This window comes from Tachyglossus aculeatus, chromosome 3 (assembly GCF_015852505.1).
Source record: "Tachyglossus aculeatus isolate mTacAcu1 chromosome 3, mTacAcu1.pri, whole genome shotgun sequence".
NCBI lineage: Eukaryota > Metazoa > Chordata > Mammalia > Monotremata > Tachyglossidae > Tachyglossus > Tachyglossus aculeatus.
Window position 1 is genome coordinate 59298501 of NC_052068.1, and position 109362 is coordinate 59407862.

Here is a 109362-nt window from a genome sequence, read left to right on the forward strand (position 1 = left end):
GCTTACTATGTGCCAAGTACTGTTCTAAGCACGGGGGGGATACACGGTAATCAGGCTGTCCCACGTGGGGCTCACAGTCTTCATCCCCATTTTACAGATGAGGTAACTGAGGCCCAGAGAAGTGAAGTGACTTGCCCAAAGTCACACAGCTGACAAGTGGCGGAGCCGGGATTTGAACCCATGACCACTGACTCCAAAGTCCATGCTCTTTCCACTGAGCCACGCTGCTTCTTCCCTTGATTCATCCCCCCCACTCGACCCTATAGCATTAAAGTCCAGATCTGTAATTTATTCATTTCTATTAATGTCCATCTCCCCCTCTAAAATGTAGGCTTGTTGCAGGCAGGGAATGTGTTTACTGTTATATTGTACTCTCACGAGCGCTCAGTACAGTGCTTAACTTCTCTGTACCTCAGTTACCTCACCTCTAAAATGAAGATTAAGACAGTGAGCACCACGTGGGACAACCTGATTATCTGGTATCTACCCCAGCACTTAGAACAGTGCTTGGCACATAGTAAGTGCTTAACAAATACCACAATAATTAAACAGACCTGACTGAGAAGCCATAATAATAATAATAATAATAATAATAATAATAATGGTATTTGTTAAGTGCTTACTATGTGCCAAGCACTGTTCTAAGCAATGGGGGGGATATAAGGTAATCAGGTTGTCCCACGTGGGGCTCACAGACTTAATCCCCATTTTACAGATGAGGGAACTGAGGCACAGAGAAGTTAAGTGACTCGCCCGAAGTCACACAGCTGATAAGTGGTGGAGCTGCGATTAGAACCCACCACCCCTGGCTCCCAAGCCCGGGCTCTTTCCACTGAGCCATGCCAATGTAGCCTAGTGGATAGAGCACAGACTTGGGAGTCAGAAGGATCTGGGTTCTAATCCCAGCTTCACCACACTGCTGTGTGACCTTGAGCAAGTGGTTCAATTTCTCTGTGCCTCCGTTACGTCTTGGGTTCTAATCCCGGCTCCGCCACTTGTCAGCTGTGTGACCTTGGGCAAGTCACTTCACTGGCCTCAGTTACCTCATCTGTAAAACGGGGATGAAGACTGTGAGCCCAACGTGGGACAACCTAATTACCTTGTACCTCCCCCAGTGCTTAGAACAGTGCTTGGCACATAGTAAGCGCTTAATATTCACTCATCCATTCAAACGTATTTATTGAGCGCTTACTGTGTGCAGAGCACTGTACTAAGCGCTTGGGAAGTACAAGTTGGCAACATATAGAGACGGTCCCTACCCAACAGCGGGCTCATCACTATTATTATTAGTACTATTATTATTATTATTTGTAAAATGGGAATTAAGACCATGAGCCTTATGGACTGTGTCCAACCTGATTAGCTGCTCCAACGCTTAGCCATACCCAACAGCGGGCTCATCACTATTATTATTAGTACTATTATTATTATTATTTGTAAAATGGGGATTAAGACCATGAGCCTTATGGACTGTGTCCAACCTGATTAGCTGCTCCAACGCTTAGTACGGTGCCTGGCGAATAGTGAGTGCTTAACAAATACCCATAAAAAAAAAAATCCCTGCCCTCAAAGAGCCTGCATTCTAGTAGACTGTACTGGTGTCCTTGGGAACGGTACTCTACTGGGTGGCTGGGAACGTTCAATAGAAGCAAAAACCTGTTACCCGAATCATTTATAAAACCCAATGACCCGCTAAGAGGAAATGAGTTGTATAAATAGCTCACTAGACCGTTAAACACGACAAAGAACGGCACGGAAATCCACACCTTTATAACAGGAAGTCTTTAATAGATGAGGAAACGTGGACATCGCAGAAAAACAATTTACGAGGTTACAGTCGGGTGCACTTACTACTTACTCACCATCCAATCTTACAGTATTGTCTGTCCATAGTAAAGAAGCTAATTTCCCTCTCTGGGATATCACCTCTCTCCCGGAGAGTCCCTTCCTTTCCTAGCTAACAATGACGGTACAAGTACTTTCTGTGGGGGAACTGCTGGGGATTTTTCCACCTCGGAATTACAAGTGGAACAAATGCAGGGCTTTCCTCGGCCCGTTCACGTTGTCAGCAGCAAGGGCAGGGGCCCGGAGGATTTCCTCTTCTCAAATATATAACCAGCCACACAAAGCCACAAATCGGGACACCCATCACACGGAGCCCTCACTGACTCACAAACCCTGAGCGCCACGCTGACCAAAAACCAGTTCCAAAGGGCGACATCGTCCCTTCTTTCTCCCTTCATTCCTGCTATGGCCAGGGCTCAACTTCCCCGAGGCCTCCCCGGAGCTCAGAAACAGCACAACTCCATCTCTCTGCCTCGGTTTGCGACGCTGTTAACGGATGGTCGATTTTCCTGAGCGGGGGTGGCGTCTCCGTACCGAAGCTGATTTCAAAGGGAGCTCCGGTTAGGAGCTGACAATGCGGTATGGAGGATCTGAAGTAATGCAGGCTTTCAAAAGTCTGGGGGTGACACACTGAGTTGTTAGGAAGTGGGGGGGAATGGCTTGCACAGATGTGCCAAGGCTTAGATAAAGCTACTACCTTAACGGAAAACCACAGCGTTTATGAAGCATAATCACCCAGGGTTAACACTGCATTTGAAAAAAACAACAGTCGCGCTGTGGGATGTCGTCATTCGGGACACGTCCCTGTGGCCGGGCAGAGACGGAAGGAGATCGTGAATACGGATACGGGTCCGGAAAATGCTTTTTTGGTCTGTTTTAATTAGGATCAAATCAACGAGCACGAATAAAAGCAGACGGGGCTAAAAACCGACCCATTGCACACCCTCAGACGGAACGAGAGGATTTTGCAGAATTTGCAAATATTTCCGTCAGTCGGTCAGTAAGTTTGGCCTTTTGCTTCCCAAACACTCTAGGAGCTTATGCATCTTTTGGGGTTTCCTTTGTGGTTCGATCTTCCTCGTCTCCTATATCAGAGGGCGGGGAAAAAGAACCGCTTGCCATCCCCTTCCAAAAATCTGCCCGATACAACTGGCACTTCGAAAACATCGACCTCGCGGGGCCCTGGGAACGACCGTGTGCGTCCTACCTTGTTTTTAAAAGCCGGCGCCTGCAGGTCAGGCTTTATGAGAAGGAAAAAGCTGCGGCTACATTCACCTCAAAGGGTGAAATGAAACCCATTAGTCCCGCTGCGAGGTTTTTGCGCACACTTCAGAGCCGAGAGCGACGCCGGCGGGACTCAACGCGACACTGGATTCCCGGCTCTCCGTCTCCGTCGGCTCGATCCGCTGCAGAACGGACGGCGGCGCCCTGATTTCTCCAGTGGGACCGCCCCGCTCCTCGACCCCGAGTGGAAGCGAGGCAAGCCACCCCGGCCCCGGGGGCGGGCCGCGTCACCGGGCTTTGATGAAGACGGACCCGTCCGGGACGGCGGGCCCCCGGTCCCGTTCGGTGACGGTCTCCACGGCGCCGGAGGCGGACACGATGACGGTGGTCTTGGCGGCCGGGAGCGGCTTCTGCTTCTCCGCGATGGCGGCGCACACGGCCACGATCTCGTCGCTCTCGAAGTCGTAGTCCGGGATGGGTTCGGGGGTGGGGTCGGGCTCCGGGGCCAGCCCGGCCGCTCTCCCGGACCCTCGGGCCTCCCGCTGCCGGTCTTGGAGCGTTCTGGCCCACGACAGATCTTCCTTCCACAGTTCCGCGTTCATGGGGTAGATGTGCAGAGCCACCTGGAAACTGCGGATCGCCTACAAGGGGTGGAGGCGAATAAGAATACTAACGATGATGGGAACGGAACGTGTCTGTACTCTCCAGACCGCTCGGTACGGCGCTCCGCACACAGTAAACGCTCAATAAATAGTAGTGATAATACTTGGGGTATTCGTTAAGCGCTTACTAGAGAAGCAGCGTGGCTCAGTGGAAAGAGCCCGGGCTTTGGAGTCGGAGGTCAGGGGTTCAAATCCCGGCTCCACCAATTGCCAGCTGTGTGATTTGGGGCATTCGTTCACTCATTCATTCAATCACATTTATTGAGCGCTTCCTGTGTGCAGAGCACCGTACTAAGCGTTTGGGAAGTACTACTTCTCTATGCCTCAGTTCCCTTATCTGTAAAATGGGGATTAAGACTGTCAGCCCCACGAGGGACAACTCAATCACCTTGTAACCTCCCCAGCGCTTAGAACAGTGCTTTGCACCTAGTAAGCGCTTAATAAACGCCATCATCATTATTATCATTATTATTACTATGTGCCAGGCACCGCACTAAACGCTGGAGTGGATACAAGCCAACAGCGCTGGACGCAGTCCCGGTCCCACGGGGTGCTCACGGTCTCAATCCCCATTTTACAGATGAGGTCACTCAGGCCCAGAGAAGTGAAGTGACTCGGCCAGGGTCACACGGCAGACAAGAGGAGGAGCCGGGTTAGGAATCCATGACTTGCTGACTCTGAGGCCCGTGATCTAGCCGCTATGCCATGCCGACTGACTGACTGAAGGAGAGAATCGGCTGGGGGTGGGCGCCAGTAGGGAGACGGTAAAGGAGGTGGAAAAAAGACCGCCTTCTGTCTGACTCCAATCCCTCACCACGCGAGCCGACTGTGGGAGTCACGCTAAGAGGGTGGTGAAAGCGGGCAGAGTGGTACCCCCGCCGCCTCCAGCCCCCACCACTCCTCTCGCCTTTTTTGGGGTACGGTATTTGTTAAGCGCTTCCTCTGTGCCTGACCCTGGACTGAGCACTGAGGTAGGAACTAGCTAGTCTAGTTGAGAAGCAGCGTGGCTCAGTGGAAAGAGCCCGGGCTTTGGAGTCGGAGGTCAGGGGTTCAAATCCCGGCTCCGCCAATTGCCAGCTGTGTGACTTTGGGCAAGGCACTTCACTTCCCTGTGCCTCCGTTCCCTCATCTGTAAAATGGGGATTAAGACTGTGAGCCCCACGTGGGACAACCTGATCACCTCGTAACCTCCCCAGCGCTTAGAACAGTGCTTTGTACATAGTAAGCACTTAATAAATGCTATTATTATTATTATTATTATAGTCAAGCTGGACACAGTCCCTGTCCCACATGGGGCTCACGCTCTTAATCCCCATTTTCCAGATGAGGTCACTGAGGCCAAGAGAAGTGAAGTGACTTGCCCCGGGTCACGCAGCAGACAAGTGGTGGAGAAGGGATTAAGATCCAAGTCCTTTAGACTCCCATGTCCGTGCTCTAGGCACTAGGCTCCGCTGCTTCTTATCACAGGCTCCGTCCCACCTGGGCTGTACCACTGGGGATGGGCCCGCTGTTGGGTAGGGACCGGCTCTATATGTTGCCAACTTGTCCTTCCCAAGCACTTAGTACAGTGCTCTGCACACAGTAAGCGCTCAATAAATACGACAATGAATGAATGAATGGGAGCCACAGGACCTGGGATCTAATCCCGACTCTGCCACCTGCCTGCTGTGGGGACTCAGGCAAGTCACTTCACTTCTCTGGGCCTCGGTCTTCTCATCTATAATAATAATAATAATGGTATTTGTTAAGCACTTACTATGTGCAAAGCACTGTTCTAAGTGCTAATAACAATGGCATTTACTAAGCACTTACTATGTGCAAAGTACTGTTCTAAGCGCTAATAACAATGGCATTTATGAAGCACTTACTATGTGCAAAGCACAGTTCTAAGCGCTGGGGAGTTTACGAGGTGATCATGTTGTTCCTCGGGGGGCTCACAGCCTTAATCCCCATTTTCCAAATGAGGGAACTGAGGCCCAGAGAAGTGAAGTGACTTGCCCAAAGTCACACAGCTGACAAGTGGTGGAGCCGGGATTTGAACCCATGACCTCTGACTCCAAAGCCCGGGCTCTTTCCACTGAGCCACACACCTCTACAATCCGCCCCTTTCTCTCCATCCAAACTGCTACCATGCTGAGCCAAGCACTTACCTTATCCTGCCCGCATTACTGCATCAGCCTCTTTCCTGACCTCCCTGCTTCCTGCCTTCTAGACTAGGAGCCCGTTGTTGGGTAGGGACCGTCTCTATATGTTGCCGACTTGTACTTCCCAAGCGCTTAGTACAGTGCTCTGCACACAGTAAGCGCTCAATAAATAAGACTGAATGAATGAATGCCTCTCCCCAGTCCAGCTCACACACCACTCGGCTGCCCGTACCATTTTTCTAAAAAACTGCCCAGTCTACGTCTCCCGCTCGAGAACCTCCGACGGCTGCCCGGAGAAGCAGCGTGGCTCAGTGGAAAGAGCCCGGGCTTTGGAGTCACAGGTCGTGGGTTCAAATCCTGGCTCCGCCGACTGTCAGCTGTGTGACTTTGGGCAAGTCACTTCACTTCTCTGGGCCTCAGTTCCCTCATCTGGAAAATGGGGGTGAAGACTGTGAGCCCCCCGTGGCACAACCTGATCGCCTTGTATCCTCCCCAGTGCTTAGAACAGTGCTTTGCACATAGTAAGCGCAGAGAGGCAGCGTGGCTCAGTGGAAAGAGCCCGGGCTTTGGAGTCAGAGGCCGTGGGTTCAAATCCTGGCTCCGCCGACTGTCAGCTGTGTGACTTTGGGCACGTCACTTCACTTCTCTGGGCCTCAATTCCCTCATCTGGAAAATGGGGGTGAAGACTGTGAGCCCCCCGTGGCACAACCTGATCGCCTTGTAACCTCCCCAGCGCTTAGAGCAGCGCTTTGCACATAGTAAGCGCAGAGAGGCAGCGTGGGTCAGTGGAAAGAGCCCGGGCTTGGGAGTCAGAGGTCATGGGTTCAAATCCCAGCTCCGCCAACTGTCAGCTGTGTGACTTTGGGCAGGTCACTTCACTTCTCTGGGCCTCAGTTCTCTCATCTGGAAAATGGGGGTGAAGACTGGGAGCCCCACGTGGGACAACCCGATCACCTTGTAACCTCCCCAGTGCTTAGAACAGAGCTTTGCACACAGTAAGCGCTTAATTAATGCCATCATAAGCTCCTCGCCATCGGCTTTAAAGCCCTCAATCACCTTTTCCCCTTCCTACCTCAGGTCGCCGCTCCCCTACTACAAGCCAGCCCGCCCACTTGGCTCCTCCAACACGAACCTACGGCCCCGTACCTCCATCTCATCTGTCCGTGTCTCGCTGCCAAGTCCGGCCTTACCCTCCCCCTTCATATGTGGCAGACCGCCACTCGCCCCACCTTCAAAGCCCCTCTAAATTCACGGCTCCTCCGCCACCGAGCCTTCCCTGACTAACCTCTCTTTGCCCCCTCCTACCCGCCCTCCCTCCTGCATCACCTAGCAGTTTGGCTCTGTACCTTTAAGCACTTTGCTATTTACTCCCTCTCCAGTCCCACAGCCCTTAGGGATTTATGCTCTGGCCATTTCCCTTATCTGCAATTTAGTTTCCTGTCTGTCTCCCCGCCCTAGTCTATAAGCTCCTTGTGGGCAGGGATCGTGACAACAGAAATCTACTGTGTTGGACCCTCCCAAGCACTCTGCACACAGTAGGCACTCAACAGATATCATGACTGATTGATAGGGGATGAAATACCGGTTCTCCCTTCCTGCTAGACTGTCAGCCCCGCGTGGGACAGAGACTGATTATTTTGCCCAATGCTCAACACAGAGTAAGGGATGACGATGATGATGGTATTATTTCTAGACAGGGAGCCCACTGTCGGGTAGGGACCGTCTCTATATGTTGCCAACTTGTACTTCCCAAGTGCTTAGTACAGTGCTCTGCACACAGTAAGCGCTCAATAAATACGACTGAATGAATGAATGAATTATTTGTTAAGCGCTTACTATGTGCCAAGCACTGTTCTAAGCGCTGGGGTAGATACAAGGTAATCAGGTTGTCCCACGTGAGGCTCACAGTCTTCATCCCCATTTTACAGATGCGGTAACTGAGGCACAGAGACGTAAAGTGGCTTGCCCACAGTCACACAGCTGAGCCGGGATTAAGCGCTTACCGAATACTACAATTATTACGCTAATTGTACCCCCCCACACTTTCCACTCATACACTCTTCGTTTTTCCAAGACCCTGCCTATCTCTTTGGCAAAACCTTCCATGGACTGACTCTAGCCAGCTCCCTTTTTTGTGCAAGAAGAGAGGTGGGAATCATAATCACAATGATAATAATAAAAAGTTGTGGTACTTTGTTGAGTACTTACTGTGTGCCGGGCACCATACTAACTGCTGGGGTGGACACCATCAAATGGGGTTGGACACAGTCCCCGTCGCACCAGGGGCTCACGATCTCAATCCTCATTTTACAGATGAGGTAACTGAGGCCCAGAGATGCAACTTGCCCAAGGTCACACAGCAAATGGTGGCACTTACTTTGTACAAAGCACTACACTAAGCACGTGGGAGAGTATAATACAACAGGGTTGGCAAACAAGTTCCCTGCCCTCAACAAACTTACAGTCAAGAGGAGGAGACAGACATTAATACAAATAAATGACAATACATAATTTAAATATATGGACATAAATCCTGTTTAAGGGAATCATCATCATCACCACAAGTTTCGCCGAGACAAGGGAGCTTTAGTAAATTCATCAAAAATCAAAGAATATTAACCATTGACCTCTTGAGCAATACAGGAAAGAAAACTCTGAATTTGCCTCAGGCCAGTGTCACCTTTCAGGATTCACTACAGGGTCACTAAGGACAATTTGGTGTTTGCAGACACTGAGTAAATACCCTGTCACAAAGTTCAAATTGAATTTCCGGGAATCGTCAAAAATTAGATAGTTACTCAAGACAAAAATCCCACCCTACAAGAAGTGGCTGAAACGAATAGTCAAGAGCTCTAAAATCAAAATTGATTCTGGGATTTTGCACTTATTCTACCAGATAATGGGAGTGGGGGTTTTGTTTACACACACATCAGTAGTGCTGACCAATAACAAAGGGCAATTTCTTTCATTCATTCATTCAATCGTATTTATTGAGCGCTTACTGTGTGCAGAGCACTGTATTAAGCGCTTGGGAAGTACAAGTTGGCAACATATAGAGATGGTCCCTACCCGACAACGGGCTCATAGTCTAGAAGGGGGAGACAGACAACAAAACAAAACATGTGGACAGGTGTCAAGTCGTCGGAACAAATAAAATTAAAGCTAAATGCACATCATTAACAAAACAAATAGAACAGTAAATACGTAAAATATTTTACATATTTACATACAAAAAAATGTAAAGTAAAATATATAGAGTAATAAATCTGTACAGACATATATATAGGTGCTGTGGGAGGGGGAAGGAGGTGTTTTTCATATTTCATATTCATATTTCATATCTGTATGTATGTACAAAGCAGCATAGCATAGTGGATAAAGCATTCGCTTGGGAGTCGGATGGTCAAGGGTCCTAATCCTGGTTCTGCCACTTGTAACCCTTAGGCAAGTCATTTCACTTTTCTATGCCTCAGTTACCTCTTCTGTAAAAAGGGGATTGTGAGTCCGGAACGGGGCATGTCTGCTTGTATCCATCCCAGCGCTTAGTACAGTACCTGGCACACAGTGAGTGTTTTAACAAACACCAAAATTATTCTTACAAACATACAGACTTAGGGGTAAGAAGAGATTTGGGTTCTGATTCCTGCTCTGCCACTTGTCTGCTGTGTGACCTTGGGCCAGTCTCTTCGCTTCTCTATGCCTCAGTTCCCTCATCTGCAAAATGGGGATTCAACAGGTGTGCCCCCTCCTACTTAGGATGTGACCCCATGGGGATGGGACCTGACTGCCGTCTATCTACCCCAACGCTTCGTACAGTGCTCGGCACACAGAAGCGCTTAACAAATTCCACAATTATTATTGTTATTATACGCATGCATAATTGCATGTTCCTGCTGCAGAGAGGAACGGGTAGCAGGGTGATGATGGAAGAAATCATTAAATATGAACACTTTTTCACTGGCCGGAAGTAAACGTTCATAATAGATTACAAGTCTTCTGAGGACCGGGGATTATGTCCAATTCCCACCCGGTGAGTCCTTCCCAGCGACTACTACAGTGTTCTGCAAACAGTAATGCTATTACTACCCCTCCTAGAGTGTAGGAAGTCATGACATGTAGGAAGGCGGAGAGCAAATATTACTCTATTTATTTATTTATTTTACTTGTACATATCTATTCTATTTATTTTATTTTGTTAGTATGTTTGGTTTTGTTCTCTGTCTCCCCCTTTTAGACTGTGAGCCCACTGTTGGGTAGGGACTGTCTCTATATGTTGCCAATTTGTACTTCCCAAGCGCTTAGTACAGTGCTCTGCACACAGTAAGCGCTCAATAAATGCGATTGATTGATTGACAAGGCAAACGTCATCACCCCGTAGGTTTGACAAACGTCATTACCCCAGAGGCGTTACCTACAGCACCCAGACACTGACAATCATATTAGCTTCCTACGGTTCTGAATACAACCAGGATCAGAGGGCAGGATTTAAAGAGGGAAGCCGTGTGGCCTAGTGGAAAGAGCCCGGGCTTGGGAGTCAGAAGGCGTGGATTCTGATCCCTGCTCTGCCGCTAGTCTGCTGGGTGACCCTGGGCAAGTCACTTCACTTCTCTGAGCCTCCGTTACCTCATCTGCAAACTGGAGGTTCATTCAGTCGTTGAGCGCTTACTGTGTGCACAGCACTGTAGTAAGTGCTTGGAAACTACAATTCGGCAACAGATAGAGACAATCCCTACCCAACAAGGGGCTCATGAGCCCCATGTGGGACACGAACTGTGTCCTAAATGATTAGTTTGCATACCCCTGCGCGTAGTACAGTGCCTGGCTCATAGTGAGCGCTTAACGAATACCATTAAAAAATGGCACTGGTCTACACTCACTCCCTTGGTGACCTCATTCGCTCCCATGGCTTCAACTATCACTTCTACGCTGATGACACCCAGATCTACATCTCTGCCCCTGCTCTCTCCTCCTCCCTCCAGGCTCGCATCTCCTCCTGCCTCCAGGACATCTGGATGTCTGCCCACCACCTAAAACTCAACATGTCCAAGAGTGCACTCCTCATCTTCCCTCCCAAACCCTGCCCTCTCCCTGACTTTCCCATCACTGTTGACGGCACTACCATCCTTCCCGTCTCACAAGCCCGCAACCTTGGTGTCATCCTCGACTCCGCTCTCTCATTCACCCCTCACATCCAAGCCGTCACCAAAACCTGCCGTCCCCCTCTCCATCCCCCCCATCTTACCTCCTTCCCTTCCCCACAGCACCTGTATATATGTATATATGTTTGTACATATTTATTACTCTATTTATTTATTTATTTTACTTGTACATATCTATTCTATTTATTTTATTTTGTTAATATGTTTGGTTTTGTTCTCTGTCTCCCCCTTCTAGACTGTGAGCCCACTGTTGGGTAGGGACCGTCTCTATATGTTGCCAACTTGTACTTCCCAAGCGCTTAGTACAGTGCTCTGCACACAGTAAGCGCTCAATAAATACGATTGATTGATTATGCTGCTTAGAGGCAGTTGGTTAACTCAAAGAAGCATCCTATCCCTGAGAGATCTAACCCGAGAGGAGACTCTCATGCACAGTGTGAAATCCAGGGCCTTGAACATACAGTACCCATCTTCTTGGAATTTCAAAGACCTTTTTCTCCATCTTATTTCCTGTCTTCCCACTGTAGAAGCTCACGGTATCAGTTTTATTCATTCATTCAATTGTATTTATTGAGCGCTTACTCTGTGCAGAGCACTGTACTAAGCACTTGGGAAGTACAAGTTTTACCTGAAAGCTATAGAGGTGCTACAAAAAAAAAACCTGGTGTCTGAAAGACTAACACATTTCCTATTTCTTCAAACAACTGGGAAGATACAAAAAAGTGCATCTCCAGTCAAACAGTCAATCAATCAATCCTACCGTTCATTAATTTTTTTGAATATGCCGAGGACCTTACTCGGGGCCTATACTGAGAGGATTGTATCAATCACATTTACTGAATGCTTACTGTGTACAGAGCTCTCTACTAAGCACTTGGGAGAGTACGGTACCCTAGAATTGGTAGACACGTTCCCAGCCCGCCACGAACTTTCAGTCTAGATGGGGAGACGGATATTAATCTAAATGAATTCCAGGCACCTACATAAGTGCTGTGGGGCTTGAGGGAAAGGTGAATAAAGGGTGCAATTCCAAGTTCAAGGGCAACGCTGTAAGGGAGTGGGAGAAAAGGAAATTTGGGCCTAATTGGGAAGGCCTCTGTACTGTACTGAGAAGGACTGAACTGAGCCCTGTAATAATAATGACGGTATTTGTTACGCGCTATGTGCCAAGCACTGTTCTAAGCGCTGGGGTAGATACAAGGTAATCAGGTTGTCCCACATGGGCTCACAGTCTTAATCCCCATTTTATTCATTCATTCATCGTCTTTATTGAGTGCTTACTGTGTGCAGAGCGCTTGGGAAATACAAGTCAGCAACATATAGAGACGGTCTCTACCCAACAACAACGGGCTCAAAGTCTAGAAGGGGGAGACAGACGACAAAACAAAACATGTAGACAGGTGTCAAAACCGTCAGAATAAATAGAATGACAGCTATATGCATGTGGACAGGTGTCAAGTCATCAGAACAAATAGAAGTAAAGCTAGATGCACATCAATAACAAAATAAATAGAATAGTAAATATGTACATAAATAGTAAATAAATAGTAAATAAATAAATATGTTCCCCCTCTCCATCCCCCCATCTTACCTCCTTCCCTTCCCCACAGCACCTGTATATATGTATATGGTTGTACATATTTATTACTCTATTTATTTATTTATTTTACTTGTACATATCTATCCTATTTATTTTATTTTGTTGGTATGTTTGGTTTTGTTCTCTGTCTCCCCCTTTTAGACTGTGAGCCCACTGTTGGGTAGGGACTGTCTCTATGTGTTGCCAATTTGTACTTCCCAAGCGCTCAGTACAGTGCTCTGCACATAGTAAGCGCTCAATAAATACGATTGATGATGATGATGTACAAGTAAAATAGAGTAATAAATCTGTACAAATATATACAAGTCCTGTGGGGAGGGGAAGGGAGGAGGAGAGGAAAAAGGGGGCTCATTTTAAAGATGAGGTAACTGAGGCCCAGAGAAGTAAAATGACTTGCCCAAAGTCACACCGCTGACAAGTGGCGGAGCCGGGATTAGAACCCACAACCTCTGCCTCCCAAGCCCGGGCTCTTTCCACTGAGCCATGCTGCTTCTCTAAGTATACCCCTATAACCTAGCCTATACAGGGAGGCTAATTGCTCAGAGGCTTATGCTGAAATGACGAAGCTGAGAGGCCTTTGTTGAGAGGACAGTGCTGTGCTGAGCTCTCTCTCTGCCCAGCTGCCTCAGCCAGCCCGGACCATCAAACATCACCCAAACGGAGAGTTGCCCGCAGATACTGAGATCTCTCTCTGCCAAGCTACCTCAGCTGGTCCAGGACACTGAACGTCGCCCACGACCGAGAGCTGCCCAAAGCCCACTGATACCTCACCCTGCCGAGCCACCTGGGCCGGCCCACACCGTCGAACATCTCCTGAGACGCATCTGCCCATGGACGCTGAGTTTTCTCTCTCTGCTGGCCCGGGACATCAAAGCAGCGTAGCTCAAGAGAAGCAGCGTGGCTCAGTGGAGAGAGCACGGGCTTTGGAGTCAGAGGTCATGGGTTCAAATCCCAGCTCCGCCAATTGTCAGCTGTGTGACTTTGGGCAAGTCGCTTCACTTCTCTGAGCCTCAGTTCCCTCATCTGTAAAATGGGGATTGACTGTGAGCCCCACGTGGGACAACCTGATCACCTTGTATCCCCCCAGCGCTTAGAACAGTGCTTTGCACATAGTAAGCGCTTAACAAATACCATCATTATTATCGTTATTATCAAACGTCACCCAAGCTAGATAACTGCCCACAGATCCTGAGATCTCTCTGCTGAGCTGACCCGGGACTCACAGATTTGGCTTCCGAACCACCGAGGAGCTGCTTTTCCTTGGGCTTCCCCCTCCCCGTGTCCCGGCCTGATCAACGGCTGTTTACCCCTAAACACTGGCCTCTTCGCTCTCAAGGACCGGTTCAGCGATTAATCCATTCCACCTTCCCCATCCCTCTTTTTCCTTTCCTTTGCGGCCCAAATCGTCTGTCTCTACTGCCCACTCCAGACGCTACCGCCCCACCTCCCACTTTCTGAACCATTTTGATCCCTCTCTCACATTCCTTCTCTTTCTCCATCCCTACGTAGATCCTCGGGGACTTCAGTATCGACCGACCCATCGATCGATATTTATTGAGCGCTTATTGTGTGCAGAGCATTTACTAAGTGCTTGGGAGAGTACAACACAACAATATACCAGACACATTCCCTGCCAAGGACGAGCTTAGAGTCTAAAGGGAATATCCAGCATCCATGTGGATGTTCCCGATGACCCTTCCGATGCCCGCTTTCTCCACGGACTTCCTGCTCTGCCCCAGCTGACCTGCTCACCGACCCAGACACACATTTGATCTCATCGTCTCTAGTTACTGTATGACCTCTGCCCTTACCAATTCTGAAATCCCTCTATCCGATCTCATCCTCCTCAGCTGCCTTTTCTCCCACACGCACCCCCTCCCCGCAAATCTGTCCTGTTTCCCCACAGAGACCTCAGATCTAATCCGGGCTCCTCCACTTATCGGCTGTGTGACTTGGGGCAAGTCACTTCACTTCTCTGTGTCTCGGTTACCTCATCTGTGAAATGGGGAACCCCACGTGGGACAACCTGATTACCTCGTATCTACTTCAGTGCTTAGAAGAGTGCTTGGTACATAGTAAGCACTTAACAGATACCGTTGTGAGGTGACACAACGGGATCAATTGTTTCAACTCCAAAGCTCAGAACAGTGGTCGGCACATAATAAATGTTTAACAAATACCATTATTATTATTAGGAGCTTACAGTCTAGAGGGGGAGTCAGATGTTAATCTAAATAAATTAGAGACACATACATATGTAAGTGCTGTGGGGCTGAGGGAGAGGTGAATAAAGGGAGCAAATCCAAGTACAAGGGAAACGCAGTAAGGGGTCTCGAATTTTCTCAAGTTGTCATGCCCCATTAATAATAATAATAATGGCATTTATTAAGCGCTTTCTATGTACAAAGCACTGTTCTAAGTGCTAGGGAGGTTACAAGGTGATCAGGTTGTCCCATGGGGGGCTCACAGTCTTAATCCCCATTTTACAGATGAGGTAACTGAGCCCCAGAGAAATTTGACTTGCCCAAAGTCACACAGCTGACAATTGGCGGAGCCGGGATTTGAACCCATGACCTCTGACTCCAAAGCCCGGGCTCTTTCCACTGAGCCACGCTGCTTCTCGTTGAGACTCCACACCCAAATTTCCTTCTCTTCACGACCGAACCGACGTCCTCAACACCACCCTCTCTACTGAACTCAACTCACTAGCTCCCTTATTCCTTTGCTGATCTCCTACCACTCACCGTTAGCCCCGGATCACCTCCAAACTCTGCTTCCTTCGCTCCCGCGCACGAGCAGCAGAGCGCCGCGGGTGGAAATCTAGGTATCGCTCCGACCTCGTTTGTTTCAAAGTTCATCCTTGCCTGCTTTACCTCTGCCCTCCACATTATTTCTGCATCCTTATCGAGTCCCTCGCCCATTGCCCTCACCAGTTGTTTCAGACGTTTAACTCCCTCCTCAAACTCCCTGTCCTCCTGCTCCCCAATCTCTTGCCCTTAATGACCTGGCCACGTACTATATTGGAATAATTGAAAGCATCGGGCGTGAGCTCTCTAAATTCTCCCCTGCTCCTCTCCAGTCCCTCCCACCTCCTGCCCCGTCTTCAACTCTCCCACCTTTGCTGGTAGTATCTCAAGAGGAGATCTCCTGCCTCCTTTCAAAATCGACCCCCTCCACCTGCACCTCTGACCCCATCCGGCGGCAGTTTTTCAAACCCCTTGCCTGCTCCGTGACCGCCATCTTCAACTCCCCAATGTCTACTCCCCACCGCTTTCAAATATGCCCACGTTTCCTTTCCCAGGGGAAAAAAAACCCCTCCCTTGACCCCATGGCTCCCTCCACTTATCTCCCATCTCCCTCCTACCATTTCTCTCCAAATTCCTTGAGCTAATTGTCTCCACCCACCGTCTCCACTTCCTCTCCTCCAAATCTCTCCTTGACCCCCTCCAATCTGGCTTCTGTCCCCTTCTCTCCAAAGAAACCGCCCTCTCAGAGGTCACCAATCATCTCCTTCTTGCCAAATCAAAAGGCCTCTACTCCATCCTAATCCTCTCGACCTCTCGGCTGCTTTTGACACTGTGGATCAACCCCTTCTCCTGGAAACATTATCCGACCTCGGCTTCACTGACATTGTCCTCTCCTAGTCCTCCTCCTATCTCTCTGGCCACTCATTCTGGGTCTCCTTCACGGGCTTCTCCTCTGCCTCCCACCCACTGGGAGTCATCATCATCATCAATCATATTTATTGAGCACTTACTATGTGCAGAGCACTGTACTAAGCGCTTGGGAAGTACAAATTGGCAACGTATAGAGACAGTCCCTACCCAACAGTGGGCTCACAGTCTAAAAGAGTCCCTCAAGGCTCAGTTCTGGGTCCCCACCTATTCTCCATCTACACCCACTCCCTTGGAGAACTCATGTAGATTTGGGAATAATCCGCACAGGTGGTAGTTGAAGCCATGGGAGTGAATAATAACTGTGGTATTTGTTAAGTGCTCACTATGTGCCAAGCACTGTTCTAAGTGCTGGGTATATACAAGATAATCGGGTTGGACACAGTCCGTCCCACATGGGGCTCACAGTCTTAATCCCCATTTTACAGATGTGGGAACTGAGGCACAGAGAAGTTAGGTGACTTGCCCAAAGACACAAGGCAGATGTGGCGGAGCTGGGATTAGAACCCACGTCCCCTGACTCTGAGGCCTGAAGGAGCCGTGGCCCGGTGGATAGAGCAGAGGCCTGGTCTGAGCTGATAATTTTGTATCTCTCCCAGTTCTTCACCCAGGGCTTGGTACACAGTAAGCACTGAACAAATATCACTTAAAAACTAAACTGGGAAAAGAGCAAGTTTTCTGACAAGAACCATTTTTAATATTTAAAATAAAACGGTAGGAAACACAATTATCCCACAGCAACCACGGATCCATTTTCATCTTTTGTGGGAAATAGACTTCATAAAAATAGCTTGAACGTACTATTATGGGTTACTACCTGAGTTTTAAGAATTTGGACATTTTCCTCACAACGCCAAAACCTCTGGGCATCTTCACGAAGTTTCCATTGTATTTTTCTTTCCTTGTAGGACAACAAGAGACTTCGTAGCCCTCAGAGCCAAAAGCCTTTTCCATTTCGATGGCTACTGATGCCAGTGAAAACTGCAACATACAGAACCTGCTCTGGACTTCTAAGTCATTTTCCATCAATTCCTTCCCAAACGCGCAACTGCGGTGGCAGTGGTCGGAGCTGGATGTTCTGCAACTGGTCTTTCCCAAGAGGAAAAGCCAAACCGAGGCTGACAACGGGAAGTTTGGTTTTCCCAGGTACCCTCCGCTCTGAAGCTCGCTCCCAGGGCCAGCCAAGAGGCTGACAGAGGAAATAGCCAGTGAAGGCCCTGAGAATCCCGATGCATTTTTGCTCCTGCGAATTACGCTTTTTCTAAAGAGCCCGCCAGTGCTCTTTCACTCCAATCCTAACATTGCTTTAACTAAATTTTTTTATTACGCATCTAATTTTATGACCATTGCAAGGAAGCCTATTTATGACCAGGATTATGTTTTATCCAAATACCAAAGAGGTGAAGCATAAACTAAAAAGCTGATGTCCTGCCTCTGGCCTGGAACGCCCTCCCTCCTCAAATCCGACAATTTCTCTCCCCTTCTTCAAAGTCTTACTAAAGGCCCATCTCCTCCAAGAGGGCTCCTCAGACCAAACTCCTCCTTTCCTCTTCTCCCTCTCCCTGACCTGCTCCCCTTGGTTCTTCCCCACTCCCGGCCCCACAGTCCTTACGTACGGATCTATCATTTACTTATCTATACTGATGTCTGTCTCCCTGACTGCAGACTGTAAGCTCGCTGTGGGCAGGAAATGTGTCTGTTTCTTGTTGTATTGTGCTCTCCCACGTGCTTAATACAGTGCTCTGCACACAGCAGGTGCTCGATAAATAAGAATGAATGAACAAAAACCATCAAACAGCTGGGAGTCAAGTCTGTTGAGCTCTGAGTTGGGCCTGTTATGCATTTCCTTTATGAATCACTGCACTGCGCTACTGGAGACTCTAAAATGATTTTAAAAGTGGCCAAAATGTACAGTTGGCAGGACATGCAATAGTCTGGCAGGATGTATACTGAGAGTTAAAACTCTGTAATCAGAACGGCTCATATAACTTAATAGAGGGCCTCTTCAGAGGTTAACTCACGTAACCATTTTACGCCCGACGGAATGACTACCAACCCGACTACATCCGGGCAAGTTGAGAGATGCAAGGCAAGTCAGAGTCGATGGCCGGTTTCTGCAAAAACTTGAAAATTGTGTTTCGCCCCCAGACAGCCCATTAAGCATTTTATGGGCCTCTTTCTGGACAAGGTCACCCATGTGCTCCTTCTCATCTTTTATTTTCCTCTCCTTTTATTGCCTAGTTTAACGAGTTTGGGCCTCTGTCAATACATGGACCTCCCTGACCGTTGACTTCACAACCAAGAAGCTTAAAGGGCTGCATTTAAAAACAACCACCCCAAAAAACGGCTAGTTGAACGTAAGCGTACAACCTCCTCCCTAAAAAATACCTCGCCATTAATGGTGCTGTCAATCTAGACGTGTTCAGAAGTTTTTAAATACCTGAAATAGCCTGGGGTGCGACTAAACAAGGGTTCATCGGAGAAAAAAAAAGCTCACTAAGCCCCAGGTTTGACGAGGGGGGTTGTGATACTTTGCCTTGCAGGAAAATCAGATGCGGTAGTCATTTGGGAAGCTGTGTGGCCTAGTGGAAAGCTACCGGGCTGGGAGTCAGAGGATCTGTGTTCGAATCATTCATTCGACTGTATTTACTAAGAGCCTACTGTGTGCAGGGCACTGCCCTCAGTGAGGACCTAAGCATCGGAGAATTTGCCTCCTCGGGCAAATTGGGCAAATTAGGCCCTTGGGTAGTTTGCCATCTAAAATGGAAGGAGGATGACTCAGAGGGAGATTCTCCCAGTCCCTTATACTGGAGGGAAGCAGTGTGGCCTAATGGATAGAGCCCAGGCCTGGGTGTCAAAGGATGCAGGTTCTAACCGCAGCTCCGCCACGTGTCTGCTGTGTGACCCTGGACAAGTCACTTCTTCATGCCTCAGTTACCTCACCTGTCAAAAGGGGATGAAGACTGTGAGCCCCACGTGGGACAACCTGATTACCTTGTATCCACCCCTGTGCTTAGAACAGTGCTTGGCACATAGTAAGGGCTTACCGAATACCACAATTCTCATTATTATTACCCCAGTGTTTAGTAGAGTGCCTGACACGTAGTGAGTGCTTAACATATATCATAAAATAAAGGGGGGAATGAGTCCCTTGGCTGAGAGACAGTCCCATGGGCATTGCTAAGTCTCTGCTCTCCAAATGGAACCGATGAGGGGTAAGACACGGTACAGGCTCCACAATGTGGCTGGGGCCATTAAGCAGCTTGGGTGGAGGGAGAGAAGGGGGAGAGGGAAAGGGGAGGGGGAGATATGGGGGAAGAGAGAGCGGGGAGACAGAGGGGAGGGAGGGGGAGAGATAGAGAGAGAAGGGGGGTGAGAGGGAGAGAGAAGGGAGAGAGGGAGAGGGGGATATGGGGGGGAGGGTGGGAAACAGAGGGAAGGAGGAGACAGAGGGAGAGGTGGAGAAGGGAGAGAGGGAGAGGGGGAATGGGGGGATATGGTGGAAGGGAGAGGGGAGAGACGGAGGGAAGGGAGAGGGGAGAGACGGAGGGAAGGGAGAGGGGAGAGAGGGAGACAGCGAGAAGGGGGAGGGAGGGGGAGAGAAAGGGAAAAAAGAGGGAGAGGGGATACAGGGGGAGAGATTGGGAGGGGAGAAACAGAGGGGAGGGAGAGGGGAAGAGAGAGGGAGAGAGGGAGAGGGGAAGAGAGAGGGGTAGAGGAAAAGGGAGAGGCGAGAGAGAGAAAGAGAGAGAGAAAGAGAGAGAGACAGACAATCCCCTTCTTCATCCCTCCACCTGCACCTCTGGGAGAGGAGGCTGGTAGGAAGCAGCCCCAAATCTCCCTCAATACGGGAGCTTCAGACTCTGTGGGGCACGGCGGAGGACAGGGGGGCACAAAGATGATTCATCTTGGCGAACGGTGGTAAGAGAGAATTCCCAGACCTGAAAAAAATATGGCCCCGACCCCGTGCTGGACAGCACGTGAAAGCGGAGGCTGGTCAACTCCCTTACGGAGAGTCCCGGCTTCCGCTTCCTCGGTCCAGAAACACGGAATCCCAAGCCCCTGTGTGGTTTCTGCGGGGCTGTCCTTCTTACCAGTACTATCTCTCCTAGTCCCAGCTGGGCCCGTCCCAGGGTTTGCCAGCACTCCCACGAATGGGGATTTCTCTGGACGGCCATTTCTGCCGCCTGGACTGCGGGGAACATCTCCTGCAGAGACATCAGCACCTGCAAAACAAGAGAAACAGGAGTCCCTCGGTGATGGCCAGAGCCGGCTGGCGCTTCATTAGCAAACCCCGAGTCTAGCTTGCTTCATCTTTGGCCATAACGTAAAACTGGACAGGCTAACGCCTTCACGCATCTTTTAGTTTCAAGAGCCAAAACACCTTATCTGTACATGCCGCACAGAGCCCCTAATAATAATAATAATAATGTTGGCATTTGTTAAGCGCTTACTATGTGCAAAGCACTGTTCTAAGCGCTGGGGGGGCTACAAAGTGATCAGGTTGCCCCACGTGGGGCTCACAGTCTTAGTCCCCATTTTACAGATGAGGGAACTGAGGCTCAGAGAAGTTAAGTGGCTTGCCCAAGGTCACACAGCAGACACGTGGTGGAGCCGGGATTCGAACCCAGGATGACTAACTCCAAAGCCCGTGCTCTTTCCACTGAGGCACGCTGCTTCTCTGGCACGCTGCTTCTCTCATGGCCTTCTAACCCTAATGCTTACTGTATGCAGAGCACTGTAATAAGAGCCCGGGAGAGCACAGATCAATAGAGTTGATAGACATGATTTTGCCCTCAAGAGGCTTAGAATCCAGTGGCAGAGGCAGACATTGAAAAAATTGAAGATATGGGATATAAGCGCCGTAGGATTGGGGGTGCGATAGTAAGCTAAGCACGTTAAGGGGTACAGACTCAGTGCATAAAGGAGGGTGAATAGATTATTAGCTAGCATGTCCCTACTGCATTTTTATATTCTTTTAATTAATGGACAGATTGCTGACTGTGAAAGCCCCTTCCTTCCTCTCCCCCTCGTCCCCCTCTCCATCCCCCCATCTTACCTCCTTCCCCTCCCCACAGCACCTGTATATATGTATATATGTTTGTACATATTTATTACTCTATTTATTTATTTATTTTACTTGTACATATCTATCCTATTTATTTTATTTTGTTAGTATGTTTGGTTTCGTTCTCTGTCTCCCCCTTTTAGACTGTGAGCCCACTGTTGGGTAGGGACTGTCTCTATATGTTGCCAATTTGTACTTCCCAAGCGCTTAGTACAGTGCTCTGCACATAGTAAGCGCTCAATAAATACGATTGATGATGATGATGATGAAATTCAAAGAGCATGGCACTGATGGGGCAACCTGTGTGGCTTAGTGGAGACAGCCTGGGCCTGGGAACCAGAAGGACCTGGGTTCTAATCCCGGTTCCGCCCCTTGTCTGCTGTGTGGCCTTGGGAAAGTCATTCAGCTTGTCTGTGCTTCAGTTACCTCGCCTGGAAAATGGGGAAAAGAGCCTGAGCCCCATGTGGGACAGGGACTGTGTCCAACCTGATTAACTACCCTAGCACACGGAACAGTGCTTGGCACCTAGTGCTTACCAAGTACCATAATTATTATCATTATTCTCTGTGGGTGTGGCTGACTCAATCATTACCTTGTATCTACCCCAACGCTTAGTACAGTGGCTGGCCCATGGTACGCACTTAACAAAATACCATTATTACTATTATTATTATTATTGAGTTCTTACTATTGGCAAAACACTGTGCCAAGCGCTTGGGAGAGTAATAATAATAATAATAATAATGATAATAATAATAATGGCATTTGTTAAGCGCTTACTATGTGCAAAGAACTGTTCTAGGCACTGAGAAGGGATAGAAGGTGATCAGGTTGTCCCACGTGGGGCTCACAGTCTTCATCCCCATTTTCCACATATAGGTCACTGAGGCCCAGAGAAGTTAAGTGACTTGCCCAAGGTCACACAGCTGACAAGTGGCGGAGCTGGGATTAGAACCCATGACCTCTGGCTCCCAAGGCCCGTGCTCTTTCCACTGAGCCACGCTGCTTCTCTGAGTGCAGAACGACAGAGTCAGTAGACACGTTCCCTGCCCACAGCAAGCTTACAGTCCAGAGCCCAAAACACCACCCAGAGTGGCTTGCACTCTGGGAACACAAATCGGGTATTCATTCAATCGTATTTATTGAGCGCTTACTGTGTGCAGAGCACTGTACTAAGCGCTTGGAAAGTACAATTCGGTCCGGATTAGAACCCACAACCTCTGATTCACAAGCCTGTGCTCTTTTCACTAAGCCATACATGTCTGCTGTGTGACCTTGGGCAAGTCGCTTCACTTCTCTGTGCCTCAGTTCCCTCATCTGTAAAATGGGGATTGAGGCTGTGAATCCTACCTGGGACAGGGACTGTGTCCAACTCAATTTGCTTATATCCACCCCAGCTCTTAGTATAGTGCTTGGTACATAGTAAGTACTTAACAGATGACACAATTATTATTATTATTATTAAGTTTAGGACTGTATGCTCATTTGTTTGACAGCTGCCCGAATCCAGGTCTACAGCTCGCACAGAAAGAGCCCGGGCTTTCGAGTCAGAGGTCATGGGTTCAAATCCCGGCTCCACCACCTGTCAGCTGTGTGACTTGGGGCAAGTCACTTCACTTCTCTGGGCCTCAGTTCCCTCATCTGGAAAATGGGGACGAAGACTGTGAGCCTCCCGTGGGACAACCTGATTACCTTGTAACCTCCTCCGCGCTTACAACAGTGCTCTGCACATAGTAAGCGCTTAAAAAATGCCATTATTACTATTACTATTTGGTTCACGAGGCAGCCTCCCCGTCTACACTGAGAAGCAGCGTGGCTCAGTGGAAAGAGCGCGGGCTTGGGAGCCAGAGGTCGTGGGTTCTAATCCCGACTCCGCCACGTGTCAGCTGTGTGACTCTGGGCAAGTCACTTCACTTCTCTGGGCCTCCGTTACCTCATCTGGAAAACGGGGATTAAGACTGTGAGCCCCACGGGGGACAACCTGATCGCCTTGTATCTCCCCCAGGGCTTAGAACAGTGCTTGGCACACAGTAAGCGCTTAACAAATACCAAAATTATTATTATTATTACACTGCACCAACTCTACTGAAGTCTCTCAAGTGCCTAACACAGTGCTCTGCACACAGTAGGTGCTGCAAAAATACCCGTTTTGGGTAAGAGGTGGGCTCTGGGGTACCCAACCATCAGCTGCCCTGGCTTTTTCTCTCCGAGGGTTCGGGTGGCATGTCGTTATCCGTGTTTCTTGCCAAGTAATAATAATAATAATAATAATTTTGGTATTTGTTAAGCGCTTACTATGTGCAAAGCACTGTTCTAAGCGCTGGGGAGGATACAAGATGATCAGGCTGTCCCATGTGAGGCTCACAATCTTAGTCCCCATTTTACAGATGAGGTAACTGAGGCTCAGAGAAGTGACTTGCCCAAAGTCACACGGCTGACGGTTGGCGGAGCCGGGATTTGAACCCATGACCTCTGACTCCAAAGCCCGGGATCTTTCCACTGACCAACGCTGCTTCTCTGGCGAAGTGTCCCGTTGGCCAATGGTGAGAATTGAAGGAATGGGATATGGCGAGCTAACTCTTAGCTGTGGAGCGGCCTAAATCTTGGCAACTTTCTTGGCCGCGGACGGCCGCTGCTCTCTCCGGTGGTGGTGGTGACACCCTCCAGCCCCCATCCAACTATCGGCGGCTCTGTTCTGGGTGGGACAAGCCTGCTTTCTTTATTCCTCCCTCCCTCAGCCCCACGGTACGGAAGTACAGATCCATCATTTATTTATTTTTACATACTTCCGCCTCCCTCTCTAGACTGCAAGCTCGTTGTGGAGAGGGATCTTGCACTGTACTCTCCCAGGCGCCTAGTACTGTGTTCTTCATACGGTAAGTGCTCAAAAGCAGCGTGGCCTAATGGTCAGAGCACAGGGGGGTCAGAAGGATGTGAGTTCCAATCCCGGCTCCGCCACTTGTCTGTTGCGCGGTCTTGGACGAGCCACTGCACTTCTCTGGGCCTCAGTTCCCTCATCTGTAAAATGGGGATTAGGACTGTGAGCCCCTGGTGGGACAGGGACTGTGTCCAACCTGATTAGTGTATATCTATCCCAGTGCCTGGCCCAGAGTAACTGCTTCACAAATACCATAAAAAATAAATAAATATGATGGATTGATTGATTACAGAGAAGCAGCGTGGCTCAGTGGAAAGAGCCCGGGCTTGGGAGTCAGAGGTCATGGGTTCAAATCCTGGCTCCGCCGACTGTCAGCTGTGTGATTTTGGGCAAGTCGCTTCACTTCTCTCTGCCTCATCTGTAAAATGGGGATTAAGACTGTGAGCCCCACGTGGGACAGTCCGATCACCTCGTATCCTCCTCAGCGCTTAGAACAGTGCTTGGCACATAGTAATCGCTTAACAAATGCCATCATTATTATTATTTTGGTGTTAAGGTGGGACAGCCTCGAATGCCCCAGGACCGATCGTCTTCTGACTCACCCGGTTAAAAACCGGCACTTCTTGGCTAGGAAAGCAACACGCATCGTCGCTAGCAATGGGCTGCAAGCTCAAAAAGTTGTTGCAAGATGACCTGGATTCCGAGGTCACCGCTCCCCCCTTTCTCATCACACCCCTGTGACACCTAGCCCCCGCCCCACCTTTTCATGAACCAGACTTTTTACTGCTCAAAGGATCAGGGATTCTAACGCGGTCCTTCCGATACCTCCGATCCAGCCGATAATGAGCGCGCTGCTAAATTATTAAAAGGGGCGAGGCACTAAAGTGCTCTGTTCTCTCCTTTAATGTCTTCGATGCAGAACCGCATCCTGGCCTCGGCCTAAAACACCGGGCAAAGCGACTGTTGGCTTTCCTCTCTTTACCCGTAGGCCTCCGCTCGAAGCGATCCTGGGCAGTTGCCCACACAACAGTGGGAGAAGCTCTCGCCTGAGGAACTTGGGATGAAACTCCTCACGGGCAGGGAATGTGTCTGTTAATTATTATACCGTACTCTCCCAAGCGCTTAGTAGGGAACTGAGAAGCGGCGTGGCTCAGTGTGAAAAAGCGCAGGCTTGGGAGTCAGAGGTCATGTGTTTGAATCCCCCCTGAGCCACTTGTCGGCTGTGTGACCTTGGGCAGGCCACTCAACTTCTCTGTTCCTCAGTTCCCTCATCTGTCTCATCATCATCAATCGTATTTATTGAGGGCTTACTGTGTGCAGAGCACTGTACTAAGTGCTTGGGAAGTACAAGTTGGCAACATCTAGAGACAGTCCCTACCCAACAGTGGGCTCACAGTCTAAAAGGGGGAGACGGAGAACAAAACCAAACATACTAACAAAATAAAATAAACAGAATAGATATGTACAAGTAAAATAAATAGAGTAACAAATATGTACAAACATATATACATATATACAGGTGTTGTGGGGAAGGGAAGGAGGTAAGATGGGGGGATGGAGAGGGGGACGAGGGGGAGAGGAAGGAAGGGGCTCAGTCTGGGAAATGGGGATGAAGACGGTGAGCCCCACGTGGGACATGCTGATCACTTTGTATCCTCCCCAGCGCTTAGAACGGTGCTTTGCACACAGTAAGCGCTTAACAAATATCAACATTATTATTATTATTAGAGTGCTCTGCACACAGTAAGCGCTCAATAGATACGACTGAATGAATGAATGATATTCTTCACTTTTTAAGGGGACAGCGTTCCCAGAAGACGGTTGGCTATTTCTGCCTGCCTGTCCCTCCCCCATGGAAGCTCAAAGGGAAGGCACTGCATCACATAATAATAACAACTGTGGTATTTGTTAATACCACACGGGAAACGTGCCTAATTTCTCCATGTGTAGTTTCTCCAACCGTTGTGCTCTGCACACAGTAAGTGTACACAGAAGCAGCGTGGCTTAGGGGAAAGAGCCCGGGCTTGGGAGTCGGAGGTGGTGGGTTCTAATCCCGGCTCTGCCATTTGTCAACTGTGTGACTTTGGGCAAGTCACTTAACTTCATAGCACTTACTGTGTGCCAGGCGCTGTACTAAGTGCTGGGGTGGGATTCGAGCAAATCGCGTTGGACACCAGCCCTGCCCCATGTGGGGCTCACGGTCTTAATCCCCATTTTACAGATGAGGGAACTGAGGCTCGGAGAAGTGAAGTGACTTGCCCAAGGTCACACAGCAGACAAGTGGAGGAGCCAGGATGAGAACCCAAGTCCTTCTGCCCGAGCTCTACCCGGCCCCTGTGGAACAACCTAATCATCTTGTAACCTCCCCAGTGCTTAGAACAGGGCTTTGCACAGAGTAAGTGCTTAACAAATACCATTATTATTATTATTATTAGGGCCTGCTGCTTCCCATTTAGTCTACGGTAAATTCTTACGTGCCCGTGAGCTCCCCGAAGGACAGGAAATGTGCATAATTTCTCCATGTGTAGTTTCTCCAACCTTTGTGCTCTGCACACAGTAAGTGTACACAGAAGCAGCGTGGCTTAGTGGAAAGAGCCCGGGCTTGGGAGTCAGAGGTCTTGGATTCTAATCCCGGCTCCGCCACTTGTCAGCTGTGTGACTTTGGGCAAGTCACTTCACTTCTCTGGGCCTCAGTTACCTTGTCTGTAAAATGGGGATCAAGCCTGTGAGCCCCAAGAGGGACAATCTCATAACCTTGTATCTATCCCAGAGCTTAGAATAGTGCGTGGCACATAATAAGGGCTTAACAGATACTGTTATTATTATTATTATTATTAATAATAAATGCCACTACTGCTACTCGGCCCCCAGTACACTGCTCTGCACACAGCAGACCACCAGAAATACCCACAAAGATGAAGATGACGGTGAGGATGAAAATGTCATCTGCCCACAATCCTGCTTTCTGTATGCCTGCCAGATTCAAACCAGAGGTCTTCAACCCCAGAACCTCGCTCTAGAGACCTTTATTCACATTTTCCCTGGATACCGATCGGTGGTATTTATTACATGATTACTGTGGGTAGAATGCTGTGTTGAGTACCCGCAAGAGTTCAATACGACGAGCTCACTGGGCGCAAGGAACATGTCAACCACCTCTGCTATGTGTACCCTCCCAAGCGCTTAGTACAGTGCTCTGCACACAATTCAGTCAATCTGGAGGGCAGTGGCCGAGGAAAAGGGCAGTAAGTGGATGGAAACTGAATCCACCCCGGCAGGGAAGGTCTCCATCCACACTAGAACAGGTGAGTCGGGGGAGAGAAATAGCCAAAACTGCTCCTCTCTCCTAGTGACCGAAATTGCCAGTCAGTCTCAAAAGCACCTCAAGTCAGGCTACGGAGGTGACCTGATGATGAAAACGGGGAGGAGCACACAACTTTAAACTCAGACTGCAATCCCTCAGGATCACACTCATTCCCTTTTCCAATTGTGGGAACGTCAATAAAATCATATTGCGCTCTCTCTCTCTCTGGTATTTGTTAAGCGCTTACTATATGATAGGCACTGTACTACATGTTAGGATAGAGACAAGTTATACTTCAGTCTATACTTTACTCTGCTCCCGGATTATCTTTCTGCAGAAATGCTCTGGGCATGTCACCCCCTCCTCAAAACTCTCCAGTGGTTGCCTATCAACCTTTGCATGAAGCAAAAACTCCTCACTATTGGCTTCAAAGCTGTCCATCCCCTGGCCCCCTCCTTCCTCACCTCCCTTCTCTCCTTCTGCAGCCCAGCCCGCACCCTCCGCTCCTCTGCCGCTCACCTCCTCACCGTCCCTCGTTCTCGCCCGTCCCGCCGTCGACCCCCAGCCCTCGTCCTCCCCCTGGCCCGGAATGCCCTCCCTCCGCACATCCGCCAAACTAGCTCTCTTCCCCCCCCTTAAAAGCCCTACTGAGAGCTCACCTCCTCCAGGAGGCCTTCCCACACTGAGCCCCCCTTTCCATCTGCTCCTCCTCCCCTCCCCATCACCCCCACTCCCTCCCTTGGCTCTACCCCCCTCCCCACCCCACAGCACTTGTGTATATATGTACATATTTATTATTTTATTTATCTATCTTGATGCTATCGATGCCTATCTACTTGTTTTATTTTGTTGTCTGTCTTCCCGCTTCTAGACTGTGAGCCCGTTGTTGGGTAGGAACTGCCTCTATCTGTTGCCAACTTGTACTTCCCAAGCGCTTAGTACAGTGCTCTGCACACAGTAAGCGCTCAATAAACACGACTGAATGAATGAATGAATGAAAGTTAAGCAGCTTGGACACAGTCCATGTCCCACCTGGGACTCATAGTCTTAATTCCCATTTTACAGCCACGGTAATTGAGGCCTAAAGAAGTCAAGTGACTTGCTTAAGGTCACCCAGAAGTCCAGTGGTGGAGCCGGGGTTAGGATCCACGTCCTTGTGACTCTGAGGCCCGTGCTCTACCCGCTAGACCACGCGGCTTCTCCCGGGGGAGTGGGTCAGAGCAATGGCAATAGTGGGTCAGAGCAATCGAACAGTGCTCAGCGCTTACAACAGTGCTTTGCACATAGTAAGCGCTTAATAAATGCCATTTTAAAAAAAATGGCAAGTGTGGCTTCCGGCGGAAATACCTGCAGGCCTGAGGATGACCTGCAAACCTCTTCCAACCTGAAAAAGACTCCCCAGAATATTGTCTGGACGTTTAAAAATATAAAAAAGAGCCACAGCAACACATACGACCCCCTCTCCCCACCCTTCTACCCCCGTCTCTGCAGGTCATCGCTGAAGGATGCTTAGAAGGGAAGGTGTTTGGCAGTCTTCTGGACTGTGAGCCCATTGCTGGGTAGGGACCGTCTTTCTGTTGCCAGCTTGTCCTTCCCAAGTGTTTAGTCCAGTGCTCTGCACCCAGTAAGCGCTCAAGAAATACGATTGAATGAATGAATGAATGTTACCTGTGACTTCATCTCATAGAGGGTGGCATCACCGGGCGTTAACTGAAGTGCTTCGTCCCACTTGTGAACCGCCTCCCAGTACCTGCAGTTGTTAAAACAATGTTCCGCATCAAACAGAAACTCCTCGCCATCGGCTTTAAGGCGCTCCAACAACTCCCCCGCCGCTCCGACGCCGCTCTCCGACTTCAACCCACCCCGCGCCCTTTGCTCCTCTAACGCCGGCCGACTCACTGGGCCTCAATCCCGGCTCCGCCACGCCTCTGCTCTGTGACCTTGGGCGAGTCACTTCATTTCTCTGGGCCTCACCCCCGTAAAATAGGGGGTGAAGAGTGTCAGCCCCATGTGGGACAGGGCCTGCGTTCAACCTGATTACCTTGTATGTACCCCGGTGCTTAGTACAGTGTTTGGCATCTAGTAAGCGCTAACAAGTACCATTCATTTTTTTTATTTCATCAAAACCCTCCTAAAATCCTACTCCTGCAAGATGCTTTCTCCAGCTAAGCCCTCATTTTCTCTGTTGGCCCACCTTGATTTTGCTTTGATGCAACATTCCGGCGCTCGGCACATATTAAGCGCTTAACAAATACCATAATTATTATTATTATTATTATTCTGTGTTGCCTATGCCCTTGGAGGTGAACCCCCTAAGTACGTGATATTCACCCCACCCTCAACCTCACAGCACATACGCGCGTATCCTTCCAGTCTGCCATTTTCCCCCTTTTAGACTGTGGGCCCACTGTTGGGTAGGGACTGTCTCTATATGTTGCCAACTTGTACTTCCCAAGCGCTTAGTACAGTGCTCTGCACACAGTAAGCGCTCAATCAATACGATTGATGATGATTTTCCCTATCTGTAATTTATTTTCACATCTGTCTCCCCCTCTAGATTATACCCTCCTTCAGGACAGGGATCACGTCTACCAGCTCTACCGTACTCTCCCAAGCACTTAATATTAATAACAATAAGGATGGTATTTGTTAAGCGCTCGCCATGTGCCAGACACTGTACTAAGCGCTGGATAAATAATTACGATGCTTGTTAAGTGATTACTACGTGCCAAGGACTGGGGTGGATACAAGTTAAGCAGGTTTGGACACAGTCCCCCGTCCCGCCTTGGGCTCACACTGTTAATCCCCATTTTTTACGGAAGAGGGAACTGAGGCCCAGAGAAGTGAAGCGACTTGCCCAAGGTCCACAAGGGGTGGAGCTGGGATTCGAACCCATGACCTTCTGATTCCCAGGCCCGGGCTCTATCCGCTAGTCGTCAGCACGGTGCTCCGCAGCCAGTGAGCGTTCAATAAATACCAGGGATGGATGGATTGAGTCCCTTCGCCTCCTGGAGGACTACTTACTGTTCACCTGAGCTCATTCGCTGTGGTAAAATTCACTTTCTATATGAAGTTGAATTCTTGACGCTCCCAAAAGAGAACAGAGTTTAAAACGATGCCTTTCAGTTCCCGCCGGGAAAGCACTGGGTCGCGAACGAATAACGCGGGGTAGGCTGGTGCGCTCGGAAATCAGAGGAAGGGACACGCTGAAAATCAACGCTTTTCTGAGTTCGCCCGAGGTGGTTTACCAGAAAACGACGGTGGCGATTTCTGAGGCCCAGGAAGGCCTCGGTGCTTAACGGATTTAAATCAATTACCCAGCCCCACTGCACGCTGTGTTTGAAATTACGAACTCTTTTCGGAAAACTTATTGTCAATTTCCCGATTTCTAATTCGGTTAGGCGTACCAGGGCAAATATCTGGCTTTTCGTGTTTTCTATTGAATTTGTCCCCGAGAGAGGCAGGAAATCCTACCCGCAGGAAATTCGTTTTCCAACTGCCAGGAGTCATTTGAGCCGAACGGAAGAGGCGGATGAGTCTCCCGGGCGGGTGAGAGGGAGGGGTTCGCCTTTGACTCGGATCGCTGCCTCGTGCGGAAGATGCTGAAGGCCGGCGTAGGGACAGACAGGGGAGTCGTGGTGGTCTTCGACCTTATCCGCCTGATTAGGACGGCGGCATTCATTCATTCAATCGTATTTATTGAGCGCTTACTGTGTGCACAGCACTGTACTAGGCGCTTGGGAAGTACAAGTTGGCAACATCTAGAGACGGTCCCTACCCAACAGCGGGCTCTCCCAACGGCCCTGGAGCGGCTGAGAGGTGGATACAAAAATAGGAACCAGCAGAAGGAGTCCACATCCCTGTTACTGATCTACTGTTATTCCTTGGGATTCAATCAGCGTGGCCTCATGGATAAATCACGGGCCTGGAAGCCAGAAGGACCTGGGTTCTAATCCCAGCTCCGCCACTTGTCTGCTGGATGACTCTGGGCAAATAATAATAATAATAATGGTACTTCTAAGCACTTACTATAATAATAATAATAATGGCATTTGTTAAGTGCTTACTAAGTGCTTACTAAGAACTGTTCTAAGCGCTGGGGGGATACAAGGTGACCAGGTTGTCCCACGTGGGACTCACAATCTTAATCCCCACTTTACAGATGAGGTAGCTGAGGCCCAGAGAATAATAACAATAATGATAATAATAATGATGGCATTTGTTAAGCGCTTACAATGTGCAAAGCACTGTTCTAAGTGCTGGGGAATACAAGGGGATCAGGTTGTCCCACGTGGGACTCCCAATCTTAATCCCCATTTTACAGATGAGGTAGCTGAGGCCCAGAAAATAATAATAATAATAATGATAATAATGATGGCATTTGTTAAGCGCTTACTATGTGCAAAAGCACTAAGTGCTGGGGGGGGGAATACAAGGTGATCAGGTTGTCCCACGGGGGACTCACAATCTTAATCCCCATTTTACAGATGAGGTAGCTGAGGCCCAGAGAATAATAATAATAATAATGATAATAATGATGGCATTTGTTAAGCGCTTACTATGTGCAAAAGCACTAAGTGCTGGGGGGGGGGATACAAGGTGATCAGGTTGTCCCACGGGGGACTCACAATCTTAATCCCCATTTTACAGATGAGGTAGCTGAGGCCCAGAGAATAATAATAATAATACTGATAATACTGATGGCATTTGTTAAGTGCTTACTATGTGCAAAAGCACTGTTCTAAGTGCTGGGGGGAGATACAAGGTGATCAGATTGTCCCACGGGGGGCTCGCAATCTTAATCCCCATTTTACAGATGAGGTAACTGAGGCTCAGAGAAGTGAGCTGCCCAAGGTCACACAGCAGACATGTGGCGGAGCTGGGATTCGAACCCATGACCTCTGACTCCCAAGCCCGGGCTCTTGCCACTGAGCCACGCTGTTTCTCTAGTGAAGTGAAGTGGCTTGCCCAAAGTCACCCAGCTGACAAGGGGTGGAGGCGGAATTAGAACCCATGACCCCTGGCTCCCAAGCCCATGCTCTACTATGTGCCAAGCACCGTTCTAAGCGCTGGGGTAGATACAGGGCAATCACGTCGTCCCACGTAGGGCTCCCAGTCTTAATCCCCATTTTCCAGATGAGGTAACTGAGGCCCAGAGAAGTGAAGTGGCTTGCCCAAAGTCACCCAGCTGACAAGGACTAGAACCCATGACCTCCGACTCCCAAGCCCATGCTCACTTCGCTTCTCTGCGCCTCAGTTACCTCTTCTGTAAAATGGGGATCGGGGCTGTGAGCCCCACGTGGGACCTTCTACTCACCTGACTAGCCTGTAGGTTTGCCAGTATTTAATATGGTACCTGGCGTGTAGAAAGTGCTTAACAAATACCAGAAAAGAAAAAAATCAACGGTATTGCAGAGCACTGTCCTAAGAGCTTAGGAGAGTGCAAGACAATGGAGTGGGCACACACGACCTCTGCCCTCGAGACGCTTACAGTCTACCAGGGGAGGCAGATGCTAAAATAGATGACTGGCCGGGGAAGCAGAAAAGTATGAAGTTATGTCCGTACGTGCTGGCAGAGTTGCCCTCCCTCCGCCCGTCCGCCAAGCTAGCTCTCTTCCTGTTATCTATTCTATTTATTTTCTTTTGTTAATATGTTTGGTTTTGTTCTCTGTCTCCCCCTTCTAGACTGTGAGCCCGCTGTTGGGTAGGGACCGTCTCTATATGTTGCCAACTTTTACTTTCCAAGCGCTTAGTACAGTGCTCTGCACACAGTAAGCGCTCAATAAATACGATTGATTGATTGATTGATTCCTCCTTTCAAAGCCCTACTGAGCGCTCACCTCCTCCAGGAGGCCTTTCCAGACTGAGCCCCCTTTTTCCTCTCCTCCTCCCCATCCCCCCGCTCTGCCCTACCACCTTCCCCTCCCCACAGCACTTGTATATATTTGTACAGATTTATTACTCTATTTATTTTACTTGTACATATTTACTACTCTATTTTATTCACGATGCACATATAGCTATAATTCTATTTATTCTGACCGTTTTGACACCCGTCTACATGTTTTGTTTTGTTGTCTGTCTCCCCCTTCTAGACTGTAAGCCCATTGTTGGGTAGGGACCGTCTCTATATGTTGCCGACTTGTACTTCCCAAGCGCTTAGTAGAGTGCTCTGCACACAGTAAGCGCTCAATAAATATGATTGAATGAATGAATGAATCTGCAAAATGAGGAGAGAGACCATGAGCCCCATGTGGGACAGGGACTGTGCCCAACCCGATTCGCTTGGATAATAATAACAATAATAATAATGGCATTTATTAAGCGCTTACTATGTGCAAAGCACTGTTCTAAGCGCTGGGAAGGTTACAAGGTGATCAGGTTGTCCCACGGGGGGCTCACAGTCTTCATCCCCATTTTACAGATGAGGGAACTGAGGCCCAGAGAAGTGAAGTGACTTGCCCAAAGTCACACAGCTGACAATTGGTGGAGCAGGGATTTGAATCCATGACCTCTGACTCCAAAGCCCGGGCTCTTTCCACTGAGCCACGTCCATCCCGGCGCTTAGTACAGTGCCTGGCACATACAGAAGCAGCATGGTCTAGTGGCAAGACCACAGGCTTGGGAGTCAGAGGATGTGGGTTCTAATTCTGGCTCCGCCACTTGTCTGCTGGGTGACTTTGGGCAAGTCACTTCACTCCTCTGGGCCTCAGTTACTCATCTGTAAAATGGGGATCAAGACTGTGAGCCCCAAGAGGGACAACCTGATTACCTTGTATCTATCCCAGTGCTTAGTACAGTGCCTGGCACATACAGAAGCAGCATGGTCTAGTGGCAAGACCACAGGCTTGGGAGTCAGAGGATGTGGGTTCTAATTCTGGCTCCGCCACTTGTCTGCTGGGTGACTTTGGGCAAGTCACTTCACTTCTATGGGCCTCAGTTACTCATCTGTAAAATGGGGATCAAGACTGTGAGCCCCAAGAGGGACAACCTGATTACCTTGTATCTATCCCAGTGCTTAGAACAGGGTTTGGCACACAGCAAGCGCATAACAAATACTATAATTATTCCTATTAAGAGCATACCCCCCAAAAAGGAGTGAGGGTTGTGGTGACTACCTAAGTGTAATTTATTTATTTATACTAAGGTCAGTATATAATAATAATAATAATGAAGGCATTTATTAAGTGCTTACTATGTGCAAGGCACTGGTCTAAGCGCTGGGAAGGTTACAAGGTGATCAGGTTGTCCCACGGGGGGCTCACAGTCTTCATCCCCATTTTACAGATGAGGGAACTGAGGCCCAGAGAAGTGAAGTGACTTGCCCAAAGTCACACGGCTGACAATTGGCAGAGCCGGAATTTGAACCCATGACCAAAGCCCGGGCTCTCTTCCACTGAGCCACGCTGCCTATCTCCCTTTAGACAGTGAATTCATTGTGGTCAGGGAATGTGTTTCCCCCTCTCCATCCCCCCCATCTTACCTCCTTCCCTTCCCCACAGCACCTTTATGTATGTATATATGTTTGTACATATTTATTACTCTATTTATTTATTTATTTATTTATTTATTTTACTTGTACATATCTATCCTATTTATTTTATTTCATTAGTATGTTTGGTTTTGTTCTCTGTCTCCCCCTTTTAGACTGTGAGCCCGCTGTTGGGTAGGGACTGTCTCTATATGTTGCCAATTTGTACTTCCCAAGCGCTTAGTACAGTGCTCTGCACACAGTAAGCGCTCAATAAATACGATTGATGATGATGATGATGTCTGTTTCTGGTTATATCGTACTTTCCCAAGCGCTTAGTGCAGAGCTCTCCACACAGTAAGAGTTTGATAAATACCACTGAATGAATGAAATGCTTAGAGGTGACGGACTCAAGGGGCCGGGTGACGCGGCAGGGAGGGTCACAGGGTGGGGCGAGGCGGGATTAGTCAGGGAAGGCTTCCCGGAGGAGATTCGTTCGTATTTATTGAGCGCTTACTGTGAGCGTAGCACTGTACTAAGCGCTTGGGCAACATATAGAGACGGTCCCTACCCAACAAAGGGGGGGAAATGTGATTTTAGTAGAGGGGGGGAATGGTGGCCTTGGTGGCCGGGAAGGAGGAGGGAGTTCCGGGGATGGCGAGAGATACAACCTGAGGCCCGGGTTGGCGTTCCCGGGGCCGGGATGAGGGAAAACTGAGCGGGAGAGTATATATGGTTGTACATATTTATTACTCTATTTATTCATTTATTTATTTATTTTACTTGTACATTTCTATCCTATTTATTTTATTTTGTTGGTATGTTTGGTTCTGTTCTCTGTCTCCCCCTTCTAGACTGTGAGCCCACTGTTGGGTAGGGACTGTCTCTGTTTGTTGCCAACTTGCACTTCCCAAGCGCTTAATACAGTGCTCTGCACATAGTAAGCGCTCAATAAATACGATTGATTGATTGATTGATTGATTGAAGGAGGAAGAGATAACAAGCGAGGTGCATGCAGGGGGCTGGGAAGCGGGACACTATCGTCCTAGGGATACGGTTGATGGGTCTTGGCCTAGATCATCCCTGTTGGAGTTTCCTTCCAGCCCCCTGTATCCCTAAGTCCCTCGGTGATTAAAACTGATGCCGAGGAGAGAACAACGGCTATCGGCTCCTGGCAGCAAACGGAAGAAAAGCTTACCCACGCCAAAATAATCATCCCAGCCCTACGGTGAAGTCTTCAAATTGAATCCTAAAGTTTTCTTGTTCGTTACTGGCAGGAAGGAGAGGGGAGGTTTGGTCTAAAAGGAAGCCTAGAACACCTGAAGATGTCTTCGTCATGTCCTTACGTATGTACCGAGCACCTGGCCATCCCCCCATCTTACCTCCTTCCCTTCCCCACAGCACCTGTATATATGTATATATGTTTGTACATATTTATTACTCTATTTATTTACTTTACTTGTACATATCTATTCTATTTTATTTTGTAGTATGTTTGGTTTTGTCTCCCCCTTTTAGACTGTGAGCCCACTGTTGGGTAGGGACTGTCTCTATATGTTGCCAACTTGTACTTCCTAAGCGCTTAGCACAGTGCTCTGCACACAGTAAGCGCTCAATAAATACGATTGATGATGATGATGATAACACCTTTCAGAATATATGGCATCTGCCTGCCTTCAAGGAAATGGCCATCTTCTGGATTTGCCAGTCCACGAGGGAAACTTTCCCTGAGAAACCTTATCCAAAAGCTGATATACATTATATTCATTCATTCATTCAATGGCATTTATTGAGCGCTTACTGTGTGCAGAGCACTGTACTGGAACCGTCTCTATATGTTGCCAACTCGTACTTCCCAAGCGCTTAGTACAGTGCTCTGCACACAGTAAGCGCTCAATAAATACGATTGAATGAATGAATGGAACCGTGAAATGCGGTCCGGTCTTTCCTCGTAAGCTCCGACTCGAATCGAATAGTCTTAGTGAGACTGTTTTTTTGCACAGATGATAAACAGCAACTGGAGGATTATCCTGGCCAATTCCCCATGGGCAAAGACTTATTAAAATCCCATCTTCTCCAAGAGGCCTTCTCTCATTTCCCCGACTCCTCCCTTCTTTGTCGCCCTTGCACTTGGATATATGTCCTTTATTCACCCAGCCCTCACCCCACAGAACTTACCTACGTATGTCATTTATTTTTAAGTCTGCCTTGCCATCTAACCTGTCAGTTCCCTGTGGGCAGGGAACACGTCTAGCAACTCTGCTGTACTGTATTCTCCAAAGCACACAGAAAACGCTCAATAAATACAACTGATTGATCGACTGGCATCCATTTTCTCTTCTTCCCTCCTTCTCTCCCCCCTCTGTCCCTTCTCTCTCCCCATCCCTTCTTTTACGCTCATGGCCCTAGAGGGCTCACACCTATCATTCATTCAATCGTACCTATTGAGCGCTTACTGTGTGCAAAGCACTGTACTAACTGCTTTGAAGAGTACAACAATAAACAGACACATTCCCTACCCACAGTGAGCTTACAGTCTAGAAGGGGGGCTGACTCCTGGGAAGAAATTTCTGGTCCTGTTAGATCCGTGGCTCAGTGAAAAGAGCCCAGGCTTGGGAGTCAGAGGTCGTGGGTTCTAATCCCCGCTCTGCCACTTCTCTGCTGTGTGACTTTGGGCAAGTCACTTCACTTCTCTGGGCCTCAGTGCCCTCATCTGTAAAACGGGGATGAAGACTGTGAGCCCCACGTGGGACAAACTGATGACCTTGTATCTCCCCCAGCGCTTAGAACAGTGCTTGGCACATAGTAAGTGCTTAATACCAACATCATCATTATTATTATTATTATTATTATTCCAACAATAGCATACTTCCTGTGAGCTGGAGTCTAGCCCAACCTATGAAACAATTCTTGCTTTGAACCTAATGAACGAGGATGCTGCATCTGCACAAAATGGGAAGATTAGCATGTGCCCGTTGTTGGGTAGGGGTCGTCTCTATATGTTGCCGACTTGTACTTCCCAGGCGCTTAGTACAGTGCTCTGCACACAGTAAGCGCTCAATAAATACGATTGAATAAATGAATGAATATTTGCCTCTTGTGGGAAAGCAGGCTTTAGAATCTTGCAGCATGTGTGTTGGGTTAACTCCCCCACGAAGCCAGACTGAAGAGCATCCTAATAATAATAATAATAATAGCATTTATTAAGCGCTTACTATGTGCTAAGCACTGTTCTAGGCGCTGGGGAGATACAAGGCAGCCAGGTCAATTTTCCCCTCTAGTCTGTAAGCTCCTTTGTGGGCAAGAAACGTGTCCAGCAATTCTGTTATACTGTATGCCTCCCAAGTGCTTAGTGGAGTGCTCTGCACTTATTAAATTTGATTGATTACACAGGGGTAACAACCTTTCTACTTTCATCCCTCATCAACTCCCACCCCGACAACCTTCACTCTTCCCTAAAGCTCCATGAATCCCCCACTGGCTTTCTCCTGATCATCTGATGAACTCCTCACCTTCTTTGTAAGCAAAATAGGTATCATCAAGAATTAACTTTCTGGCCTCTCATCACCACCACCTCCTCCTCAGGTGTGTCTTAATAGTGGCATTTATTAAGCACTTACTATGTGCTGAGCACTGTCTTAAGCAGGGCTCGTCCTGGACCTCTGCCTCCCATCCCTTCTCACTTGCGAAAAATGACTGCTTCTACTCTCTCTCCTTCAATTCCTGCCATCTTCAACCTCCTCCTCTCCGATGACTCCTCTCCCTTTGCCTGCAATCATGTTCAACCAGTCAACAGTATTTATTAAGCATCTACTGTGTGCACAGCACTGTACTAAGCGCTTGGGAGAGTATACTACAATAATGATGGTATTTGTTAAGCACTTACTATGTGTCAAGCGCTGTTCTTAGTGCTAGAGTAGAAGCTAATGAGGTTGACATTGCCCCTGTCTCACAAGGGACTCACAGTCTTAATTCCCATTTTACAGATGAGGTATCTAGAGGTACAGAGAAGTGAAGTGACTTGCCCAAGGTCACACAACGGACAAGTGGCAGAGCTGGGATTAGAACCCAGGTCCTTCTGACTCTTTTCGACTGTGAGCCCACTGTTGGGTAGGGACTGTCTCTATATGTTGCCAACTTGTACTTCCCAAGCGCTTAGTACAGTGCTCTGCACACAGTAAGCGCTCAATAAATACGATTGATTGATTGATCGTAGGCCTGTGCTCTACAAACTAGGCCATGCTGCTTCCCAACAAGGGACTCGGTAGACACGAGCTCTGCCCTCAAAGAGCTTACCATATAGCGGGGGAAAAAACATAATAATAATAATAATAATAATTCATTCAATCGTATTTATTGAGTGCTTACTGTGTGCAGAGCACTGTACTAAGTGCTTGGGAAAGTACAATACAACAATAAACAGTGACACTCCCTTCTCACAATGAGCTTACACAATAACTACAGGATTTGTTAAACATCTTCTACGTAACACACGCTGTACTAAGCGCTGGGGTGGATACAATAGAAGATGATTGGACACAGTGCCTGCCCCACATGGGGCTCGCAGTCTAAACGGGGGGAGCTACTTTATCTCCATTTTACAGATGAGGAAACTGAGGCCCGGAGAATTTAAGTGATCGGCCCAAGGTCACACTGCAGGCATGCGGTGGAACTGGGATTAGAACCCAGGGCCTCTGACTCCCAACCTCCTTGCTCTTTCCACTAGGTCACATACATCATGGGAAGCATCCAAGTAATAATAATAATAATGGTATGTGTTAAGTGCTTAGTATGGGCCAAGCACTGTTCTAAGCACTGGGGGAGATACAAGGTGATCAGGTTGTCCCACGTGGGGCTCACAGTCTTCATCCCCATTTTACAGATGAGGGAACTGAGGCCCTGAGAAGTGAAGTGACTTGCCCAAAGTCACACAGCTGACAAGTGGCGGAGCCGGGATTCAAACCCATGACCTCTGACTCCCAAGCCCGGGCTCTTTCCACTGAGCCTTGCTGCTTCTCATGGATATATGTCAGTCAGTCGGTCGTATTTACTGAGAGCCTACTGTGGGCAGAGAATTGTAACAATAATAATAATAATAATAATAATAATGGTATTTGTTAAGCACTTACTATGTGCTAAGCACTGTTCTAAGCTCTGGGGGAGGTACAAGGTCATCAGGTTGTCCCGCGTGGGTACTAAGCGCTTGGGAGAGTACAGTACATTCCCTGCCCACACCGAATTTACCGTCTAGAACACTTATGTCTACAAGTGCTACGGCATAAAGGGCTGGAACAATAAATCGATCGGCCGTGAAAATGAAGGACTCTCACACGCTCCGAGAGGATCGCCTCTGGATTTAAGTGTGCGGTGTCGCTTTTATCTTCCGAAGGATTCCTTACCACGCTCAGGTCTCAGGAACACGGGGATGGCACGACTGATAATAATAATAATAATAATAATAATGATAATAATGGCATTTATTAAGCGCTTACTATGTGCAAAGCACTGTTCTAAGCGCTGGGGAATTTACAAGGTGACCAGGTTGTCCCACGTGGGGCTCACCGTCTTAGTCCCCATTTTACAGAGCAGGTAACTGAGGCACAGAGAAGTGAAGTGAATTGCCCAAAGTCACACAGCTGACAAGTGGCAGAGCCGGGATTTGAACCGACGACCTCTGATTTCAAAGCCCGGGCTCTTTCCGCTGAGCCACGCTGCTTCCCAACTTCCCAAGCGCTTAGTACAGTGCTCTGCCCACAGTAAGCGCTCCATAAATACGACGGAATGAATGAATGAGTGAAGCACTGTTCTAAGCGCTGGGGGGTTACAAGGTGATCAGGTGATGAAGGAGAAGCACGGCGCGGCGGAGAGAGCACGGGCCTGGGAGTTGGGAGGTCGTGGGTTCTAAACCCGGCTCCGCCACTCATCCGCTGTGTAGCCTTGGGCAAGCCACTTCACGGTGCCTCAGTTCCCTCATCGGTAAAACGGGGATGAAGACCGTGAGCCCCGTGCGGGGCAGGGACTGGGTCCGGCCCGATTTGCTCGTATCCTCGCCCGGCGCTCAGTACGGTGCCCGGTACATAGTAAGCGCTTAACAAATACCACTACCATTATGAAGTCGGCGCTAAGGAAGACCATCCAGGGGGCTTCCGAATCCCCCGACGGCATTGCGTCCTCGGAAGAAGTGACCCCCCACCGGTGTCCTAACCGAAGCACGGAGGGCGAACGCACGCTCTGGAAGGGCTCAGTTTCCTGAGCGGATCCAACGGAGGAGCTGGAGCGTACCACGACGGCTATTTCGGTTCCACGGGCCGAATGCCTCCAAGAACGCACGCCGGTAAACACGTGGGCGGTCTATTTAACCCAAATCAGATCAGCGGGCATTTGATGCGATTAAACGGGGCAATGTGCAGCGAGCGTCATTTCACGGAGGATAATGCGGCAAACGAAATTAATAAGGCTCGGACGAACGGGAGAGAATAGATCATTTATGCCAGGAAATTCGGCCCGAGGACTCAACGGGGAGCCTATTAATCTTGAACGTTTAATAATCCCATCGCTGAGACGAGCATTACACCAGTTCTCCACCTCGATAAGGGCGTCTTGGTTTCTATACGTAATCACGCCACCGGTTGGTTCCAACAACCATTAGACTGTGAGCCCACTGTTGGGTAGGGACTGTCTCTATATGTTGCCAATTTGTACTTCCCAAGCGCTTAGTACAGTGCTCTGCACATAGTAAGCGCTCAATAAATGCGATTGATGATGATGATGATGATGATCTCCCTTAACTTCTGTATATCCGAACCGCTACCACGTTAGTAGAATCACTCATCCTATCCCGGCTGGATGAACGCGTCAGCCTTCTCTCTGATCTCCCATCCTCCTGTCTCTCCCCGCTTCAGTCTATACTTCCCTCTGCTGCCCGGATTATCTTTGTATAGAAACGCTCTGGGTAAGTCACTCCCTTCCTCAAAAATCTCCAGTGGCTGCCTGTCAACCTATGAATCAAGCAAAAACTCCTCACTTTCGGCTTCAAGGCTGTCCATCCCCTGGCCCCCTCCTACCTCCCCTCCCTTCTCTCCTTCTCCACCCAGCCCACACCCTCAGCTCCTCTGCTGCTAACTTCCTCACTGTGCCTCGTTCTCGCCTGTCCCGCCGTCGACCCCCGGCCCACGTCCTCCCCCTGGCCTGGAATGCCCTCCCTCCCCACATCCGCCACGCTAGCCCTCTTCCTCCCTTCAAAGCCCTACTGAGCGCTCACCTCCTCCAGGAGGCCTTCCCAGACTAGGCCCCACTTTTCCTCTGCTCCCCCTCCCCATCGCCCCGACTCACTCCCTTGGCTCTACGCTCCCCTCCCTGCCCCACAGCACCTGTGTATATATGTACATATGTGTAATTATAAAATATAATTATAAAAATATTTATTTTTATTAACGATGTGTATATATCTATAATTCGATTTATTTATAATGATGCTACTGATGCCTGCTTACTGGTTTTGATGTCCGTCTCCCTCCCTTCTAGACAGTGAGCCTGCTGTAGGCAGGGATTATCTCTGTTACTGAATGATACTTTCCAGGAGCTTATTTTATTTTGTTAATATGTGTTGCTTTGTTGTCTGTCTCCCCCTCCTAGACTGTGAGCCCGCTACTGGGTAGGGACCGTCTCTATATGGTACCAACTTGTACTTCCCAAGCGCTGTGTGTCTCCCTTCTAGACTGTGAGCCTGCTGTGGGCAGGGATTATCTCTGTTACTGAATGATACTTTCCAGGCGCTTATTTTATTTTGTTAATATGTATTGTTTTGTTGTCTGTCACCCCCGCCTAGACTGTGAGCCCGCTATTGGGTAGGGGTCGTCTCTATATGTTACCAACTTGTACTTCCCAAGCGCTTAGTACACTACTCTGCACACAGTAAGCGCTCAATACGATTGAATGAATGAATGAATGAATGTTCTGCACACAGTAAGCACTCAATAAATACGATTGAAGGAATGAATGAATGAATGCTCTGCACACAGGTAGCGCTCAATAAATGACTGAATGAATGAGAAATATTGAGTGGTATGATAGGGTACTTCCCAAGCGCTTAGTACAGTGCTCTGCACACAGTAAGCGCTCAATAAATATGGCTGATGATGACGATGATAGCTGAGGCTCGCCCAGTCGATCTATAAAATATTTACGTGGATCAGTTCTGTTCTGACTCTTTTGAAACGGGGAAATCAAAAGATTGGTTACCCATTACATTTAATAATTGTAGTATTTGTTAAATGCTTACTGTTCTAAGCTTTGGGGTAGATACAAGCTAATCGGTTTGGACAGAGTCCCTGTCCCACACTGGACTCACAGTCTTAATCCCCATTCTACAGATGAGGGAACTTGGGCACAGAGAAGTGAAGCGACTTGCCCAAGGTCACGTGGCAGACAAGTGGCGGAGCCAGGATTAGAACCCGGGACCTTCTGGCTCCCAGGCCCTCAAATCTGAAATGCTTCCAGTCCTCCCATAACATGCATCTTCGCTACTCGGTTTGGAAAGCAGGCTGTTGGGAAATTAATCGATCAATGGCATTTATTAAGCAGCGCACTGTACTGAGCGCTTGAGAGAGTACGAGATCCTGCCCATGAGAAGCTTACAGTCTGGAGGGAGAGACAGATATTACCATAAATTTACGAATGGGAGACATGGCAGAGTGTAAGGATATGTATGTAAGCGCCGTGGGGTGGGTATTACGAGAAGCAGCGTGGCTTAGTGGAAAGAGCCCGGGCTTGGGAGTCAGAGGTCGTGGGTTCTAATCCCGGCACTGCACTTGTCAGATGTGTGACCTTGGGCAAGTCACTTCACTTCTCTGGGCCTCAGTTACCCCATCTCTAAAAGGGGGAGTAAGACTGTGAGCCCCACGTGGGACAACCTGCTTACCCTATCTACCCCAGAACTTAGAACAGTGTAGGCACATAGTAAGCGCTTAGCAAATACCATCATTATTATTATTATTACCAAAGTGCTTATGGGGTACGGACCCTAGCGCATTAGACAATCAGAAGGAATGGGGAACAGCATTGGGAGATAAGAGGCTAGTGAGGAAAAGCCTCTTGGAGGAGTGGGAAGGATAATGGTCTCTCAGATGGGAATGGGGAGGGAATTCCAAGCCAGAGGGGGGATGTGGGCTAGAGGTCGGAGATGAGCTAGACAGGATCGAGGTGCAGTAAGGCGGTCGGTGTTGAAGGATCGTGGCCTGTGCTCTAGCGTGAGGGACCGAATTGACTGACTGAATTTCTGTTTGCTGCGAAGATGGGCGGGCAACCGCTGGAGTTTCTTGAGGAGCCGGGAGACCCGGGATGGACGGCTCCTCTGAAAAATGATCCGGGAAGCAGAGTGAAGTGAGGGCTGCGGTGGGGAGAGACTGGAGGCAGGGAGGTCAGAGAAGAGGCTGAGGCGGGAGTTGAGGTGGGATAAGACAGGCGTGGTGGCAGTATGGATGGTGTGAGCCCACTGTTGGGTAGGGACTGTCTCTATATGTTGCCAACTTGTACTTCCCAAGCACTTAGTACAGTGCTCTGCACACAGTAAGCGCTCAATAAATACGATTGATGATGATGATGACGGTGACGGAGGGCCGACGGAATTTAGGAAACGATCTCCAGGCAAATGCACGTCGGTCTGGCTCATGCGGGATGTGGTGTCGGGAAAGAATGGCTGAATCGTCGGGTCTGCAAACAGCCTTGGTCCAAGGCATGACTACACCAGTTTTCCTCAGAGTAGCGCTAATCAAGACCCGGAACTCTTGGGCTCTACGCAAACCCAACCGTTCGTTACTTCTCAAAACACAGAAGGAAAAAGTATGTGTTGCCAATTTGTACTTCCCAAGCGCTTAGTACAGTGCTCTGCACATAGTAAGCGCTCAATAAATACGATTGATTGATTGATTGATACACCGGACTAGACTGTGAGCCCGTAGTTGGGTGGGGACCGTCTCTATATGTTGCCGATTTGTACTTCCCAAGTATTTAGTACAGTGCTCTGCACACGGTAAGCGCTCAATAAATACGACTGAATGAATACACCACAAAAATAAGCCCTGAGGCTCCTGAAGAAACTGCACTTCTAATTTAAAATAAACAGGTGGCGTTTAAACATAAAATACTGGAATTATCAAGAGCAATAAAACATATAAGGACTAGGAATGCAACTGATAAAATATTTGGCATCGTTCAGACAACTAGTAATCTAACGTGTCTTTCTGAGGGCTCCACATTTCTATCCACAGAGGCTGTCTTATTTTTTTATGTTATTCGTTAAGCACTTACTACATGTCAACTACTGTTCTAGGCGCTGGGGTAGATACAGGTTTATCAGGTTGGTCACAGTCCCTGTCCTATAAGAGGCTCACAGCCCTAGTAGAAGGGAGTAGGATTGTATCCCCATTTTACAGTTGGGAAAACTGAGGCACGGAGAAGAGGCTTGCCCAAGAACACACAGCAAGCAATCGGCAGAGTCAGGATTAGAACCCAGGTCCTCCGACTCCAAGGTCTTGGCTCTTTTCCCTAGGCCACGATCTGGAAACGTACGTCTATTTGTCCCTAACAAGAGGTCCCAGGGCTCTCCAAATCAAGGACACGGCTCTTTCCCCGACAAATCATCATCATCATCATCATCAATCGTATTTATTGAGCGCTTACTATGTGCAGAGCACTGTACTAAGCGCTTGGGAAGTACAAATTGGCAACATATAGAGACAGTCCCTACCCAACAGTGGGATCATCCGACCAATCGATCAGTGGTACTTACTGAGAGCGCTTACCGTGTGCAGAGCACTGCGCTCACCCCGTCAATTAGGATTCGTGTTTCCTGCATTGGTTAAATGTTTATTTTGTGCTGGACACTGTACTACATGTCGCGGGGTGATTCAAGGACACCGGGACAGACGTGACCCCAGATCCACACGGGGTTCCCAGCCATAAGGGTGGGGTGCCTGTCTCCCCCTCTATAATAATAATAATGGCATTTATTAAGCACTTACTATGTGCAAAGCACTGTTCTAAGCACTGGGGAGGTTACAAGGTGATCACGTTGTCCCTCGTGGGGCTCAGTCTTAATCCCGATTTTAAAAGATGAGGTAACTGAGGCACAGAGAACTGAAGTGACTTGCCCAAAGTCACACAGCTGACAACTGGAGGAGCCGGGATTTGAACCCATGACCTCTGACTCCAAAGCCCGTGCCCTTTCCACTGAGCCATGCTGCTTCTCTACACTGTAGAGCCTCTAGACTGTGGGCAGGGAACGTGCCTGTTTATTGTTGTACTGGAATCTCCCAAGCGCTTAGTACGGTGCCTTGCACATCATCATCATCATCATCAATCGTATTTATTGAGCGCTTGCACACAATATTGCACACAATATTGTGTGCTCTTATTGCACACAATACTGCACACAATAAGAGCTCAATAAATACGACTAAGAAAAGATGTCAAACCCAACTAATCCCGACAGACAATCTTTTCCCACTCCCTTCTGCATCCCCCGACTTGCTCCCTTTATTCATCCCCCTTCCCAGCCCTACAGCCCTTACGTACATACACGTGGGGCTCACGGTCTTAATCCCCGTTTTTCATATGAGGGAACTGAGGCCCGGAGAAGTGAAGTGACTTGCCCAAGGTCACACAGCAGACGAGTGGCGGAGCCGGGATTAGAACCCATGACCTTCTGACTCCCAGGCCGCAGCTCTAGCCGCTAGGGCCTGCCGCTTCTCTAATAGTGGGGGTACTGGGGGTTGGGGAGAGGGCAGGCCCCCTAATGAAAGCTCACCTCTTCCAGGAGGCCTTCCCAGACTGACCCCCCCTTTTCCTCTGCTCCTCCTCCCTTCCCCATCGCCCCCACTCCCTCCCTCTGCCCTACCCCCTTGGCACACAGTAAACGCTTCACAAATACCATCATCATTATTCCCTGCCCACAACCTAAAGGATACAACATAGTCAGGTCACACCCAGGACCTTCCCCACGTGGGCAGCCCAAATAAGAAGGAGAACGAGGATTAGTTTCCCCATTTTACAGATGAGGAAACTGAGTCTCAGAGAAGTTAAATGAGTTGCCCACGGTCACGCGGCAGACAAGCGGAAGAGCCGGGATTAGGACCCAGGCCGTCTGACACCCAACCCCGCGCTCTTTCCACCGCCCGTAATTTCCATCTGCCTCCCTCTCCCATTAGACTGTGAGCCCACTGTTGGGTAGGGACTGTCTCTATATGTTGCCAGTTTGTACTTCCCAAGCGCTTAGTACAGTGCTCTGCACATAGCAAGCGCTCAATAAATACGATTGATGATGATTAGACCGTTGGAGCCTCAGAGCCAAAGACGACGTCCTTCCCTCTCCCAGAAGACTCCAATTCATTCATTCGACTGTATTTATTGAGCGCTTACTGCGTGCGGAGCACCGTACTAGGCGCTTGGAAAGCACAATTTGGCCGGCACAGCATTCAGTCCACGGGAGGCTTACGGCAGAGCGCTCCGCCTGCAGCCGGCGGTCAAAAATACCACCGAATTGGATCAGGCGAAACGCGGACTCGGTGATTTACATGCAAGTTGGGAGGCCCGAGGCCCGTTACGAAAATGCCCGTGAGCAGAGAGTGTACTGAACCCTTCCGAGGCAGCTGCGCCCGCAAGGAACTGGCAAGCCGAGAGCCCTCCCTAGGCAAGAAACGTTCCCTTGGCACGCGCTGAGTCCTGTCGTTACATCAGTATGAGCAAGTTTTATAAATGGGAAGGAGAGACGGCCCATGAGGGTGAACTATATTTATATCAGCGCTTAGTACTATTATTTATTATTATTATTATTATTTATTACTACTATTATTATTATTATTTATTAGTACTATTATTTATTAAGCGCTTAGTACAGTGCTCTGCGCATAGTAAGCGCTCAATAAATACGATTGATGATGATATCAGACGTTACTTTACGGAGCGTTCACCGAGGGATTCCAGAGCCAACTGGGAAAACAAAACCAGGCCAAAAACGCTCATAGATCTTAGCAGAAAGGGGGTTGGGCTCAATATAAAAGTATTTTAACTCAGGAACGGGAGAAGGGCAGGGCTAGAAGCTGTCATCATCATCATCATCAATCGTATTTACTGAGCGCTTACTGTGTGCAGAGCACTGTACTAAGCGCTTGGGAAGTACAAATTGGCAACATATAGAGACGGTCCCTACCCAACAGTGGGCTCACAGTCTAAAAGGGGGAGACAGAGAACAAAACCAAACATACTGACAAAATAAAATAAATAGGATAGATATGTACAAGTAAAATAAATAAATAAATAGAGTAATAAATAAATAAATAGAGTAATAGTCAACTCCTTCTCTTGTGAGAGGAGACTTCGTTGTAGCCAAGATGAAGATGGACTGTAGCGGTGGAAAACGGAAATCGCAGACGGTGGTGGGACGACTTGGCCGGGGCAAACCGGCAGAGGGGACGAGGAGAGGGAGGGAGATTTCAGGAGGGAGCCATTTATTAGGGACCGGGGATATCATCATCATCATCAATCGTATTTATTGAGCGCTTACTATGTGCAGAGCACTGTACTAAGCGCTTGGGAAGTACAAATTGGCACCATATAGAGACAGTCCCTACCCAACAGTGGGCTCACAGTCTAAAAGGGGGAGACAGAGAACAGAACCAAACATACTAACAAAATAAAATAAATAGAATAGATATGTACAAACAAAATAAATAAATAGAGTAATAAATATGTACAAACATATATACATATATACAGGTGCTGTGGGGAAGGGAAGGAGGTAAGATGTGGGGGATGGAGAGGGGGACGAGGGGGAAATCATCATCATCATCAATCGTACTTATTGAGCGCTTACTGTGTGCAGAGCACTGTACTAAGCGCTTGGGAAGTACAAATTGGCAACATATAGAGACAGTCCCTACCCAATACGAGGGGATATACACCCTCTGGGCTCCCCTAACTTTCTTCTCCAAGTTCCCCACTCGTCAACCGCTGGATGTTAACCGGTCAGAAACTCCCAGGCTTCCACGGGATTCAGTTCACCGATCGGGTGTCAAAAGCGCATATTCCCTCTCGGGATGGCACCTGGAGAGTTTCCAGCCCTCTACCAGTCTCGACTACGGGAGGGAGAGTCAAGCAGAGGCCCGTCCGTTCCATTCCTAGCTTGGCGAGCGAGTGGGAGACAATCTGCTACGAGTCAAAACTCACCCACGCCGGGCAGCACCGGCACGGGGGAGAGTCGAGGGCGGAGATTCGAGTTTACCGCGCGGAAGGAGGCAACGGTAAACCACTGCCGGATTTTAACCGAGAAAACTCTACGGATACACTGCTGGATTGACTGCAGATGGAGATGGGGCGTTCTGGGAGAGACGTCCATAACAGAGCCGCTAAGAATCCGAGACGAAGACAGAGTAAGATGAGTTAAGCGTGCACAGAACGCTGTACTGGGCGATGTCCGGACAAAGGAGACGCGGTCCCTGCCCCTGAGGAGTTTACAGTCCAACGAGGAGCCTGGCACACACAAATTGCCTAAGTACAGTTGGAGTAGGAGTAAAAATGGAGGAGTTTGATCACAATGACTGTCCTAAACACTTGTAGTAAGCTCTTTCTCCATGGCAGGCACTGTACTAAGCGCCAGGGTAGATGCAAACAATCACAGTGGGCACCTGGGGCTCACAGTCTAAGTAGGAGAGGGAGCAAAAACTGAATCCCCGCTTTACAGATGAGGAAAATGAGGCCTGAAGAAGTTGTGCCTTGCCCAAGGTCATACAGCTAAGTGGAGGATGACCAACCAACAATCAATCAATCAATCGTATTTACTGAGCGCTTACTGTGTGCAGAGCACTGTACTAGGCGCTTGCACTGTACTAAGCCAACACCCTTTCTGAGGTAAGAACAGATTCTTGATAAACAACGTAATAAAAAGCACGTCCCACTACACTATCAATAAACCTAAATTACACTAGAAATTGGATTGATTTTAATTCAGAGTATTTAGTTTCAGGGCGGTGTAGACAAAATAAAAACCCCAAAAGTTTTGCTCTAAATGAAAAATATCAAAGAGTCACTTTCCCTTGGAAAATAATCAGGATTAAGCAAATGGGGGGGCGGATACGGTCCCTGTCCCACGTGGGGCTCGCAGTCTCGATCCCGTTTTACGGATGAGGGAACCGAGGCCCAGAGAGGTGAAGTGACCGGCCCGAGGTCACACAGCAGAGCCGGAATGAGAACCCTTTCTGGCTGCCAGGCTCGGGCTCTTTCCACTAGGCCCCGCTGCTTCGCGCTGCTGAAAACGCTCTGAAAAACCACACGCGCGTGGGATCACGAGCCGATTCTTCCAGTTCCTTGAAGCCGGGAGCCTCTCACGCTCGGCTGAAGGAAGGATGAGGAGCCTGCCATTTCCCAGGCAGCTCACGGAAGCTCATCCCAGCAGGAGACATAGCCAGTACTGAATGAGCTTATCGTACTTCCCCTCCAAGTTCTCAGAACAATGCTCTGCACACAACAAGGAACTCAGTCCCACTGACTGAAAAGTAAAGGAAGGAGGAAAACAAGAATAATAATAACGATGGTATTTATTAGGCACTGACTACGTGCCAGGCACTGTACCACGCACACTGGGGTGGATAGAGAAGCGGCGTGGCTTAGTGGGAAAAGCCCGGGCTTGGGAATCCGAGGATGTGGCTCTGCCATTTGTCTGCCGTGTGACCTGGGGCAAGCCACTTCACGTCTCTGTGCCTCAGTTCCCTCGTCCGTCAAATGGGAATTACGACTGTGAGTCCCACGTGGGACAACCTGATTACCTTGCATCAACCCCAGAGCTCAGAATAGTGCTTGGCACTCAGTAAGCGCTTAACAGATACCATCCTTATTATCATTCCTACTATTACAAGCAAATCAGGTTGGACACAGTCCCAGTCCCACGAGGGGCTCACAGTCCCGATCCCTATTTTACAGATGAGGTAGCTGAGACCCAGAGACGTGAAGTGGCTTGCCCGAGGTCACACAGGAGACAAGCGGCGGAGCCGGGATTAGAACCCATGACCTTCTGACCCCCAGGCCCGGGCTCTAGCCACTATGCCAGGAAGACGGCAATTGGGGAAAGCAACGGACTTCTCCACTTCCGTGTAAACATCCTTCTGGGCTTGAAACCTTGTCCAAAACCTACATTTAAGAACTGTGAGAAGCCTTACACTTGAAAACCTGATCCCCCGATTTCGCTGCTCCACATGTTTTCAGAGCCCTTTGGTGCAACGGCGGATCGAGTCACAGAAGAGCGCGCGACCAGAAGACAGCGTGGGGTTCTTGTCTCGGGTTCCCAGGACAAAAAGATGCGGTCAGTGACTCACTCCTAAAGCCATCGAGGAATTCCAGCTCTTTGGCTTCCAGGCCCTCCTCCCACTCTCCTCGGCTCACGCAGCAGCAGAGGGGCGAAGTAAACAGAGCCCGGGCCTCCGAGTCGGAAAGTCAGGGGTTCTAATCCCGGCTCTGCCATTTGTCTGCTGTGTGACCTAGGATGAGTCACTTCATGTCTCTGGGACTCAGTTCCCTCATCTGGAAAATGGGATTGAGACCGTCAGCCCCACGTGGGACAAGGACTGCATCCAACCTCATTTGCCTGGATCCACTCCAGCGCTTAGTACAGTGCCTCGCACATAGTAAGTGCTTAACAAATTCATTCATTCATTCAATCGTATTTATTGAGCGCTTACTGTGGGCAGAGCATCATCATCATCATCAATCGTATTTATGGAGCGCTTACTATGTGCAGAGCACTGTACTAAGCGGTTGGGAAGTCCAAGTTGGCAACATATAGAGACGGTCCCTACCCAACAGCGGGCTCACAGTCTAGAAGGGGGAGACAGACAACAAAACAAAACATATTAACAAAATAAATAGAATAGGTATGTACAATATGTAATCCAGTTGGACACAGTCCCTGTCCCACATGGGGCTCGCAGTTTTAATCCCCATTTCCCAGATGAGGTAACTGAGGCACAGAAATGTGAAATGACTTGTCCAAAGTCACGCAGCTGACAAGCGGCGAAGCCAGGATTTGAACTCAGGTCGTTCTGACGCTCAGGCCCCTGCTCTGTGCACTATGTTATGCTGATCCTCCTATTCTGTTTTACAATTCACAAGAATGACATTATTCCAAAAGTAAATTCTACTGCTTAAAAATTCAGTGTGTTCAACTGAAGTATTTCTACTCAAATTCTACATGGCAAAACGGAAATATTAAAACATCAATTTTTTAAAAAATGCTGTCTTAAAAGGAGCTATAATCCCTTTTTGTTTTATCAATACCTTTTCCTCTATGAACCAGGACCTAATTTCCTTCGTCTTGGACCTTGGGAGTTTAATTCAAAATTAAGACAGGTTCATTTTGGAGTATAAAAAACTACTACGTAAACATCAAATCAAAACACTTCATGGAAACCAACGTGGCTTAGTGGAAAGAGCCTGGGCTTGGGAGTCAGAGGTCATGGGTTCTGATCCTGACTCCACCCCTTATCAGCTGTGGGACTTTGGGCAAGTCACTTCACTTCTCCGGGCCTCGGTTACCTCATCTGTAAAATGGGGATTACGACAGTGAGCCTCATGCGGGACAACCTGATCGCCTGGTATCTACCCCAGCTCTTGGCACATAGTAAGTGCTCAACAAATACCATTGTTAATATTATTGTTATTATGAATTTCTATTCACTGGTACAGTGATTCTCACAGTAAGACAGACCTTCAACACTACCTCAATACCAACTGGATTTTTTTTTTTTTCTAATCACCCTTCCTCTTTCCATCTGTCATATCAACTAGCTCAATCAATCAACGTTATTTGTTGAGCGCTTACTGCATGCAGAGCCCAGTACTAAGCGCTTGGGAGGGTAAAATACAACAGAGCTCGTAGACGTGTTCCCTGCCCACATCGAGCTTCCAGTCCAGAAGGGGACACATTAAAATGAATAAATAAATGATGGATAGTTATGTAAGTGAGGTGGGGCTGAGAGAAGGATTCATTCACTCATTCAGTCGTATTTATCGAGCGCTTACTGTGTGCAGAGCGCTGTACTAAGGGGCAAATCCTAGCACAATTGTATAAATCCACCAGCCATCTTGAGAATTGGTTTATACCCACTGAGAAGCACTGTGGCCTAGTGGATAGAGCACGGGCCTGGGAATCAGAAGGACCTGGGTTCTAATCCTGGAGCAATCACTTAACTTCTCTGTGCCTCAGTCACCTCATCTGTACAATGGGGATTAAGACTTAGCTCCACGTGGGACAGGGACTGTGTCCAACCTGATTACCCCAGTGCTTAGTACAGTGACTCCCCCCATCTTACCTCCTTCCCTTCCCCACAGCACCTGTATATATGTATATATGTTTGTACATATTTGTTACTCTATTTATTTATTTATTTTACTTGTACATATCTATTCTATTTATTTTATTTTGTCAGTATGTTTGGTTTTGTTCTCTGTCTCCCCCTTTTAGACTGTGAGCCCACTGTTGGGTAGGGACTGTCTCTATATGTTGCCAACTTGGACTTCCCAAGCGCTTAGTACAGTGCTCTGCACACAGTAAGCGCTCAATAAATACGACTGATGATGATGATGACCGGTGCAGAGTAAACGCTCACCAAATACCATTAAAAAAACCAAAACAACAACAACCACCCCGTCATCCCAATTTTGAGTGCTTCATTGTTACTACTATTTGTCAAGCTAGTTTAGAATCACCTAAACACTTGTGGCACAAAAACTACCCGGCTGCCCATGAAGGTTTTTGCTTTTTTGTTTTTAAATAAAATAAGTCGGCAGCATTCTCTCCCAGAAGCGAGACTACCATCCATTAAGGAGAAGGCTGCTGCCAAGCTTAGATGGGGCTGAAATTTACCTAATAATAATCTGACACTGGGACACTGTGCTAAAAACCAGCTGTCATATAAACGATTTTATTTACTTCTAAAAGGATTTCTCGGCCATGAGTCAAAGCAAGCAAGAAATCAGATTTAATGGTCTCTGGGTACTACTGAAATTGGCTTTCCCCGACACCACGAACTGAGAAATTTCCCCTCATTCCCTCCCTTTCGGCCTGATTGCCGCAAAGGGTGATAAGTATTAGTTGGGGGAGGAGAAAATAACGGGTCGAAAGGCATGGGCGGTGACAGGAAAAGCAGCCTGAAACGAGAAGGTCTAACGCGTCCTTCCTTGGTGTTGGGTTAAGTGCCTGCCTGCTTTTTCCCGTGCTTTTATTTTTCTTGATGGTACGGATTACACACTTATTTTGTGCCTAAAGCGCTGCGGCAGAAAGAACATTATCCGATCAGACCCCATGGAGCTTTACTGAGAGACCTCGGCTCCACCTCCAATAGGAGCGGTGTGGCCTAGTGGACAGGGCACGGGCCGGACAGTCAGGGAACCTGAGTTCGAATCCCGGCTCTGCCACCTCCCCGCTGGGTGACCTCGGCCCAGCCGCTTCACCTCCCTGTGCCTCAGTCTCCTCCTCTGTCACATGGGGATTCACAACCTGTTTTCCCTCCTGCTTAGACCATTTTATTTTGTTAATATGTTTGGTTTTGTTCTCTGTCTCCCCCTTCTAGACTGTGAGCCCGCTGTCGGGTAGGGACCGTCTCTATATGTTGCCAACTTGTACTTCCCAAGCGCTTAGTACAGTGCTCTGCACACAGTAAGCGCTCAATAAATACGATGGATTGATTGATTGATTGATGAGTCCTCAGTGGGACCGACACTATGTCCAATCTGCCTATGTTTATCGACCCCGGGGTTTAGCACAGTGACTATTTACAGGGTCCCCAACAAGAGGATCATTCGTTCACCCTGCTGTAATGGGTAAAGAAGGCTTCTGGGAGGAAGAAAAGTTAAAGATTCAAAATGTCCCCGCAGCTTTGGAGATGTTGGCACAGGGTTAACAATACTAATGATAATAACAATGATGGCATTTGTTAAGCGCTTGCTATGTGTTCTAAGCGCCGGGGAGGTTACAAGGTCATCAGGTTGCCCCACGTGGGGCTCACAGTCTTAATCTCCATTTTACAAATGAGGGAACTGAGGCCCAGAGAAATGAAGTGACTTGCCCAAAGTCACACAGCTGATAAGTGGCAGAGCCAGGATTAGAACCCACAACCCCTGACTCCCAACCCCGGGCTCTTTCCACTGAGCCCCGCGGCTTCTCTTAAACCCGGGAGGAAGTCTGCCGCACTTTCCAAACTCTGCCTAGACGAGGAGAGCTTGTATTTCCTCACCCAACCGAGCACACAAGTACGGGATGTAATATGCTTTATCATTTCATATCCGTCGGCAATCCTGAATGGAATCTATCAGAAGAGAAAGGGCTTCGTCCCTTCCGGATGGCGGGTGATAGGAACCGTGTAGGAAAAGGGTTTCCGAATGTTAAAGTTGATTCTTTGAAAATGCTCACTGGAACCATCCATTTTGAAAGAAAAACGGTTGCTGTTTTAAATTAAAAAAAAAAAAAACCTTGGGAGATGTGATTTTTAAATCGAACCAAACCCATCGATCGAACCAACCAAAGCAGATGATGTTGACTGTTGAGAAGCAGTGTGGCTTAGTGGACGGTGCCCGGGCTAGCGATTCAGAGGTTGTGCGTTCTAATCCCGGCTCCGCCACCTGTCAGCTGAGTGACTTTGGGCAAGTCACCTAACTTCTCTGTGCCTCAGTTACCTCACCTGCAAAATGGGGATGAAGACTGTGAGCCCCACGTGGGACAACCTGATTATCCTGTATCTCCCCCAGTGCTTAAAACAGTGCTTGGCACATAGTAAGCACTAAACAAATACCATTATTATGTGTGAGCCCATTGTTGGGTAGGGACCATCTCTATATGTTCATTCAACATATACTTGTACTTCCCAAGCGCTTAATACAGTGCTCTGCACATAGTAAGCGCTCAATAAATACAATTGATTGATTGATTGATTCAATCATATTTATTGAGCGCTTACTGTGTGCAGAGCACTGTACGAAGCGCTTGGGAAGCACAAGTTGGCAACATCTAGAGACGGTTCCTACCCAACAGCGGGTTCACAGTCTAGAAGGGGGAGACAGACAACAAAACAAAACATATTAAAAAAATAAAATAAGTAGAATAAATATGTACAAGTAAAATAAATAGAGTAATAAATATGTACAAACATATATACATATATACAGGTGTTGTGGGGAGGGGAAGGAGGTAAGGCGGGGGGAAATACAGTTAAGCAGGTTGGACACAGTCCCTTGCCCATATGGGGCTCACAGTCTAAACAGGAGGGAGAACAGCTATTAGATCCCCATTTTACAGATGAAAAAACTGAGGCATAGAGAAGATAAGCGACTTGCCCAAGGTCACAAAACAGACTAGTGGCGAAGTCAGGACTAGAACCCAGGTCCTGGCTCCCAGGCCTGTGCTCTTTCTGCTTAGTACAGTGCTCTGCACATAGTAAGTGCTCAATAAATACGATTGATTGATTTCCACTAGACCACGTTCCTTCTCATTATATGCTCACAATACCTCTATTTCATAAGCCAAGTGATCAATGTATGCTGTGAAAATATGGCAAATCTATTATCCCAGAGTATTTAAAACTGATGTATTACGTTAAGCAACCAGAATAGATAGAATGGCCACATAATATGTTTCACCAGCCTAAAATAAGGCTTATATTCAAACAGACCTCGATTTGAGTGGTTTTAGCATAATCTTCCCAATTTTGATGACTGAGAAACCCTCAAGAAACGTGTTTTTATATCAGATTCGTGGATGGAACAGATTATAATAATCAAATGATAAAAGTAGAAAATTTCCACATCGTTCTTTTTCGCCATTAGGCAAGCAGGAAAAGTTACCCCGGGATCACCGCAGAAACTGCTCCATGGCCGAAGAATAACTCTTCTCCAGCCCCACTTCCCAAGCGCTTAGTACAGTGCTCTGCACACAGTCAGCACTCAATATGAATGAATGAATGTTGTCCGTCTCCCCCCTTCTAGCCTGTGAGCCCGTTGTTGGGTCGGGACCATCTCTGGTGCCGATTTGTACTTCCCAAGCGCTTAGTACAGTGCTCTGCACAGTGTAAGCACTCAATAAATACAACTGACTGACTGAATGGTATTTGTTATGCACTTACTAAGTGTCAAGCACTGTTCTAAACTCTGGGAGGCTGTGCGCTCATTGTGGGCAGGGACTGTCACTGTTCACTGTTGTATTGTTCTTTCCCAAGCGCTTAGTACAGTGCTCTGCACACAGTAAGTGCTTAACAAATACGACTGCCTGAATGACTGAATGAATACAAGCTAATCAGGTTGGACGCAGTTCCTGTCCCACGTGGGGCTCACGGTCTTAATCCCCATTTTACAGATGAGGTAACCGAGGCCCAGAGAAGTGAAATAACTTGCCCAAGGTCACACAGCAGACAAGCGGTGGAGCCAGGATTAGAACCCCTGACCTTCTGACTGCCAAGCCTGTGCTCTAACCACTTAGACCACGGTCATCGTCGACCGTATTTATTATGTTGCCTGTTTGTACTTCCCAAGCGCTTAGTACAGGGCTCTGCACCCAGTAAGCGCTCACTAAATACGACTGAATGAGTGAATGAATGAATGAATGAGCACTTACTGTGTGCGGAGCACAGTGCTAAGCAGCTCACTGTACTTCCCAAGCGCTTAGTACAGTGCTCTGCACACAGTAAGCGCTCAATAAATACGATTGATGATGATGATGATGAATCGAGAAGGCGGTATGGCCTCGGGCCCCAGAATCCACCAAACTCGGGCAGCGGCGCAAGGAAGGAGAATCAATCAATCGTATTTATTGAGCACTTACTGTGTGCAGAGCATGTCCAAGCTGGCGGCCTGGGTCACGAAGCAACAGCAGATAGAATCTGTGGGAGAGTCAGAGGTCTTGGGTTCTAATCCCGACTCTAATCCCTTCTAGACTTGTGAGCCCATTGTCGGGTAGGGACCGTCTCTGTATGTTGCCAACTTGGACTTCCCAAGCCCTTAGTACGGTGCTCTGCACACAGGAAGCGCTCAATAGATATGACACAATGAATGAATGACTCTGCCACTTGTCTGCTGTGTGACCTTGGGCAAGCCACTTCACTTCTCTGTGCCTCAGTTCCCTCATCTGTAAAATGGGGATGAAGACTGTGAGCCCCACGTGGGACAACCTGATTACCCTGTATCTACCCCAGTGCTCAGAACAGTGCGTGGGACATGGTAAGCGCTTAACAAATACCAACATTATTATTATTATTATTAGCCGGCAACCTGTGGCTAATCTACCCCGGGCACGGCTCCTTTCTAGACTGAAACTTTCTCTTTTCTTTATGATATTTAAGTGCTTACTACGTGTCAAACGCTGGCTCTTTCCACTAGGCCACACTGCTTCTTCTTGGGGCTTTCCACCATTCCCCCGGCCACAAGGCTGTGGAGAGTGCCAGGAAACAGCCTGACCTTGTGGATGGAGCCCGGGCCCGGGAGTCGGAAGGATCTGGGTTCTAATCCCGGCTCCGCCACTTGCCTGCCGTGTGACCTTGGGCAAACCACTTCACTTCTCGCCGCCTCGGAGAAGTTTTACCTCATCTGCAAAATGGGGATTAAGACTGTGAGCCCCAGGTGGGATATAATAATAATAATGGCATTTATTAAGCGCTTACTATGTGCAAAGCACTGTTCTAAGCACTGGGGAGGTTACAAGGTGATCAGGTTGTCCCACGTGGGGCTCACAGTCTTAATCCCCATTTTACAGATGAGGTGACAGAGGCACAGAGAAGTTAAGTGACTTGCCCAAAGTCACACAACTGACATGTGGGGGAGTCGGGAGTTGAACCCATGACCTCTGACTCCAAAGCCCAGGCTCTTTCCACTGAGCCACGCTGCAACCTGATCATCATCATCATCATCATCATCATCATCAATCGTATTTATTGAGCGCTTACTATGTGCAGAGCACTGTACTAAGCGCTTGGGAAGTACAAATTGGCAACATATAGAGATCTGATCTGCTTGCATCCGCTCCAGTGCTTAGTAGAGTGCCTGGCATGTAGTAAGCGCTTCACAAATACCGCAATTATTATTATTAGTGAGCTTTACAGTTAGAAACAAACCACCGACAGCCCCCCTAATCCTCCCTCAGCCCCCGATCCTGGGATGAATGGAGTCCTGGGCAGGAATCAGTCACGCCCCATTTCCAACGCTTGTCTGCTGCGTGACCTTGGGTGAGCCACTTAACTTCTCTGGGCCTCAGTTCCCTCATCTGGAAAATGAGGATTAAGACCATGAACCCCACGTAGGGCAACTCAATTACCTTGTATCTACCCCAGTGCTTAGAACAGTGCTTGGCATATGGTAAGCGCTTAAAGACCATCATTATTACTATTGTTATTATTAAAGGACAGAGACAAAGCATGGAAGCTGGAGTCGCCCAGCTAATCTTAATGGCTGGGTAAGATTTACCATGTCACTCACTCCAGCCCCACAGTGCTTATGGAAATGTTCTTCTATTCTACTATTTCCCCTCTCCCTAATCTCCTTTAATGTCTGTCACCCCCGGCTCCTGGTGGGGAGAGATCTCGTCTACCGACTCTGTTGTACTTTCCCATGCAGGGCTCTAACCAAGAGCGAGCGCTTAATAAACACCATTAATCGACTGACCGACCAGAAGGAATCTTGGCCAAACCAGGCAAAAAAAGGGGTTTTTTGGATCGGGACATAATTTCTGCAGCGGACCCTCAAATTTCACCCGGAAGGCAAAATGACTTTAAGCAGAGTTTCCTGATGAGTCTTTCTCTTTTAACCCCAGTCCATCTTCCCTTTATGCCAAGAACTCGATTTCCCGCGCCGGAATCTGCCGGGCTCGAAAAGCTGGCCGGCTCCAAACTCAGACACCCCTCGCCAACCGCGGGGTTTGGGTTGGGAAGACGGAAGAGTCGGGAAACCTAGGGGCTTCCAGTTTCTGTCACGCTGGGAAGAAAGGTGGTGGGAAAACAGGCCAAAAAAGCCTTCTGAATCTGCTTCACGCCAGCTGCAGCTGGTGTCTCGCTCATTTTCTCTGGCACTCGGGCCAGCAGCAAAGCAGCATCCGTGGTCTGTCAGCAATCCACGAGGAACTAATCGGGGCTGTGTCAAGCCCTCCGTTAAAGACGAGCTTACGGAGTTTGTTAACGTACGCCACGGGGTGGGGCGAGGGGAGCGGGCTGCAGATGAGACGGGGTGGCCCGCGGCCGCCGAAAACTGGAGCTGCCCGGGACTCGACCCGGTGGCGGACGAAATGGTCGGCCGGGGGTTCACTGGGAGTACTCCAAACCGGAATGGGAAGCAGCGTGGCCTAGAGGCAAGAGCCCAGCCTGGGAGTCGGATGACCTGAGTTCTAATCCCAGCCCCGCCACTTAAGAATAATAATAATAATAATGATGGCATTTGTTAAGCGCTTACTATGTGCAAAGCACTGCTCTAAGCGCTGGGGAGGATATAAAGTGAACAGGTTGTCCCATGTGAGGTTCACAGTCTTAATCCCCACTTTACAGATGAGGGAACTGAGGCCCAGAGAAGTTAAGTGGCTTGCCCAAAGTCACACAGCTGACAAGCGGCGGAGCGGGGATTCGAACCCGTGACCTCTGACTCCCAAGCCCGGGCTGTTTCCACTGAGCCACGGGAGGAGGAGGAGGAGAAACAGGAGGAGAAGGAGGAGGAGGAGGAGGAGAAGAAGAAGGAGGAGGAGGAGGAGAAGGAGGAGGAGAAGGAGGAGGAGGAGAAGAAGAAGGAGAAGGAGGAGAGATAGGGGGAGAAGAAGGAGGAGGCGGAGAAGGAGGGGGAGGAGAAGAAGGAGGAGGAGGAGGAGGAGGAGAAGAAGGAGGAGGAGGAGGAGGAGAAGGAGGAGGAGGAGAAGGAGGAGAGATAGGAGGAGAAGAAGGAGGAGGCGGAGAAAAAGGAGGAGGAGGAGGAAGAGGAGGAGGAGAAGGAGGAGGAGGAGAAGAAAGAGGAGGAGGAGAAGAGGGAGAAGGAAGAGAAGTAAGAGGAGAAGTAAGAGGAGGAGGAGAAGGAGGAGGAGAAAAAGAAGGAGGAGGAAGAGGAGGAGGAGGAAGAGGAGGAGGGACATTGGGCAAGTCGCTTCACTTCTCTCGTACTCGGTTCCCTCGCCTGCACAACGGGGATTCGACATCTGTTCTCCTCATACTGCGAGTCCCTTGTGAGGCCTCCTTATCTTGTATCTACCCCAGTTCTTAGGACAGCGCTCGACACATAGTAAGTGTTCAATAAATACTACAGTTATCATTATTATTATTCAAACCGGAATGGGGTAAAACGGGGCAAGCACGGGCAAACTCTATCCCTCAAAATCCCCTCTCCACGAAAGCACCCCTCACCCTGTCTTCCTCAGCAGCTGGGTCATGGATTGAGCCCGGGGCCGGGAGTCGGAAGGAATTGGGTCCTAATCCGGGCTCCGCCACGTGTGTAATGGGTGACCTTGGGCGAGTCATTTCTAGACTGTGAGCCCGCTGTTGGGTAGGGACCGTCTCTGTATGTTGCCAACTTGTACTTCCCAAGCGCTTAGTACAATGCTCTGCACACAGTAAGTGCTCAATAAATACAATTGAATTTCACTTCTGCAGGCCTCAGCTCCCTCATCTGTAAAGTGGGGATTAAGGATATGAACCACATGTGGGACAGGGACTGTTCCCCAGCTATCTCAGATCTACCCCAGCACTTAGTATAGTCACGGGCAAGTAGTAACCACCTAACAAATATCACAACTATTCTGGATATTATTCTTTATCAAATCTTGAAAAGAAATGTCCCCTTGCTTTCCTTCAGTCCATTTCCTATGATATTATTATTATTATTATTGCCACGTTTGTTAAGCACTTACTAAAAATAATAATAATAATGATGGCATTTATTAAGTGCTTACTATGCGCAAAGCACTGTTCTAAGCACTGGGGAGGTTACAAGGTGATCAAGTTGTCCCACAGGGGGGCTCACAATCTTCATCCCCATTTTTCCAGATGAGGTAACTGAGGCACAGAGAAGTGAAGTGACTTGCCCAAAGTCACACAGCCGATAATTGGCGGAGCCAGAATTTGAACCCATGACCTCTGACTCCAAAACCCATGCTCCTTCCACTGAGTCATGCTGCTTCTCTACTATGTTTCAGGCACTGCACTAAGCGCTGAGGGAGAGACAAGTGAATTAGATTGGACACAGTACCTGCCCCACATGAGGTTCCCAGTCTTAATCCCCATTTTACAAATGAGGTAACTGAGGCAGAGAAAAGTGAAGAGACTCGCCCAAGGTCAAACGGCAGACAGGTGGCGGAGCCTGGATTAGAACCCGGGTCCTCCTGTCCTCCAGGCCCGTGCTCCATCCACTAGACCACGCTGATAAGAGCCCAGAAGCCCAGTATCCCTATCCTGCTCAGCAGCAAGGTTTCCCTTGGGTTTGTTCCGCTTAACTCTTCCCACACACGGTCCTCGGGGCCTATCCCGGGATTTTTCCTCTCGCTTCCCAGGGTCCTAGGCCGTTCAGCCCCCCTCGTCTGGCTCCGGGGAATCAAACCGCCTCAATCCCGTGGCGCTTGGCTCTACTGTCTTGTTTCTCTCCAGACTGACCGCGTCTGTCCTCCGCCACGGGAAATTCAGAGGGTGTATCCCTTGAGCAACGACTGACTGCCTTTCTCATGGATGCTCCAGTGTGGTCTAGGAAAAGACTCAAAACCACCAAAAGTGATGAGTTTTTAAATGCTCTTTACGGTAATTTGGGAGCTCTGTTTTTACGGATTCTTGGGAAATGACATCGCAAACGTGGAGAGTGTTTTCTTTGCCTTGTACCCGAGATGCTGAAGTGGACCTCCTCAGGGGCAATAAGGAAAAATAATTTTCACGGAGAGGACACGATAGCCCCACTCCCTCTAAAGAACATTAACCTACTGAACAGTTTAATACCTTCGTTTCAAAATAGGCTTAGGACTCAAAGCGCAAGAACCTATCTATTTTCCAGAATCACAAAAAGTGGAAACCGGGGCAATGAGATAAAAAAACAAATTCACAAACACAGTAACGAATACCATAATAATAATCATTTGTGATCGCTTAGAACACTCCAGATCAGAGCCCAAGCTGGCAGCAGCAGAGGAAGACGGGAGAAAAAGCTCTCTTGTCCCTAACTGCTGCTCCAAACCTAACTAGAGCCCGCTGTTGGGTAGGGACCGTCTTTATATGTTGCCAACTTGTACTTCCCAAGCGCTTAGTAGAGTGCTCCGCACACAGTAAGCGCTCAATAAATAAGATTGAATGAATGTTCACAAGCAGAAACGGCACAGGACGAGGAAAGATGGGGTTTAGAAGCCACATCTGATTCATCTATGGATACGGTTCGACCACCACTATCTCTGGAAAAACATACCGATAAATATCCCCCTCGATGCCCAACAGAATAAGGGCAAATTTTAGGGTCAACCTGTATCGAATTTGGAAACACGGTAAATCTGCGTGGAAAGAGCAGAGTGGGCAATTTACATTCATTCATTCGTTCAATCGTCTTTATTGAGCGCTTACTGTGTGCAGAGCACTGGACTACGCGCTTGGGAAGTATAAGTCGGCAACATATAGAGACGGTCCCTACCCTACAACGGGCTCACAGCCTAGAAGGGGGAGACACACAACAAAACAAAACATGTAGACGGGTGTCAAAATCGTCAGAACAAATAGAATTAAAGCATAAATGCCTTGACGGTTTTAACTGATAGGTGTGGAAACGCTAAATATTTCCTGTGTGTGGCTCTCTGCAGGTTATATAAATTGCTAAATGGCTTCAATCCCAAAGAACTGCCGATCCCTACTGCAAAAAAAAACCAACATAAAAAAGACTTTACTGCCATCGTCTGGCTAGTGACAAATGTTGGGTAACGAAAGTCTGTTTCCAAAATGCAGGCCAACTGAGAAACTCACCCTGGCAGCGCACACCCATCAATCCTATTTACTGAGCGCTCTCTGTGGGCAAAGCACCGTCCCAAGCGCTCAGGAGAGTAATGATAATCATAAGAATGATGGCATTTATTAAGCGCTTACTATCATCATCAACCGTATTTATTGAGCACTTACTGTGTGAAGAGCACTGTACTAAGCGTTTGGGAAGTACAAGTTGGCAACATATACAGTCCCTACCCAATAGTGGGCTCACAGTCTAAAAGGGGGAGACAGAGAACAAAACCAAACATACTAACAAAATAAAATAAATAGAATAGATACGTACAAGTAAAATAAATAAATAAATATTCTGTTCTAAGCGCTGGGGAGGTTACAAGGTGATCAGTGGTCCCACGGGGGGCTCACAGTCTTAATCCCCATTTTACAGATGAAGGAACTGAGGCCCGGAGAAGTGAAGTGACTTGCCCAAGGTCACACAGCTGACAGCTGGCGGGGCCGAGATTTGAACCCACGACCTCTGACTCCAAAGCCCGGGCTCTTTCCACTGAGCCACGCTCCTTGTACTAGAGAACTATTTAACAATATTAATAGAGTACTATTTAACAATAAAAGACATTCCCCGCCCACAACAAGCTTACGGTCACATCTCTCTAAGTTCAGAATGAAGTTTCGTTTCATCATGGCTGCATTATAGCATCTAAGGTGTTTGTCTCCCTTTGAATAATGATAATAATAATAATAATAATATTGTTAGTATTTGTTAAGCACTTACAATTTGCCAAACACTGTTCTAAGTGCTCAGGTAGATAGGAGGTAATCAGGTTGTCTCACGTGAGGCTCACAGTCTTCACCCCCATTTTACAGATGAGGTAACAGGACACAGAGAAGAAGCAGCGTGGCTCAGTGGAAAGAACCCAGGCTTGGGAGTCAGAGGTCATGGGTTCTAATCCTGACTCTGCCACTTGTCAGCTCACTTAACTTCCCTTTGCCTCAGTTCCCTCAGCTGTAAAATGGGGCCGAAGACTGCGAGCCCCACGTGGGACAACCTGATCACCTTGTATCCCCTCAGGTGCTTAGAACAGTGCTTGGCACACAGTAAGCACTTAAAAAATACCATAATTATTATTATTATTATTAAGTGACTTGCCCAAGATCACCTGTCTACCTGTTTTTATTTTGTTGTCTGTCTCCCCCTTCGAGACGGTGAGCCCATTGTTGGGTAGGGACCGTCTCTAGATGTTGCCGACCTGTACTTCCCGAGCGCTTGGTACAGTGCTCTGCACACAGTAAGCGCTCAATAAATACGATTGAATGAATGAATAGTTGACAAGTGGCAGAACCAGGATTAGAACCCATGACATCTGACCCCCAAGCCCAGGCTCTTTCTATTAAGCCTCTTGCCCTCTACGTTCACATAGTTTAAGTGACTTAGACTGTGAGCCCCATGGGGGACAGGGACTGTGTCACACCTGATTAACTTCTCTTTACCCCAGCGATTTAGAACAGTGTTTGGCACATAGTAAGCATTTAAATGCTATAAAAAAAACACAACAGTTTTGACTTTTCTACTTTACGGTTTCTTGCCCAGGCGATGAAATTTCTCCATCAGCGGATGTTCTAAAAATGCTCTTCCTCTCAGCTAATTTTGTGTCTGCGGCCCTTATTAAATTGTAAGCTCTCTGAAGGGCAGGGAGAAGCAGCGTGGCTCAGTGGAAAGAGCCCGGGCTTTGGAGTCAGAGTTCATGGGTTCAAATCCCGGCTCTGCCAATTGTCAGCTGTGTGACTTTGGGCAAGTCGCTTCACTTCTCTGTGCCTCAGTTATCTCATCTGTAAAATGGGGATGAAGACTGTGAGCCCCCCGTGGGACAACCTGATGGCCTTGTAACCTCCCCAGCGCTTAGAACAGTGCTTTGCACATAGTAAGCGCTTAATAAATGTCATCATCATCATCAGGGATTGTGTTTTTTCACATTAACTGTACATTCTCCAGCGCTTATTATATTCCCAACTCTTAGAACAGCGTTTAACCTGTAGTAATCGCTTAAATACCACACAAAACCCACCACATGTGTCAGAATTATGACAAGGCTTCAAAGCCCCACTCTTTTAAGGAAAGAATTTATCTTTCATTTCTCCAAAAGAACCCATCCGGTTCTTCTCATAGACACGAACAAAAAAAAAAAAATCCTCTACAGAAACACGCGACGGCATCTTCTGATCTCTAGAAATGTGCATAACAACATCTCGACCCTATGGTTCACGACGCATCGCGACAGTCGAGCTTGGAAAACGACATCCTCGGGTCACTGGGACATTAGGAAATTCTCGGAACATTAATGATGGCATTTATTAAGCGCTTACTATGTGCAAAGCACTGTTCTAAGCGCTGGGGAGGCTACAAGGTGATCAGGTTGTCCCACAGGGGGCTCAAGTCTTCACCCCCATTTTACAGATGAGGTCTCTGAGGCCCAGAGAAGTTAAGTGACTTGCCCAAAGTCACACAGCTGACAAGTGGCGGAGCCGGGATTTGAACCCATGACCTCTGACTCCATAGCCCGCGCTCTTTTCCACTGAGCCACGCTGCTTCTCTTGCTTCACGCTGAGCCACATTCCGGAATTTGATGAATGAACACAGTTAAATAAGATTACAAGTCACCGGAGTAGCTCTGGAGCAAGGTTTGCCAATGCCCGAATAAACCAGGCAGGGAGTTTTCTCGGCTTGAAGATAAAATAGGGTGGTGAGAGTCTGTCAGGTGCTTCTGACATTAACTTCTATTTTCGGTCAGGTTTGTAGTGCAGATTGTAAATTATTTATTCATTCAATAGTATTAACTGAGCGCTTACTATGCACAGAGCACTGTATTAAGCGCTCTGGCCTGGATTGCCCTGCCTCCTCACATCCGCCAAACTAGCTCTCTTCCTCCCTTCAAAGCCCTACTGAGAGCTCACCTCCTCCCGGAGGCCTTCCTTTTCCCTCTCCTCCTCCCTCTGCCCTACCCCCTTCCCCTCCCCACAGCACCGGTGCATATTTGCACATATTTATTATTCTATTGATTTTATTAATGATATGTACATAGCTATAATTCTATTTATCTGTTCTGATGGTATTGACACCAGTCTACTTGTTTTGTTTTGTTGACTGTCTCCCCGCTTCTAGACTGTGAGCCCGACGTTGGGTAAGGGCCGTCTCTATAGTGGCCGATTTGTACTTTCCGAGCGCTTAGTACGGTGCTCTGCACATCGTAAGCGCTCAATAAATACGATTGAATGAATGAAAGTACAACAGATAGAGACAATCCCTACCCAACAACGGGCTGACAGTCTAGAAGGGGGGAGACAGACAACAAAACAAAACAAGTAGACAGGCAACAAGAGCATCGGTATTTATATTTACATTACTATCTGTCTTCCCCTCGAGACTGTAAACTTCTTGTGGGCAGGGAGTGAGTCTGCCAACTCGTTTGTACCGTACTCTCCCAAGCGTTTAGTGCAGTGCTCTCTGCACACAGTAAGCGCTCAATAAATACGACTGAATGAATAAATGGGAGTACAATTCAGCAACCGATACCCAACAACGAGCTCACAGTCTACTAGGAGGGAGACAGACAATGAACCAAGTACACAGGCATCAAGAGAATCCATATTTCTATTACTATCAGTCTTCCCCTCGAGACTGTAAACTTGTTGTGGGCAGGGAGTCAGTCTGCCAACTTGTTTGTACTGCATTTTCCGAAGCGCTTAGTACGGTGCTCTGCACACAGGAAGCACTCGATAAATACGACTGAATGAATATTGCAATTATAATGTATTATAATTATAATGTGCATTATTTATTGTATATAATGGAATTCTTATGTAATATAATATAGTATATATATACATATAGTATATATATACATGTAGTATATATATATATATATATATATATATATATATATACATACACACACATATAGTATATATATAGACTGTGAGCCCACTGTTGGGTAGGGACTGTCTCTATATGTTGCCAATTTGTACTTCCCAAGCGCTTAGTACAGTGCTCTGCACATAGTAAGCGCTCAATAAATACAATTGATGATGATGATGATATGGAGACGACTGAATGAATATTGTAATTATAATATATTATAATTATAATGTGCATTATTTATTGTATATAATGGAATTATTATCTAATATAATATAGAGTGTACATATATATACATATAGTATATATGGAGAAGCAGCGTGGCTCAGTGGAAAGAGCCCGGGCTTTGGAGTCAGAGGTCGTGGGTTCAAATCCCAGCTCCGCCAGTTGTCAGCTGTGTGACTTTGGGCAAGTCGCTTCACTTCTCTGGGCCTCAGTTCCCTCATCTGTAAAATGGGGATTAAGACTGTGAACCCCCCATGGGACAACCTGATCACCTTGTAGCCTCCCCAGCGCTTAGAACAGTGCTTTGCACATAGTAAGCGCTTAATAAATGCCATCATTATTATTATTATAGTAATATAGCAATTACTATTACGATAGAAGCCAGTCTCCTTGTTTTGTTTTGTTGTCTGTCTCCCCCTTCTAGCCTGGGAGCCCGTTGTTGGGTAGGGACCGTCTCTATATGTTGCCAACCTGTACTTCCCAAGCGCTTAGTCCAGTGCTCTGCACACAGTAAGCGCTCAAGAAATGCAATTGAATGAATGAATGAAGTGCTTAGTACGGTGCTCTGCACAGAGTAAGTGCTCAATAAATACCACTGATGATGATGATGATATTTACTGAGCACTTACAGCAGACAGGGCTCCGTACTAAGTGCTTGGGACAGTAGCGTAGGCCTGGGAGCCGGAAGGACCTCGGTTCTAATCCCGGCTCCGCCAATTGTCAGCTGTGTGACTCTGGGCAAGTCACTTCACTTCTCTGGGCCTCATCTGGAAAATGGGGATTAAGACTGCGAGCCCCCCGTGGGACAACCTGATCGCCTTGTAACCTCCCCAGTGCTTAGAACAGTGCTTTGCACACAGTAAGCGCAGAGAAGCAGCGTGGCTCAGTGGAAAGAGCCCGGGCTTTGGAGTCAGAGGTCGTGGGTTCAAATCCCCGCTCCGCCAACTGTCAGCTGTGTGAATTTGGGAAAGTCACTTCACTTCTCTGTGACTCAGTTCCCTCATCTGTAAAATGGGGATGAAGACTGTGAGCCCCCCGTGGGACAACCTGATCACCTTGTAACCGCCACAGTGCTTAGAACAGTGCTTTGCACATAGTAAGCGCTTAACAAATACCATCATTATTATTAATAATAATAAATGTCTATTATTATTATTATTATTATTATTATTATTATGCGACAGACCATCACTTGGAAGGCACACTTCCTCCCAGAGGCCTTCCCTGACTAAGCCCTCCTTCCCTCTTTTCCCACTCCCTTCTGCATCGCCCTTGCACTTGGATTTGCTCCTTTCAATCCCCCCTCCCTTGGCCCCTTGGCACTCGCGCCCACATCCGAAATTTATTTATTAATATTCACATCCATCTCTCCTTCTAGACTGTCAGCTTGCTGTGGACAGGGAGAGTGTTTCTACCAACCCTGTTACGTTGTACTCTCCGAGCGCTCCGTCCAGTGCTCTAGACTGTAAGCTGGTTGTGGGCAGGAAACCCATCTATTATTGTACGATAATTATAATAATAATAATCATGGGATTTGCTGAGCGCTTACTACATGCCAAGCATCGTTCCAAGCACTAGAGCAGATACAAGGTAATCAGCTTGTCCCACGTGGGGCAGGAAACCTGTTATATTATCGTACTGTAATTATAGTACTAATAATAATAACGGTATTTGCTAAGCACTTACTAGGCGCCAAGCATTGTTTCAAGTGCTGGAGTAGATACACGGTAATCAGGTTGTCCCACGTGGGGCTCACAGTCTTCATCCCCATTTTACAGATAACTGAGGCACAGAGAAGTTAAGCAGCTTGCCCAAGGTCACACAGCATCATCAATCATCATCAATCGTATTTATGGAGCGCTTACTGTGTGCAGAGCACTGTACTAAGCGCTTGGGAAGTACAAATTGGCAACATATAGAGACAGTCCCTACCCAACAGTGGGCTCACAGTCTAAAAGGGGGAGACAAAACCAAACATACTGACAAAATACAATAAATAGAATAGATATGTACAAATAAAATAAATAAATAAAATAAATAAATAAATAAATCATCATCATCAATCGTATTTATTGAGCGCTTACTGTGTGCAGAGCACTGTACTAAGCCCTTGGGAAGTACAAATTGGCAACATATAGAGACAGTCCCTACCCAACAGTGGGCTCACAGTCTAAAAGGGGGAGACAAAACCAAACCTACTAACAAAATAAAATAAATAGAATAGATATGTACAAATAAAATAAATAAATAAATAAAATAAATAAATAAATCATCATCATCAATCGCATTTATTGAGCGCTTACTGTGTGCACAGCACTGTACTAAGCGCTTGGGAAGTACAAATTGGCAACATATAGAGACAGTCCCTACCCAACAGTGGGCTCACAGTCTAAAAGGGGGAGACAAAACCAAACCTACTAACAAAATAAAGTAAATAGAATAGATATGTACAAGTAAAATAAATAAATAAATAGAGCAATAAATCTGTACAAACATATATACATATATACAGGTGCTGTGGGGAAGGGAAGGAGGTAAGATGGCGGGGATGGAGAGGGGGACGAGGGGGAGAGGAAGGAAGGGGCTCAGTCTGGGAAGGCCTGCCGGAGGAGGTGAGCTCTCAGTAGGGCCTTGAAACACTATTCTAAGCACTGGGGAGGTTACAAGGTGATCAGGTTGCCCCACGGGGGGCTCACAGTCTTAATCAATCAGTCAATCGTATTTATTGAGCGCTTACTATGTGCAGAGCCCTGTACTAAGCGCTTGGGAAGCACAAATTGGCAACACATAGAGACAGTCCCTACCCAACAGTGGGCTCACAGTCTCAAATCCCCATTTTCCAGATGAGGTAACCGAGGCCCAGAGAAGTGACTTGCCCAAAGTCACCCAGCTGACAGTTGGCAAGGCCAGGATTTGAACCCACGGCCTCTGACTCCAAAGCCCGGGCTCTTTTCCACCGTCTCCCTACGGCAGAGCCGGGATCAGACCCCCGTGTCGCCCGCCTCCCAAGCGCGGGCTCTTTCCACTAACCCCCCTCCGAGCTCTCCGCGGCGCTCCGCACGCAGCAAGCCCTCAATAAACCCGACCGGCGGCCGTGTACCCGGTAGGCGCTCAATAAATACGACTCGGCGGGCGATTAATCGACTCCCCGCCTCTCGCCCCTCCGGCCAAACACACGTACCGTCGGTTTTCGGCCAGGGCGGCTCCTTCCTCTTTCAGCCGCTCGCTTCTCTGGCCGCAGTCTTCCAGGAGGATCTCTTTCCTCCGCTTGCCGGCCCGGATCCAGTCGGCCTCGTCCCCGTCCGCCGGGCCCTGCTCGTCGGCGGCTTCGGCTTCGAACCGCTGGGAGCTCGTCTTGGACACCCTCTCGCCGATCTTCCTCTTCCACCCGAAGGAGGCCATCCTGGAAGAAAAATGCGGTCCATCGATCAACCGACGACGCCCACGGGGCGCTTACTGTGTGCGGCGCGCGGGAGGGTCCGGTGCGACGCAGTCGGCGGACACGCTCCCCGCCCACCATGCGCCCCAGCCTTCGATAGCTCAGCCGGTACAACGGAGGAGTATAATCGATCAATCAATCAATCGTATTTAGTGAGCGCTTACTGTGTGCAGAGCACTGGACTAAGCGCTTGGGAAGTCCAAGTTGGCAACATCTAGAGACGGTCCCTCCCCAACAGCGGGCTCACAGCCTAGAAGGGGGAGACAGACGACAAAACAAAGCATATTAACAAAATAAAATAGAATCAATCAATCAATTGTATTTATTGAGCGCTTACTGTGTGCAGAGCACCGTACTAAGCATTTGGGAAGTCCAAGTTGGCAATATCTAGAGACGGTCCCTACCCGACAGCGGGCTCACAGTCTAGAAGGGGGAGACAGACGACAAAACAAAGCATATTAACAAAATAAAATAGACTCAATCAATCCATCAATCAATCGTATTTATTGAGCGCTTACTGTGTGCAGAGCACTGGACTAAGCGCTTGGGAAGTCCAAGTTGGCAACATCTAGAGACGGTCCCTACCCGACGGCGGGCTCACAGGCTAGAAGGGGGAGACAGACGACAAAACAAAGCCTATTAACAAAATAAAATAAATAGAATCAATCAATCCATCAATCAATCGCATTTATTGAGCGCTTACTGTGTGCAGAGCACTGTACTAAGCGCTTGGGAAGTCCAAGTTGGCAACATCTAGAGACGGTCCCTACCCGACGGCGGGCTCACAGGCTAGAAGGGACAGGCGGCGGGCTCACAGGCTAGAAGGGGGAGTCAGATGACAAAACAAAGCATATTAACAAAATAAAATAGACTCAATCAATCCATCAATCAATCGTATTTATTGAGCGCTTACTGTGTGCAGAGCACTGGACTAAGCGCTTGGGAAGTCCAAGTTGGCAACATCTAGAGACGGTCCCTACCCGACGGCGGGCTCACAGGCTAGAAGGGGGAGACAGACGACAAAACAAAGCATATTAACAAAATAAAATAGACTCAATCAATCCATCAATCAATCGTATTTATTGAGCGCTTACTGTGTGCAGAGCACTGTACTAAGCGTTTGGGAAGTCCAAGTTGGCAACATCTAGAGACGGTCCCTACCCGACGGCGGGCTCACAGGCTAGAAGGGGGAGACAGAGGACAAAACAAAGCATATTAACAAAATAAAATAAATAGAATCAATCCATCAATCAATCGTATTTATTGAGCGCTTCCTGTGTGCAGAGCACTGTACTAAGCGCTTGGGAAGTCCAAGTTGGCAACATCTAGAGACGGTCCCTACCCGACGGCGGGCTCACAGGCTAGAAGGGACAGGCGGCGGGCTCACAGGCTAGAAGGGGGAGACAGATGACAAAACAAAGCATATTAACAAAATAAAATAGACTCAATCAATCCATCAATCAATCGTATTTACTGAGAGCTTACTGTGTGCAGAGCACTGGACTAAGCATTTGGGAAGTCCAAGTTGGCAACATCTAGAGACGGTCCCTACCCGACAGCGGGCTCACAGGCTAGAAGGGGGAGACAGACGACAAAACAAAGCATATTAACAAAATAAAATAAATTGAATCAATCAATCAATCGTATTTACTGAGCGCTTACTGTGTGCAGAGCACTGTACTAAGCACTTGGGAAGTCCACGTTGGCAACATCTAGAGATGGTCCCTACCCGACGACGGGCTCACAGGCTAGAAGGGGGAGACAGAGGACAAAACAAAGCCTATTAACAAAATAAAATAGAATCAATCAATCAATCGTATTTATTGAGCGCTTACTATGTGCAGAGCACTGGACTAAGCGCTTGGGAAGTCCAAGTTGGCAACATCTAGAGACGGTCCCTACCCGACAGCGGGCTCACAGGCTAGAAGGGGGAGACAGATGACAAAACAAAGCACATTAACAAAATAAAATAAATAGAATCAATCAATCAATCCTATTTATTGAGCGCTTACTGTGTGCAGAGCACCGTACTAAGCGCTTGGGAAGTCCACGTTGGCAACATCTAGAGACGGTCCCCACCCGACGGTGGGCTCACAGGCTAGAAGGGGGAGACAGAGGACAAAACAAAGCATATTAACAAAATAAAATAAATAGAATCAATCAATCAATCGTATTTACTGAGCGCTTACTGTGTGCACAGCACTGTACTAAGTGCTTGGGAAGTCCAAGTTGGCAACATCTAGAGACGGTCCCCACCCGACGGTGGGCTCACAGGCTAGAAGGGGGAGACAGAGAACAAAACTAAACGTATTAACCAATATACGATGGGAATAGGAGGACAAGTAGAATCTCCAGTGGTTGCCTGTCAACCTTCGCACGAAGGTTACCCGACAACGGGTCTAGAAGGGGGGAGACAAGGAGACCGGAGAAGCAGCGTGGCTCGGTGGAAAAGAGCCCGGGCTTGGGAGTCAGAGGTCATGGGTTCCAATTCCGGCTCCGCCGACTGTCAGCTGGGTGACTTTGGGCAAGTCGCTTCACTTCTCTGGGCCTCGGTTCCCTCATCTGTGAAATGGGGATGAAGACGGTGAGCCCCCCGTGGGACAACCTGATCACCTTGTAACTTCCCCAGTGCTTAGAACAGTGCTTTGCACATAGTAGGCGTTCAATAAATGCCATCATTATTATTATATTATTAATAGCAATTACTATAATGCTATATATGTGTATGTGTGCATACACACATATATATAGCATATATACATATAGCATATACATGCATACATATAGCATATATACACTATATATATGTATGCATATAGCATGTATCTGATATATGTATATATGCTATATATGTGTGTATGTGTGCATGCACACACACACATATACAGCATATATACATAAGCATATACATGCATACATATAGCCTATATACACTATATGTGTGTATACATATAGCATGTATATGCTGCGTGTATATATGCTATATGTGTGTGTGTGCACGCACACACACATATAGCATATATACATACAGCATATACATGCTATATGTGTGTATACATATAGCATGTATATGCTGTATGTATATATGCTGTGTGTGTGTGCATGCACACACACATATAGCATATATACATACAGCATATACATGCATACATATAGCATATATACACGATATATGTATACATATAGCATGTATATGCTATATATGTGCATTTTATTGTAATCATATACAATATAATGTACATCATAACTACATAATGTACAAGTATAACATTCATTATATCATAATTGTGTTATATAGAATGTAGTGTGCATTATAACTGCATAATGTATTATAATTATAATATTCATCATAATTATGTTGTAAATAGAATGTACATTGTAATTATATGGTGTGATATAATTATAATATTGATTATATAATTATGTTATGTGTGATATAATGTAGATTATAATTATATAATGTATCATGATTATAATGTTCATTCAATTGTGTTGATTGAGCGCTGTGTGCACAGCACTGTAGCAAGCGCTTGGAAAGTACAATTCGGCAACAGATAGAGACAATCATTCATTCATTCATTCAGTAGTCTTTATTGAGCGCTTCCTGTGTGCAGAGCACTGTACTAAGCGCTCGGGAAGTACAAATCGGCCCCAGACAGAGCCGGTCCCAACCCAACAACGGGCTCCCCGGCTAGAAGGGGGAGACGGACAACAAAACAAGGAGACTGGCTTCTCTAGTAATAGTAATTACTATAATACTGTATATATGTGTGTATACATATACATATATGTATACACACACACTATATTATATTACACAATAATTCCATTATATACAATGAATAATGCTTATTGTAATTATAGTATATTATAATTATAATGTGCATTCAGTCGTATTTACTGAGCGCTTCCTGTGTGCAGAGCACTGTACTAAGCGCTTGCGAAGTACAATTAGGCAACATAGAGAGACGATCCCTGCCCAACAACGGGCTCCCAGGCTAGAAGGGGGAGACGGACAACAAAACAAGGAGACCGGCTTCTCTAGAAATAGTAACTACTATAATACTACATGTATATAGATATACACTATATTACATTACGTAAAAATTCCATCATCTACAATAAATAATGCATAGCATACGTAATAATTCCTTTATATACAATAAGTAATCAATCAATCAATCTTATTTATTGAGCGCTTACTGTGTGCAGAGCACTGTACTAAGCGCTTGGGAAGTCCAAGTTGGCAACATATAGAGACGGTCCCTACCCAACAGTGGGCTCACAGTCCATAATGCAGGTCATACGTAATAATTCCATTATATACAATAAATAATGTATATTATAACTATAATACATAGTTATATACATATACACATAATATACAGTTATAATATGCATTCAGTCGCATTTATTGAGCTATTCCTGTGTGCAGAGCACTGTACTAAGCGCTTGGGAAGTACAAGTAGGCAACATCTAGAGCCGGTCCCTGCCCAACAACGGGCTCCCAGGCTAGAAGGGGGAGACGGACAACAAAACAAAACAAGGAGACTGGCTTTTATAGTAATAGCAATTACTATAATATTACATGCATATAGATATACGCTATATTACATTACTTAATAATTCCATTATATACAATAAATAAGGCATGTCATACGTAATAAGGCGATCATATACAATAAATAATGCATGTCATATGTAAAAATTCCATTATATACAATAAATAATGCGTATTATAACTATGATACATGTTATATATTATAATTCTAATATGCATTCAGTCGTATTTATTCAGCAATTCCTGTGTGCACAGCACTGTACTAAGCGCTTGGGAAGGACAGTTAGGCGACATACAGAGACGGTCCCTGCCCAACAGCGGGCTCCCAGGCTAGAAAGGGGAGATGGACAACAAAACAAAACAAGGAGACTGGCTTCTACAGTAATAGTAATTATTATAATACTATATGTGTATGTATGTATACCCTAGATAACATTATGTACTATTCCATTATATACAATGGATAATGCATATTATAACTATAACATATAATAATATATTATATAATACATTATACATAATATAATGCATATTATAACTATAATATATGATGATATATTATAATTATGATATGCATTCAGTCGTATTTACTGCATGTATGTTATATTACATATATTATAATTATAATATGCATTCAGTTGCATTTATTGAGCGCTTCCTGTGTGCAGAGCACTGTACTAACCGCTTGGGAAATACAATTAGGCAACATCTAGAGATGGTCCCTTCCCAACAGCGGGCTCCCAGGCTAGAAGGGGGAGATGGACAACAAAACAAAACAAGGAGACTGGCTTCTACAGTAATAGCAATTAGTATAATACTATATGTGTATGTATATATACCCTATATTACATTATGTAATATTCCATTATATACAATGGATAAGGCATATTATAACTATAACATGTAATAATATATTATATAATACATTATACATAATATAATGCATATTATAACCATAATATACGATGATATATTATAATTATAATATGCATTCAGTCGTATTTATTGAATATATATTATATTGCATATATTATAATTATAACATGCATTCAGTCGCATTTATTGAGCGCTTCCTGTGTGCAGAGCACTGGACTAAGCGCTTGGGAAGGACAATTGGGCAACATCTAGAGCCGGTCCCTGCCCAACAGCGGGCTCCCAGGCTAGAAGGGGGAGATGGACAACAAAACAAAACAAGGAGACTGGCTTCTACAGTAATAGTAATTATTATAATACTATATGTGTATGCATACATACCCTATATTACATTATGTACTATTCCATTATATACAATGGACAATGCATATTATAACTATAACATATAACAATACATTATATAATACATTATACATAATATAATGCATATTATAACAACTATAATATATGATGATATATTAGAATTATAATATGCATTCAGTCGTATTTATTGAATATATATTATATTACATAGATTATAATTATAATATGCATTCAGTCGTATTTATTGAACATATATTACATAGATTATAATATGCATTCAGTCGTATTTATTGAACATATATTATATTACATATATTATAATTATAATATGCATTCAGTCGTATTTATTGAGCGCTTCCTGCGTGCAGAGCACTGGACTAAGCGCTTGGGAGGTACAATTAGGCAACATCTAGAGCCGGTCCCTGCCCAACAGCGGGCTCCCAGGCTAGAAGGGGGAGATGGACAACAAAACAAAACAAGGAGACTGGCTTCTACAGTAATAGTAATTATTATAATACTATATGTGTATGCATACATACCCTATATTACATTATGTACTATTCCATTATATACAATGGACAATGCATATTATAACTATAACATATAACAATACATTATATAATACATTATACATAATATAATGCATATTATAACAACTATAATATATGATGATATATCAGAATTATAATATGCATTCAGTCGTATTTATTGAATATATATTATATTACATAGATTATAATTATAATATGCATTCACTCGTATTTATTGAACATATATTATATTACATAGATTATAATTATAATATGCATTCAGTCGTATTTATTGAACGTATATTATATTACATAGATTATAATTATAATATGCATTCAGTCGTATTTATTGAGCAATTCCTGCGTGCACAGCACTGTACTAAGCGCTTGGGAAGGACAATTAGGCGACATACAGAGACGGTCCCTGCCCAACAGCGGGCTCACAGTCTAGAAGGGGGAGGCGGCCACTACAACAAAACATGTAGACAGGCATCAGGAGCATAGCAGGCATTCATTCAATCGTATTTATTGAGCGCTTCCTGCGTGCAGAGCACTGTACTAAGCGCTTGGGAGGTACAATTAGGCAACATCTAGAGCCGGTCCCTGCCCAACAGCGGGCTCCCAGGCTAGAAGGGGGAGATGGACAACAAAACAAAACAAGGAGACTGGCTTCTACAGTAATAGTAATTATTATAAAACTATATGTGTATGCATACATACCCTATATTACATTATGTACTATTCCATTATATACAATGGACAATGCATATTATAACTATAACATATAACAATACATTATATAATACATTATACATAATATAATGCATATTATAACAACTATAATATATGATGATATATTAGAATTATAATATGCATTCAGTCGTATTTATTGAATATATATTATATTACATAGATTATAATTATAATATGCATTCACTCGTATTTGTTGAACATATATTACATAGATTATAATATGCATTCAGTCGTATTTATTGAACATATATTACATTACATAAATTATAATTATAATATGCATTCAGTCGCATTTATTGAGCGCTTCCTGTGTGCAGAGCACTGGACTAAGCGCTTGGGAAGGACAAGTAGGCAACATCTAGAGACGGTCCCTGCCCAACAGCGGGCTCCCAGCCTAGAAGGGGGAGATGGACAACAAAACAAAACAAGGAGACTGGCTTCTACAGTAATAGTAATTATTATAATACTATATGTGTATGCATACATACCCTATATTACATTATGTACTATTCCATTATATACAATGGACAATGCATATTATAACTATAACATATAATAATATATTATATAATACATTATACATAATATAATGCATATTATAACAACTATAATATATGATGATATATTAGAATTATAATATGCATTCAGTCGTATTTATTGAATATATATTATATTACATAGATTAGTAGTAAGCGCCCCCGCCCCCCGCACTCACCCGCAGGCCTGACTGTCCTCCCCGGGCCGGCGGCTGGGGCGGCCCTGACCTTTGCCCCGGAAGTGGTCCGTCCCCCTATCCGCTCCCCCTGTCCGCTCCCCTTCCGGTCCCCCCCCGCGGCGCCCCCCGGGCTCCCCGCGGCCGGGAATCTCGGGGTCGGCGGCGGAGGGGGCCCCCCACCCGTCGGCCTCCTCACGGAGAGACTTACCGGCGGGGCCACTTTCCCCGGGCCCCCTGCCCGGCTGGGAGGCCGAGGGCGGCGGAGTCCCCAGGGGGACGCTTTAGGGCGGCGCACCGGGACTCCCGGAAGTGCCGGGGCTCATATAGGCCGCTGGAGCCGGCGCTTCCGGTCTCTTTGGGCCCGCCGACTGGAGCAACATGGTGAGTGGCGCGAAGCGCAGCGCGGGGGCCCATCCGCCGCCATCCGCCGCCATCCGGCGCCATCGGACGCCGGGACCCCCGGATGGCCGCCGGGCGGGCCCCCCCCGGCACGCACCATCCGTGATGATTAGTCCCAAGCGCTCAGCACAGTGCTCAGCACGTAGTAAGCGCTCAATAAATCATCATCATCATCAATCCTATTTATCGAGCGCTTCCTGTGTGCAGGGCACTGGACTAAGCGCTTGGGAAGTCCAAGTTGGCAGCATATAGAGGCAGTCCCTACCCAACAGTGGGCTTACAGTCTAAAAGCAATAAATGCGATTGATTGAATGAATGGATAATAATCCATTGTTTAGATTGTGAGCCCAATGTTGGGTAGGGACTGTCTCTGGATGTTGCCAATTTGTACTTCCCAAGCGCTTGGTACAGTGCTCTGCACATAGTAAGCGCTCAATAAATACGATTGATGATAATGATAATGTAAACGCTTACTATGTGCGAAACACTGCTTCAAGTACAGTGCCCTGCACACAGTAAGCGCTCAATGAATGCGATTGAATGAATAATAATCATAATAATGTAGGCGCTTACTATGTGCGAAACACTGCTTCAAGTACAGTGCCCTGCACACAGTAAGCGCTCAATGAATGCGATTGAATGAATAATAATCATAATAATGTAGGCGCTTACTATGTGCGAAACACTGCTTCAAGTACAGTGCCCTGCACACAGTAAGCGCTCAATGAATGCGATTGAATGAATGAATAATAATCATAATGTAGGCGCTTACTATGTGCGAAACACTGCTTTCAGTACACTGCTTCACCTGTGTATATATGTTTGTACAGATTTATTACTCTATTTTACTTGTACATATTTACTATTCTATTTTGTTAATGATTTATCATCATCAATCGTATTTATTGAGCGCTTACTGTGTGCAGAGCACTGTACTAAGCGCTTGGGAAGTCCAAGTTGGCAACATCTAGAGACAGTCCCTACCCAACAGTGGGCTCACAGTCTAAAAGGGGGAGACAGAGAACAAAGCCAAACATACTAATAAAATAAAATAAATAGAATAGATATGTACAAGTAAAATAAAATAAATAAATATGTACATACATATATACAGGTGCTGTGGGGAAGGGAAGGAGGTAATGATGTGCATCAAGCTTTATTTCTGTTTATTCTGATGACTCGCACACTGCAGACAGTAAGCGCTCAATAAATGCGATTGAATGAATGAATAGTAATCATAATAATGTTAGCGCTTACTATGTGCGAAACACTGCTTTAACTACAGTGCTGTGCACACAGTAAGCGCTCAATCAATGCGATTGAATGAATGAAAAATAATCATAATAATGTAAGCGCTTACTATGTGCGAAACACTGCTTTAAGTACACTGCTGTGCATACAGTAAGCGCTCAGTGCGATTGAATGAATAATAATCATGTAAGCGCTTACTGTGTGCGAAACACTGCTTTAAAGTGCTCTGCACACAGTAAGCGCTCAGTAAGTACGACTGAGTGAATGAATAATAATCATAATAACAATGTAAGCGCTTACTATGTGCGAAACTGCTTTAAGTACAGTGCTCTGCACACAGTAAGCGCTCAATAAATGCGATTGAATGAATGAATAATAATGTAAGCGCTTACTATGTGCGAAACACTGCTTTAAGTACAGTGCTGTGCACACAGTAAATGCTTAATACGATTGAATGAATAATGTAAACGCTTACTATGTGCGAAACACTGCTTTAAGTACACACTGTGCACACAGTAAGCGCTCAATAAATGCGATTGAATGAATAATAATCATAATGTAAGCGCTTACTATGTGCGAAACACTGCTATAAGTACTGTGCCCTGCACACAGTAAGCGCTCAATGAATGCGATTGAATGAATGAATAGTAATCATAATAATGTAAGCGCTTACTATGCGAAACATTGCTTTAAGTACAGTGCTCTGCACACAGTAAGCGCTCAAATACGATTAAATGAATGAATAATCATAAAAGTGCTTACTATGTGCGAGACACTGCTTTAAGTACAGTGCTCTGCACACAGTAAGCGCTCAATACGATTGAATGAATGAATGGTAATCCTAATAATGTAAGCGCTTACTATGTGCGAACGGTGCTCTGCACAGTAAGCACTCAATAAGTACGATTGAATGAATGAATAGGGACCGTCTCTATATGTTGCCAACTTGTCCTTCCCAAGCGCTCAGTACAGTGCTCTGCACACAGCAAGCGCTCAATAAGTACGATTGAATGAATGAATAACAATGTAAAAGCTTACTATGTGCGAAACCGCTTTAATGACAGCAGTAACATTGATGGTATTTGTTAAGCGCTTACTATGTGCAAAGCACTGTTCTAAGCGCCGGGAAGTGTGGTCCGGGCTGCTTGGCCTTTTATAATAATGTATTTGTTCATTCATTCCTTCAATCGTATATATACCTGTATATATGTTTGTGCGTATTTATTACTCTTTATTTTATTTGTACTCATTCAATGGTATATGTACCCGTATATATGTTTGTACGTACTTATTACTCTATTTTATTTGCATTCAATTCAATTGTATATATACCTGTATATATGTTTGTATGTATTTACTACTCTACTTATTTTATTTGTACATATTTGTTCTATTTATTTATTTGGTTAATATGTTTTGTTTTGCTTGTCTCCCCCTTCTAGACTGTGAGCCCGCTGTTGAGTAGGGACCGTCTCTATATGTTGCCAACCTGTCCTTCTCAAGCGCTTAGTACAGTGCTCAATAAGTGCGATTGAACGAATGAATAACAATCAGAATAACAATGTGAGCGCTTACTATGTGCAAAGCACTGTTCTAAGCACTGGGAGGTGTGGTTGGGGCAGCCTGGCCTTTTATAATAATAATAATAATAATGGTATTCATTCATTCAATCGTATTTACTGAGCGCTTTCTGTGTGCAGAGCACTGTACCAAGCGCTTGGGAAGTACAAGTTGGCAGCATATAGAGACGGTTCCTATTCATTCAGTCGTATTGAGCGCTTACTGTGTGCAGAGCACTGTGCAAAGCGCTTGGGAAGTACAAGTTGGCAACATATAGAGACGGTCCCTACCCAACGACCGGCTCACAGTCTAGAAGTTAAGCGCTTATTATGTGCCGAGCACTGTTCTAAGCGCTGGGGAGGTTACAAAGTGATCAGGTTGTCCCACGGGGGGCTCACAGTCTTCATCCCCATTTTACAGATGAGGGAACTGAGGCCCAGAAAAGTTAGGTGACTCGCCCAGAGTCACACAGCTGACAGTTGGCGGAGCCGGGATTTGAACCCATGACCTCTGACTCCCAAGCCCGGGCTCTTTCCATTGAGCCCAGTGCTTTTAAGCGCTGGGGTAGATACAAGGTTAATATCTACGCGGGACTCACGGTCTTAATCCTCATTTTACAGATGAGGGCACTGAGGCCCAGAGAGGTCAAGTGACTTGCCTAAAGTCACCCAGCTGTCAAGTGGCAGAGCCGGGATTAGAACCCACGACCAATAGCTCCCAAGCCTGGGCTCTTGCCACTGAGCCACACCGAAGGGCAGCCCGACACAGTGGATCCAGATCAGCGTGGTTTAGTAGAAAGAACCCGGGTTTAGGAGTCAGAGGACGCGGGTTCTAATCCTACCTCCGCCACTTGCCTGCTGTGTGACTTTGGGCAAGTCACTTCTGGGTCTCAATTCCCTCGTCTGGGAAATGGGGATGAAGACTGAGCCCCGTGAAGGACAATCTGATTACCTTGTATCTACCCCAGCGCTTAGGACGGTGCTTGGCACATAGGAAGCGCCTAACAATTAATCAATTGTATTTATTGAGCGCTTACTGTGTGCAGAGCACTGTACTAAGCGCTTGGGAAGTAGAAGTTGGCAACATATACAGTCCCTACCCAACAGTGGGCTCACAGTCTAACAACTCTCATCATTATTAGCGTCTCCTGCATGCTCAAAACACTGTACTAAGTGAGCCGGGGCTCGGGGAAGGCATGATAAATGAATCCATGGCACTGAGCGCTTACTGTATGCAGCGCACTGGGCTAAGCGGGCCTGGGGTATAATCAATCAACCGTATTTATTGAGCGCTTGCTGTGTGCAGAGCACTGTACTAAGCGCTTGGGAAGTACAAGATGGCAACATATAGAGACAGTCCCTACCCAACAGTGGGCCCACAGTCTAAAAAGCAGTATAAGCAGAGAACCAATCCGTGGTACGTATTGAGCGCTTAAAACGTGGTCCCGAGAGCACTGTACTAAGCGAGCAGGGGCTCGGGGAAGGGATGATGGGAGAATCCGTGGCACTGAGCCCTTACTGTGTGCAGAGCACTGTGCTAAGCGGGCTTGGAGGGAGACCGTGTGCAGAGCTCCATACTCTACTAAACGCTCGGGAGATTATAATACAGGTTGGAGAATAACGGTTAGGAATGGTTTGGTGCCCCCCGTTTTTCCGGGTTTCTCTCAGCCCCCCTCCCCGCAGCTTTATGGCAGAAACCGTCTTCGATTTCTGGGATGCCGGGTGCTCTCTGATGTACAGTCGCCTTCGCTTTCTTAAAAATAAAAAATGTCTCTGAGCGTGAAGCTCGTGCGTGGGTGCTTGCGTGGCCCACATTGCCACCATCCAGACTGTGAGCCCACTGTTGGGTAGGGACCGTCTCTCTATGTTGCCAACTTGGACTTTCCGAGCGCTTAGTACAGTGCTCTGCACACAGTAAGCGCTCAATAAATACGATTGAATGAATGAATTGCACCCACAAAACCCATTGTGCGCATAATAGAACCCCCTGCTTCTGGATTGCAGTGTCCCAAAGAAGTGATTTGTGAATCACATTTGGATCCTTCCGCGGGAATGCCAACTAATACTAAGGACGATGGAGCCCGGGGAGGGCCTGGATTTGAGTCTACGGTGTATCGGCGGTGGTATTTATTGAGAGCTTCCTGTGTGCTGAGCACTGTACTAAGTGGTTGGGAGAGTACACTACATAGCCACCATCCAGACTGTGAGCCCACTGTTGGGCAGGGACCGTCTCTATATGTTGCCAACTTGGACTTCCCAAGCGCTTAGTACGGTGCTCTGCACAGAGTAAGCGCTCAATAAATACGATTGAATGAATGAATGAATTGGCTTGGTGGAAAGAGCCCGGGCTTGGGAGTCAGAGGTCGTGGGTTCTAATCCCGTCTCCGCCACCTGTCAGCTGTTGGCTTTGGGCAAGGCACTTAACTTCTCTGTGCTTCAGTGACCTCATCTGTCAAATGGGGATTGAGACTGTGAGCCCCATGTGGGACAACCTGATCACCTTGCATCTCCCCCGGGGCTTACATAGTGCTTGCCACCTAGTTGGTGCTTAATAAATGCCATCTTCTTTTAGACTGTGAGCCCACTGTTGGGTAGGGACTGTCTCTATATGTTGCCAACTTGTACTTCCCAAGTACACAGTAAGCGCTCAATAAATAAGATTGATGATGATCCAGCGCCTAGAACAGTGCTTGGCACATTAGTAAGCGCTTAACAGATGCCATCATCATCAATTGGTGACTCCTTTCTTGCCGACAGACTCACTGTGTACCTGGGGAGAACTCGGGGGCTTTGGGCACATTAGTAAGCGCTTAAGAGATGCCATCATCATCAATTGGTGATGCCATCATCATCAACTGGTGACTCGTTCCCTGCCCACAACAACCTGACAGACTCACCGTGTACCTGGGGAGAACTCAATCAATCAATCAATCGTATTTATTGAGCGCTTACTATGTGCAGAGCACTGTACAAAGCGCTTGGGAAGTACAAATTGGCAACATATAGAGACAGGCCCTACCCAACAGTGGGCTCACAGTCTAAAAGGGGGAGACAGAGAACAAAACCAAACATGCTAACAAAATAAAATAAATAGAATAGATGGGTACAAGTAAAATAAATAGACATATATACATATATATAGGTGCTGTGGAGATGGGAAGGAGGTAAGATGGGGATGGAGAGGGGGAGAGGAAGGAAGGGGCTCAGTCTGGGAAGGCCTCCTGGAGGGGGTGAGCTTTTGGGCTCACCCAACAGTGAGCTCAGCTTTTGGGCTGCGACCTCAATTCCCGGGGCCTCGAATGAAACTCAACTCGAAACGAAGTCTGGTTGGGATGAAAAACAGTGGTTGCCATCGCTCCCAAACCCGTCCTTTTCACGTTGGACTCGTATTCCCGGGTGCGAGAGGCCCGTGACAGCCCTTGGAGACTTCCAGATGAGAAGCTCGTTCAGTGGCGCGCTTTCCGTTCGGTCACCATTTTCAGGGGCGTGCTTCTCGTTTTGTCTCGTAGACGAAGGGAACGTCATCGTTTGGCAAACGGCGTAATAAGACGCACACTCTGTGCCGTCGCTGTGGGTCAAAGGCCTACCATCTCCAGAAGTCAACCTGTGGCAAGTGTGGCTACCCTGCCAAGCGCAAGAGAAAGTGTAAGTTCTGTGGGGTTTCAGGGCGGTTTGGCGGTCGGTTTGAAGGTGTGTCCTTGGAGAAGACGTGTATATGGTGTCTAATAGCCTTGGGTAAGGACACCGACTTTTATAATAATAATGGTATTTGTTCAGCTATGTGCTGAGCACTGTTCCGAGCGCTGGGGGAGATACAAGGTGATCAGGTTGTCCCGCGTGGGGCTCACAGTCTTCATCCCCATTTTACAGATGAGGGAACTGAGGTACATTGAAGTGAGGTGACTGGCCCAAAGTGATACTGCCAACGAGTTATGGAGAATCAATCAATCAATCGTATCTGTTGAGCGCTTACTGTGTGCAGAGCACTGGACTGAGCGCTTGGGAAGTACAAAGGGACTAGAACCCAAGCCCGTACTCTTTCCATTGAGCCACGAGCAACGTGTGTGTGTCAGTTGCATCGATCAATCAGCAGAATTTATTGAGCACTCTACTAAGCATTTGGAAGAGTGCAGTACATTCATTCATTCAATCGTATTTATTCAATTCAGTTGTATTTATTGAGCACTTACTGTGTGCAGAGCACTGAACTAAGCGCTTGGGAAGTACAAGTTGGCAACATATAGAGACGGTCCCTACCCAACAGGGAGCTCACAGTCTAGAAGGGGGAGACAGAGAACGAAACAAAACATATTAACAAAATAAGATAAATAGAATAAATATGTACAAATTAAATAAATATCTAGAGTAATAATATATAATAATACATCAGAGTTCATGGACGGTTTCTGCCCGCAACAAACTTGCAGTGTAGGGGGTAGTGTTTCTGTTGCTGAGAGCTCACCTCCTCCAGGAGGCCTTCCCAAGCCAAGCCCCTCTTTTCCTCTGCTCCCCCCCACATCGCCCCAACTCCCTCCCTCTGCTCTATCCAACCCTGCCCCACAGCACTTTTGTACATATGTACATATTTATTATTCTGTTTATTAATGATGTGTGTACATGTCTATAATTCTCTATCTTGATGCTATTGATGCCCGTCTATTTGTTTTGTTGTCTGCCTCCCCCCTTCTAGACTGTGAGCCCTTCGTTGGGTAGAGACTGTCTCTATACATTGCCGACTTGTAGTTTCCAAGTGCTTAGTACAGTGCTCTGCACACAGTAAGCACTCAGTAACTACGAATGAATGAATGCTTTAATATTTGATTGTGATGCGTGATTAGAAGCTGTTTTTTAAAAGTGCAAATAAAACTAAGTGAGATGGGAGTTGATGGTTTGCTTCTCCTGTATATATGTTTGTACATATTTATTACTCTATTTTACTTGTACATATCTATTCTATTTATTTTATGTTGTTAATATGTTTGGTTTTGTTCTCTGTCTCCCCCTTCTAGACTGTGAGCCCACTGTTGGGTAGGGACCGTCTCTCTCTGTTGCCAACTTGTACTTCCCAAGCACTTAGTACAGTGCTCTGCACACAGTAAGCACTCAATAAATGCGATTGATTGATTGATTCTCCAGCCTCAGGCATCCTTGAGAATGTAAGTGGGAACTGGGGGGGTTTCTTTCTGTTCAGTGCAGGGAAAGTATGAATTGTTTCTATTTTGTGTTGCAGATAACTGGAGTGCTAAGGCCAAAAGACGCAACACCACTGGCACTGGCCGGATGAGACACCTGAAAATTGTTTACCGCCGATTCAGGTAGGCTTGCCGTTTCTCTCTCTCTGTCTCTCTCTGTCTCTCTCTGTCTCTCTCTCTCTCTCTCTCTCTCTCCCCCCCTCCCCTCCGGCTAAAAATTCCCAGCTCTGCGGTGGATAGGACAGCTACGTAAACCTTACCAGATTTAGGGGTGTGGAAGTAGTGAGGGGGGTGGTGGGAACAGCATGGGCCTGGAAATCAGAGGACCCGGGTGGGCATCCCCCCCTGCCTTACCTCCTTCCCCTCCCCACAGCACCTGTATATATGTATATATGTTTGTACGTATTTATTATCTATTTATTTTACTTGTACATATCTATTCTATTCATTTTATTTTGTTAATGTGTTTTATTTTGTTCTCTGTCTCCCCCTTCTAGACTGTGAGCTCACTGTTGGGTAGGGACCGTCTCTATATGTTGCCAACTTGCACTTCCCAAGCGCTTAGTACAGTGCTCTGCACACAGTAAGCGCTCAATAAATACGATTGATTGATTATCAGAGCAGAGACAGGTCCCTGTGTCACATGGAGCTCACGGTCTAATTAGGACGGAGAATAAGAGCTTAATCCCCATTTTGCAATCGAAGAAACTTGAGGCACAGAGAAATGAAGTGATTTGCCCCAGGTCGCCCAGCAAGCAGTTGGCAGGGCTGAGATTAAAACCCAGGTCCTCTAACTCCCGGGTCTATGCTCTTTCCAGTGGGAGAGGCTCCTTGCTTATTTTTCTCCCCTTCGTCCCAGAATGTGCTAAAGTTAACTAAAAAACAAAAGCACTGCGGTTCTGCCTTGGGTAGGTGGAAGCATTCTTGAGGTTTGTGTGGAAACAGGAGCTGTGGGTTGAATTGGGGGGTGAGGGGGTGCTTTTTTGTTGGTTTTTTTTTAGCAGATGATGAAGGGTGGGGATTGGAATAAAAAATCCAGGCCCCTTAGTTAACAAGGTGCTGAGTGCCCTATCTGGTTGTGCTTTTATTTACTGAGTTTTGCCGTGGCCCGATGATCCTTGAGGTTTTCCTTTGGTGAGAAAGGGCAGCGGGGCACAGGTCATACGCTTATGGCGCAGAATGAAGCTTATTGATGATGTCCTCATAAAAAAATGTCTGAACATATGAGTTCCATAGTGATTTCAATGCCTACTGAGATAAGCTGAGCGACGACGGCTGCCCGGGAAGCCGGACGGAACCGCCCGCTTTACCCCGTGACTCACCACCCTTCCTTCTCTCCCTCCAGGAATGGATTCCGCGAGGGGACGACTCCGAAACCCAAACGAGCAGCTGTGGCGGCATCCAGCTCGTCGTAAAGATTCGACTGTTGGTTAAAATAAATGGTCCCGTTGGGAAATCCCGTCTCCTTGGGCCGTTGTCTGCTGCGACGCGAGCCCCGCCTTCTCTCCCCTCTACCGTTGGCGGGTTGGCTTGTGATCGCTGTGCTGTGGGCCACTATTGCTGCCGAGTTTGCTGGAAGAAAGCTGCCTGGGTAGCCCAGCGTGGCTTCGTGGGAAGTACACGGGCTTGAGAGTCAGAGGTCACGGGTTCTAATCCCGGCCCTGCCACTTGTCTGCTGGGTGACCTTGGGTAAGTCGCCTCTCTGTGCCTGTTGCCTCATCTGTAAAATGAGGATTAAGACTGTGAGCCCCGTGGGGGGCAACCTGATTACCTTGTATCTACCCCAGCGCTTAGAGTGGCACGTAATAAGCGCTTAACAAACACCATTATTATAACAGTTGTGGTGTTGGTTAAGTGCTCACTGGGTGTTAAGGTTGTCAGGAAGGGCACAATCCCCGTTCCACATGTGGCTCTCACCATCTAGGAGGGAAGATGGATTGAATGAATCCCCATTTTACAGATGAAGAAATGGCCACAGAAGTGACTTGCCCAGGGTTGCGTGGCAGAGCCGGCTCCTGGGCCGAGCTCCGGGAAGGCGGAGCCTCACTGCTGGGCAGGGACCGTCTCTATATGTTGCCAACTTGTACTTCCCAAGCGCTTAGTACAGTGCTCTGCACACAGTAAGAGCTCAATAAATACGATTGAATGAATGAAATCCGGAGGGGCTCTGGTGGGTGGCAGGAGATGAGCGGCACGGGATGGATAATGAAAGGCCGTTTGGGTCCAGTTACCAGACTGCCAGGTGAGAGGCTATGCCCTCGGGGCATGGGAGCTTCTTGGCCTCAAGCCCTGACTAAGCTCACACTCTTTGATCAATGAAAAGCTCGGGCCGGGCCTCCCTTTTAGGAGCTGCTGCTGCTTCCTTCCCCCCTTCCCGGGATCAGGTGCTCATCATACTCATTTAGCATCCTCGGGGGCCCATCTTGAGAAGCAGCGTGGCTCAGTGGAAAGAGCATGGGCTTTGGAATCAGAGGTCATGGGTTCAAATCCCGGCTCCGCCGCTTGTCAGCTGTGTGACTTTGGGCAAGTCACTTCACTTCTCACGGCCTCAGTTACCTCATCTGTAAAATGGGGATTAAGATTGTGAGCCCCACGTGGGACAACCTGATCACCTTGTATCCCCCAGTGCTTAGAACAGTGCTTTGCACATAGTAAGCACTTAACAAATACCATTATTATTATCTCTGCACCTCAGATGGTCCCGCACATTTTTCCTCACACGGACCGGAAAGCCCCAACCGTTGTCCCTCTCGCGCCTCTGCCTCGTACTGTCTCCTACCGCTCTACCCATCGAGAAACTCGGGTTTCTCGAGTTCGCCATTCTAAGTACTTGGGACAATGCAGACTGTGAGCCCACTGTTGGGTCGGGACCGTCTCTATATGTTGCCAACTTGTACTTCCCAAGCGCTTGGTACAGTGCCCTGCACACAGTAAGCGCTCAATAAATATGAATGAATGAACAACACACCTGCCCTCTTGGAGAACTCATTTGCTCAGCATGGCTTCAATTACCACCTCTGCGGGTGATGCCCACATCTGTCTCCAGCCCTGAGCGCTCTGCAGTCTACGTGAAGATTTCCTCCTGCCCTCAAGACACCGCTACTTGGATGCCCTCCCTTTTCTTCAAATTTAACGTTTAAAACAACTTCACGTCTTTCTACCCAAACCCTGTCTTCCCACCTACTTTCCCATCGTCGTAGAGGACAGAGCCCTCCAGAAATCAGCTCCAAGCAGATGAAGTCAGAGTAAACAGCCACCAAAACACTAAAGTAGCACTCTCCTGTGGCACAAATTCTTTTTATCAGGTAGCATTATTTGGTGGCAGAATTCAAACGTATTTATTGAGCGCTTACTGTGTGCAGTGCATTGTACTAAGCGCTTGAAATAATGGCATTTGTTAAGCACTTAATATGTACCCGGTACTGTTCTAAGTGCTGGGGGAGATACAAGGTCATCAAGTCCCACGTGGGGCTCACAGCCTTCATCCCCATTTTACAGAGGAGGGAACTGAGGCACAGAGAAGTGAAGTGACTTGCCCAAAGTCACACAGCTGACAAGTGGCAGAGGAGGGGTTAGAACCCATGACCTCTGACTTCCAAGCCCGGGCTCTTTCCACTAAGCCACACTGAATGAATGAATGAATGGAATCAATCAATCAATCGTATTTATTGAGCGCTTACTGTGTGCAGAGCACTGTACTAAGCGCTTGGGAAGTACAAGTTGGCAACAATGGAATGGAAAAGCAGGATCCTTTAAAACACTTCTATGGAAAACTGGGCTCTTTTTTCAGCATCTGTCTATCTTATATAAGAAACCTATTGCTGTTAAAAAGAGAAAGATTTATTTTAATACCCGCTGAAATTTGCCCATTTTGATTCCTTTCTTGTTTCCATGTTAGGAAGAGTAGTTATTGCATTTGGTTATATGTGCATCAAGGAAACTCAAGCTTATGCTGGCTTTTAAATTCAAAGAGCCGTGAATGGTTGCAGGCTTTAGAGATGGAGAAGTGGCTTCGTGCCTGCCCTCAAGGAGTTTATAGAGTTTCTACTCCCGTTGGAAAACCCTTACTTAGTATGGTGCTCTGCACACAGCAGACACTCAATAAGATTGAAGAAATAGTTCATACCTAAGACTTACTGGGGATTAGTGGCAGGGAAAGTCTCGATAATAGGAATAATTGTATCTATTGAGCACTTGGTGTGTGCAGGGCACTCCTAGGCAGGGGATGTGTTATATTGTACTCTCCCAAGTACTTAATGCAGCGCTCTGTAAGCACTCAATAAATATGATTGGCTGCAGTAAGGGACCGTCTCTATATGTTGCCAACTTGTACTTCCCAAGCGCTTAGTACAGTGCTCTGCACACAGTAAGCGCTCAATAAATAGGATTGAATGAATGAATAAATACTGAGAGAGCACTTAACTACAGGTGGGAATTAGACATAATGATGCCATTTATTAAGTGCTTACTATGGGCAAAGCACTGGGGAGGTTACAAGGTGATTAGGTTGTCCCATGGTGGGGGGCTTAATCCCCATTTTACAGATGAGGTAACTGAGGCGCAGAGACTTGCCCAGAGTCACACAGCTGACAATTGGCGGAGTGGAGATTTGAACCCATGGCCTCTGACTCCAAAGCCTGTTCTCTTTCCACTGAGCCACGCCGCTTCTCTAGACATGCCCTCAGGCCCTTGGTGAATGCGGGATTAAAAGTTTCAGAAGGGTAAGTGTAAACAGGAATGAGCCATCATTGATATTTTTCCCCGCGCAAACCCTATCCTACCGCAAACTTGCCCACTGTCCTCCCTGTTTCACAAGCCTGGAGCTTTGGCTAGCACCGCTAACCTCCTTGTCTCACAAGCTCTAACTTTGGCGTTACTCATTCATTCATTCAATCGTATTTCTTGAGCACTTACTGTGTGCGGAGCACTGTACTAAGCGCTTGGGAAGTACAAATTGGCAACATATTTCGTCCCTACCCAACAATGGACTCACAGTCCTCGACTCATCTCTCTCATTCAACCCACATGTTCAAATCTGTCCCCAAATCCTGTCAGTTCAACCTTTACAACTAAAAATCCACCCTTCCTTTCCAAGCTGTGAGTCCCATGGGGGACAGGGACTGTGTCCAACCTGATGAACTTGAATCAGCCCAGCACTTAGTACAGTTCCCGGAACATAATAAGCACTTAATAAATACCACTGAAAAATAAAACACTGAACCAAGCTCTTACCCTATCCAGCCTTGATTACCGCAACAGCCTCTTGGCTGATCTTATTTCCCGTATCTCCCCACTCCAGTCCATACTTCACTCCCACAGAACAGTTAAAGCCATGTTTCCCCACTCTTCAAGACTTTCCAGCAGTCGCCCATCCACCTCTGCCTCAAACAGAAACTCCTCACCATCGGTTTTAAAACCCTTGCCCCCTCCTACCTTACCTCGCTGATCTACTACGGCTGCCCAGCACAAACACATCAATCCTCTAATGCCCAGCTAAACTGTGCACCTTGTTCTCAATCAATCAATCAATCAATCAGTTGTATTTATTAAATGCTTATTGTGTGCCTAGCATTGTATGAAGCGCTTGGGAGAGTACAGTATAGCAGAGATGGTAGACACGTTCCCCGCCCACATTGAGCTTACGGTCTAGAGGGGGAGACAAATTAATATAAATAAATGAATTTTGGGTATGTAACTAGAGAAACAGCATGGCTCGGGCTATCGAGTCAGAGGTCATGGGTTCAAATCCCCCGCTCTGCCCAGTGTCAGCTGTGTGACTTTGGGCACTTCACTTCTCTGGGCCTCAGTTACCTCATCTGTAAAATGGGGATGAACCTCACTGATTTACTACTCCTGCCCAGCCCAAACATATCAATCCTCTAGTGCCCAGCTAAACTCTCTACCTTCATCTCAATCAGTCAATCAGTTGTCTTTATTAAATGCTTATTGTGTGCCTAGCATTGTATTAAGCGCTTGGGGGAGTACAGTATAGCAGAGATGGTAGACCCGTTCCTTGCCCACATTGAGCTTATGGTCTAGAGGTGGAGACAGATATTAATATAAATAAATGAATTTTGGGTCTGTAAATAGAGAAGCAGCGTGGCTCAGTGGAAAGAGCACGGGCTTTCGAGTCAGCGGTCATGGGTTCAAATCCCCCACTCTGCCAAGTGTCAGCTGTGTGACTTTGGGCACTTCACTTCTCTGGGCCTCAGTTACCTCATCTGTAAAATGGGGATGAACCTCGCTGATTTACTACTACTGCCCAGTCCACACACATCAATCCTCTAATGCCCAGCTAAACTCTCTACCTTGATCTCAATCAATCAATCAGTTGTCTTTATTAAATGCTTATTGTGTGCCTAGCACTGTATGAAGCGCTTGGGAGAGTACAGTATAGCAGAGATGGTAGACACATTCCCTGCCCACATCGAGCTTACGATCTAGAGGGGGAGACGGACATTAATATAAATAAATTTTGGGTATGTAAATAGAGAAGCAGCGTGGCTCAGTGGAAAGAGCACGGGCTTTCGAGTCAGAGGTCATGGGTTCAAATCCCCCGCTCTGCCCAGTGTCAGCTGTGTGACTTTGGGCACTTCACTTCTCTGGGCCTCAGTTACCTCATCTGTAAAATGGGGATGAAGACTGTGAGCCCACCGTGGGGCAACCTGATCACCTTGTAACCTCCCCAGCGCTTAGAACAGTGTTTTGCACATAGTAAGTGCTTAGTAAATGCCATAAACATTTATAAACATTTTGGTTTAAACATAAACCAAACATACTAACAAAATAAAATAAATAGAATAGATAGGTACAAGTAAGATAAATTACAGTGCTCTGCACACAGTAAGCGCTCAATAAATACGATTGATTGATAAAAAAAAAATGGGTACTGTGGAGTGGAGGGAGAAATGAATAAAGGCTGCAAATCCAAGCACAAAGACTCTCTCCGCCAACCTCTGGCCCGGAATTCCTCCCTCCTTAATGTCTGACAGACGATCACTCTTACCACCTTCAAAACCTTATTAAAATCACATCTTCAAGAGGCCTCCCCTGACTAAGCATTCATTTCCTCTGCTCCCTTTCCTGTGTCACCCTTGCATTTGGATTTGCACCCTTTAATCACCCCATCCTCAGCCCCACAACACTTTCACACACCTCTGTAATTTACTTGTATTAATGTCCGCCTGTCAAGAAAACAAAGATTCATTCATTCAATCGTATTTATTGAGTGCTTAATGTGTGCAGAGCACTGTACTAAGCACTTGGAAAGTACAATTCAGCAACAAATAGAGATAATCCCTTCCCAACAACGGGCTCACAGTCTAGAAGTGGGGGGAGACAGACAACAAAACAAGTAGACAGGCATCAGTAGCATCAAAATAAATAAATAGAATTAAAGATATGTGCACATCATTAATAAAAGAAATAAATATGTACAAATATACACAAGTGCTGTGGGGCAGGGAAAGGAGTAGAGCAGAGGGAGGGAGTGGGGGCAATGGGGAGGGGAGGAGGAGCAGAGGGAAAGGTGGGCTCAGTCTGGGAAGGCCTCTTGGAGGAGGTGAGCTTTCAGTAGGGCTTTGAAGGGGGGAAGTGAGCTAGTTTGGCAGATGTGAAGAGGGAGGGACAGGTGAGAACGAGGCCCAGTGAGGAGGTTAGCGGTGGCAGAGCACCTGTATATATGTATATATGTTTGTACATATTTATTACTCTATTTATTTATTTTACTTGTACATATCTATTCTATTTATTTTATTTTATTAATATGTTTGGTTTTTGTTCTCTGTCTCCCCCTTTTAGACTGTGAGCCCACTGTTGGGTAGGGACTGTCTCTATATGTTGCCAACTTGTACTTCCCAAGCGCTTAGTACAGTGCTCTGCACACAGCGCTCAATAAATACGATTGATGATGATGATGATGATGATGGCAGAGAAGCAGAGTTTGCGGGCTGGGCTGGAGAAGGAGAGAAGGGAGGTGAGGTAGGAGGGGGCGAGGTGACGGACAGCTTGACAACTGGAAGTTTTAACACATTTGTAGTGGATGAAGACTGAAATAGTTGACAATTTTTCTCTCTGTTGTCCACTAGCGGGCTTGACATGACTGACTCCATTTTGTGTATGCTGAAAGTAGCCCTCCATTTGGGCAGGCCGAGAAAACAAGTCTGCAACAGACGCCTTCAAGGCCATCAAGGAACACTCATCCGAAGATAAGTACTTCCCAAGCGCTTAGTACAGTGCTCTGCACACAGTAAGCGCTCAATAAATCATCATCATCATCATCATCATCATCAATCGTATTTATTGAGTGCTTACTATGTGCAGAGCACTGTACTAAGCGCTTGGGAAGTACAAATTGGCAACATATAGAGACAGTCCCTACCCAACAGTGGGCTCACAGTCTAAAAGGGGGAGACAGAGAACAAAACCAAACATACTAACAAAATAAAATAAATAGAATAGATATGTACAAATAAAATAAATAGAGTAAAAAAATATGTACAAACATATATACATATACACAGGTGCTGTGGGGAAGGGAAGGAGGTAAGATGGGGGGGATGGAGAGGGGGACGAGGGGGAGAGGAAGGAAGGGGCTCAGTCTGGGAAGGCCTCCTGGAGGAGGTGAGCTCTGATGATGATGATGGTAAGGAGAATTTACCTCCCTATTAACGAGAATTTACCTCCCTGTTAAGGAGACTTTACCTCCCTATTAAGAGAACTTACGGACCTATCTATGCAAGGCCATAGGGCAAATAACAACATCTTGCACAAGGCCATAGGAACGGAGAACAAAGAGAATTCGCAACATCCTGCCGGTCCCAATTGAATTCCAGAAATTTCCAAATGCCCCACCCCCAAGTTGCTGTAACTCAATAAAAGGCACAGTGATATTGGGATTGGGGCTGCTTGGTCACTCGTCCCTCTCCCGGGAGGTGAACGGGCAGGTAGCCACTTTTCTTCTTTGCTGCTCTATCCGAACTCACGTCACCAAGTCATTTTTCCTATCTGTGTCACCACCCTGGGTACAAGGACCCTGCGGCCGATTTACACCGAGTTAACCTATTTTGCACCCTCCTTGTCGATACCACTCTCCTAGGATCCATAATCAATAAAGGAACTAGTAACCAAGAAATACGCCGAAGATTAACGTTAGGAGGACTTGCTATGAAGAGCCTGGAAAAAGTCAGGAAACGTGCTGATGCCACAATTGCCACAAAAATACAAATTGTCAACCCTTTTAGTGTTTCCGGTGACAGCGTATGGATCCGAAAGCCCACTTTTAGACTGTAAGCCCACTGTTGGGTAGGGACTGTCTCTATATGTTGCCAATTTGTACTTCCCAAGCGCTTAGTACGGTGCTCTGCACATAGTAAGCGCTCAATAAATACGATTGATGATGAAAGGCGGGCAGTGAAAAAGCAGGATAGAAAGAACATTGGTTCTTTTGCAGTGTGGTGTTGGAGAAGGCTTTTGAGAATACCATGGACAAGTGGATTGTAGAGCAAATTAAACCAAAGTGGTCTTTAGAAGGCCAAGTGACTCGACTTAGATTATATTTTGGACACAATCAGGAGGACTAATTCTCTGGAGAAGACACCAAATGCTAGGAAAAGTCTAGGGAAAACGTGGAAGAGGCAGACAAGCGACTAGATCGTCCCTCTCTCCATCCCCCCCATCTTACCTCCTTCCCTTCCCCACAGCACCTGTATATATGTATATATGTTTGTACATATTTATTACTCTATTTATTTATTTATTTATTTATTTTACTTGTACATATCTTTTCTGTTTATTTTATTTTGTTAGTATGTTTGGTTTTGTTCTCTGTCTCCCCCTTTGAGACTGTGAGCCCACTGTTGGGTAGGGACCGTCTCTATATGTTGCCAATTTGTACTTCCCAAGTGCTTAGTACAGTGCTCTGCACACAGTAAGCGCTCAATAAATACGATTGATGATAATGATGATGATGATAGAGACCATAACGGCTTAGTGGAAAGAGCCCGGGCTTGGGAGTCAGAGGTCGTGGGTTCTAATCCCGTCTCCGTCACTTAGCTGTGTGACTTTGGGCAAGTCACTTCACTTCTCTGGGCCTCGGTTCCCTCATCTGCAAAATGGGGATGAAGACTGTGAGCCCCCCGTGGGATAACCTGATCACCTTGTAACCTCCCCAGCGCTTAGAACAGTGCTTTGCACATAGTAAGCGCTTAATAAATGCTATCATTATTATTATTATCCCCCTTTTAGACTGTGAGCCCACTGTTGGGTAGGGACTGTCTCTATATGTTGCCAATTTGTACTTCCCAAGCGCTTAGTACAGTGCTCTGCACATAGTAAGCGCTCAATAAATGCGATTGATGATGATGATGATGATGATTATTATTATTATTAGTAGTAGAAGGGTTGCAGATTATGGCAGAGGACAGAATGTTCTGGAGAAAGTATATCCACGGAGTCGCTATGAATCAGAAACGACACGATAATAATAATAATGTTGGTATTTGTTAAGCGCTTACTATGTGCAAAGCAAAGCAAAGCACGATGGCACATAACAGTGATAATAATTATAAATCCCTCCCCTCCTATATTGTAATCTCAATGGGGGCAGGGAACATACCTAACAACTCAGACTGAATTTTCCCAAGTGTTTAGTATAGTACTCTGCACATAGTAAGCGCTCAATAAATACGATTGAATGAATAGTGCTCTGCATACAGTGAGCTCTCAGTAAAAAACAATTAATTGATTGATCTTTCCAGTGGAGAAGGGGAAAGTAGAAGCTTGTATCTACCCAATAGTAATAATAATAATGACATTTGTTAAGCGCTTACTATGTGCAAAGCACTGCTCTAAGAGCTGGGGAGGTAACAAGGTGATCAGGTTGTCCCACAGGGGGCTCACAGTCTTAATTCCCATTTTACAGATGAGGGAACTGAGGCACAGAGAAGTGAAGTGACTTGCCCAAAGTCACACAGCTGACAATTGGCGGAGCCGGTATTTGAACCCATGACCTCTGACTCCAAGTGTTTAACAAAGACTGGAGAAGGCTTTGGAGGAAGATTATTTCAACAGAAAGAGCTTTTGTGGATGAACAGTTTACTTGTGGTCTTGTAAGTACGAAGAAGCCCAGGTGAAAATGATTTAGAAATAATAATCGTGGTATTATTTCAGCGCTTACCGTGGGTTAAGCACTGTACTAAATCCCCGCCCACATGGGGCTTGGCTTAGTGGAAAGAGCATGGGAGTCAGAGGTCATGGGTTCTAATTCCAGCTCTGCCCCTTGTCAGCTGTGTGACTTGGGGCAAGTCACTTAACTTCTCTGGGCCTCAGTTACCTCCTCTGGAAAATGGGGATTAAGACTGTGAGCCCCACGTGGGACAATCTGATTACCTTATATCTACTTCAGCGCTTAAAACAGTGCTTGGCACATAGTAAGCGCTTAAACACCATCATCACCGTGTAAGAGGGAGGTGAGACAGCTATTGAATCTCCACTGTACAGAGGAGAAGCAGTGTGGACTAGTGGATAGAGCAAGGATTTGGGAGTCAGAAGGATCTGGGTTCATTCATTCATTCATTCAATCGTATTTATTGAGCGCTTACTGTGTGCAGAGCACTGTACTAAGCGCTTGGGAAGTACAAGTTGGCCACATATAGAGACGGTCCCTACCCAACAACGGGCTCACAGTCTAGAAGGGGGAATCTAATCTCGACTGCGCCACTTGTCTGCTGTGTGACCTCGGGTAAGTCATTTCGCTTCTTGGGGCCTCAGTTCCCTCGTCTGAAAAATGGGGACTAAGACTGTAAGCCCCACGTGGGACGGGGTCTGTGTCCACCCTGATAGGTTTGTATCTACCCCAGCACTGAATAGAGTGCCTGGCACGTTCACTCATTCAGTCGTATTTATTGAGCGCTTACTGTGTGCAGAGCACTGTACTAAGCGCTTGGGAAGTACAAGTCGGCAACATCTAGAGACAGTCCCTACCCAACAATGGGCTCACAGTCTAGAAGGGGGAGACAGACAACAAAACAAAACAGGTAGACAGGTGTCAAGTCATAGTAAGTGCTTAACAAATACAATGCCTGGCGCGTAGTAAGCGCTTTAATGAGTACCATAAAAAAAATCAAGCTGAGGCCCAGAGAAGTTGTGACTTGCCCAAGGTCACCCAGTAGGCTAGACAGATCTCCTGGCTTCAAGCCAGGCTACTCACCGTGACAGTTATGGAGAGTTTATTTTATAAAAGGCATATTTTATAAAAGGCATTTATGAGAAGCAGGGTGGCTCAGTGGAAAGAACCCGGGTTTGGGAGTCAGAGGTCATGGGTTCTAATCCCGGCTCCGCCACTAGTCAGCTGTGTGACTTTGGGCAACTCACTTCACTTCTCTGGGCCTCAGTTACCTCACCTGGAAAATGGGGATTAAGACTGTGAGCCCCCCGTGGGACAACCTGATCACCTTGTATCCTCCCCAGTGCTTAGAACAGTGCCCTGCACATGGTAAGCACTTAACAAATGCCATCATCATCATCATCATCATCATCAAAAGGCACCAAGCCAACACCAGGAAATGGTACAAGGATTCCCTCGGATTCACTCAATCAATCAATCAATCGTATTTATTGAGCGCTTACTGTGTGCAGAGCACTGTACTAAGCGCTTGGGAAGCACAAGTCGGCAACACATAGAGACAGTCCCTACCCAACACTCAGATTTGTTGAGCACTTACTGTGTGCAAAGCACTGTGCTAAGCACTTGGGAGAGAACAATAACGATGATGGCATTTATTAAGCACTTACTATGTGCAAAGCACTGTTCTAAGCGCTGGGGAGGTTACAAGATGATCAGGTTGTCCCACGTGGGGCTCACAATAAATGATCATTCTAAAACTATATACACAAGAGTAGTTCTTTCTTATCAGAAGTTATGTGCCTGCACTATTAACAATCACAAAAAAAAGGCAAATATTTTATAGGATTAGGAAAACAAACACATAAGGGCACACATTTTAATATATGGAAAAAATTAACTTAGAAAAGGGTCAATGATTCCTCCCCTAGTTTAGGAATCATCAGGGTACACTGTATCAAAAATATAAATATTGTTCTAAAATGAGGCTTAATTACATAATTTGAGGTCAGCATTCCCCACAAATACTATTCGAGTTTCCAGGCACGCAGGGAACTTTGTTAAAAGATCAAAAATTGGGAAACGTGTACGATGGGCGAGGGCTATTTCACTCGTGATACCTTCCTGGCTTACAATTTTTACTCACTCCCTCAATTTGGGGTCAGTAAGAGTGAGGAGAAAGGTATTTCTACGAGGCTTTCACTGCTCTATGAATGACTAGTGGATAAAATTTGTACTCTGCAAAAAAAGCATTTATTAACTCACGGAAATCGAACCCGTTCTCCTACTACGTGGGAGTTGCATTGTCTCCCAAAACCCCAGGCTGTAGTGTTTACTGGGCCTGTCTGATGCCAAGGGCATGTGCCCACTGAGAAGCCAAGTTTCACTTCAGCCCATGGCATCTTGAAGCGCTTAGTACAGTGCTCTGCACATAGTAAGCACTCAATAAATATGATTGATTGATTGATTGATTGATCTTGAACCCAAACAGACTCACAGTGTCAGAATGACGCTTCCCAATCCCCTGGCAAAGTTGAGCTATATAGCACAAAGTAAAAGGATAATAAAAAAAGGTACAGTTTGCTGGAAAATGTGGGCTCTTGGAAGACAGGGGTTTCGAAAGTTACGGCTGAGCTTCACACAGGACCATAATTTTCTAATTTCGTTTTAAGGGAATATTGTGTAATAAGTGAACTTGATCATTTCCTTGATTCAGGAACTGTCAACAGTCCGTGTCTAGACTGCAAACTCTTCCTCTAGACTATAAGGTCATTTGGGGCAGGGAATGTGACTGTTTATTGTTGTACTGTATCCCCCCAAGCGCTTAGTACCATGCTTAACACACACTAAGCGCTCAATAAATAGATCAGATGAATGAATGAATCTAGTGGATTCTACAAACTACAATCTCAACAGCAAATCAAATATCAGTATCGACAGTTCTATAGGGTGGGGTTGCATCTCCTGAGATCTCTCCAAAATGCACAGAGAAAATACACTTTATGGAACCATCCTGCCCACAGGGAGCTCACAGTCTAGGAGAGGAAATCACCATTTTAGCGGGTGAACGGGGCTGGCAGAAACGCAAGAAATAACAAAGCAGCGATGAAGGTGGGACAGAAGGGAGAGCTGCAGTGTGTTACTGCGCTTTCCAAGCGCTTAGTACAGTGCTCTGCACAGAGAAAGCGCTCAGTAAATACGATTGAATGAATGAATTATTGCTAAAGGAATAGGAGCCCAGAAATAATAAAGCAGCGATGAAGACGGGACAGAAGGGAGAGATGCAGTGTGTTACTGCGCTTTCCAAGCGCTTAATACAGTGCTCTGCACAGAGGAAGCGCTCAATAAATACGATTGAATGAATGAATTATTGCTAAAGGAATAGGAGTCCAGAAATAATAAAGCAGCGATGAAGACGGCACAGAAGGGAGAGCTGCAGTGTGTTGCTGCGCTTTCCAAGCGCTTAGTACAGTGCTCTGCACAGAGAAAGCGCTCAATAAATACGACTGAATGAATGAATTATTGCTAAAGGAATAGGAGCCCAGCTCCTCCCGGCCCTTGTGATTCCCCCATCACCACATTTCTGTCCTTATTATCAGTCTTCTTGTTATCAGTGTGCTTTTATCAGTCATCCCATGTGGGTGGAACTACAGCTCCAGCCCCAGCAGGCCCCAGGCCTGTAGGACAGAGCTCCAGGGGACTGGATCAATCAATCAATCAATCAATCAATCAATGGTATTAATTGAGCACTTACTGTGTGCAGAGCACTGAAATAATAATAATAGTTGTGGTACTTGTTAAACACTTACAATAATCATAATAATAATAATGGGATTTGTTATTAGAAAGCAAATTGTTTCTCTATTGTTATAGAGAAGCAGCATGACTCAGTGGAAAGAGCCCGGGCTTGGGAGTCAGAGGTCATGGGTTCGAATCCCGGCTCCGCCGCATGGCTGCTGTGTGACCTTGGGCAAGTCACTTCACTTCTCTGAGCCTCAGTTACCTCATCTGTAAAAGGGGGATGAAGACTGTGAGCCCCTCGTGGGACAACCTGATCACCTTGTGTGCCCCCCAGCACTTAGAACAGTGCTTTGCACATAGTAAGCACTTAACAAATACCATCGTTATTATTATTATTGTTTGTTAAGCTCTTTTTATGTGCCAGGCACTGTACTAAGCGCTGGGGTGGATACAAGAAAGTCGGGTTGGACACAGCCCCTGTCCCGTGTGGGGCTCACAGTCCTAATCCCCATTGGAGAAGCAGCGTGGCTCAGTGGAAAGAGCCCGGGCTTTGGAGTCAGAGGTCATGGGTTCAAATCCCGGCTCCACCAATTGTCAGCTATGTGACTTTGGGCAAGTCACTTCACTTCTCTGGGCCTCAGTTACCTCACCTGTAAAATGGGGATTATGACTGTGAGCCCCCTGTGGGACAACCTGGTCACCTTGTAACCTCCCCAGCACTTAGAACAGTGCTTTGCACATAGTAAGCGCTTAATAAATGCCATTATTATTATTTTGCAGATGAGGGAACTGAGGCCCAGAGAAGTGAAGTGACCTGCCCAAGGTCACCCAGCAGACCTTCTGAGTCCCAGCCCCTGGCTCTATCCACTGTGCTACTGTGTGCCAAGCACTGTTCCAAGCACAGGAGCAAACACAAGTTAATCAGGTTGGACAGAGTCCCTGTCCCACATGGGGCTCATAACCTTAGTCCCTGTTTAATAGATGAGGGAACTGAGGCCCAGAGAAGTGAAGTGACTTGCCCAAGGTCACACAGCAGACATGTAGCAGATTAGAACTCAGCTCCTTAGGACTCCCAGATCTGGGCTCTATCCACTAAGCCACGCTGCTTCTCTGCTAAGTGCTTGGGAGAGAAGACTACAGAGTTGGCAATCAATCAATCAGTCGTATTTATTGAGCGCTTACTGTGTGCAGAGCACTGTACTAAGTGCTTGGGAAGTACAAGTTGGCAACATATAGAGACAGTCCCTACCCAACAGTGGGCTCACAGTCTAAAAGGGGGAGACGGAGAACAAAACCATAATAATAATAATAATAATAACGGTATTTGTTAAGTGCTTACTATGAGGCAAGCACTGTTCTAAGCACTGGGGTAGATACAAGGTAATAAAGTAAGCACTTAGTACAGTGCTCTGCACACAGTAAGCGCTCAATAAATACGATTGATGATGATACAAGGTAATCATGTTGTCCCACGTGGGGCTCACAGTCTTAATCCCCATTTGACAGACAAGGTAACTGAGGCCCAGAGAATAATAATAATGTTGGCATTTGTTAAGCGCTTACTATGTGCAAAGCACTGTTCTAAGCGCTGGGGTAGATACAAGGTAATCAGATTGTCCCACGTGGGGCTCACAGTCTTCATCCCCATTTGACAGATGAGGGAACTGAGGCCCAGAGAAGTGAAGTGACTTCCACAAAGTCACACAGCTGATAAGTGGTGGAGTCAGGATTAGAACCCATGACCTCTGACTCCCAAGCCTGTCCTCTTTCCACTGAGCCACGCTGCTTCCCTGCCCCCCTCCAGGAGGTTACCGTCTAGAGGGGAGGAGGACCCGGAGGTAGGTGGAGTCCCTCAGAGGAGGAGCCCCGGGGCTGAGAGGGTGATTTGAGGGCCACCTGGGCAGTGTGATGGATGAAATCCCCACTTCACCTGGGAGTGGGTAGAGGATCAAACAAAAACTCCCCCCTCTCGGCTTCCAGGCTGTCCATCCCCTCGCCCCCTCCTTCCTCACCTCCCTTCTCTCCTTCTCCAGCCCAGCCCACACCCTCCACTCCTCTGCCTCTAACCTCCTCACTGTACCTCGTTCTCGCCATCGACCCCCAGCCCACGTCCTCCCCCTGGCCTGGAATGCCCTTCCTCTGCCCATCCTCCAAGCTAGCTCTCTTCCTCCCTTCAAGGCCCTACTGAGAACTCACCTCCTCCAGGAGGCCTTCCCAGACTGAGCCCCCTCCTTCCTCTCCCCCTCGTCCCCCTCTCCATCTCCACCGTCTTACCTCCTTCCCTTCCCCATAGCACCTGTATATATGTATATATGTTTGTACGTATTTATTACTCCATTTATTTTATTTGTGCATGTTTATTCTATTTATTTTATTTTGTTAATATCTTTTGTTTTGTTGTCTGTCTCCCCCTTCTAGACTGTGAGCCCACTGTTGGGTAGGGACCGTCTCTATATGTTGTCAACTTGTACTTCCCAAGTGCTTAGGACAGTGCTCTGCACACAGTAAGCACTCAATAAATACGATTGAGTGAATGAATGAATGATTGAATGGATGAATGAATTTATTTCATTCATTCAATCAATCGTATTTATTGAGTGCTTAGAGAAGCAGCGTGGCTCAGTGGAAAGAGCACGGGCTTTGGAGTCAGTGGTCAGGGGTTCAAATCCCGGCTCCGCCAATTGTCAGCTGTGTGACTTTGGGCAACTCACTTAACTTGAGCCCTCTCTTCTAGACTGTGAGCCCACTGTTGGGTAGGGACCATCTCTATATGTTGCCAACTTGTACTTCCAAAGCGCTTAGTACAGTGCTCTGCATACAGTAAGCGCTCAATAAATACGATTGATTGATTAACTTCTCTGTGCCTCAATTACCTCATCTGTAAAATGGGGATTAAGACTGTGAGCCCCCCGTGGGACAATCTGATCACCTTGTAACCACCCCAGTGCTTAGAACAGTGCTTTGCACATAGTAAGAGCTTTATAAATGCCATCATTATTATTATTATTACAGTAAATACTGAACTCAATAAATACAATTGAATGAATGAATTTTTTTATGATGGCATTTGTTAAGCGCTTACTATATGCAAAGCACTGTTCTAAGCGCTGGGGGGGATACAAGGTGATCAGGTTTTCCCACGTGGGGCTCACAGTCTTAATCCCCATTTTACAGATGAGGTAACTGAGGCTCAGAGAGGTGAAGTGACTTGCCCAAGGTCACACAGCAGACATATGGTGGAGCTGGGATTCGAACCCATGACCTCTGACTCCAAAGCCCGTGCTCTTTCCAGTGAGCCACGCTGTGCAGAGCACTGTACGAAGCGCTTGGGAAGTACTAGTCAGTAAATACGACTGAAATACAATACAATAAATGTGATTGAATGAACGAATAAATGAATGTACATAAAGTGTAGTGTGGGTGGAGTGAGCAGCAAAGTACTTAAGGGGTAAATGCTTAAGGAATGCTTTATTTCTAATCATGTCTGTCTCCCCTTCTAGACTGTAAGCTCATTTTGGGCTGCGGAGATATCTACCATCTCCGTTATAGTAATAATAATAATGACATTCATTATTATTATTATTAATAATAATGGCATTTATTAAGCACTTACTATGTGCTAAGCGCTGGGGAGGTTACAAGGTGATCAGGTTGCCCCACGGGGTGCTCACAGTCTTAATCCTCATTTTCCAGATGAGGTAACTGAGGCACAGAGAAGTTTAGGGACTTGACCAAAGTCTCACAGCTGCCAAGTGGCGGAGCCGGGATTTGAACCCATGACCTCTGACTCCAAAGCCCGGGGTCTTTCCACTGAGCCACGCCGCTTCTCCATTACACAGATGAGAAGGATTTTGACCTGCTATTCTACAAGTCTGCCGAGGGCCAAATAAGCGCTTACTACGTGCAAAGCACTGTTCTAAGCGCTGGATACTGTGCTCATCCCCTCTCAGGATGGCGCCCGGAGGGTTTCCAGTCGTCCGCCAGTCTCGGCTACGGGAAGGAGAGTCAAGCAGAGGCCTGTCCTTTCCGTTCCTAGCTTGGGCCAGGGCTAGCGAGTGGGAGGCAATCTGCTACAAGTCAAAACTCCCCTGTGCCGGGAAACAGCAGCGTGGGAGAGCGTCTGCACACAGTAAGCGCTCAATAAGTAGGACTGACAGACTGATTGACACCTGTTGGTAAAGCAACAGGGACCCCGCCTTGTATTCATTCAGCCATTCATTCTTTCAATTTTATTTATCAAGCATTTTCCGTTGCGCAGAGCACTGTACTGAGCACTCGGGAGAGTGCTTAGAATAATAACCAGAATAATAATAATAATAGATGATGGCATTTATTAAGCGCTTACTATGTGCAAAGCGCTGTTTCTAAGCGCTGGGGGGATACAAAGTGATGAGGTTGTCCCACGTGGGGCTCCCAGTCTTCATCCCCCTTTTACAGATGAGGGAACTGAGGGCCCAGAGAAGTGAAGTGACTTGCCCAAAGTCACACAGCTGACAAGTGGCGGAGCCGGGATTTGAACCCATGACCTCTGACTCCAAAGCCCAGGCTCTTTCCCACTGAGCCACGCTGCTTCTCTGGAGTGCTAGAATAATAACCAGACATGTTCCCTGCCCACAGTGAGCTTACAGCTCAGTGGAAAGAGCCCAGGTTTAGGAGTCAGAGGTCAAGGGTTCTAATCCCGGCTCCGCCACTTGTCAGCTGTGTGACTTTGGGCAAGTCACTTCACTTCTCTGGGCCTCAGTCCCCTCATCTGTAAGCCCCCTGTGTGAGACAACCGCAGTGGAAAGAGCCCGGGCTTTGGAGTCAGAGGTCATGGGTTCAAATCCCGGCTCCGCCACTTGTCAGCTGTGTGACTTTGGGCAAGTCACTTAACTTCTCTGAGCCTCAGTTACCTCATCTGTAAAATGGGGATTAAGACTGTGAGCCCCCGTGGGACAACCTGATCACCTAGTAACCTCCCCAGCGCTTAGAACAGTGCTTTGCACATAGTAAGTGCTTAATAAATGCCATCATTATTATTATTATTATCCCCCAGCATTTAGAACAGTGTTTTGCACAAAGTAAGGGCTGAACAAATGCCATCATCATTGTTATTATTAGAGAGGGGGAGAAAGACTTTGATATAAATAAATAAAATGACAGATATGGACATAAGTGCTTTGGGGCTGGGAGGGGGGATGAATAAAGAGAACAGGTCAGGGGGACGCAGAAGGCAGTGGGAGAAGAGGAAAAGAGGGGTTAGTCAGGGAAGGCTTCTTGGAGGAGGTGTGCCTTCAGTAAGGCTTTGAAGAAGAGGGGAGAGTACAGATCTCTCCTGATCCAGATCTACCTGATGAAGACTGTGAGCTCTTTGTGGACAGTGACCGTGTCTGTTGTTGTATTGTACTCTCCCGAGCGCTTAGTAGGTGCTTTGCACACAGTAAGTGCTCAATAAATTCGATTGAACGAATGAATGGATGAATGAGAGGGTGGGAAAAAGAAGAAATTTGCACCAGTCTTCAACAGTACAGTATCACTGGGCACTTTAGACAGCGGTCTTTCCGACTATCGTCGCAAACAAGCTGACTCACCCTGTCTAAATCCTAACCCCGGTTCTTCGTATAATAATAATAATACTGACGATGATGATGATGATGATGGTATTTGTTAAGTGCTTACTATGTGCCTGGCACTGTTCTAAGCGCTGGGGTGGAGGCAAGCTAGTCAGGTTAGACATGGTCCCTGTCTCACAGGGGGCTCACAGTCTCAATCCCCATTTTACAGAGGCACAGAGAGGTGAATTGACTCACCCAAGGTCACCCAAGGTCACACAAGTGCTTAGAACAGTGCTTTGCACATAGTAAGCACTTAATAAATGCCATTATTATTAGGTGGCAGAGTCGGGATTAGAACCCAGGTCCTTCTGACTCCCAGGTTCATGCTTTATCCGCTAGGCAATGCTGCTTCCCCATAAATATCCATTCATTCATTCAATCATATTTATTGAGCGCTTACTGTGTGCAGAGCACTGTACTAAGCGCTTGGAAAGTACAAGTTGGCAACATATAGGGACGGTCCCTACCCAACAGTGGGTTCACACTCTAGAAGGGGGAGACGGGCAACAAAACAAAACATATTAACAAGATAAAATAAATAGAATAAATATGTACAAATAAATACGAGAGGAGCAGCATGGCTCAGTGGAAAGAGCACGGGCTTTGGAGTCAGAGGTCATGGGTTCGAATCCCTGCTCCACCACGTCTGCTGTGTGACCTTGGGCAAGTCACTTAACTTCTCTCGGCCTCAGTTACCTCCTCTGTAAAATGGGGATTAAGACTGTGAGCCCCACGTGGGACAACCTGATCACTTTGTATCCCCCCCAGCGCTTAGAACAGTGCTTTGCACATAGTATGCACTTAACAAATGCCAACATTATTATTATTATTATTATTACAAGTAAAATAAATAAAGACATGTCGTTCTTTCTAAAGCAACACCATAGTCTGGCTCTTCCAACACCCACCCCAAGCAAAAGCAGGATTTTCTTGGTTTGCAAACTTGGGAGTCTATTTGGGAGTCTCTTCAGCCTATTTAGATTTGAAATTAGGGCCCAATAAACCTGCCTGCCATTTGACCCAATTAAAGACCTGCAAATTAGTCCGGACAAGTGAAATCCCTCCAGCTAACCTTTAAGGAGCAGGCCCAGATTAGACTGATCTTGATATGACTGTGAGGAGGCAGGGAGAGGTGGAAGAATGTGACC

The 109362-nt window shown here is 46.9% G+C and overlaps 2 protein-coding genes and 1 non-coding gene across 4 annotated transcripts; 2 read left to right on the forward strand and 1 right to left on the reverse strand.

Annotated features, from left to right (window-relative positions):
- Nucleotides 1–1767: 1767 nt before the first annotated feature.
- TTC33 (tetratricopeptide repeat domain 33) lies at nt 1768–79400 on the reverse strand. Of its 2 annotated transcripts, XM_038744325.1 has the most exons (5): nt 79357–79400; nt 71304–71525; nt 29227–29308; nt 20403–20534; nt 1768–3710 (listed from the first exon to the last, which is right to left on the reverse strand). In XM_038744325.1, exons 2-5 carry the CDS (start codon nt 71522–71524, stop codon nt 3357–3359), a joined length of 789 nt encoding a protein of 262 aa, XP_038600253.1. In that variant the 5' UTR covers nt 71525; nt 79357–79400; the 3' UTR covers nt 1768–3356. The 2 variants fall into 2 exon arrangements, with proteins under 2 accessions (XP_038600253.1, XP_038600254.1); XM_038744326.1 differs by lacking the exon at nt 20403–20534.
- Nucleotides 79401–79649: 249 nt separating this feature from the next.
- Nucleotides 79650–89220, forward strand: RPL37 (ribosomal protein L37). Its single transcript, XM_038744074.1, has 4 exons — nt 79650–79737; nt 86075–86210; nt 87796–87880; nt 89103–89220. Exons 1-4 carry the CDS (start codon nt 79735–79737, stop codon nt 89170–89172), a joined length of 294 nt encoding a protein of 97 aa, XP_038600002.1. The 5' UTR covers nt 79650–79734; the 3' UTR covers nt 89173–89220.
- On the forward strand, nt 88941–89020 carry LOC119925929. Its single transcript, XR_005449856.1, has one exon. It is a non-coding gene; the product is annotated as a small nucleolar RNA SNORD72 (small nucleolar RNA).
- Nucleotides 89221–109362: the final 20142 nt, after the last annotated feature.

Excerpts from the sequence above, each read along its gene's own strand:
- TTC33 (XM_038744325.1), bottom strand. The coding sequence starts at position 71,524 with ATGGCCTCCTTCGGGTGGAAGAGGAAGATCGGCGAGAGGGTGTCCAAG. Across the intron at positions 20,535-29,226 it reads TCTATGAGATGAAGTCACAG|GTGCTGATGTCTCTGCAGGA; the intron begins GTAACATTCATT and ends CTTGTTTTGCAG. Across the intron at positions 3,711-20,402 it reads GACTAGGAGAGATAGTACTG|GCGATCCGCAGTTTCCAGGT; the intron begins GTAAGAAGGACA and ends CACCCCTTGTAG.
- RPL37 (XM_038744074.1), top strand. Across the intron at positions 86,211-87,795 it reads TGCCAAGCGCAAGAGAAAGT|ATAACTGGAGTGCTAAGGCC; the intron begins GTAAGTTCTGTG and ends TTTGTGTTGCAG. Across the intron at positions 87,881-89,102 it reads ATTGTTTACCGCCGATTCAG|GAATGGATTCCGCGAGGGGA; the intron begins GTAGGCTTGCCG and ends CTCTCCCTCCAG.